The 141,816-nt window shown below is 48.0% G+C and overlaps 2 protein-coding genes and 3 long non-coding RNA genes across 8 annotated transcripts; 3 read left to right on the forward strand and 2 right to left on the reverse strand.

Annotated features, from left to right (window-relative positions):
* Positions 1-9,840: 9,840 nt before the first annotated feature.
* LOC116148687 (uncharacterized) lies at positions 9,841-23,600 on the reverse strand. Of its 2 annotated transcripts, XR_010377118.1 has the most exons (6): positions 23,478-23,600; positions 21,701-21,806; positions 17,213-19,217; positions 16,781-16,813; positions 14,869-14,965; positions 9,841-10,627 (listed from the first exon to the last, which is right to left on the reverse strand). It is a non-coding gene; the product is annotated as an uncharacterized LOC116148687 (long non-coding RNA). The 2 variants fall into 2 exon arrangements; XR_010377117.1 differs by lacking the exon at positions 17,213-19,217.
* Positions 22,098-85,487, forward strand: MAPKAPK2 (MAPK activated protein kinase 2). 2 transcript variants are annotated; one of them, XM_064477127.1, is made up of 10 exons: positions 22,098-22,765; positions 62,051-62,190; positions 62,365-62,429; positions 62,685-62,764; positions 63,282-63,408; positions 64,023-64,098; positions 64,520-64,644; positions 64,949-65,034; positions 65,134-65,214; positions 85,145-85,487. In XM_064477127.1, exons 1-10 carry the CDS (start codon positions 22,439-22,441, stop codon positions 85,163-85,165), a joined length of 1,128 nt encoding a protein of 375 aa, XP_064333197.1. In that variant the 5' UTR covers positions 22,098-22,438; the 3' UTR covers positions 85,166-85,487. The 2 variants fall into 2 exon arrangements, with proteins under 2 accessions (XP_064333197.1, XP_010989642.3); XM_010991340.3 differs by lacking the exon at positions 85,145-85,487 and adding an exon at positions 65,744-67,440.
* Positions 23,941-49,902, forward strand: LOC135318781 (uncharacterized). Its single transcript, XR_010377119.1, has 3 exons — positions 23,941-33,387; positions 37,278-42,012; positions 46,698-49,902. It is a non-coding gene; the product is annotated as an uncharacterized LOC135318781 (long non-coding RNA).
* Positions 85,488-94,310: 8,823 nt separating the features above from the next.
* On the reverse strand, positions 94,311-98,812 carry IL10 (interleukin 10). The gene is made up of 5 exons (XM_010991339.3): positions 98,568-98,812; positions 97,696-97,755; positions 97,301-97,453; positions 96,188-96,253; positions 94,311-95,130 (listed from the first exon to the last, which is right to left on the reverse strand). The coding sequence occupies exons 1-5, from the start codon at positions 98,730-98,732 to the stop codon at positions 95,038-95,040; spliced, it is 537 nt and encodes a 178-aa protein (XP_010989641.1). The 5' UTR covers positions 98,733-98,812; the 3' UTR covers positions 94,311-95,037.
* Positions 97,353-107,538, forward strand: LOC116148686 (uncharacterized). 2 transcript variants are annotated; one of them, XR_004132224.2, is made up of 3 exons: positions 97,353-97,447; positions 101,723-101,816; positions 105,107-107,538. It is a non-coding gene; the product is annotated as an uncharacterized LOC116148686 (long non-coding RNA). The 2 variants fall into 2 exon arrangements; XR_010377120.1 differs by lacking the exon at positions 97,353-97,447 and adding an exon at positions 99,249-99,657.
* The last annotated feature ends 34,278 nt before the right edge of the window (positions 107,539-141,816 follow it).

The following is a 141,816-nucleotide window of genomic DNA, read 5'->3' on the forward strand; positions in this document are numbered from 1 at the left end:
GCAGGCCCCGGGAGGACCCTGGCAGGCCCGGAGCTGGACGTGAGGGCATAAAAATGTTCCTGTGGATATGGGGTCTAATCCTCACACAAAATGGAGTGATTGGGGAGAGTCTGACAAAGAGGCTACTTACAAAATGGGGACAAAGTGACAGGAAACTATTAAGGGACAGTGAAACACACCAGGCATAGCCACATGGCCAAGAGAAGGGAGTGCTGGTGGCTGCCACCTTGGAGAGCATGGCTGTGGACGAGGCTGCAGGAGAGAGGAAGGCAGGCCCTGCCATGCCCTGGCCAGCAAGGAGGAACCAAAGGGACAAATATGCTGTCATCTCCTCTTACTCCCATGCCTCCACTGGCCAACCCTAGCCGAAAGCCAGAGGACAAGAGGTTTTGGTTGGTGCAGTACCCAAAGGCCAACTTCCCGGGGCACAGAACATGGTAGAGAAGGCTGAGGAGTGGGTCCAGCGGGGCACGGTCGTGCAACAGTCCCCATAATCCATAAGGTAATTTCATCGCATCAATAAACTTTTTTTTAATAGGGGGAGAGTAATTGTTTTTACTTATTTATGTGGCAGGGTGTGGGGAATAATTAGGTTTACTTGTTTAGTTTTAGAGGAGGTACTGGGGATTGAACCCAGGACCTTGTGTATGCTAAGCATTCACTCTTCCACTTGAGCTATACCCTCCCCGCTCAATAAACAGTTTTTGAACATCAAACGTACCAGCACTGCACTGTCCACCGCGTGTAAAACTTCAAGAACTGGGTGCTCCTGCCAGGGGAGTCAGGAGCAGGAGTGTTAGGGGAAGCCTCCTTGAATGAGAAGTGGGAATGTGAGATGGGGCTTGGATGACAGGTGAGGAAAGGGCCGGGAGGGCTTTCCTTCCTGGTAGCGGAATGCCACGTGGCAACTAGATCTGGGCCCAGCGTCAAGTTTCAGGTCTTCCATCCCTGAGATGTTACATCACAGCCATGGCCAAAGACACCTACCTGACTGGGGCTGTCTGAGTCCACATGTTACTTCTCACCATCCCTGGGAAGGATCAATCTGCCAAACTGCCTATTCCCCACCTCAGGGTCTCTGGAGGACAGGTTTCTCCACCTCCAACAGTGATGTCCTAATTCATCAGGCAATTTATCAGTAACAATTCACTGGGCTTCATGCTGGGAAGATGGGCCATAGGGGTGAATTAAACACACTCCTCGCCCTTAAGAGCTCATCTTTTATATAAAACAGAGATGTAAAAAGATATTGAAATGTGCTTGAAAGGAGGTGTCATGGAGACATGATCCAAGTTCCTGGTAAGCACAGCAGAGAGAGTGACTAATTCCTGGAGGTGTTAAAAAAAAAAAAAAAAAAAGGCTTCAGAGAGGTAATATTTGCCCTGCAAGTCCATTAATGAGTAGAATTTGCTAGGTTGAGAAAGGAATTCCTGGCGGAGGTCTTGAAGTGTGTAGAGGCAGCAAGAGGTGAAAAGGGATGGTGAAAAATTTAGGATGGCTAGAGCCTAGGATGGCAGGAATTGAATCTGGTGAAAAAGGTTTGGGCCGGTTTAAAGGGACATTGAGTACCATTAAGGATTTTGTCAGTTAAGCAGACAAATAAGGAACCAAAGGATGTTTTAACACAGAGTGACATGATGAGTTTTCTTTTGGGAAAGAAAGTAATTTTCTGGAAGGAAACAGTAGTTGTTCAAATGCAAGTAAAGGAATGTGACATTGGGATGCAGACTTCTGCTCCCTCCCCTGCCCCCACCCCACATCCCACCCCCAGCCCTGCACCCTCCCCTACTCCTGCCTTTTTTCTGCAGAGAACAATGGTTATTTGCAAACTGTTGCTGCTCTGACTTTGCAACAAATAAGCCAAATAAATGAGCTTGCTTCTTCTTCTAGGCAACGTGGGATGAGAATACCCGGAGGCCACTCTCCCCTTCTTCCACTTTTTATGCCATCCCCACATTTGATGACCCAGGGATGGGATGGAACCTTAACTAGAACAGCCAGCCTATGGGACTTAGGACCTGCCAACCCTAGAACAACCAGCCAACCCCAGAGCTTTTCCGTTTCCCTGTGGTTCTTTCCAAAGTTTGTGGCTATTCCTTCAGGTCTTAGCTGAAAAAACACCAAAAATAGGCCAGCTCTTTTCAATTTAATTAGCCATTCCTCTGAGGACACCAGATGGAATGAAGCAAAGACAGATGCATTGGGGGCAAAAAGGGGTGGGAGTTGATTCTAAATGGGTTGTCTTGTGAGCCCAAACTCACCCCCACAAAGGGTAGGGTGTCTCTTAGAGTAAGGAGCCCAAGAGGCAGATTAAGAGGGTCCGACCTTAGGACTCACAGGCCAAGGGTCTAACTATTGCTCTCAGGCCTGGTCTGCGAGGTGCCCAGAGGATGACAGCAGGGCCCTCTGCAGGGCTGATGCACTGTCGCCCCGCCTGGAGGAGTTTATCTGCCCTCACCTGGCTCCTGTCTCCACGACTGTGGGCAGCCGGCAGCCGGCACTCGGAGCCCTATGTATGACACAGCCAAGTGAGGTGCCGGAGTCTATTTCTGGAGCTCTTTAACAGTGGGGAGACAGCCAGCTGCCTAGGACCAGATGATCCCTGCAGTACCGTCCTTATAGGGTGACGTTTGCTAAGTAAATGCAGGCATCACTGGGGCAAGGGAGAGCTAAAATGACCCTTCGGGCCTTAGGGGTCTCACCCTTAGCGAGTACCTACCTTCTCAGCATCGCAGGGACCACCGATGTGGAGCAACTGCCCCCTCTGGTGGTGAATGCAGGAATAAAGTTACGCAGGAGCCGCTTCTTCACCCCGTACCTTGGTCCACGGCTCCCCCTCAAAAAGATGGCTGTGACTCCGAGCTTGAGTCCGTCTAGCCTCCTTCTCTTTCTCCTGACTGCAGCTGTGGCCGCTAGCCAGGGTCTTCTTTCAGTTTCACGGATTGACACGTTACAGGGGGAAAAGCACTGGAGCTATGCCGTGAATCGCAGCCTGGTTCCAATGGAGGAAAAGAAACTACCTGTTTGAGTATCACTAGTCAAGCCTGTCTGTTTCCACATTTGTAATGTGGAGATGATAGAGGTCCTGCCTGCCCCCCGGGGAGGCCGCTGCCTGCCCCAGTGTTGCGGGTGGGCAGTCGCAACCCGTGTGTACCGGGAAGCGGGGGTTGCGGGGTCGGCACTTCCTGGTCCTGGCACCCAGTTAGTCCCACTGCTGGGGTGGTCTTCCCCGTTGGAAGCCGGCATCACTGTCACTCTGCCTGGACCTGAGACACCCTCCATGGTTCAGCCCCTCGTGGCCGCCAGGCGCCTCGCGCCCTGGTCAGGAAGTCACCTTTTCCAGCTGCCCAGGACTGTCTGCCAGGGAAGGACAGAGTGACCCGGTGATTGTGGCACTCAGGCTGGAAGGACAAAGTCCTGGATCTATTTTGTTGTTGCTTTTGTCAGTTAGTCTTTATGATTTACATTTATTTTTAGGCACCTTACTGGACATTTTTAAAAAGTGCACTGTAACACCATCTATCAGACACTGGATGGTATCGGTGGGAAACAGGCCAGAAGAACAAATTCAATGCTTCAGCTATGGTTTTGACTCTTTCCACGTGTAAATTAATGGAACTTATGCTAAATTAATGGAGCTTTTGCTAAATTGATGGAGCTTTTGGTGCTATTCCCTTTCTTCCTTCCTTTTTGTACTGATAGCTCAAAACTAAAATGAACTGAGTGTGTGAATGCTCTGAACAGTCAATTCTTTGGATACGTGTACATTTGGGAGCAGTGCTGAATAGCGTGTTTCAAATTATTTCTGAGAATTCATTTGGCTAAGTGCACTTTAAAACTTTTTGTGTTCTGGCAAGATGTACACACCATGAAATACACCTTGTTAACCATTTTTTAGTGTATAATTCTGAGGCATTAAAGGACATTGATAATGTCGTGCAACAATCACCACTATCCATCTCCAGAACTTTTTCATGATCCCCAGAAGAAACTCTGTACTGGGCCTCTTTTTAACCCTGGACACTGGGAGAGACTGCTGGAGTTCAGTTTGACCACTAAATTTCTTCTGTTCTTCCCAGCCTGGGCAGAAAAGTCGTGTCCACCACGTTCTGGCCCCTTCTCCCGTGGGAATTCATCAGCTACTGACAACAGCAGAGAATGGGGCTGCGGCTGCCTCGGTTTCCTACAGTTGCTGAATTCTGTAGCCAGAAGAGAGCTGTAGGAGTCCTTTGGATACCCCTGCCTCCAAAGCAGAACCACAGTTAACCTGTAGCTTCGCTCTGTGTTTGACACAGAATGGGCACAAAATAAACATTTGTTTAATGAATGAATAAGTCTGAACAGATGGCTTGCTATCCCTGGAAAGGAGACTGCATAGCTGCCCATGGTCATTGGGAGATGACAAGGCATGTGCTTTGGGGTCAGAACCCAAGTCCCTGGGTTCAAGGACTGGCTCTGTCCCTTACTGAGTATGTGGCTAGGTTTTTCTTTGTTAAGTCACAAATGGGAGTAATTCTCACCTTATGGTGTGAGGCTTGAATGAGGCAACATATATGAGGAAGTTTACCTTAGAGGAGGTGGAAGTTCAATTATGCAAGTTCTTTTTTTCCCACCTACTAGAGAATCTCGCAGATGCACTTCCAGAAATGACCTTCTCTCCCTTTTGATTCTAGTTCTTTTCTCGTTGGCTTCGTTTTTGTCAGAGCCTGAGAAAGAGCATCTTGTCCACTGTCTGAGCTCTGAGATCAACCTTTGAAAGCTGGGATTCTAATATTGAGCACGTGTGAAAGGGGAATGTTACTTTGCCCTTATCTGAAATTGAGCCTCCCAATTTCTGTTTTATTGGATATGGTTGTTGTGATTTATCTTCTCATGTTACGTGTTTTCTCTCCTTCTACTCACCCCCAGGCACAATCACCCACACAGGCACCTCCTCTCACCCTTTAAATTAAACTCTCACATATTTTACTCTTTCCAAATCTGAGCACCTGGCTCCATTTCTCTGGGACAGAGGACATAGGGCTTACTACGGGCACCAGGTTTTAATAGTAACCACACCCTGTCAGTCTTTCATCCACCCCTGCATTCCAATGATTTGGCACACTTAATCTTACCTCCAGATTTTAAGATAAGGCCGTCGAGTAAGTCATTTGTGGAAATTCAGTGATCTAGCTAAGTATTATGGCCTCTTCGATCTAGGAATTTTATGTTAGGTAGTTTAAAGCTAAAACCAAACAGAAAGTAACACACTTCAAATCAATAAATATTCATTGGTTACTATGTATATTCAAGGAGTCTGGGGGCAATGTGGGCTTACAAAAGCTGCAAACCTGATGCTAGAGATTTAAAAACTATTTTAGAATAATCTCATCACCATTCATCCCCTCTTCAATCTAACTTACACAACACTTACAGGCGAAACTTCTAAAAATAGTGCTCATGACCTTGAGGCCAAGATGTCAAGAGCTCCACGTGCTCTATGAGGGAGTTTGTGGCCCGTTTCTCTAGGCCCTGGGAGCCAAAGAATGATTCTGAAGCCTTGGAATAAAGTGATCAGATTTGCATTTAAAAAAACATTATTGGGATAATTTTGGGGTAATGGTTTAGAAATGGGAAGATCAGACACCAGTTAGAAGGCTAGCGTCATAATCCGGGGGGAAGATGGTGAGTGCCTCTAGCAGGGCAGTGGCTTGGGGATGGAAGGAAGGAAACAGTGGGAAGTGGGATTAGCAGGAATTGGTAATTGATTGAATACTGGGGATAAGAGACAGTTAGGAGTCAAAATTGACTACTAGCTTCAGCTTTTGGCAACCAGATAGATAATGGTGCCTTTTTTGAGCAGCAGAATGATGCTCTGTGTGTGTGTGTGTATAGATGATGAAATCTGTTTTGTGGATGATGAATTTAAAGTGTCTGGGAATTCTGAGTAATGGAAGTTCAATATGGTTGGGTATGTTCTCCAGAGAACTATTTGGGCTGGATTTGCAGATGTGGGAGACATGAGTATAGAGTTAGCTGGTGGTTGAAACCTGAGAGGTAGTAGAGCATGGTTAGCAAAGAGTCAAAGAAGGAACCCCAGAACACCCTAACATTGAAAGAAACAGAGAAGGAGTGGGCAGGGATGTAGAAGGGCAGAATGTGATGCCCCGAGAATCAAGGTAGGAGGGAGTTCTGAGGAAGAAAGGATGGTGCATCTTCTGCATAGCACAGGGAACTATATTCAATATCTTGTAGTAAACTGTAATGAAAAGAATATGAAAAGGAATATATGTATGTACATGCATGACTGAGACATTGTGCTGTACACCAGAAATGGACACATTGTAACTGACTATACTTCAATTAAAAAAAAAACAAACAAAAAAGGATTGTGCAGAGTGTCAAATACAGCAGAGAGATCTAACTGAGGGAGTGAGCTAAGATAAGAAGTAGATGGAGAGTGAATGAGACAAAAGCCAGACTTCTGTAGAGCTGAGGAGTGGTGAGGAGGTGAAGAAATGGAGGCAGGCAATGCAGTTACATGGATCTGGTAGTGAGTCTGCTAGGAGAAACGGGGCAGGTGTCAGGGAGTGGCAGGGCTGAGGGCCAGGGATACTTAAACATGTTACAGCATCAGAGAAGGAGTCAGCTGAGTGGCAGTGGGGCAAGTACTGTCAGTTCCCAACTCAAAAACCATCCCCTTTTTCCTTCGGTTGGGGTAGGCTCCTCCCTCCCTCAGGGGAGGGGTTGGGGGAGTTTCCACTTCCTCTGTCCAGTGATTGGTTGAGGATGAGCACATGACCCACTTCTGGCCAATGAGATATAAGGGAGAATCTGCTGAGGTTCTCTGGGAAACATGTTTTCCCTTGAGAAATTAAGACAGTCACAGGAGGAAAAAGAAGCCTTTAAACGTTTAAAATTTATTTATACTCTTTGTTTCACTCCTGCATCTTTCCTTGCTCTGTTGAACCATGTCACTTGGGGATGAGCAGCTTAGAGTTGCTGCAGCCTCCTTGCATCAGTGAAAGGGATGAGCTGAACTGGGGATGATGTCCATTCCGCTGAGGATGACCTTTGATGGTAGTGGACGACTTTGTTGAGCTGCCCAACAACCTGGGATTACCTCCCTTAGGTCTTATGAAGAAACTATTGTCTAGACTTTATGGGTTAAGCCACTGCTAGTTCCCTTTCCAGCTGAATGCACCCTCACTGGTATGGCGACGTTGTTATATTCTGGCCCAAGGTAATTTAGGTTGGTCTTACAATGAGATCAGGGTACCAGTAAGACGTTTTAAGATGTTGAGGTGAAGCATCTCTGACTGGGGCTTCTTCCCTAAAGTAGAGGTCAAGACTGTCACTCCGCAACATAGTCCTGAGGTGCCGATTACTTTGTGATGGGTAGTGAAGATTGCAGAAGTCAAGGCTCTTTGCCCTTCTGGTGAAAGCCAGGCCAAACAAGCCCAATCTACAGTCCTAAGCAAGAAATGCCGATTAGTCCTCCGCATGGCTTCGCATCCTTGCCGGTCATTACTGATCCACTGGGAGGCAGATCTTCCTAATCTTCCCACTTGGCCATTTTGATTGTAATAGGAGGTAGGACTTTGGACTGCTGTCCTCTGGAATTTAGACAGAAGAGCAGTACTCTCTTGATTGAGAGTTCAAGGGTTGAGCTTTAGTCCAGAACGTGGGCCTGAAGGAAAAGGAGAGGTGTGCAAAGGAGGCATTGCAGAAGTAGCCAGAAAGCACAGACTGCCCTTCTCAGGGCCACTGAGGAACGCACAGGTGCCTGGGAGCAGAGTGCCCACCCTAGAGAACTCACAACCTAGAGGAGAGAAGATCCTCAAAAGTGGTGAGTGAAAGCCTGTGGGTGACAGGCAGAGTGAAGGATGGATTGGGAACAGGAGGGGGTTGAAAGCGAGGAATCTAGTTAGCTGGTTACTGGGATTTTCTAGGTGAGAGGAAACAGGGCAGTAGCAGGGGAGATGGAACAGTGGGCAGGATCCCGGGGGCCTTGCTGAGACAGAGTCAGCACGAACTGCCAACCAGCTGAGTGTGGGATGTGAGGAGAGGGCAGAGCAAAAGGCTAAATTTCCTAACACAGAATTGGGAGAGATCTTAAAAATCATCTAGATCAAGTCTGAAAACCAACCTTGGACTACCTTCTTCAACAGAGCCGTACACAGAGACCCCATGTATTTGGGGTTCAGTGTGTTTTTCTTGTTCCCTTTCCTTGTTCAGGAGTTGGGCACACACCCGGGACGGATGGTAGATGATAACACATCTGTTCTGTGCAAGGATTCAGGGAGGGTCTCTGCCCCGTCAGCTTCAGGGGTGTGTGACCCATATAGTCACGCAGGGACCCGTGTTTAGTCTGATGCTCTGTTGTCCCTCCCTTGAAATTCTTCATAATTTCAGAGCAAGGAGTCCTGCATTTTCATTTTGTGCTGGGTCCTGCAAACTATGCCTATCCTGGGCCTATGATAGTTGCTGCTGGGAAGAGAGGCAGAGTTGAGGGGCTGAATAACCCAGTCCCTTTACAGGATCTGCAGCGCTGGGCAGCCAGGGTTGAAATGAGTGTGGATGATAAGAGTGTGGATCGTAAGAGGAGCAGCTATCTCCCAGGCTTGCTGTAAGGGTTAAACGAACAAATATATGCAGAGAGCTCAGAACAGTGTCTGGTACGTAGTGATTGCTGTGTGCGAGGTGGGTGTTACTATTAGTCCCTCCCTGCACGGACTCATCCCCTGACAGCTCCAGGTTGATTATTCACAGGGTCACAGTCAACTTTTCATTTTCACATTTTTAGCCTGGCACTCCCCTCCCAGCCCCAGGCTTATGATTCTCCCCTGGAGGGGAAAAATTCAACAACAATGAATATCACAATAAATAAACGTGTGATATCACATCCTCTCATCATTACGTAGTGCTGTTTCAGGGTATGTCTGTGTGGGAGGACTGTCTGTGTGTGTCTTTGTGTCTGAGAGGAAGCTTTTCTTTTTTTTAAATCTTAACTCAATGAATTAGGGGCTCTCTCTGGTGGTTTTCTTTCTTTCTTTTTTTTTTTCTTCTTTACCTGCCTTTTTTGTTTGTATAGAACGGACTCTTGAACCACCTGCTTCCTCCCTCCGCCCCCCTTCTCCTCAGATCCCCAAGGGGAGGGCAGGATCTTCAGGAAGGGCTACATCACCGTCCTCATCAAGATAATGGCTCCCTCCCCCACTTCCCTCCACTCCCATCTGTATCCCCAGAGCCTGCAAAGTGCTCAACATTTGTCCTTGGAGTACAGCTCCTTTTACTGGTGGTAAAAAATTAAAATACTGACCTGATGCCTCTATTCCATGAACCCTTGTCCTGATCAAAGTCTGGAAGCTGGTCCCCCTACCGCCTCCTAATCTTCCGTGTTCCCAGCCCACTCCCAGTAAGATGAAGCTCTTTCTTACTGCCCTGGGGTTTCAAGTCTGCGGAAGACTGCATATTTTTTCCTGAGCAGAAATAGTTGTGGTTTTTCCTAACAACTTTGCAAGTTCCCCATAGAGTTGGAAATTCCCTTCTTGATTACAGATGGTGATGGATGCACAGACCACAAGGTCTGGTCCTGTCTTTCCTGCTGATCTGCTGTGTGAGTCTAGGAAGCCAGCCTAAGGTCTCTGGGCAGCAGAGCACAAGGATTTCCTAGACTGGGACAGACTGGATGATGAAAAGGTTTAAGGGAAGAATTTATTTTTGGAGGACCCTGGGAGAAGAGATTTACAAACATGTCTGTGATGAAAATAGCCATTCAGGGAACCAACCCGTTTAGTTTCCTCCTCTTGGGAAAAAAAAAAAAAAGAGTTTAATAATTTCCATTGCTAATTCCTCTCCTCTCCCCTCCCCTCCATGCCTGCCTCCACCCCCAGCTGTTAATTGATAGAGTACACACACTTCTGGGAGGCCCTAGATAAACAGGAGGCAGAAGCGAGCCTGAGGAACGATTATTATCATTATGATGATTATTGTGTTTTCAGCATGAGAAACAGGAAATGAAACTGATGAAAATGCCCAATGATAAATGCCCATCTTCTCAGCCAGACCTAAAGGCAAAGAGGCCAGCCAAAGAAAACTGTGGCCTTGCCACAGGCTCTGTCAACGTCCTGTGTGTGTGTATATGTGTGTGTGTGTGTTAGAACGAGTGTCTTTAGATAACTAGTTTCCAGGACTTGTGATTTCAACCTTATTCCAATGCTCATGCTTCCTCCTTCATGTGATATCCTCAGGGTCCTTCCTTACAACTTCCTTCCCCATTTCCTCGAGAGAGCTTCCCACGGTAGTCAGAAGATGTTAAAGGCCACATCCAGTGATTAATTGGTTCCTCTCCACACACCTTATCTGTGGAGGCCAGGTCCAAGCCCCAGCCTTTCTCTGAAGTCTGTTTTGTGCCCCCGCCAGACTTCCCCAAGGTCAAATGCCTTCTTCTCTCTCCTTTCAGGGGAGCTGTGTTTTCTCTTCTGGACTGGCTGCCTGACGTTCCATCTGCTCGGCTGATTATTCACATCCTTTGTCTTTCTCAGGAATTGATTCTGGATAAACGGTAGTTGGAAAACAAGGCATAGGGCAATGTCATTACCCCACGGTGACAAATCCATTTGCAGCACCAAGGCCCCTGGAAACTCTGAAAAACAGTGGAAATTTCCCGATTTTCAGACTACTTTGTTAGTTCAGCTTCCCAGGGAGAAGAGCAGACAGCTGTGTGGGGAGTAAATGAAGGAAGCTGATGTTTCGGAAATAACCCCACATTTGGACTGTGTTCTGAGAAATGCAGAGGGGACAGAGGAGAGAAGGCCTCGGGACAGGTAGCAGAGAGAGAGAGAGGGAGCAGGCTGCTGGGTTCCTGGTCTCGTCCCCACGCCTTTAATGGCTTTCAGACCAAGACCTTGAGCCAAAATAACAGATCATTGGAATTTGGGTTTGGGAAAAACATTTTTTTCCGAGCTTGGAACAGGGTCCAGTGGAGCCCACCCAGGGTTGGGATGGGAGTGAGGTCACAGCAGGGTCACTGATGGGAGAAGAAACCCTCAAGCTGTCTGTCTTTGGGTGGCCACTTTCCAGCTGGCCCTGCTTCCTGCTCAGCAGAGCCCCATGCCTAAGAAGACGGGGCTGGGTCCCAGCTTCCTGCATTTAAATCCCCACTCCAGCCCTTACTTTAAGGCACTTAAATACACTGGGCCGCAGTTTGCTTGTCTGGGCCCCTGGAAGGATTCTAGTAGCACCTACCCAGTAGGGTTGTTGAGCAAATTGATCGCATTCATACGTGGAGCACTTAGAATTGTGTCAGGAATGTCATAAGTGGTTGATAAATGGGAGTGATTATCACACCCATGATTAAAATTCTATTTTGTTGTTAAAGTTACATTTGTATGTCTTTCTCTGAGTGCTATCCACCAGCCTCCATTCCACCCACCCAGCAAAAATAGGTGTTGCATTCTGCGACAGGCATCAGGCAAGTCACTAGGGATGGATACGGGGTTTGCGGGACCTGAGTCACCGCAGGGGCTTCCCTGCCCCTGTGGGGCTCCATCCTTTCTCAGCACAGTGCGGAGCATGTAACAGGTGGTGTCATCTAGACTCCAGTTCTCCCTGGTTCCTTGTCCCTGGTCCCGGCCCGTTCACCTTCATCTGCTTCTTCTGCTTCTTTCTTTCTCACCCCAGCTCAGTAGAAGATGGTCCCAGGTGTCCTGGCCAAGGCCACCCCGGAGTCCCGCCAGGCCCTGCCCTGCCCCATCCTGGTGAGGAAGCCTGCTGGTTTTCCGACTCAGCATGTCACCCTTTCCAGGCCCTGGGCTCCCCCAGTGCTCCCCGCTCCCTGGGGAAGCCGGAGGAGGGCCACTCGGCTCTGTAATCACCACACAAACAAGAACCAGATTCCTGGGGAGTGACGCGGGCGGGAGCTCAGTGGCCGAGGTAGCTGTGATTACACCAAGACTTGAAGAAACACCTCTGCTCGGGTCCTGACCTGTCTGCGAAAGGCCCAGGGGAAGGCTGCCCACACGGCCCTCTCTGCTACCCTTCCCGTCATTCTCTGAGTGACAGGGGCCTTCACACCAGGTGGCTCTGCAGACACAAGGGGGCAGCCAGTCCCAGAGTCAGAGTCATCCCCCACTCAGAACCGGGCAACATCGCCCCATCTCTCCTCTTCCAGGATTGGTCTCACCCCCTTCCCTACTCATAGACCTGCTTCTGCCCTGGAGCCATCATCCCCACTTCCTACCCCTTCCCTCACTGATGCCAGGAGAGGCCACACACTCCAGCAGGGCCCAGAGTAAAGGCCGGACTGCAGGGTGACTCGGCTGGTCCAGGGCTTCCATCTTAATAGTGTGACTTCAGAGTTTAAGATCGGATGTCCTGGGATTTAGGCCAAGCACAGTCCATGCTAGTTCCTAAGTGGAAGGTTGGACTGGCTCAAATATCCCTGGAAGGATGCACGAGAAAATGGGGGTAGAGAACTGGGGGGCTGAGGGCCTCGAGTGGGAGGGAGCCGTTTACTCTCTATCCTTTTGGGCTTTTGCATTTTGTACCACATGAATGTATTAAAGGTTCCAGAGAGAGAGAATATTCCGTGCTTTTGTAAGTCTTCTATGTGTTAAATATAGAGAAGAGTCCTTTGCCCCTCAGGACAGAAGGGACAGCGAGGCAACTGCTGGGGAGGCCTCATCTGGGCTCGACTTCAGGCTTAGAAGGGGCTGTCAGAGGCAGGTGGCTGCTCGGGCTTGAGATTTTCCGAGTGTCTGAATGACATGGAATCTTGCACTAAAAGATGACGCGTTGCTGTGACAATGAATATATATATATATATATATATATATATATATATATATATATATATATATATATATACACACATATATATATATATGTTCATGTATAACTGAAAAATTGTGCTCTACACTGGAATTTGACACAACATTGTAAAATGATTATAACTCAATAAAAAATGTTAAAAAAAAAAAAAAAAGGATGACGCATTGCTGAGTACAGCAGTCTGGAAGGGAGGAGGGTGGACCTGTGGCCCCTCCAGGCCTAGAAGGCCACTCTCCCATCTAACGGATAGTGGAGCCCTTCCTTACCAGAGAGGTGGACAGAGGCAGGCCATGCGTGCTGATCGGTTACCTTTGCACGCTAGGCCAGCAGGGAGGGGTTGGCCAGCCAGCACCCAGGGGACCCAGCGTCCTCCCTGGTAGATGCCAGAAGCTGCCTCCAATTGCCAGGTATTGTGTATTAGTCTTAGGATACTGGTTTCTTTAAAAACGTTTTTTTCTTTTTTTTTTTTTTTTTGTCTTACGTTCTTGCATTTATCTCACGTGTTGAAGTTTGCATAGCGCCTTCACATATATTACCACTGGCTCCCTGTTGCCCAAAGATCAGAGCCTTAGTGGAATGTCTAGCCCTTAGATCTACCTTTCGCCTCACATCTTGGCACTCTCTCCCACACACCCTACATTCCAGCCCGTGCTGATCGCCTGCTGCTTCTAAACAGGCCTTGCAATTTCTCCCCTCTCTCTGCTCCATTGTCTAGTGTAACCTCTTTTTCCTCCTCTCCCTGGAGAATTCTCACCCATCTTTAGATCCCTAGGTTAAATGTCATCTCTTCAGCAAGAACTTTCTGGATGAGTCTCTACTGTTTATGAGCTCTAGAGCCCTATGCTTAAACCCTCTCAAAGTTATACCTGTTAGGATGGCTATACCAAAACCAAAAAGCAAAACAAAACAAAAAAGCCCTAGAAAATCACAAGTGTTAGCTAAAAAATGTGGAGAAACTGGAACTATGCGTTGCCAATGGGAATGTAAAATCATGCAACTGCTATGAAAAATAGCATAGATGTTCTTAAAGAATTTAACAGATTTACCATATGATCCAGCCATTCAGCTTGTGGGTATCTACCCAAAACAATTGTCAGCAGGGACTCAAACAGATATTTATACAACTGTATGCATAGCATCATGACTCACAATAGCCAAAGGGTAAAAGCAAACCAAGGGATGAGTGAATAAATAAAAGGTCATTTATACAGACAATGATAGATCACATACAAAAAAGAAAGAAGGTCTGACATCGCTACAACATGGATGAACCTTAATTTAAATACATTAAGTAAAACAAGTCAGTCACAAAAGGACAAATACTGATGTATGATTCCTTATGTGAGGTACCTAGTGTAGTCAAAACCATAAAGATGGGAAGTGGAGTGGTGGTTGCCAGGGGCTGGGAGGAGGATGGGAGTGGAGAGTTGTTATTTAATGGGTACAGAGAATTCGTTTGGGAAGATGAAAAATTCTGGAGATGGATGGTGGTGATGGCTGCACAGCAATGTGAACGTACTTAATGCCTCTGAACTGCACACTTAAAAAAGGGTTAAAGTGATACGTTATGTTATGTATATACATACCCATCATTTATATATATGTATATATATATATACACACACACACACACATATATATATACTCAAAACTTCTCAAGGCATTCAAGTCCTATCAGGGTCCTCTAGGCATTCCCTGAGTCAGTACAATACTTGGCCCTAACTGGTGCTCAGTTAATGTCTGTGGATATGAAAGAGGGTGCAAAATTGGTGGGGGGAGGGCAGGTGCAGGTGTTAGGCTGGACCACATGCCAACTTCTCTCTGCCAGCACATCCGATTTTCCCCCGCACCTACTGCTCCAATGGAGGGGCACTCCAGACATCTCTCCAGTGCCTTCTTAGACCCCCTCGCCAGCATCAATGCATGAGCTTCCAGGAGTGAGAGGGATTTGCCTGCAGCATGTACTATGTGGGTCATACAAAAGGAAGAACTTCCTCTTGTGGTGTAGCGAGGCACCAGAAGTTCTGAGAGCCTGAAGTTTTTAAGGTCACATACCAACTTGTCAAATGCAGGTGTGGTCTTTTGAGGAAGTTGACAGATCAGGTGATTTCTATTGGTCCTTTTCATCTCTACGATGGTATAGCTTTCATAACTGAAAGAGAAATGTGGGGAAAAGATTAGCTCCTACCTCTGGCATTTAGTGAGCAAAAACAAAACAAAACGTAGGCTCTATCCCGTATACCTCACACATTTACGTTCTTCCTGAAAAGCTTAAGATCCCAAATTCATTAATGCTCCCATTACTTTATTCATTGCCTTCAACTCCGTGTCTCAGAGGAAGAGTTTTTGGAATCTGAGTAAGCTGCAGGTTGCAGGATATGTCTCCTTTTCATAAGCCATGCTCTCAGGCAGGGATGGCTTCCCCACGGTGGCCTGGCAGGTGTCAGGTGGCTGGACCACTTACAGGAGCATTTAGGAACATGGAACCTGACATGAGTGGAAACAGCATCAGCCTGAATTCTAGCTCTTCTGTTCTAATGTGATGACTTTGGCCGGTGATTTACAATTCTAAGCCCCAGTGTTTTCAATGATCAAAATTGCAGAAGTAAGACCGAGTACAGCCTTGTTGAGAGGACTGAGGGAGATGATTGGTATGAAAGTGATTGGTAATAACAGCCTACATTTACAGAGGTCAATTCCTGTGTGTCAGTAATGGCTCAGAGTGTTGCACACATAATTAATCTAGGAAATTTTATCACCCCTTCATAATATAGAAAGAATGCAGAGGTGCAGTGATTACAGAAGTGGTGGAGGTGGGTGGGATTTGAACCCAGGCTTTGACTCCACTATGTTCTGCTTCCTTGAAATTATGGTCTCATAATTTCAATGCTATTTAGGAAATCACTTCCCATTACAAACACACACACACACACACACACACACACACACACACTCACAGCTCCTCCTACCTTTCCTACCCTCCCGCTCCCATTTACACATCTTCAATGAGGGACAGAAAAAAAAAAATTCCAGGGGTCATCAGGTCACCAGACTGACCAAATGACCCTTGGGGTTGACACACACTCTGGTGGTGTTCCTGGATGGCAAATCCCCTTGACTTTTTTCCTTCCCAGTTTCACTATCCAGACCGCAAGCTCATCTGAATTGCAACTGACATGCCAGATCTAGGCTAGACTGGAGGGGCAAAGCTTTTAATACTGGGACGACAGCCTTGGGCTTCCTTGAATGGTGGAATGTTTACCTCCTTTCCCTCTATTTCCCATACCAAGGCACAGAACTAATAATTAGGCTTCCTGTAGTCTTAGTTAGCCCCATTTGTAGTCCCTTTGGATGATGCTGTCTGTTGATGCATAGAGGCTAAGTTTCTGTTCCCCTTTGGGTACTTCCTTCTTCCTCTTCCAATTCCCATGCTTCCCCTCTGCTCCAGCTGCTCCCTGCTGGGGCATTGAACTCTCAAAGGATGGTGTGCAGACAAGGACATTGGGGTGAGAGGGCAAAGCATTTCTTCCTCTCTGAGATGTCCTTACATTGTAAAATTTGGGTAAAATTTCTTCCTGTGGACTATCCCTTGGCACTTGCAGAAATTTTTGTGACTAATGATTCTTATATGTGTCATTTTTGTGTTGGAGAATTTCTCAATTTCTCAAAGAAATACTAGCCTATGACATGAAGGTTGCATCTCTCCATGGCTTCAAGTCATTTTCCTTTCCAAGAGTGAGTTTTCAGTGAACAGAACTCTTCTTGTGAACTATGCTCCCTTCTGCAGTACTTTGTGTGCACTTATGGGCTTAGCAATAGTCCCAGAAGCCACTTTATCAGTCTATGGTTAACCGTATCTCATTAAGAGCGTGTTATCTGCAAATGTGCAAGAAATTCACGTCCATAGATTTTTTCACCCTGTCATTCATTCATAACGTCACATCATAGTAAAATAAGAAAATTTTACCTTCTGATTGTGTGAAGGCAGGGTGGGGGAAGCCTGGAGAAGAGAGATTGTCATAGATTGCTGATTAGTTCTCTGACATTACCCAGGCATGCAAATTAACACAGAACCATATACTCTGTAAGAGATTAGGCCAAGATGGAAGGATATTGGGGTATGGGAGATTTTAGCTTATCTCAAATGGAAAGTGTAGCCCAGACCCCTTTAGGCCATTCCTGCCTGGAAATGGCAGATAACATGTTCCTAACATCAAGAAGGATATGTGGGTGTGTGTCTGCTTAGGATTTAGAGTCAGGGCCATGAAAATGGACTTTGGGTCAGAAAGACCTGGGTTCTGTGCTTTGCTAGCTGTGTAACCCTTGGGAAGTTATTTAATTTCTCTAAGACTCAGTTTTCTCATTTATAAAATAGGTAAATGAGGATAACAGTACATACCTCATAGAGTGACGTAATAGTTAGGATGGGGTTTGGCTATGAGTAATAGAAAACTTAGAACAGCAGTTACTGTAATAGGAAGGACATTTCTTTCTGTTTCGTATAAAAGTCTGGGTAAGTTGTTTACAGCTGATTTGATGAATCCATGATCCATTGATGGAAGGACATAGGCTCCTTCTATCCTTTTGCTCTGTCATTGTCACTTCATGAGACAAGATGGATGCTCCAGCTCCAGCCATTACATTTTTATTCCAACCACCAGAAAGGAGAAGAAAAGAGAGAGAAGAGGAGAGGATCTACCTCTTCCCTTAACAGCTTCATTTACAAGTCATGAACACAACCAGCTGTAACCAGGGCTGAGAAATGTAGTTTTTATTCCAGGTAGTCATGTGAACATTGGAGATTCTTTACTATCAAAGAAGGGGAAGTGGATATTGGCCAAAACAACTAGCAAACTCTATCACAGATCCATATGAGATTTAAAAGAGACAATGAAGGGCTGAGCACAGTGTTGGGCACAGAGTAAGCACTCAGTAATTATCTTCATCTTTGTCATTATCATCATGAGGTGGTGGGGGAATACTCTGAAACTATGAAAAGATGTTTTCTTATTTTAATCCCATCTTGCTAATAATGTCACCCTGACCCATTTCCCTTTTAAGACAAGAGCTTCACCTTTTATGAAAGTCAGATACCTATACCTTTAATGTGTCCTTATGAAATAAAATTACACAAAAGGAAAGCAAGGGAATGATGAATGTATGACTCAGGATAATGGTTATCTTGTTTCTGAGAAAACAGAAGTGGGGCAGGGACGGATGGAGGAACCACCTAGTTAGGGGTCTGCTATTGTCAGAGTCCTAATTTTTATTTTGGGCAGTGGATTTGCAGGTGCCTACTGCATTATTAAAAATAACTAATAGCTAACTAAGTAAAGGCAGAGATACATGGTCCAATGATTCAATGACGAGGGAATGTCATGAATCAAGGATTATAATGAATCCAATTCTATATACCTGAGGTTTTTAAATTGTCTTTGTGTTTAGAGTGTTGCATGGCATATGTGTTTGCATGTCAACAGTAGACAAAAATAGTACTTTCTATCTGCATAGACTTTTAACTTTTGAAGTGCTTCTACACACCCATAAAAACTGTTTAATAGTTCATTATAGATGGTTGAGAGATGGTGTTATACAACTAGGACTTTGGACTTCAGTGTCCCAAGGGAAAAAAAATTTTTTTTTATTGAGGTATAGTTGATTTACAATGTTGTGTCAGATTCAGCTGTGCAGTAGAGTGATTCAGTTATACATAAGTACGTATATATGTCTATATCTATTCTTTTTCAGATTCTTTTCCATGATTAGGTTATTACAGAAAAAATATTTTATTTTATCCTTACAATCGCTCTACATAGTTCTACACGAGAGGCAGGATAGAGGTTATTATTCTTATTTTACAGATGAGAAAGAGGGAACTGAAGCATGGACTTTCATGAGGTTACATAGCTGGTTAGTACTGGAATGGAACTTAAGATTCTGGACCTCTTGCCTTGTGGTTCTTCCTTTAGCCCATCTCACACCCCAGTTATTATTCATCCATGAGACTTTTTATTTTTTAACATTTTAAATCAACTGTACTTCAGTTAAGCAAAGAAACAAATAAACAACCCATTTAAAATATGGGCAGAAGAATTGAACAGACATTTTTTTCCGGAAGAAATGCAGTTGGCCAACAGGGACATGAAAAGTTGCTCAGCATCACTAATATCAGGGAAATGCAATCAAAATCACAAAGGGATATTATCTCACACCTGTCAGAATGGCCAGCATCAAAAAGAACACAAATAACAAATGTTGGTAAGGATGTGGAGAAAAGGGAACCCTTGTATACTGTTGGTGGGAATGTAAATTGGTGCAGCCACTATGGAAACAATATGGTGGTTTCTCAAAAACCTAAAAATAGAGCCACTGTATGTCCAGCAATTCCACTCCTGGACATATATCTGAGAAAAACAGAAACATTAATTCAAAAAGATACACACACCCCACTATTAACAGCAACATTATTTATAACTGCCAAGATATGAATGCATTCTAAGTGCACATCAATAGATGAATGGATACAGATGTAGCATATATGTATGTAATGGAATGCAACTCACCCATAAAAGAGAAGGATATTTTGCCATTTGTGGCCCTTGGTTCACTTTTTTTTTTCCCTTCAAAAACCAGTATTTTATAAGTGGCATAAACTTTTCCATTGCACCAAAACCCACAAAATACCTAGAAATAAACTTAACCAAGGAGGTTACTTATATTCTGAAAACTGTAAAGCATTGATGAAAGAAACTAAAGATGGTACAAAGAAATGGAAAGATACCTTGTGCTCTTGGATTGTAAGAATCAACATTATCAAAATGGTTCTATTACCCAAAGCAATCCACAGATCCGGTGAACATCCGTGAGACATTGATTCTGTGTCTGTTACATGCCAGGCATGCTGTGCTTCTGTGTTTGTGTTGTATATGTGCGTGTTTTCTGAGTGCAGTTTATGTAACCTCTGTGCACCGTGCACATGCCCTTAGAGTCCTCCTGTGCCCCCTAGGCCTAACCGGTCCCTGTAATTCCAGGAGGAAGCCCCAGCTGCGGTGTCAGTTGTCTGGTTGTTCCTAGGTCCCTGGGCTGCAGCATCTCCCCAGAGCCCCAGATGGATAGGAAGGCAGCTTTGATATCAGGGACAGATCCTCAGGCAGTGGGCACAGCGCAGAGGAGCAAGCCAGCAACGCCTCAATAATGACAATATAGACTATTTCAAGATCATTTATTGTTTGTGTGGTGTTCTCATAAGCAAATCTCATTTAATTCTCACTCAGCCCTGAAATTCAACTTTATTATTTTTCTTATTTTTTTTTTTTTGATACAGAGAGGATAAATGGCTGGTAACTCAACTTGAGGAGAGGGTTGAATTCAGGTCATTTGTCTCTAAATTCTGTTTTCTTTCCACTATGCCTTGCTTTCTTTGATGGGGCAAAAAGAGCTTATCCTCTTTCTAGCCTTGTGGAGAGAAGCAGGTGAAAGCTCAGCGCCAAGCAGGAGGAAGCCCCCGGGGACCCTCTGCAGAGGGAAAAAGGTCAGCTCCCAGCCCTGCGCAGCCCCAGCCCAGGGACCTCCTACCAAGCTGAGACGGAGCAGCTGATGCTTCCACTTCCCCATCTTTGCATCCTTCTCTCAGTCCTTGAGCATCTCCCGAGTGTGCCTCGGGGAGGTGATAGCAGGACGGAAGAAGGGTGAGCTGTCTCTGTGGTCGTCTTTTTACCTTTAAGGAGTCAGAGGAATGGGGAACTGTCTAACCGTATCCACACTCTAGCACAAGAGGAAGCTCCGGCTACTGCAGACAGAGGACCACTCTCTTGATGCTGTCTGCTTCTACCTGTCTGTCTTCCCGGCAGATGAACACCATCTACCACTGCAGGGCCGAGCATGGCCCAAAACCAAGGTGTACACTAAATTAACTGCTCAGGAAGAGCAAGTATTTGTGTTGGGGGAACCGTTTTTCTGCTTGGCCTATGGAGTTGAGCTCTGGAGTTGGTCCCAGGAAGGGACTGCGCTAGGAAAGTAACTTCTATCTTTCAGGTTACCCCTCACTCCTTCCTTGCCTGGGCTTGGTCCCCAAGGGCACCTCTCCTTAGGATGTTTCCTCCTCTGCTTCTCTCTGAGCTGGGTCTCCCCAGACAAGGGGGCTCTAGAGTGTTGGGGGAACATATCAGGCGCCACGTGTGGCCATAGGTCAAGTCACATTCTCTAATTCGGCTTTATCAGTAATTAAGCTGAGGATTTGTCTTTGCCAGTCTGGTTCCTTTGTCTTATTTCTCAAATGTTCTACTAGTCAGAGTGGGGAGGAGGATGGCAGGGATGTATTTGATGATCATACCCAAACCCCATCAGAATGTGTATGGAGATCCTCTGGCAGCTGATATTGAGGGCCTCCCCTCATCTGGGCTATGCTTAGGTCCAGCTAGATCCTTGGTATCTTCCTCAAAGTCATGGGGCTAACCTGGATTAGAACTTGGGTTCTTCAAAACTACCCATTTCTTATGGCTGTAGGTTCAGGGGCTAACTCTTCCACGTTGGAAATCAGGGTCTATTCCCCAGACCTTCTCTTTTGGTACCTTGTCTCAGGGAATTCTCTCCACACCCTATGTAAAGGTAGTGCTATTCTTCCCACTGGGAGAGGTGCACCAGCTTGCTCAGGCTCACACAGCCAGGCGAGGGAAAAGGCTCCTGATTCAGCCAGTCTGAATGTCAATCCATCCTCTTCCCACCCTGCATCCCTTCCTTTTTAGCTCACTTACATGAACAAAATGTTCAAAGGTATAATGACTAAGTTGTTCATAATCATCAAATAATAAAAGAAATTTATGAGAAAAGAAGTGCAAAACTCAGAGGAAAGTGTTCAAGTTAAGAAAACAGTTCATATTTGCCTTACCCTGTTCCTGGGATGAATGGCCTCTGTAACTCCTGCTCACTCCGAGGTCTCATCTGGCTCATACTAGTCATCCTTCTTCTTCAAATGACACTCCGGCTGCTGCAGCCTAAAAGAGCCGGACAATTGGAGAAAAGTGGATTTTCTATCTGATTATGCAGCTACTTTCATACGCCTCCCCCTCTCTTTACGTGGCTCTGATTAATTAAGAAATAAGATTTCTCGGTCCCCACTCCCTGTCCCCAGCCCCGGTCCCCAGCTCCCGCCCTCCACGATCCGGATGCCTCGCGTCCTCCCCTTTAAGGCTGGCCCCGCCCCACGCCCACGCCTCCTCGGCGCCGCCCCGCCTCCCCCAAGCCCTGCCCCCTCCGACCCTCCCCTTTAAGGACCGGCCCCGGACGCAGACGAGGCTGTGACGCGGCCGCCGGCCCCCGGGCTGGGTACTTTGTCGCGCGGCCGCTTCCCCCCGGCCGGGCCCCCGCCGTCCCGCGTTCCACAGTGCGCCTGGCCCCCGGGGGGAGGGTGGGAGGGAGGGAGAGGGCCGGTGGGCGCCAGCGGCCCACGGCGGGCCCCACGGAGCCCCTCGACCCGCCGAGCCTGGAGCCGGGCCCGGGCGAGGAAGCCGGCTCCAGCCCGGAGCAAACTTCGCAGCCGGGCGGGGGGTGGCGGGGACCCCGTCCGGAGCCGGAGGAGGGGCCGGCCGCGGGCCCTCCCGCCGCTGCTCCCGCGTCTCCGGGCACCATGCTGTCCAACTCCGGTGCGGTTCCTCAGCCCGCCGCCGCCGCCGCCGCCGCCGCCGCCGCCGCACCATGCTGTCCAGCGCCGGTGCTCTTCCCCAACCCGCCGCCGCCGCCCCCCGCCCCGGCCCAGCCTCACCCCCCGGCCCAGCCGCCGCCGCCGCAGCCCCCGCAGCAGTTCCCCCAGTTCCACGTCAAGTCGAGCCTGCAGATCAAGAAGAACGCCATCATCGACGACTACAAGGTCACCACCCAGGTCCTGGGACTGGGCATCAACGGGAAAGTTTTGCAGATCTTCAACAAGAGGACCCAGGAGAAATTCGCCCTAAAAGTAGGTCTGGGGGCCGGGGGAGGAGAGGACGGGCGGAGGGCGACTCCCGGTGTCGACCCCCGGCGCTCCCGAGCTGCCGAAGCGCACGGCGGCTCGGCTTGGTCGCGCCGACGCTTTCCTCGGTCGGGGCCGCGGAGGAGTGGCCGCGGCGGGGCTGTGCGTCCCGCGCGCGCGAGCGGTGCCAAGTGCGCGGCAGGGGGCGGGGGGCAGCGGGAAGGTCAGGTCCCGGCGGACCACTCCATTGAGACCGAGTTTCCGGTCACCTCCGGGTGTGAGTGGCAGGGACTTGAGAGGACTCGGGAGAACTCTGCCATTTTGGGTTTGAGCGGGATCCAGCCGAGTTGGCAACGGTCGGCTTCGGGACCACTTCTGCTAATTTCCTCCTTGTCTCAAGGAAATGATTTTCGGGGGTTGTGGTTCCCCATCCTCTCCTCCCTCCTTTCTTTCTTTCTGCGGGCACAAAAGGCCCATTACTCATTGAGCTGGTTGGTCGGTTGGTTTGGAGAAGTCGGATCTCAGAGGTTTATTTAGCCTCGCTCCTTATTTGGGAGCCGGAATGTGTGATTTCACTTCCCTGGGCCTCCCGAGCGCGGCTGTGCCGCCTTGGGGCGCGCAGGCCAGGGAGGTGCAAGGCTGGAGATTCCGCGGGGACACCGCCCCCCCGGGCGCCGGGGGAGGGATTGTTTTGATCTGAGATCAGGCCCCCTCCTACCTTCAGTGCCTGTGAAGCTCCAGATGGAAGGCCAGCAGGCTCCAGCGCGGTGTCTGCTGTTTCCATAGCTCCATTGATCATTGTAAACCGAGTCTGGAAACCACGGCTTCGCCCCGTGACGATTCCCCAAATCGTAGATGGCCACTTGAGTCCTGGACATGGGCGATTGGTGGGCAGTAGGAGAGGTCACTTTCCTTGAGCTAGGGAAAGCCGACCTTTTCTTTTTTTTTTTTTTTTTTAAAGGGGGTTTGGTAGGGGGGAGAATGAGGATTTAAGTGGAACTACCTACTTTGGAAGTTAAACAGAACGGACTTGAAGGTTTGATAAGATGAATGGGTCCCCAGTGCAGTGTGAGCCAGTATTCAGTGTCACTAAAAAGGTTTTCCCCTCAGAGGGATTTGAGATCAAACCACATCTCTAAAGGTGACACATACACACCTATTTCCCGTGGGGTGTCTTAGTGATTGGAGGAGAAAAATACTTCCTGTGTTATACCTTCTCCTCCCCCTCTACCCCTAGGCTAGCTGTGTTTCAGCTATTCGTACAAAACTCAGATATGTGTTATGGGTGGAACAGTTAGAATATATAATTAGATGAAATAAAACCCTGGTATTGAGGGGTTGTATAAGGCAACCATGTCCAGTTTCCAGATTTTAAGGTCTCTAAAATTATTTTCTTGTTGCTTTCCTCCTCCCTTTTGAGGGAGAACTTTAGCTAGCCCCAGTGTCTTCAGGTTTCTTTGGTTTTTACTATAAGCTGTTGCTGTGGACCTCTGGTTGTTTAGTGTTGACTTTTGGAGAAGGAACATCTTGAACCCGTTAACATTTGTGCCTTAGACCATTCTTTCCATACTCATAACCGGGGGCAGGGAGGGAGCGTGGTTGTTTGACCGTGGCTCTGACCTTGGGGAGTGGAGTTGAGTGGATACTGTTTGACCACAGTTAAACTGTACTGTTGAGGAAGTGACAGACGTTCTTACCAGGAGAGTTTTCTGTCCCCTCTGAGACACCATCTGCCTTCACCCATCCGCAGTTTGGGGACACTGGCTGCTCATTTTCTTGGATAGTTGAAATATTGTATAAATGCTTCAGAACAAAAGCCCTCAACTTCTGCTCCCTATTCTGTTTAATAGACATGCAAAGCCACCCTCTGAAATGCCTTTGGGTGGCAATTCAGATTCCTATTGTGATTAACAGGAGACAGATTTGGATGTTCTCCCCCCTTTGAATCCTTTTGAAAGGAAAGATCCAGCAGTATTTTAAATAACACTCATAGCTTGTCCTTCTCAGGTTAGAAGTGGGTGAAGATTGAAGTCTGAGTCTGTTTTGACAGGCAGCCTGCTCTCAGATCTTACAAGTTGACTCAACTGTTAAATTGCAGATTTCCCACACATCTTTGTGTAAAAACTTAATAATAGAGGAAGAAAGGCAGGATGAGGCATTCAGAGACTGACAGCAGTGTCAACAGCACTTCCATATCCAAATACCGGCTAAGACATAATTACAGCTGTGGTGGTGGTGGTGGGGATCTGGTTCAAAGAATGCTGCTCCAGAGACACACACCAAAGAGACTTCCAGATCGTGAATCTTGATTAACTTAACCGTAGGCGCTGAGTAGTGAAATGATTTTCAAAACCAGGAGTGTTTTGATTATTACGCAAGGAAGATGTGACAGGACGGATGGCCCCACTGGGAAGGTGCCTGAAGAAAAAGAGAGGAGACCTCTGCTCTACACAGGGTGTTGGGCCATTCCTGGCGATTTAGGGCAGAGAGCTGCACGGCCGCAGCAGGGCCTCTGATGGGGGTTCTGATATCTGTTATCTCACAGCTCCCAATGCTGATGGGAGGTGGTGGCTGCCCAGATGTCCTGCTCCCTGTCTGTGGTCTGGTGACCTCTGAGTCCTCTTAAGTGAAATCAGTGCTTAAAAAGATAGTCCCAGCTCACCCTGCTGCTTCTCTGCCTCCACCTGAGAGGTCTAACATTTAAATGCTTTTTGGTGGGTGCTGTGACCTCACCTCACCATCTCTCCTGGCTGCTTTTGCTAAGTTCTGAGTCATAGTCATACTTCAGTTCAGAGTCAGAAGGGACTTCAGAGGTCATCTCATCTAACCCCCTCATTTTGCAGATGAGAAAACCAAGGCCCAGAGCAAAGACTTGCTTGAGGTAATGTCACCATGAGAGAGGTGGCAGAGCCAGGACTGGAACCCAGGACGCCTGACTCTCGGTCTCAGGCCTCTTCCCACTTGGTAACTGCACTGACGTCAGCAGGCACGGACCCCAGACGGGGTGCCGCACCAGAGCACCTCAAGCCCGAGCAGCCATCCTCAGTGCGGGCCCTCCGTGACTGTCGGCCCGGGGGTGCTGGCTGGGTGGGTACCTACCACCTCCCCAGCAGTGATCCCCAGAGTTGGAGAGGCAGCTTCTCATCCAACTTAGCAGCCCCATGAGTTTTGAATCTGCAGTAACAAGCTTTTTTACCACCCCTCCCTTTAAAAAATGTTTGCTAGAAATCTTATTTATTATTATTTTTGTGCAAGAACATGAGAATTCTGTTCACTGTTTCTTCAGTAGGGATGCCTAGCCTCAACCCACTTGTGCAGTGATTGGTTGTATTCCCTGTGGGGTTCCTCAGCTGCTTCCTCCTTCGTTGTGTCATGGTGACTGTTAGGTATTAGCTGAACAAATTTAATTAAAGCCAGCACTGTTGTCCCTCTCTGCTGTGTGACTCTGATTAGGTGAAGCGTGTTATTGCTTTACAAAATATAGAATGTTGTCATAACTTATCACTGTTTGTCTTTCCGTTGTATGGATTAGAGCAAAGTCCTGTTCCTTCTCCTTGCCTTTCCCCAGCAGTCCTCCCTCCCCAGGCGACGTAGTGTCACTGCCATGGGGCTTCCTAGCTGTTCTGAAGGGGAGCTGATCAGAACCTCTCGTGGTTGGTCTGGACATGTCAGAGGGCGACCCAGAGCTCCCACATCCCCCCAGCGCAGGCAGCATCCTCCCCAGCATGCCTCATGCTGTGTACCTGTCAGGGAGCAAGAGGGCTTGGCTAGGTGAGGGGCAGTGTCCCACATTGGGGTTTGCTGCACAGACTCACAAGATGAGGAAAGGTTCACTGACCACACTAGCCTCTTTTATATCCACTGTGGTTACTGGTAGTTAACAGTTCACTGAGCATCCTACGATATGCTTTGTTGTATGGAGAATACAGACATTAAAAGTGGCCTTAAGATTTTGCAGGTCAAGAAGCTGATTTGGAGAAGGTGAAATTAACAAATGTAATCTAGGGCTGCACTGTCCAGTGTGGTAGCCAACACCCGTGCATAGCTATTTAAATTACAATTAGCCAAAATTGATTAATTAAATTAAGCTAAGTTAAATTAAAAAACCAGTTGCTAGCCACATGTCAGGTGTTCAGTAGCTACGTGTGGCTAATGGCCACTGGATTGAACAGCAGAAGTTCTTTTGGACTTGGCTGGTCTAGGGGTTAAATTCTGTGCTTGGGGATAGAGGAGGTTTGAAGGAGGGAAATCTGTGAGGACCGAAGGAGCCCCTGAGGAATGAGCGCATCCGCGGGAGGTGATGGTGATGCTGCCCCTGGGGAGAGCTGAAGGGAGGGCGCGGATCAGGTTGGTGAGCAGCAAGTGGGGCTGGTGGCTCAGAACTGAGCCTAACCCAGCTTTGTGTTAGAAGCAGGTTTTAAAGTGTTTGAGAAGCATGAGGTAAACTAACAGGATGTTTGTTACAAGGAAAGGTTACGAATCTCTGAGGTTGGGCTTGTGGTTTTTTGAGGGAAGGTCTAGTTTTTGGGACCCTGCCCCTCGCTTTGGGCCCTGGCCCTGGCCCTGTCTACTGCAGCAGGCTCTTGGCAGCCACTGAGGCAGGATCAAAGCTGGGTCGGCTCATGGTTCTTTTTCCCTTGTGAATTCTGGGCTTTGATAGAGCTTGAAAATAATCTCCAGTTAAGAATGTGGGATCAGTGGCTGACAGAAGAGGGGAGAAAAGCGGCCCCAGGCCTCAGGCCCAGATATTGGTGGGTGTCTGGGAAATGAAGGGGCTCCTTTGTGGAAGATGAAGGTATTGGTATTCGTGATTAAGATGTTTTGACCTCTTGGAATCTGAGGATTTGGGCCATCATCAGTTGATGATTTTACTTAAGAAGCAGGTGCAGGAGATTCAGAGAGCGGCCTGGAGGAGCCAAGCTTCAGGACTGCTGGAGGCAAACTTAATCCCTGGCCACATCCTGGGGATCGGGGAAGGCCCCCCTCCTCCATCCCCTCCAGAGCCCAGGAGTGTGTGGGGTCTGTGCCAGGAGGAATGTCAGCCCTGGCCGGGAAGGACAGGGCATTGGCATGTGAGTCCTTTCACGATTCCCAAGTGGCCCTCCTGTGCTCTGATGCAGGATTCTCCCTGGTGGATTGATGTTGGTGATACAGGATTCACACTTTCCTGTCTCCCTCCTCTGCTTCAGGCCTTCCCAAGGGTCATGTGGGGTCTCCTCCTCCCTGTGCTGCCCCTTTCCAGGTGCTTCAGTGTCCTGGACAGAAGTGGGTGGGCAGGGCAGAGCTGCTCTTTGTGTTTGAAGAGACCGCAGCTGCTCTTGGTAGTAATAATTTAAGGCCCGGTGGTAAAGGGGCCCACACCTCAAGGCTTCTTAGAGCTCACAGCACTTCCTGATCATCTTTCTTGACTCCTTCCATCTCACCGAGGAGGAGGCTGGGCTAGTCCAAAAAGGTCCAGCGGCACATCCAAGGTCTGACCTGGTTCAGCATCAGAGCCGTGTCTTGGGACCTGGTTCCCTGGGACTTCCTCTTGCTCTGGGTTCCTTTGGTTTTTTGGTTGCTAGAGGCAGGAGTACTTGAATTGTAGACCTGGCTGTGTAACACTGATCTCCACTAACTGGTCACTGGGATCTTTCTACCTTATAAACGGGGACATTGGTAAAGAGAAGGAGCCACACCACTGAGCAGCTTGATGTACACCAGGTATGCAACCAAATTCAGATTCTGTACCTTTCCCAGTCTTTAGGGGAACCTGATATTTTGTACTTTAAGATATTGTATGCCTGTGAATATTTAGGGATGAACCTGTTACCGTGGGTAATGTGCTAGATTAGAAAGGAAGAAAAAAGATCTAGGCTTGGTGCCCTGCTAAGTAGTTGTGTGACCTTGAATAGGTCATTAAAGTTTCCAGGCCTCAGTGCACACCTCAGAGGGTCAGGCTAGCAGTGGCTCCTTGGACGCGGCAGCATGGATAGTGGAGGGCTGTGCTGGAGGCAGGAGGCTGAGGGCAGGCTGGATAGTGCTGACTTGCCCCACGCTTGACCGTCGGCAGCACCTGGGCCAGCGAGGATGCCCTTTAGACAGGCTTACTCTTGGGCTCCGGGGCAGCCTCTGTCCAGGTAATTAGCAATCATCACTGACCAGCTGCTCCTTCTCTTGTGTGAAGACTTGGTAAGTGTTCCCGCTAGTGCCTCGGCAGAGAGGATGGGCTGTGTAACTCCGTGAAGTGTGCATCCATTCTTTCCCTGAAATCAGAAGACTCAGTGTAGTGGTGGCTCAGCATAGAGATGGTGATTCTTTATTTTCCCCATCTGAAACCCCTTCCCTTTTTTTTTTTTTTTAAGTGAAAGCAAATTTATTTAGAGATATACATTCCATAGACAGAATTCAATCCATCTCTGGATGGAGAGCGGCCTGAAGTTCCTTCCCATTTGAAGTTGTGCGGCCAGACACGGCCGCTGTGCTTGGCTGTGGAGGCTGCGTGGGCTTGCACAGGGGCACCTGGCAGAGGGTGGGAGTGAGTGTGGCTGGGTCCTTCCAAATGGGTGCCTTCTTCTGATTCACTTGAAGTTCTAGTATGGACTTGGGGCTGTTCTGAGGTAAGGGTTGGGGACTGATCCTCAGAGCTGATGGGGAAGTGAAGATACGTCCAGGTAGCACTTCTTACCTGAAGGACTGGGTACGAAGGGAATGAAGAAGCAAGAGGAGAGGGAGATGCCTGGTGATGTTTGTTCTCTTTTCTCTTCTTCCTGCCCATTCACGGCTAAAGCAGTGGTTTCAGTCCTGGAGCTTTGTCCTGAGGTCCTGAGTGCCAGGCAGAAGATTTGGTTGGAGGAAGAAGAGACACAGTGGAAAGGGGGATAGAGTTGTGCTCAGCCTCTGGCAGTGTAGAGTTCTTGGGGTCTTTATTCTCTGATCCAGTAAACACCTCTGTGTGCCATCTGGCAAGTGGTAGAAGCTGGGATGTGGCTTCAAGGTCAACCTTTATCTGCAACTGATGTTCCCTTCTGAGACCAGCCAAGCTGTGTGTTTATTCCGCTAGGAATCTGAGCTGTCCACATGGGTCAGATGATGAAAGGGCATCTTACTCTTGAGGGATGTTTCCCTGCATCTCCATGGCCGGTGTCCATCCAGGACTCTTCCCGGGAGGTGAAGAAGTATGACTAAAGGCAGAAGCCACAGGACCTCCATTGGCAGCCTTTTCTATCTCTGAGGAGACAGAGGAACAAAGGATCCTGAGCTGTACTGTCGAGGTCTTCTCTGTTTGGCTCGTCTCCGTGATGGTTCTTCTTTTGAATTTGAAGCAGAGGTGAAGTCTCTCCAGTCCCAGGTGGTGGTGGGCGGGGGGCCTAAGAGGAGGCTGCCTGATGATCCCTGGCAGGTGACTGAATTGACCACGTTGCTGCCATTTTGATTATTCGTATTATTACGAGGCTCCCAGTCCACACTGGACATTTGTGACCTGGCCTCCCGCCCAGGGCCCAGAGCTGTCATTCAGCCCCTCTGTCCCAACAGCTAAAAATAAATGTGCCACTGCTGCAGTCTCCCCTCACAGCCCGGCCCTGACGTCTGCCCAGGTCTTCCTGCCGCACTGCTGCGCTTTCTCTCAGTACGCACTTGCACCCCCTCCCCATGCAACCCCCCCCTTCCAGCCTGAGCTCTGTGGGTGGTTTGGGGCCAACTCGCTTTTCTGAGTGCTGAGAGTGAGCTGTGACTGCTGCTTCTCCAGGCGGCACGGCTTATGTACGGAGGCTTCCTCCGTGGAGCTGGGGAAGGATTAATTAGCCGGGCAGGAGGGTGAGTTAGACTTTTTGTGATGCTTGCCTCCAGCTCTGGCTCCTCCAGGCTCCACCTGCCGCAGGCCTCCCCAGCAGGAGGTGTGTGGGGATGAGTAGGAGAGCCCCGCGTGAGGCTGTCCCAGGCCCTCACCCCAGCTGCCCTGCCCCGGAGCGTGCCACCTGCCCCAGGACTCCTGCCCTGTTGCTAAGCTATACTCTCCACCTCCGCAGAGTGGGGCTTCAGGTTACCGCATTCACATGTGTGACCTCATCTCATTGGCTTCCAAGAATAACTAGACCCTGGCTCTTGGGGCCTCCTTCAGAAGTGGGTCTGTGGCCCCTCTGGCCCTCCCAGCTCAGCCACCTGCAGGATGTCACAGAAAGCCTGGGTCTCTGCTACCTCCTGACTGTGGTGGGCAGGGGTATTGGTCATCTCTGTCCCTTGAGGTCCACTGAAATGGCCTCTTCTCTGTTGCCCACGGGCCCTGGAGCGCTCACCATAGGACAAGGTGAGGAAGGGGGCTCAGGTGGCTGGGGTACCTGCTTCACTGATAGATACTGAGCAGGGGGTTTCCTTCAGTTTGACTTTGGCATTCTCTTCTCTCTGATTTTTCTAATCCTTGGACAGGCATTGGTACTAACCATGGCATAGGTGGGCTCCATGTCTGTTTTCTGGGATTAGGGTTTATTTGGGAGAAGGGGTGTGTTGGAGAGAGTGATGGGAGCTGAAGTAGGACTTAGGGGACCCTCTGCCTTCAGCTAGAGTTACATTCCCAGACCATGTCTCCATGACTGCCTGCTCCTGTCTGTCCCCCGGGGCCTCATTTCCTCTGCAGGGAGAGATTTATCTGCCAGGGCCCATTGGCCCCTGGAGGGGAGGAGTTGGGTGTAAATTGCTAAGAGTTTATTTTTAACTCTGATAGGAGGAGCCACTGTCCTTGGAGTAGCGTGCCCTCCCTGTTCTCTGCCTATCCCGGGTCTCCTTGCCCAGCTTCTGTAATTCCTAGAGGAAGGCTAGTAGGAAGGCCAGCTTTACAGGAGCCTTAGGTGAGGGAAGCCTTTCTGAGTGAAGAATCTGCAGATTGCTCCTCATGCCTGATTTCTGCTGGGTTCAAAGGGTGGGAGATGGGACCGGAGGAGGAGGGGGAGCCCTGGGGGTCTGAGGCCATGCGTGTGGAGCTGAGCATCCTAGGAATGCAGGTGGACTGGTGAGGAGACCAGCATGCTGCTTGTTGTGCTGGCCGGGGTAGCAAGGTCACCTTGCATCTTTCCTGCTCCTCTCCGTGCAGATGCCCGGATCTGTGGACAGCTGAAGGCCACGGCAAATGAGTGTGTAGAGTAACCTGCCTTGTAAACTCTCACGTTTACAGAAACGGCAAGTTTTGTTATTCCCTGGGACTGCCAGGCTCACCAGCACCATATCCCTTCCATTGGAGCCTGTGTGGGATTCCCAGGGAATTTGTTGCCTCTGTGTCCCCTCCCCCTGGCCACGCTCCAGTCACCCATGCTCTTAGGGAGGACGAAGACGAGTGTGCCTTCGCCTGTGTTTCAACTCCCCTGATTTCATGGACTTCTTTTGGTTACCTTGCTTTAGACTTTTTAAAAGAAAATAAAACTTGAGTTTGAGGTGTAATTAGAGAAGGAAGGATAGAGAGTGGAGTTGGGGGCGGGATGGGCAGTTGAACATGTGGTCGACCCTGAGGTCCTCAGCCATGGTATGAAGGTCTCGCCCCCTCAGTTCCTCGGAGAGCCCTGGGGACTAGTTTGCCTAAAGCCCGACTCTTATCCTGCAGCTTCCCAGCTGAAACCCTTGAGTGGGTTCCTTTTGTCTGCAGGATACGGGGTATTTATTTCCAGATCCTTCTCAGATCTGATCCCAATCCGTTTTCTCCTAAATGTATGTTACATTTCAGCTTAAGTGGCTGATATATGATGTTTCCTCATAGGGGTGTGCTTCCAATCCCCACACCTTCGCCCATGGTCTGTATCCCATTTGTCCTGTGTCTTCTTTGCCATCCCCACCCCTGTCTGTATCTGTACACACTCTGCTCTCTCACGAAGCCTTTCACGCTAGAAGCGGGTCTCCTCATCCCTCCCCTCATACTTACCAAGACACTCTTACCTTTTATTTCACATTATAAATATATCTCTCCACTTGTGAAGTGGAGATAGTGGATTGTAAGTTCCTCGAAGACCCACAACTCCATTATTTTTGTATCCTCTTATTTCTACGTAGTGAAAATCTGCTGTCATAAAAAAAATGCATAGAGTATTCTGACATTGTGCATTATAACGAGCTGCCTCATAAAAGCGTGGTAACTATGTAAGTATACGGTGTGAGCAGTGATCCTTAGCGCTGAGCAGGGTGGCTCTGGGGGAGGGACCATGTGAGAGTGAGCCAGGGGAAGCTGAGGGTCCCGCTAAGTGCTTCTTCCCACTCTTCCTACTGTCTGCAAAACGCCATTCTCAGGACAGTCTCCCTGGCATTCTTCCCTTCACCCGCTCGGATCTGCTGACTCAAGCTGGCACCTTGTGTGCTCACGGAGTTCTCTTTCTTGTAAGGGGCCTGACCACAGTTTCCCATTGATGCCTCTCCTCCTCTTCCTCCCTGTTCCAGGGCCCCTCCTTTTCCTGTTGCACTGTGGAGATGACCCTTCTGCCCCTGGGAGAACTTTAACTGGGGGAGGGACAGATGTGAAGCCTGCCAGCTCTCCTCCAGTTCTTGGCATTTGCTAGTCAGTCCAGACACAGCAGAGACACACAGATGCAGTCCGAGGTGATCTGTCTGCCGGCCTTGCTGCTGTGTTTTGCAAGCGGACCAGTGTTGAGCACCAAGTTGCGGGGACTGAGGTCAGAGGTTTGAACCTGGTGGGGACACTTAGTTCCATGCCACAGATTTGCAGGGGAAATAGAAGTGGACTGGCATCTGAGAGACCTACCCTGGCTGTGTGGTCCTGAGCAAGTCCTGGGACCTGCCTGGGCCTCACTCAGATTCTTCATTCTTAAATCGGAGGGCTCAGACTTGATCTCCTGTCCTGAAGGGCTTTCTTTGTTACTCTTGGTGCAGCCCCGCTGCTGGGGAGACAACCTGATGCTGGGAGAGAGGTGGTCAGTCCAAGTTCCAGGGATCCCGGGACTGGGAGCCATCTTCTCTGTCTTCACTTTCTACAGGCCAATGTTCTTTCACCCTTCTCCTGGCTGTAGTATTTTCAGTCATTCAGCCATTCAACCGATGTTTATAAACATTAATTCTCTGCGCCTGCCTCCTGGCTTCCCTTCTGACTGGCCATCAGGAGGCCCAGATGGCAGGATTGGCCTAGAAGGGCGACTAGTCAGGGTCATCCCCTTGGGTTTAGACCCCTTTAATACCTCTGCTATATGAGATGAAAGAGATTTAGAACAACGAGGGTTGATTCTTTCTAGCAGCTTAGACTAGATAGACCCCTGCCTTGCTAAGTGGGATTTGCCTGAAAGTGCCTTCTAGCCCTCTGAGGTCCAAAGCAACTCACTACTCAAGAAAATTAATTAGCAGTGCCAAGAATGACTTTTGCAGCCTCCCTAAGGATAGATCTGAACAGCAGAATGACTTTGATACATATAACAATCTTCTATCTTCTGTCTCCTTCAGATCACTGTTGAAAGCTTCGCAACACTGTGAAGGTTTCCCAGGTTAATAACAAGTCTTTACTGAGCAGATATTATGTGTCAGGATTGTGTTGGCTGTTTCACTTACACTCTTGTTAATCCTTAGCATAATACTCCAAAGTAAAAGTCCCCGTTTTACAGAAGAGGGAAACATGTTCAGAATCATTCACTCATTAGCAATTATTTATTGACCACCTACTAGGTTTTAAGTATTATTTCAGGCTCTGGGGAGACACATCAATGTACCGAACTGAGGAAAAAAAAATCCCTGCCTGCATGGGGCTTGTATTCTAGCAGGAGGAGACAAATAAAACATAACCAGATACATGATACAGCTTGTCAGATGGTGATAGGTACAAAGGACGAAATAAAGGAGGGAAGGAGGCTCTGGAATGTTAGGAGCATGTGTGGTGTCGAAATTTTAAATAGGGGCTCATTTTAAATAGGGGTTTGGGGAAGGCTTCACTGCAAAGGTGACATTTGAGTGAGCCCCGGAAATATGTGCAGGGTGGGGGGCAGGCAGAAGGAATACAAGTGCGAAGCCCCAGGATGGTTAGTGATGGGCGTGTCCAGCTCTGAAACCTGGCTCCTTAGAGCTCGTGATACTGGCCCTCTGATAGTTCTCCTGTGACTCCATTGTAATTCAGTACTTAGTTGACCCAGCACTTTGTTTTATCATCAAATATTTATGGAATGCTTATTTTGTGCAGATTGCTACAGTGATGAGATGTGAGCCCTGCCTTAGGGAACTCACAGTTTAGAAGAGAAACGAACACCTCTATGTATGAAAGGAATGAAAAAAGACTGCCTCCCAAAATCTGGACGGTGCCCCTGCACACGTATCCCCACTTGGCCCTCTCTGAGGGAGGTGGGCTAGGTGGTCTGACTCCAGGTTTTACACAGAAAGAGGTTGAGGGAGCTGGTGGTGGGAACGTGGTGGAGTGGTGGTGGAGTCAGGGCCACAGAGGCTACAGAGACACTGGATGGGCTCCCCAAGGGGTGGAGTCGCCTTTACCTGATACACACGCACACCTGTGACCTGCCCAGGGGCCAGTGCAGACAGAAGTCTGGCCAGTGGGAGGAGTGATGTGAGGGACTCCCCTGGGGCTCGCATCTTCTGTGTGCTGAGAGGGGAAGAACGGAGGTCTCCCCAGGGGTTTTCTGGTAATGGGAAATGCTTGGGATTGCGTTAACTGGCCATTGCACGGAGCCAGGGAGGAAGGGGGTGATGAAAGAGCCAGCCGGGCTACAGCTGTTGCTGAGACTCTTCTTGTCCCACTCTGGGCCCTCACGCGGCTTCTCTCTTGCCCTGAAGAGTCGCATCCTTCCTGTGTTGAGCCTCCCGGGCAGAGCGGGCAGGCGCACGCGGGGTCCCGAGAGGCTCTCTGGGCCTCAGTTCTGGCCATCTTTGCCTCCTGCCTCCCAGGAGCTGGGCGAGCAGAAGTCAGGGCCCAGGATGGAGCTGACCGTTAGTACAAATGGGAAAGTGAAGCAATGGGTCGGGTCCGTTTTTTCCTGAACATATGCTGTGACAAAGGAAGTTGCAACATTTTCTTTCTTTCTTTTTATAGAGCAAGAAGGGGGAAAAAAGTCTTCCAGTAAACTTCAGAAAAAGTATTTAGCCTTTGATGGATGGGTGTTTCTCCCTTCCCCCACAGTACTTTTTTGGTGTCTGGTCTCTCTCGTCCTTCCTGCCCCATCCATCTCTGTCAGCATCCCTCGTCTTGGAGGGCCTGTGACTCCGCAGCAGGCTGAGTGCCTCCCTTAAGAGGACGGAGTCGATAACTTGGTCTTGAGAAAGCGTCTTGTCCAGTGCGCTCTGGGCAAGAGACAGGCGGCTCCAGCTCCCGCCTGGAAGGCTGCCGGGTGGCCTCTCCGGTAGGAGAGCACTTGAAATATGACAGGTGGTTCCTGGTGCCCACCTGGCCTCTCCTGCTGTGGCTTTGGTTTGTGTTCATTTGGTGTCCCGGAAGGCTGAGGCGGTGCTTGTTTCTCGGCTCAGATGCCCACAGCTTTTGGTAGATTCAAAGCCTGTGTCTAGGCAGATGGTGGGAAAAGGGGCCTGAAATGTGGGAACAGAAATCGAGGCTGGAAGACCACACGTGTGAGTCTGGAGTCCTTGGTCAGGTTTGAATTTGGCCTTTGTGCTGTACCTGGGCGGGAACCTAGTTGCGTTTTTTAGTGTGAAGACGATATATTTTCCTGATGAAAACTTTTGAGGTCTGGAAAAGTAGTGGAACTTTTTTTTCGGGGGAGGGGTGAGTTTTATTTCTTCTCCCTTGAATTTCTACACCGCAGAACAGCCAAAAAGTTCCAGTACAAACCAGCTTTTAGACTCCAGCTGAGGGAGGTTCTGGGTCATCCTTGAGAGGCAGTTGGCTTGCTCTGAGGAAGCTGGGTGCTTGCGGCCGCCAGTGGGCCCCACTGTGTGGGAGGGGGCGGTGGCCGCTGGTGCTGCTGGTGCTAATCGCTTTCTTGGGTAGAGAAGGGCGAAGTCCTTAGGGCTGAGGATTTTTGTTCAGGCTTTTTGTTCTCTGCCTCTTTTGACTCTGGTAGAGCTGACACAGAGCTCCTCCTTTCCTGCTGTTTTTTTTTTTTTTTTTTTTTTTAATTTAACCTCCCTGTCATCAGGTTGGTCTCTTCAGACTGGAGATGGGCTCCAAGAGGTGGTGATGGAGGGAGCAGAGTCAGAATTTGCTTGTTTGTCTGGATCTCAGGGTGAATCCATCAACCCCCTTTCATAGCTAGCTGTGCTGGCCGACACAGGAGCCATTAGCCACATGTGACTATTTAAATGATTACATTAAAATTAAAAATCAGTAGCGCTAGCCACATTTCAAGTGCTCCAGAGTGACTTAGAGCTAGCAGCGACCGTGTTGGGCAGCACAGATGGAGAACATTCCATCACTGCAGACTGCTCTCTTAGGCAACACCAGACTCAGGTCATCATTCTACACCCTGGGAAAGATTTAGCAGAGCTGGAAGGGGATTTGTGTCAGAGCGTGAGGAGAGGTCTTGAGGCCCAGGCACGAGGGTAAAAAGAAGGTAATCATTGAGAAGGGGACCTGAAATAGCATTTTGTTTGTCTTGTTTAGGGCTGCATGCCAGCAGATGGTCATCTAGGCCAGTGTCTCCCAACCAGTTCGACTGTCAGAACCACCCGTGGGTAACGCTGGAAAATACTGTTTCTTGGCCCCACTCTTTGTATCTCATTGAGTCCAGGACTGTATATAGAGGTGGTGTTCAGGAACGTGTGTTTTTTGTCTGATAATGATCTGTGATCTGTGTTTGGCAACCTCTTGAACCTATTCTTAAATTCCTCCAGTGTTGGGGGAGCTTACCCCTTTTAAGAAAACCTCACTATTAAAATTTCTCCTTTTTGTTTTTAAAGCTTTATGTTTATTGAGTCAAAATTTGGCTCCCTGGAGTTATACTGCCTCTTGGTGCCAGTGGTGTTTTCCAGTGCCTCACAGAACCCATCAGTCCCATCCTCCACACTTGGTCTCCTGCAGGTACTTGGCGAGACCTGTGGCGGGCCCCTCTGCCAGCCTGGCGTCGTGGCACAGTTGCAGAGGGCTTGACCTGCCGGGGGCCCTGGAGAGATGCAGAGATGGGCCGTCATTCCCAGGATCCTTCTGATTGTCAGGCCTTGCTGAGAGATTGAGGAAAGGTCCACATCTCATTGGACCCTGACAGTGGAGAGTCCCGAGGGTCGTCCAGCTGGTACAGGCCACGCATACCTTCCCCCCTCTATGTACTGCTCCATAGGAAAGAGTCCTTGTTTCTCTGCATGGTGAACACTTAGTTTTTGAGGCCGCTGATCAGGTTTTCTTCAGAGGCATTGAGAGACTCAGACATTTGTTCCTAGTTAGATGCGACCAAAAACATCACTTCTGTTTAGAAACCTTCAGTAGCCTTGCCTTCCCTCAAGTGGAACTTGAACTCTTGAACATGGCATTGAGGCAAGCTGGCTTTGACCTTCCTTTCCTCCCCTACCCCCCCGCCCCCAACACACACACTCACCTTTCCAGGAGGGGCCTCCATTCCACTCTGCAGTGCATTCTTCTGCTTCCGTATCTCCTTTTGCACCTTTCACTTGCTCATCCTTCTGTTCCTGGTAGAAGTGTGTTTCTCCTTTGAGGCTTAGCTCTTACCTGCCCCTCACCCCCAATTCGAGGCAGAGGGAATCCCTCCCCTACATGGGTGATAGTTCACACTAGCTCTGTGACTGCTGTGAGTTCAAATTAATGTCATTCCCCACCCTGCTAGACTCTGAGCCCCTCAAGGACCAGACTGTCTTCTTTGTTTGATATCCCCTAGTGCAGGCCCAGCGCAGGCCCCTGGCCAAGGCGCGGCGTACACGCAGAAGTGGGTTCGCTTCCTGCCTGCCTGTCTTCTTCGGGATTCTGATGAGGCTGCCCAAGGGGAGCTGGAGCCCCCTTTCCAGCACCAGCATTCTTACCCCTCAGCAGCCCCAGTCCTCGTCAGCATTGAGGAGAAAAGTGCTGTTTAGCAGCTGATAATTAAGCAGAACTGGTGCCTTGGCTGCCTTAGAGGCAGAACTGGCATTTAAACAATAAAGTTTTTAAAGTCAGGAATTAAAAGTGTCAGCGTCAGAAGCAGCTACATCCAAACACAAGCCCTCCCAGTTAGAGAAGATAAGTGGAGTAGTGGAGCCAAGGAATTCCCTGTGGCCTTGAGGAGCCCGGGGAGGGCGGCATGGTGCTGTGCTGGCAGGAGCCGGGAAAGGGGCCTGTTTCTGCTCTCGGGGGTGGGGTCTGGGGTTTGGGGAAATGCGGCCGGGGGTGGGGGGTGTTGCTTCACTAGAAAGGGCTGTCAGTGTTCCCTTTCACTCCCAGTTTCTATAGATTGAACTAGTTTTGCTAGGTGAACAAGAGGAGAAATTTGGAAAAATAGGGTAGGGGTAAACTCTGGGCTTCCCCTGAGGTGGTAAAGCACACGCTTTTGCATTCAGTGATGAGCGAAGACTACTCAGTGTGGCCTTGTGGTAGCTCATCTTGCTTTCTTCTGATGCTACTTGGGTTGGGAGGGGAGGCTGACAAAGGACTTCCTCCCTTCCTAGGTCAGAACCAGAGCATGAGGAGTTCCCCAGCCTCTTGTTGGTGCCCAGATACTAACCACAGTCTCCATCTCCGCTGAAGGTGTTCTAAGAAATATGCATGCCAGGAACAGTCCGTGGCTTCAGAACACGGGCAGAGGCTTCAAGAGGCAGAGGCTTCCTGTGTGAGGGGCGGGGCGCTGCAGCTTGTCATCGGAGGTGGCGAGGGGTGGGGGGGACCTGCCTCTCTGCTCAGCTGCAGAGGTCAGTGGGAGACGCCTTTTCAGAGTCTGCTTTATTGTAAATGAAGCAGAAAGCCCACACCAGGAAACCATAGAGGCCGCCGAAGGGGCTTTTCTCTAAGTTCACCCCTGGGTACACAACCTCTATTTTTCCCACCCAAAATAAGGTCCGTCTGACAAACATTTTTTTTTTTTTTAGGGGGAGCTACTTTCAGATCCAAGAGACAATCGGAGCTATCTAGTTTGAATATAAAAATACTGGCCTTTCTGGGAGATGTTGACGTTTCATGCCATGTACTGAGTGTCTGTCACTCCCATGATGGGAGGAGGGTTGGGTGAGAACCCTTGCTGGTCGGGCTTGGTTAGCCCACTATTCCTTTCAGGTTTCTCTGTTGGAATTAGTGGCATTAGTGGCTGAGCTCACTCAGACCATGTGTGATTCAGATGGCGGTGACCTCTCACTGACCACAGGTGTGCACGTTGACTGCAGTCACCCAGTTACCCATACAGCCAAATGCAGAGCAGTTGGGAAAGTCTAGGGGGAGACTTGCTAAGGGAATAAAGCCAGCTGGCTCATCTGGAGTTGGACCCTTGTCCTTGGTGACATATGCACAGATGAGTCACAGTCAAGGTTGGCCAGAGTGTGTGCAGAGATTCATTCCTTTTGATGAAGTTCTGATGGTCCCTGCAGAAGCTTTATCGCCAGTTGAACTGAATTGTGAAGATACAACAGTGCATGGGCGCTCATTAATCTGTTCATTCATCTGTTCCCTGGAAGCGTATTGAGGGGGAAACATGTAAGCAAAATATTCCTTACATATTTCAAATGGTAGAAGAGCTGTGTCCCAGGGACCGGGTGAACATGGCGGAAAGAGCACCCCATTTCTCCAGGCACCGGACAATGTTGGAATGTCTTGGTGGAATGCCAGTCCTGAGATCCTCTGTGATCGGATAAATCTGGGACACATTCTGCAGTACACATTAGCATTCTAAAGACTCTGAGAAGTTCTGTAGTGAAAGAATCTATTTGACATTGTAGAACCTAGTGCTTCTGTCATATATAGGGCCCCTTTTTCACCTGTCACTTATCAACATCCTACAGTATTCTATTTGAGAAATGGCAGGATAATCTCCCTGCTCTGGGAGAACTGTCCAGTGATTGAGAGAAAAATTTCTCCTGACTCTATGTCAACACAGGTTTGAGAGGCTTAGAAAATAGTGTGTGCGCGTGCATGTGTGTGTGCGAGCGTGTGCTGGGGGTGTGGCAGAGAAGGGCCCCCGGCAGGTGGCTCCCATTGAAGTTGGCCTGTCTGCATTCCTGCTGGCTTTGTGCTTCTGGAGAAGGCTTTTGTCCCGGCTTGAACATACTGAATAGCAGCTACATCTGTCGTGCCTGGGAAGCGGCAGTGTGTGGCGTGGGGGGAACAAGCCGTGAGCAGACCCCCCTGCTTGAGGCCCAGGCTGTGGAGAGCGCCTGGCCATCTCAGAGAGGGGAGGGGCCGGTGATCGGGAGGCAGCAGCTCGCTGGTCCTGGAAGTGCAGGGGCGCTAGAGTCAGCCTCCTTGTCTCTGTGCCTTCCCCCTGTCCAATGGGGAGGTAGTGTTGAACCTTGAGGTGGGAGAAGCAGGTGGGCTGGGTGTTTTCTGCCCTCCCCTCCCACCAAAGCGCATCTGGAGGGTGGTCCAGGGAGGGAAGGCACTTGGCTCTCCATCACCCAGGGACACTAAGATGAAGGCACTTTGGTTTAAATTTAAGGAAGAATGCAGCATTGTAGAGTGGATTTAGTAAAGTCTGTGGAATTTTAAAATACAAGAGTCCTGGCTAGAATTTGTTTTCAGACTACTGGTGATGGGGATGGCCGGCTCCTGAGAAAGTCCTGGGTAGCCTCACCGGCTTCCTCACATGAAACAAACACAAGCCCAGGGAGTTCCCAAGCGCACCGTGGGCCTCTGTGCCCTCTGGGACAAGGACATCAGTCACTGGGGAAGAGGGAAGGTTGATGGGGATCAGTCCCTCTTCCTGGGGATTATGCACTTCCTGAGCTCAGTGTCCTGAAGGCAGGCCCAGGGTTTTCTATCTGTTTGTATGTGAGTATTTCTATTTTGTATGCTGTGTCTCCTCTTTTGATCTTCCCAAAGGAATGGGAGTTAGTCTGTCCTCAGGAACTAGGGTGAGCGATCCTTTACCTCCCAGCTTCTCTGGCCATCTCCCTGCCTTCTGCAGCCATGGCCACAGTGGCCAGGAGGCCTGGCGTGGCTCAGATGGGGGAGGAGCAAGCCTAGGCCGTCCGATTGTTGCCTGTGTTAGTGGAGAAGGGCAGATGCTGCCCGCAGTTCCCCCTGGACAGGAAGTCTGGGTGGGCCGGGCTTTGGTTTGGGAAGCAGGAGTATTAGCTGCTGCTGCCAACTGGGGTGGTGTTTGCAGACTCCCAGGCTCCGGCATCCCCGGAGGGACCAGCTGCCCTGACCCCCGAGGACTGGCGGCCCCCAGGGAGGGAGCACTTGCCAGGAACCTCTGAGCTTACTTGAGGTGGGTGTTGGGTAAGGGGGAGGAGATAGGATGGCTCTTCCCTCCCCCATCAGCTGGGGATGCATCGCTGCTGCTGGGAATGCATTCAGGCCACTTGTAGACAGATTGGTCATTGTGGAAATTCTTTCTTACCCCAGGGTGGAGCTTTCCTTATTCAGAAGAACCTTCAGATGTGTTCTGTCCAGCTCCTGGCAACGAGGAACTAAGCCATTTACCTGCTGCCCCCGCAAGGCTAGAAGGCAGAGCAGTGTCTGAGCCCCATTCCTGTGACCCCTCCCTCTTGGTCTCCTGTCACCTGTCCTGTCTTCACTGCTCCTAGCCTGGTGCGCAGTAGGCATGGGGCTGCGGAGGGGTGGCCCTCACGCCTGGCGCTCCTCCTTCCCCCAGGTCCTAGCCTCTTGAGTGTCCATTTCCTGTCAGGGCCCTCCTTGCAGCTGTGACACATCTGGACCTAGACAGGGTGTCCTGTTGTCTTGCATAATGAGGATCCCAGATTTTCCTTAGGTGATGGCCTTAGTTATTCCGGGGGAGGGGCGGGATTCCCCCCACCCTCAGGCACTCCAGAGACTTCCTCCTGCCTCCCAGGCTCCCGTTAGAGTCTTGACCTCTAAGCTGCCTGACCCCCACCCCTCACCCCCAAGGAGAATAGCAGGAAGGAAGTCCTGCCAGAAAGTGTTTTTTGGTTTGTGAAGTAACCATCTTTGGTTTGAGAAACACATTCATATCCCCCTTCCCTTTAAGATTTGAGGCCAGAAGCTCTAGATTTCTTTGGTTTCCAGGGAAACCAGGATGGATAAGGCAGAGAAAGGAGGGACTGGTTATAGATACATTTCACAGGGGTTCTCGGGGTCTCCTGTACTTTTTCAGGGAATCTGCATGGTCTACTCAGGGCTCTAGGTTGTAGCCCTCACTGTCACCAACCCGCTGTGGAACCTTGAAAAACGTTTTAAACTCTCTGTGCCCTGGTTTTCACGTGCCTGAAATGAAGATCATGTTGGCTCTACCTGGATTGTGACTTTAAAGGGCTTTGGAATATATAAAAATAAAACAAACTTTCAGGTTATATTACTTACCTAGGAAGAGAGAATCATGTCAAAGAATTTAGCGTCAGAAGAAACCTCTGACCTCAGGTACGCTGGACATATGTTAGATTCCACAGGGGAGGAGACGAAGGGAAAGTGACTTGTGTGCAGGTTCTCAGCAGCTTAACGTAGGCCTGGGAGGAGAACCAGGTCCCTCAGCTTTCTGGCCTCTCCCTCCTTCTGTCACTCGGTCAACTCCAGGATGTGCGTCCTTGTCCTGGGGGTAGTGAGCCATAGAGTAGATAAATCATACCACAGAAAATCTGACGGTCTTGCATGTGATCAGGTTTAAATTGTCTATGCCACTGTGGGTGGGGGAGTGGGGACAGTCAAGTCAATAATCTTCAAACAGTTGAAACTGGACTTTTCAAAATATCCGTGAATGGTTTTTTTTGCTCCAGCAGTTATATCTCCTTAATTCTTATGTGCTTCCATAATGTTCTGTGTCCCAGAAGCCTGCTGTGTGTTGGTGGGGGGGTGCTCCTGTTCACTGATTCAGTGTTTGCTGTGGATAATCTGCAAAGTGAGTAATTTACGTGCAGACAGAGCTAGTTGCGTCCAATCCCTTTCTCTGAGAATGTATTGATACGACAGCAAGCTTCTTGCTGTAGGAAGCTGGCTGGAGCTCACTGAAGCTGTAATTGTGTCTCTGCATTCTTTGATTCCTGTTTGGAAACAAGGTTTGCACAGATGCAGCGAATAGTTGATTGTCAAAGCTGGTCCCTTCAGGAATCAGGGGAAGATACCAAGGACAGAGAGGGGCTGGGCTAGAGTCAGATAGTGATGGAGCTGGTCCTGTGGGTGTTTCGGAAAAATGTGTTACAGCTCAGTGTTATAGCTCAGTGTTACAGCTTGGTGTTACAGCTCAGTTGTGATAGCAACCTGGACCTGGGCGAGAGACCAAGCAGCACTCTGAGAGTTGGAGAACTCAGGTTTATTATGCCAGCAGGCTCAGAGTAGTTAACATTCCAAGCTCTGGACCCCGTTTGTAGGTTTACACCGGCTTTTATAGGCTGTCAGTTTACACTTTGTAACATCATATGCAAATGTGGTATAATGAAAGTTGACTAATTAGGAACAAACTTTGTAGAAATGGACCAATCAGGAGGAAGAGAAATAACCAATCAGGAGTGAGCTCAGGGAACCAATAAAATTTTAGGGGTAAGTAAGCCCCTTTTAGAGGCAAAAAGTGAGATAGAGCCTCTGGGCCAGGGAACCGGATGGTGCTGGCAGGAGAGTAGTGGCCCAGTCTGGGGGTCCTGCTGGTCTTTTTATGGAGCTTCCCGCCTCATGGGAACGAGGACTTAGGACAGCAAAGGTCTGAGCACCAACCTCATGTGCTCCATCTTGGCTAAGATTGCCTAAGATTGCCTGTCCCCAGGTCAGTCAGGCCTTTTGCAGTTCTGCCCTCGAGAGGCCCCTGTGTTGACTGAAACAGTTGCTTTTCTTCCCCTTGCTGCTCTTTTCCCGTGACCTCCCAGCCACCTCTTCTTTCCCTTGTGTTCCTTACTGGCTGTTACTTCCTCCACCCGCACCCCCTTCTTTTATTATGAAACACTTTAAATAGGCGGTGAACTTGAGAGATTGTACGGTGAACACCCATCATATATGCCCAACGACCTAGATTCTACCATTAACATTTCACTCTACTTGCCTTCTCATGCCTTCTCATGCCTTTCTCCATCTTTCCGTCTCTCTATCCATTTATCAGCCTATGTTATTTTGGGAATGCATTTTATAGTAAGTGGCAGACATCAGTATACTTCACTCGTAAACACTTCAGCATACATAGGCATTAATTAGAGTTCAGTATTTGTTCATGCATTTATTGTAAGTGTATTTTTGGTGATAAAAATTTATAAAACAGTGAAATGCTCAGATTTCAAGTGTATCATTTGAGGAGTTTTGATAAATGCTTCCATCCATGCTACCCAAACCTCTGTCAAGGTACAGAACAAAAATTTTTATTATCCTACTGTAAGGTCTCTCATGCTCCTTCCCAGACAATCACAATTCTGTTTTTTTTTTTTTTAATAAGTTTAGTTTTGCTTGTTCTAGAATGTCACATAAACAGAATAATCACCATGAACTCATGCAAAGTCCATCCACCTTGTTACCCTTATTGGTAGTTTGTTCCTTTCTATACAGAGTAGTTTTCTGTTGTTCGGATGTGATACAATTTGCGTTATCTGTTCTCCTTTGGAGTGTTTCCAGTTTTTGCCTATGATGAATAAAGCTGCTATGAATATTCTTGCACAAGTCTTTTTGTGAACATCATGTTTTCATTTCTCTTGGGTCAAACCTAGGACTGAGAAGGCTGTTCCTTAAGTAACTCCCTGTATTCTGCACCCAAGATTGTGAGTAAGAAAGTGCCTTATTGCTCACCTAGACTTTTCTTTTACTCAGTGTAGGAATCCCCTGAGAGCCCAGCTGAGAGCCTCTGCTTGAGGGGCTCCAGGGGTGGGGAGCTGTGCTGTCCTCCAGGCCCTGCTACTGGGGGACAGTTCCTTGTGGTTTCTGCCTTGGTGAACCACATAAGATGAGTCCGATAATTTAACCCTCTTAGTAACAGCTCTGTAAAATTTGGGGACTATTATCACATCCAGTCCCTCAAGTACTCCTTTGGGGTTTCCCTTCTTGAGGAATAATTGTCCCAATTTTTTGACCTGTTTCTCACATGACTTGGTTCTCAGAGCTTTTACACACTGGTCATCTTTCTTTGGAAGTTTAATACTCTTTCAAATGTGTTGCCCAGAAGTGACTCTGGATTCTGGATGTGGTCTGAGAGGTGCAGAGTGTGGCTGGCTCCGAACTCCTGTCTTGGTCTAGGAACTTGATCTGCCAGTGAGCTGAAGGCGATGTTAACTTTCTGGCAGCCACATCATGGTGTTGGAGCAGATGAGTTAATGGTTGTAAAAAAACACCTCAGTTTGAAGTCGTTAGAGCCTCTATTCTCCTTGTCATCCTCTCATTTAACCTCTGCCACCACTTTATGAGAATGGTGCTATTAAAAAGAACTTAATAAAAACTATTTGGCTTAAAATAGAGTTTGTCAGCCTTGGCACTGTTGCCTTTCTGGACCAGATAATTCTTTGTGGTGGGGGTTGTCCTATGCTTCACAGGAGTTAGCTTCCCTGGCCTCTACCCACCCGATCCCAGACGCAGCCTTCTCTGTGCCTCGCAAGTTATGACAGTCAAAAATGTCCCCAGACACTTTCAGATGCCCCCCATGGGGGAAAATCATCTCAGGTTGAGAACTACTCCCAAGTGTAGCACTTAGCCATCCAAAAAATATTTAAACAATATAGCTCATCCCGAAGGGTAACCATTGTTACTCTTTAGTGTATGTGCTTCCGTGTTATATTTTTTGTAGGGAGAGTGCTTGCTTTTCACAGTTTTAATATGCGTGAATATCTTTTACTACAGTTTATTAAAGAACATCAGTCCCCCAGTAACATGGTTCAAATTCCACTTGCCGTGGTATATTAACTTTGAGTAATCACGTAGAGTACAGACTTTGCTACAAGCTTTTCAGTCCACAAATCACTAGGTACATAACTGATGTTTGTTATGGTCAGTGACCAATCATGTCCCTTCTTTCAGAGTCTGTTGGTGCTGGTCATTGCCCATCTGTTGTTGAGTTCATGTGTCCACAAGAAAGTGTGCCATTGCGTCGCCTCCTTGTCTCCTAGTGATAAACTCATGTGACATTTACAGAAATAGCTAATCAGAAGAGGAAATTGTACAACACTGATGAAATTTCAGCAAAAAAAAAAAAAAAAAGAAAGAAAGAAAAGTAATGCTGGAAGTGAAATTCCACAACTGAACATAAATTGAATTATAGAATAAATAGCTGATTGTAGAAATGTCGGCATTGCCACTGTTTGAGACTTTATGTATGCAGCCAGAGGAACTCCGTGGAAACACTCATTGACACAGAGATTGTGACGCAAAGGATGAAGAAGTCCCAGAGGAAGTGACTCTGGGGAAAACTTCACATTGAAGCCACTCTTGGAGGTGTTTTGCAACACTGAACGCGCAGAGGATAAAATGTTGGAAATGGATCCAAATTTTGAAAGGAGTGTGGCAATTTGCAAAGGCGTGGAAAAGACACTTGTTCCGTATTGTGTGAAACAACGAGAAGGCAAGCACTGTTCAGACTCCTCCGGGTGAGATTTCACAAAGAAATAAAATGGTCATTCTCGGTGTCTCTGGTATTTTTTAGTTACAGTGTATTAAATAAATATTAGTTTTACTGTTTTTTTCATTTCTTTATTCATTTATAACTGACAGTAAAAGATGTTTTGACAAAAATTTATAAAGGTCATAGAACAATCTTAATTTGTCTCATTGATGAATAAGATTGTTCTGCACAGTCATTTGTACGGTTCCACAGTACTCAGTAAAGCAAAGGCTGTCTGTGTTTACAAAAGTGTGGGTGGACACACACACACACTTACTTCTGCTTTTTCTTTTTTGTTTTTCCAAAACATTTTACAAAAATGGGACCAGACTATATGTCTCAGTCTGCAGCTTGCTTTTTTCATGGACGAGTGTCTTTTTTGGAGGAATTTTGATCTTAGTATGTCTAGATCTCCCTCACTGTATTTTATAATTGCATATTATTATTTAATGCACCATTATGGATGTACTATAATTTATTTGACAAGTTTCTATTAATGGGCATTTAGTTTCTCTCTCTGTTTTTTTTAAACTCATTTAACACACTTGACCCGTAGGGGTGCTGACCCCTGTGCAGTCAGAATCCACTTTGCAGTCGGCCCTCTGTATCTGCAATTCCACATTGACCATCCAGGAGTGCTGTCGTGCTGTAGGATGTATTTATTGAAAAAAAAAATCTGCAGATAAGTGGACCTGTGCAGTTTATACCCATGTTGCTCAAGGGTCAACTGTAATGCTAAAGGGAATATTTCTGACATTATCATTAGCCCCATTGAATGGATGAAAACAGTGGAGATTAGAAAGTGAAGTAACTGCCCAAGGTCAGGCAGCTGCTAAGCTTAGAGCTGCCTTGAATTTAGGGCAGTCTAATTGCAGGGCCCTTGCTTTTAACGACAGTACTTTATAGCTTCTCTTCGAAGTAGCTTTTAATAACAACAAAATCATCAACAAATAGTAGACTTTATTGAGTGAGGCACAATTCTAAGTGCAAGTACATTATTATTAACTGAACAGCAGCCCTAAGGGGTAAATACTATTATTATCCCTGTATTGCGATGAAGGAGACTGGAGGTAGAAGGTTGGGAAAATTTACAGATCTCATGATTAGTTAATGGAAGACCTGGGACTCGCCCAGGCAGCCGGGCTTCACAGACTTCACTCTCACTCACGGATCTCACTTGAGAAAGTTCTCTCTCATCGCTGTCTTTTATAGATGATTTTTTTGAGCCCTAACGTGTGACTTTTTTAGGGGGTTAGTTTCAGCCCATATTTTCACCTATTGTGATCTTTTAAAAATCTGTTGCCGAGCACACTCCCAGTTTTTTTGGTCACTTGCTGGTTTGAGGAGCTTGCGGTCTATTATGTCTTCATCACGCTTGTTGGTAAGATGCTAGGCAAAGTCAAAGATGGCACATTCCCTGGTTTGTCACTGGAGGGGTTCTCTGGGCTTAATCAACAGGCAAATATTTATTGAGTACGTCCATAATGCCATATATTAGACCCAGGATTAGGAATCAAAAGGTGAACAAGACAGCGTCCTGATCGTCAAAAGGCACAAGGTCTACACAGCAGGAGGAGGGCCCATCTTGTCAATTACACCAGTGACCGTGAAGTAGGAATTTAACAAGAGTTGTGGGAGCAGAGAGGAAAGAGGGATTGACTCTGCCTGGAAGTTGTCAGGGAGGCTTCACAGAGGAGGTGACATTGCGCTGGTGCTTGAAGGATGCACAGAAGGGAATCCTGACAAGGCATGGCTGGTCGGAGGACAGTGACGTTGAGTGTAGCTTGGATAGGGAGAATGTATAGGGATAAGGAATTTGGGTTTTCTCCTGTTAGCCAATGGACATGTTTAAGGAAGAAAATGTCCTGCTCAAATTTGCCTTTTAGAGGTTGAGGCAGGATGTTTGGGAGCAGATTAAGTCAACTGTCTAGAAACCAGTTAGAAAGCACGTGAGCGAAAAGGGAACCAAGCAAGTGGCAGCAAGACTGGCAAAGGGAAGATGGGTTTGTGAGGTCTTTCCATAGGCAAAATTGGCTTGGTTCAGTGCGTGAGGGAGGGAGACTGGAGATGACTACGTCAAGGTCTACGTCTGGGAGCCTGGCTAGATGGTGACGTCACTGTCAGTTGCCGAGGCTGGGCGACGGGTCAGAGGGAGCAGTGAGTTCAGTTTGGTGTGTGTTCAGCCTGCCCTCGGTCCACTACATGACACTTCGCTATTGGTCGCTTATAACGATTACAGATACTATCAAAATGCTTTGACATCTCACTCCTTCTTTCTCTGTCATCCCAAAGGTCTGGCAGGAGACTTTATCCATATACTTTGTAGAAGTCAGGGACCCCTGTATCTGTTATTTCCTTAGTAACCCTGCTAACAAAAGGTAATAAGACAAGTGTGTCATGGCTTCCCGGGGAACCAGGCTGGGTTGTGATGGTCTAATTCATGATCTGCAACAGAGCTTTGCCAGAGACAGACGTGAAGTTAAGTGGTCCTCTTATTAACAATTCTGTTTACATATTGTTTCTTTTTCCTTGACTCTGCTTCCTTCACTAGACTGAACTCCTTGAATCCCCGAGTGTTCAGTCTGGTGCCTGGAGCAGAATGGGTACTGAGGGGATGCTAGCTGCCAAAAAGCTGGGCATTACCCATCCCCCCCGCCCCAGGGTGATTACCAACAGTGCAGGTTCCTTCTGCATTTTGGGATGTGATGCTTATAATAAGACCGGCATCTTTAAAAAAAAAAAATATATATATATATATAATTTATTTATTTTTGTATTACTTAATTATTTTTATTTTGCGGGGGAGGTAACTAGGTTTATTTATTTTTAAAGGAGGTAGGTGCTGGGTTTCGAACCCAGGACCTCGTGCATGCTAAGCATGACTCTACCACTTGAGCTATACCCTCCCCCTAGACTGGCATCTTTTAACTCAATCATCCTTGGGTGATTATAAGTTGGTTCTTGGGTGGGGCGGCTTGGATTTGAGGTTTCCCTTAAGTATGTCCCAGTCTGAAGAACACACTCCTTGATAGGAAAGATGGAACACATTCCCCTTCTCTGCCATTTTGGTAGATCAGAGCCTCTGTCCGTATGAGGTGCCTGCTTCCTCTCGGGTCCTTCTTACAGCGTTGCAAGTAGGTTAAGCCATGTTGTTGGTAGTTCTTGCATTTTCATGAGCTGTATTCGTGCTGTTTCATGAGTGCACACCACTCTCTTCGGGTCTGTCCTGGTTTATACACAGTTCCTCGTGCCTTGGACACATCCTTTACTATCTGAGCTCATTAGAGCTCCTGGAGCCGTGGCCTTGCCATCCGTGGCTTCCTCCTCCTGGTTCTTTTTTGGGGGACTATCATGCTTTAGGTGATCAGAATCCACTGGTTGGAGATGAGGCCATGTCTGTCAAAACACATTTCCTTTTGGGACCTCTGCTCTCCCTGCTGCTTTGCCTCAGTATCTGAGTGTTGGTTTTCTGGAAGTCGAAGCTAAACAGTTGTTTTTGTCCCCAGGCCTTTTCTTTCCTCCTTTAAACTCTAAAATGACAAGTTACTTCCTCTCAAATGTCATATTCCTTCTTACTATTGTTTTTGCTAATTAAGTTTTTTTTTTTTAACGTGTTGCTTTCTGATCAGAATTGAGTTCTGGGTAGCAGGTCCCTTTTTTGCGTCTTTGGCTGTGTGAGGGGTGGGCTCTTAATAAGGACAGGAACTCCTCAGGTGCCCTGCACTTAGCGGAACAGGACGTGCGTCTCTCTCAGCCGTCCTCGTCCTCGTGTTGAGTGGTTTGGGCTCTGTCTTGCATCTGGGCCACTTATGCTAACTGTGTAGGAAAGAGCGGTTCATATCTTCTACCACATATCCCCCTGTATGTTACCGCAGTAGTCACTTGACTTTTTGTTCTTTTTCCTTTTCTCTTCACCCAGCTGTCCTCCAGTCTTCGTCTTAGTGTAGCATTGTGGAGTTGTTGCCAGGGGTGGCGTGTGTGTGTGTGTGTGTGTGTATGTACTGTCCTCTTTTTTTTTTTTTTTTTTTTTTGGTCAGAAAGTATCTTTATTTTATACTTGTGACAAAAGAAATGCTTAAAGTTTCTTTCTTTTTTTGATTGAAGTACAGTCAGTTTACAGCGTGTCCATTTCTGGTGAACAGCATAATGCTTCCGTGTCCTGCCCTCTTGACTTGTAAGACCCTTCTCTTGTACTTTCTCCCCTCCTTCCAACTCCAGTTAGACCTGTTGATGAAGGTACACAAGCCTTGAGTCTCATTCCGCTGAACTGGGGTGATGAAGACGAGGTGGTATTTATCGCCTCCAGTTACAATTTTATATTTGCTTTGCCTGTTGTGCAGGGTCAAACTGATGAGGGCTGTGTGTAGGCCAGAAGCAGTGTTGGTGACCTTGTTCCGTCTCAGCCCCTCTTAATAGTTCGCGCATCTCCGTGGAGTTTGTAAATTCATACCTACGTACTACGAAGGACATGGCATTTTTCTCCCTGCCACTCCAATTTTAGCTTACAGCCAACTTGGAGAGTTTAGTGTGTTTCTTTCCCCCGCCGTCTACCCTGGGTCTGGGGGAAAGATGCCTTGTTTTCTGCTGTAAGCCCTGGCCTATAGAGCTGTTCCCCATTTCATCAGTAAGTATGTTGCAACCGCCCGCTGCTAAGCTGTGCCAGGTCTGAGGGATGCAGAGATGAATGGGGCCGACCAGCAAAAAGAGCAGGGAAGGGAGGCATTTAGGAGGAAGGAGACCAGGCAACAGGACACTAATATTGGCAGCTCAGGGTTAGTTTGTCAAAGCCTCGTTTGTAGTGGGGGAAAAAAAAAAAAAAGAATGAGGAGATTAGATTCTGAATTGGGTTGAATCCTGGCTCTGTCAATTACTGGCCGGGTGACCTTGGGCAAGTTACCTCCCTGGCCGTGGTTGCCACACCTGTAAATGGAGTCAGCAGTTGACTCTATGCCAGTGGCCTGTTAGGAGATTAAATATAGCATATTTTCTATATATAAAGTGCACCTGACACATGGTTGGTACGATCTGCATGAAAATTCCTCTTTCTCTTTTGAAGTCGTTATCATCTGCTGGAAGAAACAGAAATATCTGTGTCCCCAGCCTTTCAGTTTCCTCCCCAGGACTCCAGCGTGGTTGACGCCCCCACTGTGTGCAGAGTCCGTTTCCATGTAAGTCAGAAGTGGTTAGCAGCGGTGGTTTGGGGCCTCGGGCTGTTCTCTGTCACATTTGGGTTATGTTCTCCAGAAAGATGCAGGCCTTTCCAGCCACTGGGTTACCCTCATACTCTGAGTTCCAGCAGGTCCTGCACCCCCGGGGCCAGCGTGGCGGCCCCCTCCCGACTCACCTCCCAGTCTTAACAGGAAGGTCAGCTTGCTTTGGGGGCACTCAGGACGGGAGTCAGATACAGGCCTGAAGCATACTGCACCTCAGAATCCAAACCCCTCGACTTAATTTTGAAAAATACATGCAGATTGCAGAGATGCAAACAGTACAGAAAAATACAGAATGAAAAAGAAAAAATAAAAAAAATAGAAAAATACAAGCTTCTCTCTAGTACCTACTCCCTCATGGTCAACATTGTCAATATAATTTTTGGGGGGAAGGGAGTAAATACTTCCAGAAAAATGTTAGGCATCCACAAGTGCATGTATCTTCTTCTTTCTGCCTTAAAACAAAACAAAACAAAATGACAAGAGCAAAGCCACCTGAATAGTACATTTTGTATTCTGTTTAGAATATTTTTGGAAATTTAAAACACCCAAAAAAGAAAATGTCACCTAAATTACCACTAATGAACCCTTCGGCAGGTTTGCGTCTTACCTTTGTGAATATACTTTAAAAGTTACTTGAGTAATGTGAATGCAGATCCATAAAAAAAAATTGGGGGGGGCATAAAGGAAGAAGCTGAAATCATCCCATTCTTTGCTTTCCCATTTATTAACACCCTGTCCCCCCGCAGTGGTGGCTGCCGCCTGCCTGGCTGTCTCTCAAGGCTTTGTCACAGGGATGTGCTGCTGTTTGTCTGACCAGCTCCTGAGTGGTATTCGTTTAGGTCCTGACCAATTTTTTGCCATTAAGATGCTTTAAGAACATGTTTATAGGATGATTTCCCAGCTGAGTAATTACCGGGTCCAAGCTCGGAACATTTACAACTTTGACAGAGACGGCCAAATTCTCCCACAAATGTACGAGTTGATATCCCTGCTGAGTGTTTGGAAGGGTGCCTTTTCCCTCAAATATCTTTGCATAAACTCAGGGGTTTTATTTTGTTTTATTTCCGCTCAAACATTAAAACACCTTTTTGCCATCCTGGTGCAATTATCATTGTTTTCAGAAACAGTTCTCTTATGAGTTGCACTGGACGTCTTTTCGTTTGGCCTTCTGTGGTTTTTCTTTGAACTGCCTGTTCTTATTCTTTGGCCATTTTTATAGTGGATTGTTAATCTCTTACAGTTGATTTGCCAGAGTTAAGTCAGGCTTTTTAATCCACCATGTAATACAAATATATATATTTTTTAATTTGTCATTTACAGTGTGACTTCTAAGCCTCTTGCTTTTTTGTTGAAGCTCGGTCCTTCGTGGCTGCGCAGGGCAGGTCCTGCAGAGCGAGGGTGGGGGTGCAGACCGCAGGGAAGGTCACGCGCATCTCCTGGGTGGTGTGTTGTGGTTGTTTTAAGGCTTTTGGCACTGGATTCCCCCCTGCAAGTTTTATCTGGGGGTCAGAATTTTCCCCGGCACATGAACAAAAGTCTGCAACAAACGGAAAACTGCTCGTACCTCCTAACCAAATGTTTGGGAATGTGGATGCCAACATGAAGGACCCTGATGATGTACTTCTGTGTATCTTTTACTTCAGCAACCTTCTAAGTTTTACAGAAATCTGCTGTTAGATTTATGTTGACATCAGTTTCTGTGGGAGGACCGTCAGGGGCTCCTCCGTGAGCTGTGCAGAGGTTCTGGAAGAGGGGCGTGCTCTCCCCGCCTCCGATAGATGTAGAGAAAGATCGTTTCAACCAAGACTTGTCTGTCTGTGCTGTCTTGTATTTCCAAGCTGAGCTAGATGAAAAGAGACGTGAGGCCCCCCTCTCCAGCTGTCAGTGGTTCTCTGTAATTCGGGGGTAAAGGAGACCCTCCCTCCGCCCCACTGCTGCTTTTGTAGCAACACCCGATTTCTTTCCTTTGCAGCACACATCCCGATGTGGAATTAAAAATAGTAATAAGAAACTTTGTTTATTGTGAACTAAAATGTAAGTCCCATGGGGTGCAGGTCTTGCTTGTCGTGTTGTCTGTCGTGTCCTCACACCTTCCAAGCCGGTGTGTGGCACGTGCTGGGCACCCCAGGTTTCACCAAGTGATGGCAGTCGGGGCAGATGAGGGCAAGTGCCGTGAGTGCCGTGTGTCTCCCTGCCCCCTTGATGGCTCCAGATTCAGGAATGGGGGCTTTGGAGGGGTCTCTGCTCTTTAGAGAGATCACACAGGATGCCAGGACAGTGTGTCCTGGTCCTGCTACTACGTGACTGTGCACACCTCCTCATTCACTGCTCAGGGCTGTGGGGGCCCAGTTCCCCAGCATTCAGGCTGGAAGGAGAGGGCCAATGATCTTTGAGGCAGACATGGATGCCCCATTCCTAGCTGGGGAGCTGAGGAGGCTTGGTCAGGGCCAGATGGAGCTGGAGGAGGACAGAGTGCCTAAATAGTCTGCACTCAGTTCTCCTTATCTTCTCTTCTCACCCACCACGCACGGCCAGCACCCACTGGGCATGAGCTGTTTCATGCTCAGTACTCTAGAGGGCAGGTCCATGGCTCAGCCGCCTGGCAGAGCTGCCTGGAAGCGCACAGCTGCTTCTCCCTGACCTCGGGGCCTGGGGTGTGGATGACAGCCTCCAATTAAAATTTGGAGAGCTAAGCTTCTTTGCCTCTTTGAAAAGTATATATGCTAATTGTAAGCCACCTAGAAAACAAAGATATAATAAAGAAAATTAAGTCACTGTAATCTTACCTTTCAGATATGTAATTATTAACATTTTCCTGAGTGTGAATGCCCTCCCTGTTACATATCTGTGTATGTATACATATATGTATATATACACACACATACTGTATGCATCTGTGTACACAGATATACACAGAGATAAATACAAATATACATGAGAACTGTACTGTACATAAGGCTGTGTAGTTTGCTTTTTCATTTACTATCAGATAAATTTAAGAAAACTACAGACTGGGATTTGGGTTGCAAAGGAAAAAAATACAGTGCTGCCACTGACAGTGATGACAGTGACTGAGGCACTTAGGAATCCATGTCCCATTACATAGTCTTCTGAAGCAGCGTTTTAATGATTGTAGATTGTATAAACTTTTTGAAAAAGCAATCTCTATTGCTTATTGCTGGGCATTCAGTTTGCTAGTCATTTCCAGTTAAAGTCAACAATTTTTGGAATATATATGTATATTCTTAAAGCTCTGTCTGTGATTAGTGCCATAGGGTAAAATTCTAAAATCCTAAAGTTTTGGAATTCTGGAGTTTCAAGATTAAAGGGCTTGCACGTTAAGGCCTTTGTGCATTTCCAGCCCCCGTTTTCGGCTGTTGGCATCATGGACGGTCTTGGGCAGGTGTGGTATCCTTGGCCTCACCAGGGGATGGTGGGAAAGGGGCTTTGGGAGCAATGAGATGGGGGGTCGCATTCCAGTCCTGCCGAGGACAGCCAGCTGAGAGGCCTTGAACTAATGGTTCAGCTCCTCTGAGCCTGTGTTTTCTCATTGAGAAAGCAGGACGCTGCCTCCTGGGGTGGATGTGAGGGCTCCCATTCAGAGTGCCTGGCACCCGTGGAACCCAGAGCGCTCCTGGGAAGCAGGGGCTCCCTCTTCCCTGCTCCCCTGCATCCTCCCCGCTGGCCCTGTGCTGAGGAGGTTGCTGGGACCCAGCCCACAGCAGCGGCCCTCCTCCCCAAGTCCTCCTCTTTACTCCTGGCTGCGAAGCACCCCAGGTCTGCCCCCTGTGTGTGGAGGGGAGTGGGCGGGCCCGGCCCACGTCGGGAGGCGGCGCAAGAGGTCTTGTTTAACAATTTGCACCACACACACGACGTACCACGTGGTGTCTGATTCAGACTTTTGCATCACTCTTGGCACCGCGTCTGTCTTGGGAAGGGATGGATGGCTTCCTTCTCCTGATGTGTGTCCGCCCCCAGCTGTCTGTTTAGGCTGTAGGGAGGGAAAGGGAGACTCAGGGCGAGGGTGCCGAAGCCTGCGTCCCTCCCCGTGTTCTGCGTCCCTTCCACCCAGTGCCTGGAGCTGTTCATAGCACCTTAAATGAGATGGGTGTGAGCAGCATCCCAGTTGCCCACCCCAGTGGGACTCTGGCACATGGGGGAATTTGGGGGCAGAACAATAATGGCAAACACTGATGCAGTGCCTATTATGTGCTGAGCATCATTCTTTACATAATGTGCATGTATTAACGCATTTGATATAGGTAGGTGCTGTTTTTTTGTTTGCTTGTTTTGGTAGGTACTGTTATTATCCCCTTTAGGTAAGGAAACTGAGACACCAAGGGATTAAAAACTTCCCCAAGTTCACACACTGAGTAAGTGGTGGAGCTTGTGAGGATCCCTTGGGACCTGGGCCTCGTCCCTTCCCTTCTGGTCCTCAGATCTTCCTTGCTGGGGACCAGTGCCTCAGGCCCCGGCCTCTGTTTCCCTCCTTCTCCCTGGCTCACCTTAGCTTAGGGTGCTTCCTACTCCCAGGTCTTTTCATGCAGACCCATGATGGAAGATTTGGTTAGGGAGGTAAGGCGGACCATCCTCTTTCATCCAGGTCGGACAAAGAGAGGCTTGGAACAGTATTTTGGGAGAGCTCCCACCGTTCCCTCATTGCCACCATCATCCTAGTGATGGGCAGTGGCCTCGTGGCCTGGTCCCTGGCCCCCGCCACACTTGGTAGGTAGGTGGCCTGCCTGTTGCATTGCAGTCTAGCACATGCAACAATGACCCTTTTCAACAGTGCAGGGGAATTTCAGATGCAAACTGTAGGGGGCCAAAGCAAGTCGCAATATCCTTTCTAGGCTTAGCATGGGCTTAAAATATTGCACGATCCCTTTCAGGCATTCCTTGTCCCAGGGCCTATGGCTTTTGGTTTGGGGAAGACCCTTCCTTCCTTCAGATGTGGGCCATCAGGGCTGTGGTCCTGGGCCCTTTGGCCTCCACTGCTCTTATCCAGGCCAGAGCGGGAGGACCTTTCTCGTGTGACTCTCTTGGCTTCAGGTTGAACCTGCCATGTACCGTTGCTGGTGGCGCCTGGCAGCACCCTAGGAATCCTGTTTGCTCTCCCTGTCTCTTCTCTGGCTTGCTGCTCGGGAACCTCCCCTCCTGTTCTTTACTTAGCCCTCTGCTCCAGATTAGCACATGCTTGGTTTCCTCTCTCCAGGCTTCGGTACCCCACAGCTGTCCACAAAGCCTCTTTGGCTCTTCATGGCTCTGCCCCCAAGATGTCAGCCAGCCTGTCGCCTGACCAGGTTGAAGGTCTTGCTTTCATGGCTTGGGCTGGTTTTTATATCCATTCAGGGATTTCTGATAAATATATACCTGATGTCAATTACCAGTCTTCATGGGAAATTCTAATTATGTTTCTCTTAGAAAAAAAATTTTTTTAATTGAAGTAGTCAATTATAATGTGTCAATTTCTGGTGCACAGCACAGTGTCCCAGTCATGCATATACATACATATATTTGTTTTCATATTTTTCATTAAAGATTATTACAAGATACTGAATATAGTTCCCTGTGCTATACAGAAGAAACTTTTTTTAAAAATCTATTTTTATATATAGTGGCTGACATTTGCAAATCTCAAACTCCCAAATTTATCCCTTCCACCCCCTCTCCCTGGTAACTGTAAGATTGTTTACTATGTCTGTGAGTCTGTTTCTGTTTTGTAGATGAGTTCATAATGTCCTTTTTTTTTTCTTTTTAAATTTTTTCTTAGATTCCACATATAAGTGATATCATATGGTATTTTTCTTTCTTTCTGGCTTCACTTAGAATGACAATCTCTAGATCCATCCATGTTGCTGCAAATGGCATTTTTCTTTTTTTATAGCTGAGTAGTACTCCATTGTATAAATATACTACAATTTCTTTATCCAGTTGTCTGTCAATGGACATTTAGGTTAATTCCATGTTTCTTGAATTTAAAAATACTATTCTTTCCACTTTACTTATTTTGCTGATTTGAATCCAGTTTTACAGATGAGGAAACCCTTTTCAGAAGGTGGGTTGGCTTGCCTAACACGAGCTGCGAAGTGCAGAACTGGGATGCAGGTTGTGTGTGATTCCCAAGGCCAGATTTGTTTTACTAGGTCAGTCCAGCTCCAGGTGAGGGATTTTATGGAAGCCTGGAGATGGAATGCAAACCCAGGCTTTCTGGCTGCAAATTCTGTTTTGCCTAATGCCCCACACTCTTAAATGTCTAAGGCAGAGAGAGCAAGCAGACCCTGCAGTGCATGCTGAGTTCAGGAGGGGCCGAGGGGCATCCTCACTTACCATAGCAGTGGTTGGTTAGAGCGCGGAGCTGGTTCCCAGGTGGGGCGGTGGTCACCAGGCTGCAGGCAGAAACCCAGCCTGCAGTCTCGCTGGTGGCTTGTACACATCGGGGGGAGTTGTTATATCGAGGTGTTACAGCCTCAACTCAGAGGTGACGGAGAGGGCCCCTCTGGGGGCAGCTGTGCTGCTGGTTTGCAGTGGCGAGTGTCTTTCTGATAGCAAAGCCCTCTTAGAGGTGTTATTTCACAGATGCTTGCAGTGGCTCTGTGAGCGAGGGGGCCAGGCAGCTGTGACAACTGCTAACTCACGAATGTGGAATGGACTCAGGAAGGTAATGGCCTCTCCAAGGCTACGCAACTGGAAATTGATAAATTCCAGACCCAGGCCCAAGTCTCTCCTGATTGTTGCCGCTGAGTAAATTTTGCAACTTTAAATCTTTCTCTCTGGGCTTCAGTTCCTATGTGCCTGTACAGAGGGCGATAGAGGTCTTTCTGTTTTGGCTGCTCTGAGAACTTTTGCTCTTGAACCCTTTGAATTTAACAGTCTCACAGCACATTATCTCACAAGGTTATAAGCATTTTCTGTGTGTCTGCCCCCCCTCATGCCCCCACCTCCATCCCCTAGTCTGAGTTCCTTCAGGCTGGGAATCTTCTATTTGGTACTGACATCTAGCACAATGTGTGGCCCATAGTAGGAGCTTGATAAATGCTTGTTGAATTGAATACATGCAAATGAAATTGGCCAGTGCCTCCTCCTCTTCACAGGGCATGGGAAAGGATAACCTTTTCCCTTGGTCCATCCAGATGAATGAAGTTGAAGGTGGCAGAATTCAGGACCCGTGCAGCGTCCTTAGATGGCCACCAGGTGGCAGTGTGACCTCATGATGACCTTGCCTCCTGCCAGCTCCTTAGGAGACTCAGTGATCTGGGCTCCTGTTTGGGGATTGCCTTTGCAAAGGACCTTTGCATTTGGTGCTCTGAGACTGATAAGCCTTGGCCTCACCTCATCTCTAAAAGCTGTGTGATATTGTGCAAAAGGCTTGGACTTTGGGATCCACCAGGCTTGAATTCCAACCCTGGCTCTGCCTTTCCCCAGGAACCGAGTCTGGGACACACTACTTCTCTGAGCCTCAGTTTCCTCATCCTGTAAAATACTATGTAATTAGAAAAGGGCCAGAGTTTCGTGGACTGGAGCAAAACTGAAAGTTAGTTTTCTTTTTTTTTTTCGCCACAAAAAATATACACCATTCTTTAAATTGTTTAAATTAGATTAGATTGAACACTGTGATATTGATGATAGTTGATCTTATTTGATCTACAAGAAACAATTCTGTATAATTCAGACTGTTTCATTTATACATGTATATTGCATATAACTTTTCAAACCCAGAATCATTTTAAAGATTATTAATGATCAGTCTGCATTATTAATGTTTCCTGCTTGACAGAATTCTATTTTGTCATCATGCAGCACTTAATTTAGGCTTTCTCTATTGAAGATCACTTTGTTGCTTCCACATTTTCACCATTAAAACACACACATTTTCACCATCAAAAACATCGTAGTAAAGGACACAGTTGCATATGCCTCCTTATCATGAATTACCTCATATAAGGTAAACCCTAAAAGTAGGATTCTTAGGTTGAATGGTACGCATGTCTTTCAGTTCACTAGGAGTGACCACGGTGGTTTAACCAATACTGAATGCTAGTTTTCTTGTTTGAAAATTCCTGTGTTTGCCTTTCCGTGCCCTCTGTCATCTGGCTCCATCCTGGCCAGCTGATCTTTCTTAGCAAGCTTCATGCACTTCCCAGCAGGTCTGTTAGCACTCCTGCTGTGTCACTCACCCGCCCCAGCTTCGCTCCGTCTCAGTCACTCAGGCCCGATTCCCACCGTTTTCCCTGCCTGGGTGCCTCCCTTCTGCCTGTTCATTTCCTTGCCTGCCGGACTGTCTCCCTGACACCCCAGCCCTCTGAATGTCCAAAGCAGTTGCAGTCTGTACTTAGAGGTCTAATCTTGACGTCCCACGGAGATGGCTGCTCTGTCAGGGTCCTTGTCTTGATTGTTTTCGTATCTATGCCAAGACGGTCTGCAGCAAAAACGACAGCTAACGTTACTGAGCGCGTGCCGGGCGCTCTGCTTGATGCTTTGCAGGGTTATTTCACTTAATCCTTAGCAACAAATCTGTCCCCATTTTACAAAGGGATGTATCAGGATGTCTTTGGCTCTGAGCAATAAAAAAGTCCCACTGAAAGCAGTTTAAACAGTAAGGAAAGTCTGTTTTTACCAAGAAGTCATGAGGGATGCTTGGTGATGTCAACAAGGTAGCTGCCACCTCTCCTGGTTGCTTCCTTCAGTGCGTTGGTTTATCCCCTTCGGCTGGTCCCCCTCATGTTACCAAGTGACTGCCGCGGTGCCAGGCACCACATTCAGGAGAGATGATGTGCGTTCCTTGTGTTCCCTTTAAGAGGCCTCTCGGCAGATTCCCCCAAAGTTTACTAAGGGTCAGGTCTTAGTAAAAGGGCCTGGGATTAATGAGATGGACTCAGACTAGTCAAGATTCGGCCCCCGAGGCAGGTGAGGGATCCAGGCTCCCTTAATACCTTGGCCACCTGCTCCACGGAAGAGGGGAGAGGAACGAGGCTTATGAGTTAAGTAACTTGCTCAAAGTTGCATATCTAGTAAGAACCAGGATTTAAACCACATCTGGCTGACACCCAAGGCCACCTGTTGGTTGAAAGGACATTGCACGGGATTTGGTGTACTGGGTTTGAGGGATCCTGGAGTTACCTTATCTTACCGATCTGGAGTCTCCCTTCTTTCTAGGCCCCTTTCATTTGTTGTTTGGGTTTTTCTCAGTCCGTCTGTCTCCCCAGGCCTCCTTTACTCCCTGTCTACCCATGCTTGACTCTGCCCGCCATCTGGAATTGACTTTGTACTCTTAGCTGTGGAAGGGCGCAGCTGGGCAAAATGGTCAAGGGTGATCTCACTGTAGCTGTCAAGGCCCTGTGAGGGGTCATCTTGAGGTTTCTTTTAGAGTAGCAGCTAAGGGAGCTGCAGAGCTCTGCGTCAGGACTTAGGAGAAGGAGGCTTGGGGAGGGCGCTGGAGCGCTGGTGGTGGACCAGCCGTAGGCGGCGTGGATGGTGCGACAGGCGGGGTGGGCCGGGCTTGGGGTAGGCCCAGTGCTCCCTGCAGCCCCCGAGCAGTTTCTTAGGAGGCGATGGTCTTGCAGATGCTTCAGGACTGTCCCAAGGCCCGCCGCGAGGTGGAGCTGCACTGGCGGGCCTCCCAGTGCCCGCACATTGTGCGCATCGTGGACGTGTATGAGAACCTGTATGCGGGGAGGAAGTGCCTGCTGATTGTCATGGAGTGGTGAGCAGCCTTCCTCTTTGTTCCTGGCCCAACCTGATCCCACCCCTGCTCAGGCCCCTGACCTTCTAAGGATGGCCAGACGGGGACTCAAGCCTAAAATGTAAACGCTTGACTTCTTTTGGTGGGAGCGTGATGGTGGTGTGTGCACCAGATGTGACTGTGGCTTTGTTTCAGTTTGGATGGTGGAGAGCTCTTTAGCCGAATCCAGGACCGAGGAGACCAAGCCTTCACAGAAAGAGGTAGAAAGGGTCTGTTGTGGGAACCAGGCTTTGGCAGGCAGCGCAGCAGGGTGTCTGAAGGGGGCCTCGGGCAGCCGTTGCTCTCCTGAGAGGTCCTGAGGCCTGCTGCCCCTCCAGCTCGTGCTGAGTTCCTGGGGTAGGGGGTGGATGCAGGGAGCCTGGGGCTGTGTCGGGGGCCTGGGGTATTGGGTTTTCAGACCTAATGACACATCTTGTGGCTTTTCTTCCCTCTCCTTCCTGCTCTCTTCTCTGCAGAGGCGTCAGAAATCATGAAGAGCATCGGTGAGGCCATCCAGTATTTACACTCGATCAACATCGCCCATCGGGATGTCAAGGTACCAGCTGTGGTTACTGCCCCCCTGCCGCCCCCCAGCTCAGGTGTCCTGGAGGCCATGGGGGTCAGGGTCACGGCGACCCCAGGAAGATTCCCAGAGTCATCCTGCATCCTCGAGCCTGGGTGAGGGCAGAGTGGGACAGAGTGCTACCCTCTGCCCTGCAGGGCCCTGCCTTCTCTGGGCAAACCCCCAACCCGGTCTGTAAGCCTCCTGAGGCCACACTCAGCCCCGTGGTCCTCCTGAGTCAGGCCTTCTCAGTCACACCTTTGGTCTCTGAGTCCCTGTGGTGTTTACTGCTGGGTCTCTGTGTTAGTCTCTTATCTCCAGGCACCCTGTATGCTCTCGGGAGGCTGGGTCCTCATGGTGTGCAGATCACAGGGGCTGGACAAATGGTTGTTGAATAGAGGAAGGAAGGGAGGGAGGAAGGAAGGAAGGAAGGAAGGAATCTTTACCCTTTCGGTTTCTGGTAGCCCCGCCAGGTTCAGCAGGGCTGTTACTTATGTCTCTCTTTCTGTAGCCTGAGAATCTCTTGTACACCTCCAAAAGGCCCAATGCCATTCTGAAGCTCACTGATTTTGGCTTTGCCAAGGAAACCACCAGCCACAACTCCCTGACCACTCCTTGTTACACGCCATACTACGTGGGTAAGTCCAGAGAAGGCCTGGGGAGCTTGTCTTTCCCCAGAGATTTGTCAGCCCCCACTTTGGCGGTCTCAGGGCCACAGGTCCTAAGAGGGTCGTGTTCTCCAGCCCTTTCTAACACTGGTCCTGATGTGACCTGAGCCGAAGTGGGGCTTGTCGGAGCTAAGCTGGGGTTGAAGCAGTGTCGGAAGTTACCTGCCTGAGTTTGTGGGTAGGACTTTGCACACACGTGCGCTTTTCCTGAGATGAGCCCGCTGCTCCCATCAGACTCCCGGTGGAGTCTGGGACGCAGATTTGGTCAGGAGTCCCAGCTGACGGGTGCGGAGTAAACTCTGAAAATGTGTTTGTCAAATTAAATGGCAGCCTGAAAGGCTCTTGCAGTTCAAGAATTGTTTCCCCTTGAGATTCCAGCCCCCAGGGCTCCTCTTGCAGGAGGGTCTTCTGCTCCCCTCCGTCCAGGCCGGCGCCTGGACTGTGACTGTTCCCCCTCCCAGCCCAGCTCTGGTCCCATCATGATGGACTGAAGGGCTGGATGGGGAGCCCCATCCACAGAGGAACTGGGGCAGATTGCCAGGTTCCCAGGGCTGGACCCACCCATGTTGACCTTTGGTTTGCAGCTCCAGAAGTGCTGGGCCCAGAGAAGTATGACAAGTCTTGTGACATGTGGTCCTTGGGTGTCATCATGTACATCCTGTGAGTGTACGGGTAGGAGACTTGGGGGAGCGGGGCTGGGCTGGGCTGGGGCGGGCTGGGGCAGGGGGTGGAAGGAGGCCTTCATCTCTCCGGGACAAGAGGAAGAGGCAAAGATTAGTATTCCCCTTCTGGATGGGAGATGCCCTGGGAATCCCCTGCGTGTCCCCTCCTCTCAGTGTTCTGTGGATTCTGACAGCTAAGTGCTGTAAACTAGCTAATGGGCAGGAAAACGTGTGGTTAAGATACTTGGTGTGTTGGATTCTGGAGCCCTGTCCTTGACTTTGTATATTGTACCTGAATCAGTGAGTTACAAGTTCTGTGTGACTTTACAAGAAGAAGCCTGTGTCTCACTCTGTTCCTGGTGCAGGGCCTCTAAATAACACCCTCTCTGCCCCTCTCTTCCCGCTTCCTGTCGGCGCAGGCTGTGTGGGTACCCCCCGTTTTATTCCAACCACGGCCTTGCCATCTCTCCTGGTATGAAGAGTCGCATCCGAATGGGCCAGTATGAATTTCCCAACCCGGAGTGGTCAGAAGTGTCAGAGGAAGGTAAGGGGCTGACATGTGCGTGCGCGTGTGTGCGGGACATCTGTCTCACGTGGGTGGTGTGGTTGTGGGTCTGCACCTGGCCCACACCTGCTGGACGTGCCCTGCCTGTGTAAAGGGCTTGCAGCAAAGCCAGGGGTGTGGGGTGTTCAGGGCTCTCGGGTGGTGGAGCCGTTTTGGTCCTCAGGGCCAGCTCCTCAGCAGCCCCCTCTGAGTCTGGTTTCCCCCTGCAAACCGTGGGAAGAGCAGGAGGAAAGGGGCCCCTGAGCCGTCTCTGTCCCCTGCCCGCGCCCTGCTTCCCCCACAGTGAAGATGCTCATCCGGAACCTGCTGAAGACAGAGCCCACCCAGAGGATGACCATCACTGAGTTCATGAACCACCCCTGGATCATGGTGAGCCGGGCGGGCTGGAGGGGCCCGGGTTCACGGGGACAGTCCCTCAGGACTCCACCCTGTCCCAGGTTTTCACTCGGCCCTTCTCTCTCCCCTCAGCAATCAACGAAGGTCCCTCAAACCCCACTGCACACCAGCCGGGTCCTGAAGGAGGACAAGGAGCGATGGGAGGATGTAAAGGTGAGGGGACACTGGTCGAGAGGGGCTCGGGGGCCCACAGGGCGCGTGGGTGTGGAGGTGGTGCTGGCGCCGAGGGCGGGTTCCACGCCCTCTCACCCCAGGGCGCGTCTGTTACAGCGGGAGCAGCATCTCTGAGCGCTTCCCTGACCACGCTGTGGGCAGAGGATGCTTTGTTGGGTTTAACTTGGCCGTGGCTGTTTCCTCCAAGCCCTCTACTCCCTGGGTCTCTAAAGGGACTTGAAAGGCCACCTGGTACCATCTCCTCACTTCATGTATGAGGAAACTGAGGCCCAGAGAAGGGGGTGACCCGTCGAGGGTCGTGCAGCTGGTGACTGGTGGCGCGGACGAGAACCCCGGTGCCCTGCCTTCCCGTGGGGTCGTTGGAGGGCTCTCTGGGAGCGGCGCTGACCCAGCCCTGGGCCCGAGCCAGCCCACCCTCTGTCCCTGCCCCTGCCCTGTCACCCTCGTCCCACCCCTGCTATGTCTCTCACTTCTCGCGGCTCTGCCGGTGCACCCCCCACCCCTCCAGGAGGAGATGACCAGTGCCTTGGCCACGATGCGGGTCGACTACGAGCAGATCAAGATAAAAAAGATCGAAGATGCGTCCAACCCTCTGCTTCTGAAGAGGCGGAAGAAGGCTCGGGCCCTGGAGGCCGCAGCCCTTGCTCACTGAGCCGCTGAGCCTGCCCAGCTCTACTGGAGGACAAGCAATAACTCTCGACCCGAATATATTTTTCAAATGAAGAGACACAGAACTGTCCACTTCCGCCTCCCCTCCTCCTTGGCTGCGTGGAGCCTGGACCTCGTCAGAGGCTGAGTTCTGGCCGCCCCCGCGAGGGAGCCGCTGGGAGGCCAGGAGGGCGTGGAGAGAAGGAGCGAGATGCTCTTGGACCTGGGCTCCTTCTGCGATTTTATCAGTAATTTGACTTAGAATTTTTATGAAACCTCTTTTATTGTTCTTTCCCTCACTCTCGCCGCTCCTCTCCCCCAGACCCCTGCCTCTCTGGACCCTGCAAGGGTTTGGGGTTTGTTCAAGGGTGTTTGTGGAGACCGTGATGGGGAGCGTCCCTGTGTTGTCCCATCTGCCCTCTCCGATTTCCCACTACAGCCCGGTCCCCAATGGCTGAGGCATCCTGGGAGCTGCAGGCCACGGAGAGCTGGGGCCAGGCGGCCGCCCCTCTGCTGCTGAGCTCTCAGACGCCACCAGTGTGCCAGGCAGATGGGAGTGAGTGTGGGTGGGTGTGTGTGTGTGTGTGTGCCCGTGCGCGTGTGCCTGGGTCAGGGCCTGGGCTTGTGCATTTGAGGGGCCAGGGGCAGGCAGGGCTGCGGAGGGGGGCCCCCCGTGGCTCAGGAATCCTCTCCCTCCTCGGGCCTGCTCTGCCCGCGTCGGGCCTGCCGAAGTGCCTGGGAAGCCTGTCCAGATCCTGAGCCAGGCCGTCGTGCCCGCCTCTGTGAGCTGGTTCCGGGGGGGGGTGGAGAGGAGTGACTTAGCCCCCGCCCGGACATCCGGAAGACTGGAGCCCCGCCCCGGGACCCGGCTCCCCTCTCAGTGCTGGGCCGGGTCCTCTGCGGCGCTGATATACCGAGTCACCTCTCTGCTTCCCCTTCCTGCCATTATTAACCCATTTTCTTTATTTTCTGACATTTTAGCCATTTCTCAGCAGGCCCCCTCTCAGCCCTCGGGGGTGAGCCTGGGCGGTTTATGAATGACACAGAGCTGCTGCCTTTCCGGGCCTCCCGGGGTCCGGGGGCGTCGGCCAGCGAGCCCTGTGGTCGAAGGCAGCACCGCTTATGTGGCCCTGCTGTAAACTCCGCCGTGTGGCCCTGAGGGTGGGGGGGGGGGTCTTCGCACCAAAGATGTCCCGACTCTGCCCCTTCCCCATCAGCCGCCGTGCCCCCACCCCAAACAACTCAGCATCGCGTGTCCAGGCCAGTGAGGGGGTGGGGTGGGGAGCCCCCACGTATGCATGAGGAGCAGTGTGAGGAGAGGCCCTCTGTGCCATGGTCCCTTGGGGCAGGGGTGGCACTAATATTTCAGCTTTCATCTCCCTCAGGGGCAGGGTTTGGGGGTGGGGGGTGTCCAGGGTCTTCTCTGGGCAGGGGGGAGGGCTCTGAGGACCTGCAGTGCCTCCCTGACTCTGACGGTGTGTCCAGCACTCAGATTGTTGTAAACTGTTGTTTTGTATGAGCAAAATTGTCTTTACTAAACAGATTTAATAGTTGAAATGTTTTCTTTCTCTTCCTTCATGGGGCTCAGCCCCTCGACTCCCCCACCTCTCTTATCCCCATGCGTGGAGATCCGTGTTGTGAGTGGGGAGGGCAGGGTCCTGGGGTCCTGGGAGAGGAGAGGAGGGCCTCCTGGGTGAGAGGGAGCCAGTGCCCGCCCCGTTGAGGGCCTGGCTGGGGTGGGATGTGTCTGGTGTGGGTTCGTGAAGAGCAGGGCCGGTGACACCCACGGGTGGAGACCCGTGCCCATCTACCAGGTACTGAATCAGGGGCCAGGCGCCGGCACCCTCAGCCTGGGGGGCCGGCTGGCGTGGGGGTCCATGAAGAAGTTGGTGGTGTTGGTGAGTTGGTTCAAATTCTGGGAAAGAGACCAGAGGAGCAAGTTGCTGTAGTTCCTGGAAGTGCCAGGAGGGGGTGACAGGGGTCAGGCAGAAACCAGAATACTCTTCGCTGGACCTGGAAGGGGCCCCAGGGCTCGTGTGACTGATTCCCCTTAACTGACAGATGGGAAGACTGAGGCCCAGGGGTGGGCTATTTGGGGTCACGCAGTGAATTGGTTTGCCGTAGAGTCTAAGGTGGAAATTGGTCTACCGACCCCACTGCTCTTCCTCCCAGTCAGATGGAAAATGGCCATAGACAGTTTCACCTGCGTTTTCTCACGTGCTCCTCAGAGCTGTCAGGGGAGGAAGGCAGGGTGGGACTGTTATCCCTGTTTTATGAGGAAACCCACTGAGGGTGAGGGCATGCGCTGGGGGTCACAGCTGACTGGTTTGGGCTGGAACTCGGGATCCCCAAGGCCTGGGGTCGTCCTCAGACCCAGCATCCCAGCTGGAGGGGAGGCCCTCCCTTCCCCCCAGGCATCTGAGGGTCGCATCTCCACTCCTCAGGCTCACGGGAGAGGCAGGTGTCCCTGGTGGCCCCTTGAATGGGTTGCTGTGGTTGGCTTCTCTCTTGAAACTCTACCCATCACTCTAGAAACCACTGCTCAAATGAAACAGCATGAGGTTTTGCTTTCAGAGAAATCCAGTCATGTCTGCTTACGTAGGTCTCAGAGGTGCTAAGCACCTGGGGGACGAGGGAATGAGGGGAGCTAGGGTGGGAATTGGGATGTGGGTGGGGGGAAGGGCGCTGTCAGCACTCTGCTGTCTTCGGAGACCTTTCCGTTGCTGTGCAATACATTTTGTGGCTTAAGCCAGCACAACTTTACTAAGTTACAGTCCTGAAGTCAGAAGTCTGACATGGTCTCACTGGTCTAAAATCAAGGTCCCAGCAGAGCTGTGTTCCTTTTTAGAGGCTTTAGGAGATGCTGTGGCCTTGACTTTCCAGCTTCTAGAGGCTTTGGCCTGTGGCCCCCTTCTCCATCTGCAAGACCAGCAGCATCGCATCTCTCTGGCCCTTCCGTTGTCACCTCTCTGACCTAGGCAGGAAGGAGTCTGCACTTTTAAGGACTTGTGTGGTTAGATTGGGCCTACCCAGGTGATCCTGAGGTCCTGCACTGTAACCTCATCTGCAGAGCCCCTTTGCCGTGTCAGGGTAAGGTGTTCAGGTCCAGGGATTGGGATGCGGGCATCTGTGGGGCCACTGCTCCACCACAGAGGCCTGTCTGGCAGCCTTCTCGTCCTCTTGCCCTGCATCTTAATTAGCACTTGTGTTGTGCTTCCTCCTCCATCTGGGTCAGCCCAGCTCATGATACTGGGGTTCAGGGAAGGTGGCTGGGGTGAAGGGCAGGAGGGGTCTTGGTGGGGTGGGGGGAGAGGCAGCTTCTGCTCCACTGAGTAGAGCTGTTGCCTTTTCTATGGAACGGGGGGGGGGGGGGCCTCCGTGGCCCCGCGGCTATTGTGAGGAGTGCAATGAGATGCCTCAGGTGCCCGGTGGCCTTTATCACTACGTGTATCCCGCTCTGGGGGGGCTGCTTTCCCAAGAAGGCCCAGGGAACCTGAGGCTTGGAGCAGGCTTGGTGGTCTTGGCTCCTGTCCTCAGCCTGAGGGCGTGTCCTGTGCCTGGGGGTGAGGAGGCAGTTGGGTTGGTAAACAATAACAGAAAATTTGGGGTTTTCCTTTGACTGCGCTGGAGACAGGAAGTGCGGAGGGCTGTGAATGACGAGTGAGTAGAGTGGGTAGGCCGGGCTGGCTCAGGGTGTGAAGGAAATTCAGTTCTTCAAGGGAGGAGGGCGGGGTTGGTGAGGCTGGGGAAAGCGGCTGTCTCGCCTGCCCTGTGAGTGTAAACAGACCTGCTGGGCACGTTGCAGGTGGGCCCGAGGGGCTGGACTGGGCCTGGGGGACAGGCTGTGTGCTCTCAGCCCTGGAAGTACAGCTCCTCCCTGGCTCTGTCTCTTGAAGCCCACGTTTGGGGGCCCCAGCCACCCCAGGGGGAGCCTGGCTGAGTTTGGGAGTAGCCACTCTTTGGAAGGGACACCAGGCTCTACTCTGAGGGGCCTTTTGGTGACATCCTCTTCTTTCCCCTGCACTCAATTGGACCAGTGTGGAGACCAGCCAACATACTAAATCACGCGATACCCAGGCGCTTACTTGACTCACTGTGCTTTGGGAAAAAAACTAAGACCCGGTTCCTGCCCGGTTCCTAGTCAGTAAGAGACAAAACCCACGTGCAACCGTCAGAGGCCTCCCTTTTGCTGCATCCACGGCCCGGACGCATGCATTGTGGTCTGAATCAATCCATTCAAAAGTGCTCCAGGAAAGGGTGTGCCATCCAAACCCAAGTGGCTCAGGGCAGCCTCTTAGGGCCCTCTGGGTTTTGAGACTGGAGGAGATCCTGGATCCTGGGTCCTCGTCTGGATGAAGCCCTCAGTCCCTGCCTTGCCCTCCACCCCTCGGCCGTGAGGCTGAAACATGGCCATGCCAGGACTCTGAGAGGAGGGAAGCACTCCCGGGGGGCGGGGGGCAGGGACAGGGTCCTCCCCTAAACAGGCCACCCGTCTCACGGTCAATGCCGCGGCCTCCTGTGCCTGAGCTGCGCGTGGGGAAGACCCCCAGCCTCCCTCCGGGAACAGAGACGCCACGCTCCGACTCAGTGCATCTCAGGCACCTGCCATGTGTGATGCCCAGCACGTGGGACCTCGGGGAGACACAGATGAGTCAGAAGTGGGTCTGGCCCTCCTGGGGCTCAGGCTAGAGGCGTCAGTGGGTTTGGACGTGACAGAAGGCAGGGAGAATCAGCACTTTTGTGAAACGGACAGAGCAGGTGGCTGTGGTGTCGGGGGTAGGTCTATTCTGGCAAAGGCTTAGGAGCCCTTTGAGCTGGCAGATCTGCCAAATTTGATGGTAGAAAAAGAGGGAACAGCGTGGTGGAGATGTTCGCATCAGAGTTCCACTCTGGTTTGTACAGAGTCAGAGTCAGCCCTTCCTTTCTCTGAGCCTAGGCCCACACCTTCTGTCTTCTCGTCTGCGATGCCGTCTGCTCATCGCTTCAGCCTGGCCTTTGGCCGTCGGTCCTCTGAGCGGGAATCCTGACTGACCCCATCGACAAGGGTTGTCCTCAGTGTTTTCTTTCCGTTTTATCTCTTCGGCCCCTTCAACCCGGAGTCCCCTCCTTTACCATCCATGCTTGTTTACCCCAAATTGAAATTTGGGAACATAGCCCGATAGGGATTTCCCCATATATTCTTTTTTTTTTTAATTAAGGTGTAGTTGATTTATATTATGTAAGTTTCAGGTGTACAACATAGTGATTACAATTTTTAAATATTCCATTTATAGTAATTACATGATATAGGCCGCATTCTCTGTGCTGTACAATGTATCCTTGTAGCTTACTTATTTCACACATAGTAGTTTGTACCTCTTACGCCCCTCCCTTTCTCCTCCTCTCCCCATCCCCTCCTAGTCTTAAGGTCATTAATTTTAAGAGTTATGGTTTATTCGGGGCACTTTCTGAGGACTTCCCACCCCGGAGGCAGCCTCTCAGATTGCTGGAAGGGACTGCTCTGCAGAGGTAGACTGATAAATAACTAAAATTTGCAGATTATGCAACAATGAACATGTACAGCTTTTCCTAAAATTTTCTAGTGGTTTTCTTTTTCCTGGTATTTAAGTAAAATGGTCATTAATTTTTAAAGAATCCTTACAAGGTGTTATATCTTAGACCATTTTTTAGTTACACATTTTACACGTCATTATACAGAAGGATCACGTTACAGGAGATTGGGGAGGTCCTCGAAAAGTGGGGTGAATGGCTGTCAAGGCCTCCTTACTCCTCCCCCCTCTGAGTGTCACTGAAAAGCCGAGTTCTCTGCAGGCCTTTCTAATCCCTGTTCACCACGATCCCTGCACCACACGTCAGTATACTAAGCCTGAAGCCCTTGAGAGCTTCCCTGTAACAAATACAGCTTTTAGTGTACCTAAGCTTCCACACTTTTTATTTTTCACACACCAACCTCTCCAGCCTGAGGTTGCCTTGAAAAGTCCATCCATCCTCTGGAGGGAGTAATTATTGTTGCTCTGAAGGAAAGTTACTACCTAGAGCCTCTGTCCAGGAGGTCTTGGCTGTCAAGGCTGCAGGATCTCAGGTGGGGCCGCTAGTGGGTGGCTAATCCCCGGAGCCAGGAACCTGCACTTGGTAAATCATTTTTAGGGGCCAGGATGCCATGCAAATGCATTCATTTGCGTAGCTTTCTTGCTCTAAAGGACAGTGAAGTTTCCGACCCCATTCAACACCCCTGCCAGGATTTGCAAGTGAAATACTGGGACTGGCTTTCCCCCTTTGCTATCCCCCTCCTTTCACGATTCCTCTCCTCCCCTGGGTTTTGTTTCTGCCCCTCAGGCTCTGTGTGACCAAATACTGCTCTTGACCTCTCTGATCCTAGGGGAGCAGCGTTTGCGGGCCCTGAGATGCAAAGTACGGCAAAGGTCATGCAAATGAGCCCACAGTCTGAGTGGCTCTGGCCCAAGGCCAGGCCAGTAGCTAGCTCAGGCCACTGCTGTCTGGAACCATGTGAAACGTGACCTTGTTCCTTCCTCAGTTCAGGCAGCTGCTGGTCTCTTGTTCCTCAAATAGAGCTTCCTGAGGGCTCTGAGGCCTCAAGGTTCACCCTCTGATATGGAGACCTGTGGTTCTGAATTCACCGATCAGGGGTTTATTTTTCCAAGAAATCACAATCTCATCTGACTCTGAGACCAAAACCTTGGTTAGTTGTGACTGCTGCAGGGAGATCTGGTTTTTGCTGTGAGACCTAGGGGGGCTGATGGTTTTCTGGCACTCAGCTGTCTCCTTTTCTGGTCAGAAACCCGTCTTACGGAAATGGTCCTCATACTGAGACTCTAACCCTACCTCTCACCCCACCCACTCACCCACAGAGGGGACAAGGGCAAGAGGGAAGGCAACAAGGGCTAGCCATTCTCTGAGCCAGTCTGCAAGGAAAAGGAAGAGGTAGACCAGAAACCCAGTCTCACCCACCTATTCCAGGTTCTGAGGATGGTGGCCAGCCCAGCCCAGGTGTGCAGTGTGTGCTGGGTGAATGGATGCATCTAACGGACAATTAATGCAAGCAATTCTAGTCTTGCCAACATCAAAGAAGTTATATACACATGTAATTATATACACATACAGAATGAAATGTGGAAGTTTAACTTCAAGACCGCTCCTCAGTCAACTGTGCCAACTCCCTTTTCAGAATAACTACTTTTAACAGCTTGATTTGATTTTTTTATTTTGGAGTTTTTTTTGGGGGGGGGGAAGGTAACTAGGTTTATTTATTTATTTACTTTTTTTAGATAAGGTACTGGGGATTGAACCCAGGACCTCATGCATGCTAAGCATGCGCTCTACCACTGAGCCATACTTTCCCCCTTGATTTGATTTTGATTTTGATTTTATCCAACTTTGCCAAAAAACTCTAATTATTTAGCTACATACATATATGCTCAAAAACACACGTGAGAAATTTCTTTAAAGGATATGACAAGTATAAATGGTATCATTAGGCAGATTGTTCAGCAACTTGATTTTTAAAAAAATTGTGGTAAAATGCACATAACATAAAACCTACCATCTCCACCATTTTTAAGTGTAAAGTTAAGTAGCGTTATATTTACACTGTTGTGCAGCCAAGCTCCAGAACTTCAAACCTGTTAATCAACATGCTTTTTTTGAATTAGCATCTGTTAGTGGTTGTCTGTGACTGAACTCAGAACTGTCACATTCATTTTTAACGGCTGCAGAGTATCCCATAGTGTGGATGTGCCATAATTTATCTGCTGTTCGGGGATGTCTCATTTCTATTCATGTTGCAAACATCTAATACAGTATCTTTGTGTACATGTGTAATGATTTCTGTAGGGTATGTTCCTAGAAGTGGAATGCTTAAAGGCCACACACATTGTAGGGTTTGGTAAGCACTGCCAAAGAGACAGTATCAATTTATGAATGGACAAACTTTGTACATTGCTTTTTGAATGAGAGGCCCATGAAGGGATTTGCTGTCAGCTGTGGGGCAATCTGGGGACAGAGTAAGTCAGCTGAGATAAAGAGCATGTTCGAAGCACTTCCCCAAACATAGATGCGTACCCTTGGCTACACTCTGGGCGACTGGAAAAGTCAGGTCTGGAGAGGGCAAGGGGATTCCTTCAACCTCCCGCCACATCAGCAGCTCTGCTCGCTCAGTTACGGTTATTTGCATAAATTTTGGATGTATAGGCAGAATGGCTCAAAGACAATACTGAGGTTCAGCCTAACCCAGCCTCTGACTTGTGTTTGATCTGACCCACTGCTCAGACTTGGAAACCAGTGGCCCTGGTGGGAACACCGAGGAGATGACAGCGTACAAATGACTTCGACATACGAAAGACGGGTGGGTGCTGTAAGGGAGGCCTGGGGTGCCGTCGGGGGTTACCCCTTCCCACAGGAGGAATAGCGCCTCTGATTAGGGGGACTGGGGAGAGAAAGGCACATGATGGGAGGCTCTGACTCGGGGTCCTAGGTGTTGTGGGGGACACAGGAGATGTGCAAGGATTTTTTTCTTACGATGCAGGAGCTCAACCACATTTCCCCCAAAACCCTTTTTGGGACACTGATTGTGTCTAGCCCTCTGCTGATGACTGAGTTTGAGATCAGGCTTGTGACATGGCGGGTAACGGCCCAGCTGCACACTGCACAGGAGACAGCTTTGGAGTTATACTCAACTGGGTTCACACTATGGACAAGTGACTTGACCTCTCTGAGCCTCAGTTTATCAATGAGTACAATGGGGATAATCATTGTGGCACCCCACAATTATTAATTAAATATTACTATTTAGAATACTTAATTATAAGGCTGTGTCCACAGACCTCCAATTACAGCATAATCATCCAAGGGCCCTGGCTGCTTGCTATGAAATCCACTGTTGCATCTGCACTGAGACCATCCTCCCCTCCACCTGTCCCCAGCCAATGACTGGGCACAGCAGGGATGCTAAGGCACATCGGTTCCTGGGGGAACCAGGACCCCAGTGACGGCTGACTTTGGTTGGAGGATTCCCTGGCAACTCTGTGAAACACCCAGGATGCCTGTGTCCAACCTTCTGTACCTGGTTCCTCGATGGCATCAAATATGATCTGATGGCTCTCCCTGCCTGACCCGGCTCCCACCCTATTTTCTCTCATAAAGGCATCTCCCCTAGTAAAAAATGCTTGCATGTTTAATCTCATTGTGTCCTCTGCTTCTCAGAGGACCCAGACTAACACAGCCAGAGCACTGACCTCATCTGGTTGTTGTGAGGAGCAAACGAAAATGGTGTGAAAGTCATGTAAAAGCTTGAGCGTAATGCCTGGCACACAGCACTTCTTACTGTAAATCACAGTAAGTCGTCTTATTACTGTTTCAGCGTGAGCAGGTGCCTTAACTAAAAAGGAGACTTTGGGTTTGGGATCTAGGAACATGTCTTCCTGCCCCTTCCCTGCCCCATTTGCTCCTCAGCCTTCTACCCCACTGACCCACACCCTCGTGTCCTTTCATAACCCACTGACCCTGCAGGTGCCCTAGGTTGGCCCCCGGTTGCTCTCTGCCCGGGCCGAGGTGTAACGCTTTGTGGCTTTGGCTGGGAAAGGCTGCTCTAGTATCTGCGGTGGGGATGTTCAGATCCACTGGGTCTGTGGCTGTTTGGCCCAGCAGAGAGGACCCCCGCCCATGCTGGGACGTGACTTGCTGGAGGCAGCGTGAGTACTGCGTGGGTCCCTGGAGGGCATCGGCGGCCCAGGCAGAGCTGGGGGCCAAGGGAGGATGTTGGGAAGACAGTGTGCCTTTGGGCGAAACAAGCCATGAGAAGCGAGGGTGAGTCACAGGGTTTCTCTCAAAACTCCCATGCCCATGGTGTCTAGAAAGAGCTGAAAATGGAGCCCGCCAGCCCCAGCCTCAGCCCCAGTTCTGAGAATGCATCCCCCACCCCCCTCCCACAGCTGCCAAAATTAATCAGGCCCCTGCCTTCGGGGGTGAAAACTGCTGGGTTATATCCCAGCAAAGGAGGCCCCAGAGATCAGGGCTGATTGGAAGGAAATGTGAGAAAATCCGTGTCTAGGTTGGGTTTCGAAACCTGATTCTTTCTGCTCACACCAGCAAAGAAAATGTGGCTTGAGTGGTTGGTACAGGAGAGGCTGTATGATGTGGTGTGGGCTGGCGCCCTGGACTCTGACAGATTCAGGTCACGTTTGGCCTCTTCCACTTGCCAGTTCAAGGCCTGAAACCTCTGTTAAGCCTCAATTTCCCATCAGCGAAACAGTGACAGAGGGCAACGCTGTCAGTGTTTTGTGAGAATTAAATAGCTGATTGGTGTAAACCCTTGGCCCAGTTCCTGTAAACCTCTCCACACAGTGAACAAAGAAACCTCCCAGCTCTGTTTACAGGCCCCCATTCCCCTCTGTCACCTTCTTTTGTGGAGTATGACCTCCAACAACCCTATGAGATAGTGATATTAATATCCCCATTTTATAGATTTGTAAACTGAGGCACAGCTTGATTAAGTACCTGGAAAATAATCCTTTATCGTCCAGGACCCTGATGTTCAGCAGAAGTTTATAGGTTGCTTGGAACACCTTCCAAGGGCAGTGAAGTCATCTGAGGCTCAGAGAGGCTCACGGCCACTTGTCAGCGGACAAGCCACAACAGTCATGGACCTGAGGGGCTGGAAGGGCACCATGCAGGCCCCTGGCCCCCAGGCCCCCAGGATACAATGCTCCTCCTTCAGATATCTGCACAATGTGTTTCCTTTATGTTCTGTTCATGTGTCACTTCTCCAAAGACGCCTACCTTTATAGCTCAAGTTCAAACTGCAGGCTTCCTTCCCACCCATGACTCCTCACTCTGGGCACTGGATTCCCCTCCGTGGATTTAAATCATTTTTATTGAAGTATAATGTACATACTGAAAATTCCCCTACGTAATCCACCCCGCCCCACCCCATAGATCTGATCACTTTCTAAAAATCTGTATAACATTCATAATGACTGGAACGTAAGCTCCACCAGGGCAGGAGTTAGTGTCTGCTTTATTCACTGATACAACCCCAGTGCCTGGCACACAGCAGGTCCTCAGATATTTGTTGAATGTTGGCGGGAACCTAGCAATGTCCAGGACTCAGCAGAGAGTGAAGGTGCACAAGGCGGAGCCCCGGCCTCCCTGACAGTTTCGAGGAGGCAGCAGCAGGCGCTGAATGACTAAGTGCCAAAGAGTGTGGCAGAGGCGGCGGCACGTGCTGCGGCCGGGAGCCGTCCCCAGAGGTCAGTGAGACCCAGGGAAGGCCTCCTGGGGGAGGGCAGCTGGCACTCTGATGCTCTGAGCTCTCCTGTCACCTGAGACAGCGCCTCCTTCCCTGACACAAGGGAAGCCTTCCCTCTGTCAAACTCCAATCCCCCTGGCTGCTGTTTGAACCCATTTCCTCTTGTTCTGCCCTCAGTGGGTCCTGTGGCAAGAACCGCACTAACCATTCCGACCCATCTCATTCCTCAACCTGAGGTCCTCGCAGGCCCAGCAGGGGCTGCCACAAAGTGCCCACAGACTTGTGCAGCCTGGGAAGGGCAAGCCAGAAGCCAGAGTAGAGCAAATGCATGGAGAGGCTGTCCCTGGCACCAGAGGGAAAGCCGACACGTGGCGGATGCTCAGCACATATCAGACGAGTGGACAGATGAAGTTGAGGGCGAAAAGATGCCCTGAGAATTCCTTCCAATGACATAGCTTCTGTCTAGACTTCAGCGGCTACATCATGTCAACACATTTTTGGTTGTTGTTTCATTTGATTATTTATTTGTGTTCAATATTTTATATTTACATACTTTTTCTCCAAATAGAAGCTTCCAAAACTGTATTCATTGTGATAAAAGATAACTGAAAAAAAATAAATAAGAAAATCAAGGAAAAAAGAAAAAAAGTGGGGAAGGAGGAGGGTGCCCCCAGAAGCTCTTATGCAGTGGGGCTGAGGAGAGCTGAAACCCAGACATTTAAAACCCCCCCGTTGTCTACAGGGTAAGTGGAGTGTCACGATTCTTAGGGGGAACTAAGACCCCATAAAACTACTCTGGTTTGTATCACTCACTCCTATCCAGGCACGTCAGGCAACAAGCTGAGTGATGGACCTCCTGAGGGCATCCTGGAATCACACTTTTCATGCTTGCCCCCTTAAACTTTAAACTTTTACTTAAACTTTTAAAGCCTTAAACTTTTACTTAAAAGTCCCTGTCCTGAACCCCTGAATAGCTCCAGATAGCGCAAAAACCAAAGGGGAAGATCTCCTTTAGGTCCTGTGGTCTCAGAGAGGTAATATTTTTTATCTGTTTTCATGAACAGAAAATATGTAATTATTTTTTCTCATTTCTCAAAGCACATTTGCCACTGTTTTCATTGGCTCTCTACTGGAGTTCCATGAACTCTGTAGCTTGTCACCAACCCCAGAGTTTACTCCCCCCTGCAGGAAGGAGTTCTGCAGCCGTCAGAAGCCACACCCCTTTCCTCTTGGTTTGTCCTCTGTGACCCGGAAGAGTGGCGAGTGATGGCCACTTTGGAATTGTCCTGGGAGGCCTTCAAGGTGAAACTAAAGGAGCTTCAGGTTCAGAGCCCTGACTTTCATGGGCCCTTTTCTAATCTGGTGTCAGTAACTTTTCATTTGTTTTTTTCTTAAAGACAGCCTCCAAATTATTGCTAGCTTTGGGCCTCACAAAACCTAGATCCCTTGCTGCTTGTAATCCAGTGCAGCAGAAAAGGCTGGCTGTATACTGCAGCTTCCCGCTCCTTCCATGGCTGTTGCTGGGAAGTGGCTGCCCAGCCAGGGGCTACATTTTCCAGTCCCTCGGCTGAATTCCAGTCAGTGGAATGCGGGCAGAAGGGATATGCCCACTGTCCCCAGGCCTGACCTATTAAAACCTCCCATGAATTTTCCAGTTTCCTTTCTACCGTCTCTTCTGGTCGCCATGTCGTCATTCAAGACAACCATGGAGGCCCTGGGTTGATGCTAGTGAAGTGAATTAAGAGTTTGTGCTGACCAGAGCCTACACTGGATGCTGAGTGGGGCCTCCTGTTTTGCTCTGTGGTTGTCACAGCCCTGTTGGGGGCTGGCTCTGCACCCCAGTTGTTGGAGTAGAAGCCCCCAGCTCTGTTTCTGAGCTGCGGTGTGAGGTAGGCGGGACTGGAGAGCTCCCACTGGGACCCACTGACTATTCCTCCGATCAACCATACTTCAAGTAAAAAAAAAAAAATGAGTCTGACCCATTTTTGATGTTTGACTGCTGACATCCTTCGAACTGACAACTCCCCTTTCCTCTTCTGCCCCCATGAAATTAGCTTAAGCACACCCTCCTTTGGCACTGGCAGGAGGTTCCAACCATGCAGCCTGTGCCTGGGAATCCTTAGCAAGCCCGGTCACCTGTCATCATGAAACCCCAAGCTCCTGCTCTCTCCCAAGCCATTCATGGACCTGTTTGGGAAGCTGCCCGCTTCCCCCAGAAAGCCTTATGTGAATAAAAAAACCTTTCCATGCCCTCTTGGAGGGTGTGTGTGTTTAAGTGGAGGTACTGGGGATTGAACCCAGGACCTCGTGCATGCTAAGCATGAGCGCTGCCACTGAGCTATTTCCCTCCCCTTGGCATTATCAGTCTTGCCATCTGAACCACAGTTTGGGTGTGTGTGGGTCCCTCTTGTCTCTGAGGAGTGACTATAACACACAGCCTCCATCAGCATGAGTAGCTGTGTGGAACAGAGTTCTCTCTGTGTCTCTCCCTGCCCCCCCCCACCACTGATGCCCCTTCTGCACACGTTCTTTCTGAGAGTGAGAAATTAATTTCTGTTGTGTTAAGTCACTGAGATTTCAGAGTTAATCTGTGACAGCAAGCTAGTATTACCTAAACTAACATACTCAATAATAGAGGTGACTCTCTAGGTCTAATCATGTCTAATCCCAATTAATTAACCCTAGGTAGCTTCTGGGAAATCTGAAGAAAAAAATCATAGGATCTCTTTCTGTCTTGAGAGAAGTTGCTGACTCTTCATCTAGCAAAGAGATTGTGGGTAACAAAGCCATTTGATTCAGGATACAGTAATAAAGATGCTGTGATTCTGGAAGGATGGATTATTTGTTTTATAGTATTAATTTGAATTCATTCATTCATTCATTCATTCATTCATAGTATTTTCCTACAGAAATAAAGGGAGAGGGAGGAGATGATTATCATGTGTTATAAATATATGCAAGATCTTGTGGTAGCTCACAGCGGAAAAAAAAATGTGACAATGAATACATGTATCTTCATGTATAATTGAAAAATTGTGCTCTACACTGGAATTTGACACAACATTGTAAAATGACTATAACTCAATAAAAAAAAAATGTTAAAAAAAATTAAAACAATAGGAGAAGGCGGGGAAAGAAGGAAGCCAGTACAGCAAAATCAACCATCAAATAAACACCCCAGGCATGGGGTCACCAACGCCCAGGGGAGCTACTGGTCAGGAACTTCCCTACCCTCCCTCCTTTCTGTGAGTTCTCCCGTTGCCTCTCTCTACCTCTGGGCCGGAGTGGGATGCTAGATTATTGAACCGACGGCGTGTGAGCAAGCCGAGGACGAGGCAGCCGCCGCTGGGATCCGGGGGAAGGCTCGTTTACGTTTCACCTTTCCGACGCGATGCCGGTTGTCATGACGGTGCTTAGGGAGACACCTGAGTCAGGAAGTGTCTGTAGATGTGGGTGCAGAGTCATATTTTAGAGGAGTCTTCAAGTCACTCCTGGGAAACAAAGCACCCCAGATCAGAGGCTGATTTGAGGCTGGACTGTCAGTGGGTCATATTGCTTAGGGCAGAGAAATTCGGGCTCCCTCAACAAAACAAGCAGATGCTTTTACATGGTGCCTGTGGTGTGTGTGTGTGGGGAGGGCAGACTTGAGGTCTTTCTGGTCTAGAAAAGCTACTTGTTTCATATGGTCACTGGACTGGTGCTTTAAGTCTTCTATTCTCATCCTATATCTTTTTTCTGAGTGAACTGACATCCTCTCCTGTGAGTTCAGTTTGTATTTGTATCTAGATGACACCAAGATCTGTGGCAACGTCTTCTGAAATCAAATTCGACATCTCCATTTAGATATCTTAAAGTATCTCGACTGAACATATCCGAAATTGGGCTTTGCATCTTCCCCCCTTTTTTAAACCTGGGCCTCCTCCAGCATTTCCAGTCTCCATCTATGGTACCACCAGTTGTCTCAGAGAGCCTTGATTTCTCCCTTCCCTTCACTCCCCACATCCAGCCAGCCATCAAATCTAATTGATGCTACTTCTGAACGATTGCGCAGATGCGTCTGTGTAATTTCCTTTTGGGTTCAGGCCACTGTCTGTTTTTTTTTTTTTTTCCCAGCTTGGATGACTGTAACAGGGTTTGAACTGGTCGCCCAGTTCCTGGTTGTCTTCACCTTTAATCCGCTATCCACGCAGCAGCCAGAATGCAAATACAATCATGTTATTTCCCTGCTTACCACCCTCCACTGGATTCCTTTAGGATGTGAGTCAACCTCCCTAACATGGCCTAATAGAAACTGTACGGCCTGACCCCTGCTTACTTCTCAAGCCTCGTTTCTCTCTGGCCTCTTCTTACGCTCACACCTTCCCCCTTCTCCACTGTTCCCTCAGCACAGCACACTGTTCCTTTCTCCCTTTGCCCAATTAACTGATACTCATATTTCAGGTTTCAGTTTAAATGTCCTCTCTCCTAGGGAGGCCTTTCCTGATCTGCTGTTGGCTTGCTCCCATCAGTGACTGGTCTTCCAAGTTGCACAACTCCGAGAGGTGACAGTTGTAATGTGTTGTGTGTGGACAGTGCCCCTGAAGTTGTGCAATGCCGTGACCAGGCACACTCATGCTTTGTTCCTCACTGTCATTATTTACTTGTCTTCCCTCCTGGGGCTGCAGGCACCACAGCTGTTTCTCTGCTATCTGCCTGGCACATAATAGAACTCAATCAATACCTGTTGAATTAATAAATGAACCTTTTTTATTGAAGTATAATCGAGTTACAATGTTGTGTTAATGTCTGGTGTACAGCATAGTGATTCAGTCAAAAATATATATATTCCTTTTCATATTCGTTTTCATTATAGGCCATTACAAGGCATTGAATATAGTCCCCTGTGCCATACAGTCGGACCTTGTTGTTTATCTATTTTATATACAGTAGTTAGTACCTGCAAATCCCAAACTTCCGCTTTATCCTTCCCTAATCCCTTCCTCTCCAGTAACCATGAATTTGTTTTCTTTGTCTGTGAATCTGTTTCTGTTTTGTAAATAAGTTCAGTTGTGTCATTTCTTTAGATTTCACATATAGGTGATATCGTATGGTATTTTTCTTTCTCTTCCTGGCTTACTTCACTTAGTATGACAATCTCCAGGTCCATCCATGCTGCTGCAAATGACATTATTTTATTCTTTTTTATGGTTGAGTAGTATTCCATTGTATGTATAAACCATAACTTTAGCCAGTCATCTGTCAATGGACATTTAGGTTGGTTCCATGTCTTGGCTGTTGTAAATAGTGCTGCTGTGAACATAGGGGTGAGTGTATCTTTTCAAATTAGAGTTTCTGCCAGATATATGCCCAGGAATGGGATTGCTGGATCAAGTAAGTGTATTTTTAATTTTTTAAGGAATCTCCATACTGTTTTCCATAGTGGCTGCACCAAACTGCATTCCAACTAACAGTGTAGGAGGGTTCCCTTTTCTCCACACCCTCTCCAGCATTTATCATTTGTGAACTTTTTAATGATGGCCATTCTGACCAGTGTGTGGTGATACCCGAGGTTCATCTTGGTCATCACCTGCTGTCTCCAGTCTCATCTAGTTCACATCTAGGTTTAACAAAGTCATCAAGGACCTCGTTGTTTCCATTATTCTGTCTGCTATTTTCTGCTTGTGATTTATCCTCTTAGACTGACTCCCCTTTTGGTCTCAAGAAGGCCTCAGAAATTCTAGGCTTCCAATGTGGACAACAATCAGAGGCAGAAAAAAAAGCCTAATTTTCTTGTTTATAAGAGTAAGGAAAACATTTCCCAGTAGTCCTGAAACAAGAGGGAAGCAGGCAGGGCACAACCACTGAAGGAATGACACAGCCATTGAGAACAGGACAATCTGGTTAGAACCAAGATGGCAGAAGGCTTGACCTCCAGTAGACCTTGAGCATCACTGCACAGGTGCCGTGACAGTTCCTAGGCTGACCATAAAAGGTCAAAAAGTGGGCAGGGAGGGGGTGTTTCCTGGAAATCCTCACCCCTTCCCCAAAGTAGTTGGAACAATCATCCTACTCGTTAGCATATGAAATTACTGAGCCCATAAAACCTAACAGCTCTGCACCTTGTGGTCACTCTCTCTCTCTCGCCTTCTGAGACGCCCGCACTCTGTCTATGGAGTGTGCATCTACTTTTACTTTAAACGAAACACCCCACACCTCTCAGTCTTTCTCCCTCTCCCCTTTCTGAGATGGCCCACATTCTGCTTATGAAGTATGTATCTCTTTAGCTGTTTTCCCTTCTGAGTGAGACGGACCCCACTCTGTCTATGGAGTGTGTATCCCTCTACTATGCCTTGCTCTTGAATTCTTTCCTGCATGAGGCAAGAACCTATTCTCCTACAATGGTCCCTCAGCCAACCTCTCTTCATATCTCTTTGACCAGATTGTATCTCAAACCCTTTCCTAAGTCAGTCACTGGACAGGGGAAATAGAATTACCATCAGAGGGGCCCAGCTCCCCTAAAGCACATGGATGCTGACATCTGAACAAGATCAGGGTTTTGTTTAATTTTTTATTATGAGAGAAGGGGAGAATGGCTGCCAACAGCGGCTGCCATGTTCCCATCCCAGTTAGGATGCTAGGTTCTTGAGGTTTAATGCAGAAAATGGAGAGGTGCCATGGGCGCTACCGCTTGCCTTGCCTTGCCTGAGCTGGTGTCCTTGTCAGGATGTGCTGCCTATGCTAGGGCTAACCTGTGGTTGCTACGTTACTGGGACCTGAGATTCTCATTAGAGCAATGGGTTGTGGGTTCAAACACATGATCTTCAAGGCAAGCCCTTACTATGGGCCTGGTATTGTGCTAGGCCAGTAGCACAGTATGTCATGTAATCCCCACCTCAATCTGCAAATCAAGGACTTGTTATCTTCAGATAAGGAATTGAGATTAGGCAATTTACCCAAAGTTAGCAGTAAGTGGTAGAGTGGGGATCAGAAATCCAGTTAGTCTAAGTCTGCTGTGTGTATTTCTACCATTTATATTTCACTATCTCTTTCTTCCAATGTAGAGTTTCCATGAATCTGGGAATAAGCCTCGGTGTGTGACTTAGACCCTTGCTTCTTGAACTGTCTTTAACTAAGAACCAGATTTTTAAAAAATTCCAATCCATTATGGATCAACATTTTAGTAAAATACAGTAACAAGAATTACTAGGAAGACAAAATGGAAAAAAAAAAAGATGAAGAGTTACAGAACACAGGCCCTGTTTCCATGATTGCAATCTAACGAACAGAAAATACTCCGTCAAATTGCTCTTAAGTTTTCCAAGTATTTCCTCTTCATTTCTGTACTTGCCTCACCACAGGCTGGTAACAGACAGTCGGTGGAGCAGCACTGGTCTTCATGAAGGAGGAGTAATCAAATGGCGGCACTTAGGCGCACAGACTGCTTGCTCTTATGCTTGCCCTTAGGACGGTCAGCACACTTGGCTGGCAGGTTGCTCCCACAGCTGCTGATCTTAGTGCTTCTGCTTTATTCCAGTAACTGGAAGTAATAATCCTGCTTGGTTTCTTGGTCTCCAAGGAGAAGATCACAGGATTTTAACCTTACAAAATAGCCTGAATTACCAAGAAGACCACATCTTGGGTGCTTACAAGATAAAGAGATGGAAAGAGTGACAACCACTGGCCTCTACAGAATTGCTTGCCTGGAGGCGTCATGATGCCATTCTAAGTCTTCCGATGAAAAAATGATTCTGTTGATTGTTATCAAAGTTTTATTGTTTGAGCTATGGCGATACAACCACGCACCCCATCCCCAAGGTGGGCTCACAGTTTTGAAAGCACTAGTCTGCTGTGAGTCCCCTTTGCCTGGCAGAGAAATAAAATTACCTCTTTTCGTCTAAGCTCCAAGACCCTTTCTCTGGGTTATTTGGCTTTGTCGGGGATGAGGGCCGATTTTGGGCAACTTTCAGGCCACAATGAGCAGGACTGATTTAGACATTCTGCCTCTATTCTCCTTCCTAGACTGCCACGTGGGATGTCTGATGCTTGGAAGCCTCAACTGAGAAGAGGGTGAGAGAATTACTGGTTGTAATGTTGAGACAAACATCAGAGGAAGAGTTGGACTTTGTACCGCTGTCTTCACGGGGACTTCAGTTTTCATCAACAGACTATTCTTGGGGAAGCTCTTGGTGGTGATTTTCTATCCTCCTGCTCTGTAGTCAGTGATAATATGTGAGACAGAACAGACTTGGGACGTGGAGAACCCACACATCAGAGGAAGGATCTATGTTTGGAGGTTGGATGTGTCATTGGATGGTGACTCATCTTGGCAAAAAATATACGCTTCTTGATTTGAGTGACTCTAGGATTGCGTGTGGTTAAATGCTTGAGCATTGTTTTTTTCTGACGTAAAAATGACTTCACCCTGGGGAGGTTTATTTACAAATAACATTGGTCCTTTTATTTATTAGGAAATTCCAACAAATCCATATTAGGAAATCTTTTATGAAATATGAATCTGTTCCTAAGACTGAGAAAAAGTCAAATGATCATCTGTCCAGGGTACAAAACTCTGAGAACTGTACACATGTGGAAGTAAGAATCCACTAAATGCCCCAGGACACTCAGACTTCTTCTGTCTCTCCCTTTTATTCACAAGTCATTTGCACACTTTTCTCAGTCTTTTCCTTGTACTGCCTTCTATTGACTTCCCTTCTTCTCCCATGAGCCTGATGAACTTCAGTGCCCTCAGGGATGACTTACCCAAAATGTGGCTTTTCAACCCCCATAGATCCAATGACCTTTGCCTCTGCCTTTACTCAGCCATCTGCTCTAGTGGTACAGCCTGGACTTTGTCATTCCTCAAAGCTGCCCTACTTCCAAAATCTCCCCATTTCGTCTTTCCACTCTGTCCCCCACCTCCTCTCCTTGGTGATTCAGATCCTACCACTGCAACTGTCCCTTGATCTCAGCAGGACCTCCAGTCCATTGGCTCATCCACATTATCCCTTTTTATCAGTTCTCTCCTGCCTCCACTGCCCTCATTATTCAGCTTTGAATCCTGGATCTGTCTTTCCGATCAGGCTCTTACCTATACCCTCAACTTCCTCTCCTCTTTGCCCTACTCAACAGCAGAACAATTCTGTCTTCTCTATATTCACCCTAGGCTGCCAAGGGAACCCTGAGATAGGTGATATAATCAGGCAGACCACTTCAAGTCACGATTACCTACCCCAGCTGGGCTCAACACTGCCTGGCAATCTACCATGTTTCTCCAGAGCTGTTTGCTTTCCATGTGTTTTCAAATATCATGTCAAAACTTTGTTCCTCTCCTCAAACCTCTCTTGCATCCTCTCCTCATTATTTACTCTTTTCAGAGAAAATAGAAACCATCTGATGGAAACAACCTCAGCTTCCTGCCGACAAATCTTCAAACCAACCTGCTTTTGTACCCACTGTCCCTACTTCCTTCCTGTTATTCAATGGAGGTGTTCTTCCTCCATTCAAAGCCCTCCGTCCTTGTACCTCTGTGTCCTCCTGCTTTCTGAGCCACCTGTCTGCATCAGTTCTCCCATTCACTCTTCTCTCTGTTTTCAATTTCTTTCCCTCCTCTATGGGCCCAGCGTCTTGAAAGTGTTGTTCACATGTGTCACCGCACCTTGCCACCTCCCATGTGTATAACCCCATCTATCTCCCACCTCCCGCCGCTCCCCTGCATGCCTCTTGATAAAGTCACCGGCGCGCCCGCTTGCTATATCCCGTCAGGGGCTGTATCGTCTTGATCTCACTTGACCTCCCAGTAGCACTTAATCCAGCCAACCTCTCCTTTTTCCCTTGAGATAGTTTCTTTCCTGGTCCTCAGGGATGACGCTCTCTCCTGGTATTCCTCTTTACCACTCGGGTCACTCTTTTCAAGTTTCTTTGCCAGCTTCTCCTGCTGAATTATAAGTATCTGGCTTCTCCAGGGCTTGGTTCTGGATGCTCTTCTTTTGTCTCTCTACATTCTTCCCCTCGGGGATTTTCTCCATCCCATGATTTCACTCACCATCTCTACAGCAGTGACACCCAGACTACGGGGCTGCGTCTCCAGACTACACGTCCATGTCCAGATAACCGCTCTGGACGTATTTACTCAGTCTCAGGGGCACCTCCAACTCAAGGAGACCAGTGTAGAATGTGTGTCGTTCCTCTCCAAACCTGCTTCTTCTCTGCCCAGCCGTTCAGGCCAGACATCTGAGGCTCACCTTGGTCATCGCCTGCTGTCTCCAGTCTCATCTCAGTAGTTGCTAAGTATCTGATCACTTGCCCTTCTCTCAGTTCTTACTTCTCACCACCTTAGTCCAGACTGCAATTTCCTCTTGTCTGGATTGGTAACAAATGGCCCCAAATGGTCTCATTTAGAAGAAATAGATACACACTTCCTCTCTACCTAATAGCCTTCAATGGCTTCCCTTTGCTCTTACGTCAAAGTCTAAAAGCTTTACCCCTGCCTCTTGCTTCAAGCTCGTCTTACATCTCTCTGCCTCATGCATAATGTCCCTCACTTTTTGTGCCTCACCTTTCATTTATTTCCTTAAACAGTTCTGGTTCGGTCCTACTTCAAGGCCTCAGAACATGAGACGGGATGGAGAGGCCAGAGGGTCTTGAAGAGGACCCAGGGTCCAGCTGTCAGTGCAAATTAGTGTCAGTACAGATGGACCCTTGCTTCAGAGATACCTCTCCTCCATTCTTTGCAGTTCTGTGGGGTCTTTAAATACGTGGCTCTCTCTGCTTCAGATTCTCATCATCTCCCTGTTCAGTGGCCAACTCCCACTGATCCTCCACATCCAGCTGAGCATCGCCTCCTCCTGGAAGCCTCTCCCTAACCCTGTGTCTGGGTCAGTTGCTCTGTTAAAACCTCCTTCTCATTTAGTTGATACCACAATTACAATAAAATTGTGTAGTTAACTTTGTAATGTCTATTTCCACCCTAGCTATGGAGTCCATGAAGCTAAACACCATGTCTGTCTTATTCACTGCATTTTCTTTAGCACCCAACATAGTACTTAGAGCAGAATAAGTTATGAGTGAGCAGACGGACATCTCGTCAAGACTCTGATTGGGGGCAAAGCCCAGCGGGAAAAAACAGTCTGCCTCTGATTTGATTTGAGTCTCATTCTTGTTAGATACGCTTGTAGAGATTATTCTGTAAGGGGACTAGATTAGTTACTTATGCTGCAAACTAACCTCAGTTACTAATTCTGCCCTGAAGGAGATACATGATAGGGCTAGTTGGGGAACTGCTACCAACTTCCTGTACATAATCCAGAAAGACATCTTCAAATAGACATGAGATTCTGGGCCGTATAGGGGACAAACTATAGGCTCTGTTACACAATGACTTCTTGATCTTGGAAGATTTATATATAATTTTTTCTTTTCCTGAACAATGCTAAGGGGAAAAACAGGGCAGTAGGCTGTCTCATTTTGCAGGCTGTTAGCAGGAAAGCAACCAAAATAGCTAATGAACACATATGAGCAAAGCCCAGTATTGTAATCAAATAAAGCCTTCTACGTAGTTGATCTAATCTACATTTAATCATAGGTGTAACTATTATTGCTCAGAATGGAATTAGGCATCTACGTGAAGCAGTTCACTGGACTTCTGCAACTCTAATGGTTATAATTCATATGTATACTTTTGAACTTCATCAAGCCAAGCATCTCTGAGACCAACTTCAGGCACACTCACAGAGATATCGTTTCCCCCTTTCCTTGCAGGTATGGTCCATTTTTGCCTTCCACTAGAAATGGTGGGTAGGCAGGTAGAAAGCTTTACAAGGAAAGGTGCAATTCTAGTGATTGGCACTCAAGGAGTGTCCAGCTGTTTTTCATGGTGTTAGCACCGATCTTACCATCTGGCCCCATGTGAGTATTTTTCCAGATGTCTAAGGAATAAAGGTGCTTTAACTAAGTGTTTACTCTGTGCTTTCCATGTATTTATGCCTTTATTTCTTACGATAACAACACCTTGAAGGAATGATAGTTCTCTCCATGTTAGGGAGAATCAGTAGGTGATGTCTCAAGGTCATGCAGCTTGGAGCCAAGGTTCGGCAGCCTCCAGATCCTGTACACATCGTCCCTGTGCTGTGGATTCTTACAGGGATAAGGGGTACTCTGTGTTACTTTCCCTCAGGTCTTTTATCTCCCCCATATCCTCTCCAGCCAGGGTCTTCAGCTTCTGGAAGCTCAGGGCTCTGTGGCTGCTCAGCCCTGCTGGGAGAGGGGAGCTGGTGATGGTACATGGATGACTGGGAAGTTGTTTGGAAAATTCCCAGTGCAAACTTTGTAGACACAGAAATACATCCTGGAAGAGGAGTCAAGTGGGAATGGGTCTGGCTGATGGAAGGAATCTGACGCTGGAATTAGAAACTGTGGGCTTGGAAGGAACTCAGTGGTTTTGAAGCTTTTGACCACAAAGGACTGTTGGGATTAATTTTCCTCCGAGGCTCTCTATGTTAAACTATTTTGGCTGGTCACATATTTTTAAAGGTGATAATTCCATTTTCTCATTTTGTTAATCAAAGATATGATACATGACTACCAAATTGAAATTTTAATCTGCAAGAGGCAACCCGTTTTTCCATACAAAGTGGTTATTACTTTAGCCAAGCGTATGGAAGTGCTTTTTTTGAGCCCTTGCTGAGTTATGGGAGGTAGGGGTGACAAGAGTACAGTTCCCACTAGGCTTTTTCACATTTCGGAAATTGTTCAAAGACAATCCTCTCCCTCACCATGAGCACCTTCGAGAACCCACATGAGTGTAGTGGCCCTAGGTGGAATCCATTGATCCAGACCTATTCCTTATTTTATTATAAGGAGTAAAAGGCCCAGACAGGATAAATAAGATTTCCAAACTCACTGAGTGAGTTAGTGCTTAAAAAAATTTGAACATTGGGATGTATGTATCTTTTCAAATTAGAGTTCTTTCTGGATATATGCCCAGAAGTGCACAGCAGTACAATTTACAATAGTCAAGACATGGCAACAGCCTAAATGTCCATCAACAGATGACTGGATAAAGAAGTTGTGGTATATTTATACAATGGAATACTACTCAGCCATAAAAAGAATAAAATAATGCCATTTATAGCAACATGGATGGACCTGAAGATCATCATTCTAAGTGAGGTAAGCCAGAAAGAGAAAGAAAAATACCATATGATATCATTCATATGTGGAATCTGAAAAAAAAAAAGAAGACACAAATGAACTTATTTACAAAACAGAAACAGACTCACAGACATAGAAAACAAACTTATGGTTACCAGGGAGAAATGGGTGGGAAGGGATAAACTGGGAGTTTGAGATTTGCAGATACTAACTACTCTACACAAAATAGATAAACAACAAGTCTCTACTGTACAGCACAGGGAACTATATTCAATGTCTTGCGGTAACCTATAATGAAAAAGAATATGAAAAGGAATATATGTATCTACTTGTATGACTAAAACATGATGCTGTACACCAGAAATCGACACAGCATTGTAAACTGACTATACTTCAATTTAAAACAAAATGAGGATTGAATAATGGAACACATATCAGCTGGGACCCACGAGTGGCTCAGAGGTGTGGAGCTGACTGGTTCAAAAGATCTTCCTGATGTTTTAAATTCTGGGTGTATGTTCTTATGATCCAGCTCCTATTTGCTTCTGGTGTTATGTCTGCTTTTCCCTAAATCACCCCAGGCCTAAAGCTGGTCCCCACATTCTACAATTAAGTCCAACACATACGAGGATTTTGTGGGGGAGATAAGCCATCAAATGGGCAGCTTCTGCCCTCTGGCCAGTCCTCTTCTTTTCTTCTTTCTTTTCATCTCTGATCTCTTTCCCTTCCTGCCAGATTGTGCCTCCCAGCCAGAATGGAAGAACTCAGTCATCTTTTCTTGGTTTGATTTCTCTCAGTGGCTAGATAAGGTAACCACACTGTCAGAACAGATCTGGGAGCTCCTCTCTGGTCCCACCCTCCTCACCTCAGCAGCCAAGACAGACTTTTTCATTCTCTACTGATATCCAAACTCTGCTGTGAGGGGACTGATGGACAAGGGAGGAGATGACGTGGTTGCTCTTCTTAAAGAATAAAAATTTGAAAAAAAAACTCCATCCAAACCTCGTCTCTACACTTCCTATCCTTCATGCCTTCATGCCTGATGCTCCACTTGACCCTTCAGTCACACCTGGTGTGTTAGCTCAGCGTGCTGCAACAAAATGGCATAGGCTGGGTGTCTTAAACAAGAGAGAATAACTTTCTCACAGTTCTGGAGGCTGGAAGTCCAAGGGGAAGGTGCCGGCAAGGTAGGTTTCATGCTGAGGCTTCTTCTCTTGGCTTGAGGCTTCTCTTGGCGCTGCTGTCTTGCTGTGTCCTCGCATGACCTCCTTTTCTCGTGCTGGGAGAGCAGGAAGGAGGTGGGGGGCGGGTAGAGAGAAATGGAGCAAGGACACAGAGTGAGCCCCCTGCTGTCTCTCCTGACAGGAGCACTAATCCCATCCTGAGGGCCTCACCCTTATGACCAGATCGAAGCCTAATGACTTCCCAAGGGACCGATCTCCAAACGCCATCGCACTGGGGCTTAGGGCTTTCATATATGAATTCTGAAGGGACACATTCCGTTTGTAACACCTGGGAAAGAAGTTTTGCTAGTTTTCCAGATGAGAAACTGAGGCTCAGAGAAGTAAATACATTAGATGGCGCCTACAAGGGAGGATTGAAGGAGGGGCGCCCATTGTGGTGGCCCATCCATGCACACTGATGCCCACTCGAATCCTCCCCTTCCTCTCACCCACCTGGGAGCCTCATGGGCCATCCAGATCAAAGCACTTTCTTCTAAATTCTTAGAAGGATATAGTAGTTTTAAACCACATCCACAGAATCTTTGATATGCCTCCTTTCAAAAGGTGGATTCTAATTCCTCTCCCCTTGAAGGTGGGCTGTACTTCCCAGCTCATTTCTACCAAATAGGAACGTGGCAGAGTGATGGTATGAGATTCCTGAGATTGGAGCTAAAAGATACCATGACTCCCCCTTGCTCTCTCTCTCAGATGTTGGCTCAGGGGAAGACAGCTGACATGTCATGAAGACACTCAAGATGCTCTGTGGAGATGCTCACGTGGCAGGGAGCCACGGCCACCTGCCTATAGCCAGGGAGGAACTGAGGCCTCCCGCCGACAGTCCTGGGAACGTGCCATCGTGGATGTAAGCTGTCCAGTCAAGACTTCAAGTGGTTGCTACCTTGACAGTCATTTTGACCATGGCCTCGTTCTAGAGACTCTTATTGCTCCAAGATTCCTGACCTATGGAAAAGGTGACATAATAAATGTTTGTTGTTTTAAGCTGCTAAATTTGGGGTGGTGGTGGTGGCAACAATAGATAATTGGTACAAAGGGAAAGATGTTTTATGCTATTCTCAGCTGTCCATCCTCCACATCAGCCATATGGCCAAGCCACACCAACATTTCCGAGCATCAGTTCCCTCTTAGAGAAAACAGCAGTGAGATACTACACAGTATAACCGATAGATGCCTAGTACTGACTTGCTCAAAATAAGTGCTCAGTAAGTTGTCATTGTTGCCAGCATCTTATCAGCTATGAGGCTTCTCCAGGTGAGTTTCTGTCTGTCAATTTCAGATGCCCACTTCCTCATGTGAGTTGCCAACCTCAGACTTAAGTTCGTCTGCGTTCCCTGGCAGAGAGCCCTGACCCCTTGAAGCTTACAGGCCGAGGGGCTCCCGGCTCTTCTCCACTTCAGCGTAGAGAGCCTCCCTCCCTGTCACATTGTCTTCTGTGAACCTCCATTCTTAACCCTAACTTTTCAGCTCAGAATTTCAGCTTTGATGCTTCCCACTTCCTTCCTATGGTTACTTTAACCGAAGTGAGTCAGGTCTTACTGAAAAACTGACCACAGCCACTCGGCTCCCACCCTGCCTCCCCCAGAGCAGGGCTGCCTGGGCAGAGCGTGAGGTGGGGCGGGGTGTTTACTCAGCCCATTCTTCCCCCTCTCCACCTCAAGTCATGGGGCTTTGAGTAGGGCTTCCCCAGCCGCTGCGGCCCTCCCAGCAGACCGCAGTCAGAAGCCAATCTCATTTGTCTGGCAGCTCAAGGAGAGAGCAGATGTGCAGCATCTTGGGTCCTCAGGTAACCTATTGACTGGGCTGATTTCCTTATATTCCACTCTGTTGGGTCCAGCCTGTTGCCTCTGATCTTGGCTCAAGAAGGATTTGGTAGGAGTTTTTAGGTGTGAAGCCCAACAACCGCCACCTTGGGGCCTTGGGACCATCTTCTCGCGTCTGGAAGCATGCTGGCACTTTATCTGAATCCTTGCAAGCTCAGGCAAATTAGTACTCACCCTGGAACTTTGGAGCTTGAGGAAGCAAACAACAGCAACAACAACACAAGAGAAACAAAAGAACACACCAAACACCAAAAAACAAAACACACTGAAAAACTTCCTCTGCCTAGCTTTAAAAAAAAAAATTTAAGTATAGTCAATTTACAATGTTGTGTTAATTTCTGGTGTACAGCATAGTGATTCATTTATACATATACATATATATTCCTTTTCATATTCTTTTTCATTACAGGCCATTACAAGGTATTGAATATAGTTCCCTGTGCTGCACACTAGGACCTGGTTGTTTATCTATTTTATATGTAGTAGTTAGTGTCTGCAAATCTGGAACTCCCAGTTTATCCCTCCTCACCCGCTTTCCCCTCGTTAACTGTAAGTTTGTTTTCAATGTCTGTGAGTCTGTCCCCATTTTGTAAGTAAGTTCATTTGTGTCTTTTTTTCTTTTTTCTTTTTTAGATTCCACATATAAGTGATATGGTATTTTTCTCTTTCTGTCTGCCTATCTTCTAAATTTTGGTATGTGTAGAACCTCATCCTTAGCCTTAAAAATCAGCCTGATCATAAAGGATAATTCTTTAAAGGACTGAGTTTGTGGGGAGACTATGGTGGCCTTTGCCACTGGCTTTGGAAAGGAGAACAGCTTTTTCTCTGATCAGATTTGGAGGCTTCTCTCTCTCTCGGGAGAAGACAGCTGGCTTTGTTTCTCTGGAATGTAGAATTCATTCATCTAGTCTCTTCTAGCTTGGAGACTTTGAGAGAACAATTTTAGTCAGACAGAAGCCAACAGACACCATCACATGACTTTCATAAGACCTCTTTATTTATTCAAAATTAAAATCTGTGATGAAGACAGACAAACAATGTAACATTCCCAGAGGAATTGAATTGCTTCTAGTTAAAACTGAGTTCTATTAGAACCAACTTTAGGTTGTTATAAATAACAAGCTGGCCACAGCTTTCAAGAATGAAGTGGTTGGGGCGTGAGGTCAGGGGAATCCCTCAGAGATGCTGAGATATCAGTTGTCCTAGGGTTTCTCTTCCTATGAGCCTGAGTCTTTGTAACATTCCAAGAGCCTCAGGCCCAGGGACAAGAAAAATTAGAGGGAGGTCAGGGGACACAGCCCGACAGCTATAAAGTGTGGTTAGGCTTGGAATGGAAGCTTCAGTTGGCTCCCTAAGGAAGATTTTTTTTTCCTTATATAACTTAAATTTTTCTCAAAACACGCAAATACCACAGGGCATCATCACCCTATGGAAACAGCTTAAACACAGGTGAAAATAATAAATATTGAAACAAGTACAATATCAGGCTTCTTTCTAAATAGTTCACAGAGAAGCTCAGTAAATAAATAGAAATGGGAGTTGAGGTAACAGAAGTAATAAATATTCTAGGAGAGGTACAACAGGACCCTCCAAGGAGCTGCTTCTGCCCTCCCAGTGACCGGGATCGGATTTTGGAGATCTCCAATTTCTGTCCTAGAGTCCAGGAGAGTTGCAGCCCGGAGGTTTTGTTGCCTAGAACGCTTCAGTTCTTCATCTTCATTGTCATGTAGGCTTCTATGTAGTTGATAAAGATGTCGAACTCACTCATGGCTTTGTAGACCCCCTTCTCTTGGAGCTGTGTAGCGAAATACGAAATGTTCAGTGAAAACCCCATCTGAGCAAGTAAGTGGGTCCCCCTCCTTGGATGGGCATGAGCCTGGGGCCCATGTGTTGGGAGGTGAGAGGTGAACCCCGGGACCCTGAGAATACGTCTGGCTGCCTGGGGAGAGGCCGTGCACTGGCCTGGAACGTGGCCAGCGGGCAGCAAGAGGAACATTCCCTGTGCGAAGCACAGTCTTCCAAATGGTGCCTTTTCAACAGTTTTGAAGGTCATGTGCTCGCATGATGTTTATTCAAAATTCGATGAAAAGACATTAGAGGAACCACTTTGAAAGCGAAACGGTGAGTGAGAGGAGCCTTTTTTAGGTTTATGCTCCCCTACCCATGGATTGAGCAGGCCCTGCCCTGCTGCTCTGGCCTCGTGTGGGGGGATTCATGCCCCCTGATGTTGGAACCCTGCCCAGCGTCTGTCCCCAGCCCACCGAGAGGACATAGGCCCCGTGGCTTCTGGGAAACGGGGCCTGAGAGTTCACGGACAGTTGGAAGCGTGAAACCCTGCTTGGTCTGAGCTGAGATTCTCAAGCATCTTGGGAAGTGTGAACCGCAGGTGGAAGGAGGTGGGGACCAACTCCAGAGAAGGGAGCATTCGGCTTCCTGCTCTGAGCTTGGGGGAGTTCGGGCTGAGCCCCTGGGTGTGTTTGTAAGTGAACATTCACGTGCCGGCTTCCTGCACGTGTAGCTTCGGCCTAGATTCCCAACCAGCTACTTTCTGTTTCCTTTGTCACTCTCCCCAGCACCCTGCTCACTGTGTTCACAGCTGGCTGGTCGGCCCAACCCGCAGGCCTGCCAAGGCGGGGAACAGTCATTTAGAAACCCCCAAAGTCACTTCACAGAAAGCAAATATAACTGAGGCGGCAGCTCCTCACTGGCTGAGGAGGTCACACCATGTGTCAGGTTCTCACACTGCCTCGGAGCCAAAGACAGGGCCTGCTTAGCACCCGCCAACCTCCGCCCCTCGGGAGTGGGGAGAGGTCACATTCCCCCAGCCCTCCCTGCCCAGCATCCCAGCTCACCTTACTGAAGACACTCTTCACCTGCTCCACCGCCTTGCTCTTGTTTTCACAGGGGAGAAATCGATGCTGTGGGAGGAAAGAGAAAGTGTGAATGATACCGGCTCCCAGCTCCTGGGTCCACAGCGCTTGGGGGACAAGCTTGTGGCGTGAAGAGGCCAGACTCATCTTGAATGCCTACCCTCCAGAGCTCCTGGGGCCGACGCGGAGCCTACCTCCTCTTTCCCTGCCCTGGACAGAGAAGAAATATCGCCCAAGGGATGAAACATGTTTCTCCTCCTTGAAGCTACTCCTGGATGTTTACAAGGCTGCCTCAAAGCCCAGGTCTGGGAGCTGCCTCACCTGGCAGGTCACAGAGCCGACCAGAGTGCCGAGCCAGCCGTGTGTCCTGTCCTGCTTCTCTGCCCTGTCCCTGTCCTGCAGTCCCGGCCACGAGGACCATTTTTAAGTCCCAGAGGAATAGAGACAGTCTCAGCTCTGCCGGTCAACCCCCTTTGCATAGTCCTGTCCTACAAATAGAAACCCAATGATTTCTCAGTACTGGCGAGGGAACAGAGGAAGCCAGTGGTGACGGTATCAATTCAACTGGAGAAATAACTTATTCTGGGGAATTATTCATAGACACTAGCCTGGAGGTGAGGAGGCCCCTGGCCCCTCGAAAATACTGGGGGAAATCCTGGCAGTCATTTGGGCCCCACTTGGAGCTCAGCTTTTAAAAGGTTAAGAATAAGAGGAAAGCAGTTTTCTCTCCCGGGACTCTCACCTCTGGCCCCTCCTGGGGACCCAGGGCCTAGGTTCGCAGGGACGAGAGAGCCCCAGATGAAGCTCTGAGCTCTGGGGCCCTTTCATGAAGAGAGGGGAATAGCTAATAACCCACAAATGACTCACAAATAACAGGAAAGCTGTTGCAAATCTTCACATGTAAATGCCTTAGCGGCCACCCCCACCCGCAGCTTGGAGAGAAATGAGCAAGAAAGAGGACTCCTGCCCAGAGCATGAGCGTGCCTGCCAGCCTGGGCCTCTGTGTCGGGGTGCGAGCCCGTTCGGAGGTGGCGTTTCTGGAAGAGTCGCCTGGCAGGAGCCGCCTGGGAGGGGAAGAGCTGGTCTGCTACTTACACAGCGACGCAGCCTCAGTCTGAGGGTCTTCAGCTTCTCCCCCAGGGAGTTCACATGCTCCTTGATGTCAGGGCCGTGGTTCTCCGCCTGCGGCATCACCTCCTCCAGGTAAAACTGGATCATCTCCGACAAGGCTTGGCAACCCAGGTAACCCTAAGGGCGGAAGCCAGGGTGGGTGGTGACTGGGAGGAAGGGCTACCGCTGGAGAGGACAGCTTTGTCCCTGGGGAGCTTCCTAAGTGGCCGCCTCCCCCCATGGCTGAGCACCCCTCCCCCTCCCTCCGGCGCTGGCGATGTGCTGAGTTAAGATCTTCCCACTTCTCCTTTTCAAAGCGAAGGAAGCAGGTCCTTGCAGGCCAGAAACTGCTCAGTCCCCCACACCCACCCAGCCCTCACCTTAAAGTCCTCCAGCAGGGACCTGGTCAACAGCATGTTGTCCAGCTGGTCCTTCATTTGCTGCAAGAAGAACAAAAGGAGAATGAACCCGAGGTTTGGGGAAAATACTGAAAATGACTGTCTTTCCGATTCCACTTTTCTTTATAGAGTTTTTGATTTTTAATCAAGGCGTCCCCGGCCCCAAAAGGGAAAAGAGAACTTTCAAAACAGGACATGCGACAGTGCCGGAGCCCTTCGTTAAATCAGGTCCTTCCCCTCGGGATCAAGTTATTTTAAAAATCGGGCTGATTTTGAAGGCAAGGCAGAAGCTTGCTGGGGTCCTGGTCTTCTCTCTGCAGGGCCAGGTCGGGTGTGAAGGGGCCCCCATGCCATCCCCCTCCCTCCTCAGTGCCCTTTGCTTTTCTGCTGTCGATGTCCAGCGGCAGCCCTGAAAGGTCTCTGGGAATGCGAGGCACCTCCTAATGCAGGTTTCCTCCCTCTATGGCGCTTCCCCAAACCTCCCGTCTTTCAGATTCTGGAAGCCTTCTAAGCTGAGGCAACATATGTTTCCCTGGCACGGGGAACACCTCCAGTCAGACCCTCTGTGATCTCTCCCAGCCAGTGTAGTATCAAGCGGCAGTGGAATCTTAGAGAAATTTCCAGGCATGGGAGAGATAGTGCATTTACCTTTTTACGGCAGCTTTACCTGCACAATTTGCTGCATCACCAGGGCTGGGATTAATTCACTGAACCCACAGCTTGGCCAGGGACCCTCTTAAGAATTGAAGTTTCAGGGGAATGGGTGCTGGGGATGGAGGTGCAGGAGGTTCTTAGAATTCCTGCTGAATGTGTTGTTCAGGGAGTCCCGGGGGCAGGAAGGGCATGATACTCACAAAGAAAGTCTTCACCCTGCCAAAGGCGGCTCGGAGCTCCCGGAGCATGTGGGGCAGGCTGGCTGGGAAGTGGGTGCAGCTGTGCTCAGACTGGGTGCCTTGGTCTTGGCTGGCTGCCACTCCGGCCAGGAGGATCAGGCAGCAGAGCAGTGCTGAGCGGGGCATGGTGGAGCTGTGTCTTCTTCGTCGAGTCGGACTTGTGGTTTGATTTTGCAAGAGCAAGCCCCTGTTGTGTAGACCTTCACCTACTGTGTCCCCCTTTTATATTGTGGTTCAGTGAGGCCTCCCCATTCATAAAAAAAAGCCACAGTGTTACATATTTCCTGGCAAAGGTTTTTTTCTGATTCGAGCCCCTCCCTTCCCTTAGACCTTTCCAAAGTTTTGCATTCATTGAACCTCTTACTCAAAGTTTTAATTTTTGCATCATAAGCAAAAGAGATGTTTGAAAAATGAACTTCTGCATATGGCTATTTTAGGAGATGCTACCTCTCTCTCTCCCTTTTAAAATAATTTTTCAGCTTTTCTTAATAAAAAAAAGTTGATTTCCTGGTGTGAACAGCTGTTCTGTGCGCAGAGACCCAGAGCTGCGGCTTCCATTCACGTGTCCCTAGGTCACAGTGACGTGGACAAATTTGCCATTCCAGAATACACTGGGATTGAGAAATAACTGGGTCCCCTTCCTAACCTGGGTTGAATGCTCAGGGCTTCTCCTTGCTGAATTGAGTAGTCACCTCTCTGGGCCTCAGTTTCCCCAAGTGCAAACAAGGGTGTAAGCTAAATATCCTCAAAGCTGCCTTCTGTTTTTTTTTATTTTCTGTTCCAGGACCTCCCCTTAAAGAGGCTGGCTTCCCACAGGACAGGCAGGGAAATGGGAGATGCTCCAGGCTCCTTCTCTGGCTCTAAGTTCATTTAGACTCTCAGATCCATGCCTCTAGCCTCCTTGGCCATCTCGGTCCTTGGGGGAAGTTAATAATAAAAGTAGTCCGTGCTTACCTGGGGCTGTACCTGCCAGTCGCTGTGACCCTCATCTCCACTTTCTAGTGAGCAAACCAAGACACAGAGATGTTCAGGACTCTGACCAAGGTTACAGGTATGCTGAGCAAGGGAGCCAAAGCCTGCACCCAGGCTTGTCTGCCATAAACACCACACCCCTTCCCCTTCTCCATGCTGTCCCTGGTGTGCAGGATGAAAAGTTTGGATTAACAACTCATTAGATGTCTCGAGGGTTGTAAGAGTCTATGGCTGGAGACTTAAGCTTGAAAGATGGGGAGGAAGAAGTAGGAAAAAAACAGGGAAAATAAGTTGGGATTCCGCGAAGGCTGGATGTGGAAGGCCCCTTTCCTGCCTCTCACCTGTACCTCTCCTCCTTCCAAAGAAGACTTTGTTGTCTTGCCTTGGATTTGCACGTGTGTGTGTGTGTGTGTGTGTGTGTGTGTGTGTGTGTGTGTGTGTAGGGAGGAGAGAAGATTAGGCAGATGTGGTGAGAAATGCTGCTCTACCTCCAGTAAGGAAAGTCTGGGACAGTGGCGTTATGTCTGCAGATATCTGGAACATCTCTGGGGGTCCTTGCTTGTGGCTTGCCCTCTCCCTCCCACCGGGGCTTCTCAGCCACCCCAGGGAAGACAACACCTGGGAAGAACTCTGACCTGGGGGGACCGGAGGGCTGGGCACCACCCTGGTTCTGTCACTCTTTAAACTCAGAGCAGGTTACCGACCTCCCTGTGTCTGTTTTCCATCTCATCCAAGGGGGCAACAGTACCTGCCTCCCCCCTGCCAGCGGCCTTTGGGCTTCATGTGGGATGGGGTGGGGAGGTAACGGGGGGACCGAGACTTAGGGTAGCTCCAGTGTTTCTGTTGTCTCCTTGCCCTCCTGCTTCAGCACCGGGATACTGTCAGTGGCCCCGTGTTCTAAGCCCGCCCTTAAAGAAGCTCGCTGCACCAGAGCAAGGGGAACAGACCCCCTGGGCCAAGCCAATCTGAAGACCGTGGTGGGGAGGAGTGGGGGGCTCCAGGCCCACCCTGCAGAGGTGTCTTGTGGGTCAGGAGCAGGGGGTTGTAGTCTTTCTTCTCAACCCTTTGGGGAGTGTCGATGCAGATGCCTAGGACTTGTGAAGGGAGAAAGGGCCACTAGAAACAGCTGTGGGGCTGACCCAGGAGTGGCTGCTCCTGCCAGATTTACATTGGGCTTGGGAGTTCTGAGTTTTGTCACCAAGGAGTAGAGAGAAGGGGCTGGGACTGGATTTTGCATCCCTTCCCCTCTTCGCCTTCCCTCTTGGCTCTTAGGTTTTCTGGGCCGTGTCTGCTTTATTTAGCATGCAGGGCTGACCCCCTCTGTGAGCCGGGTGTCCTGGGGGCAGACTCGGCATAGCAGACCACTCAGGCCAGAGGACACAAACCCAGGTGAGACCAAAAGCCACTTCCTTCCAACCCAGGCAGCACAGACCCCTCCTCTTGCCTTTGTTTGCCCCCGTGCCCTGTGCTTTCCTCCACTACTCAATCCCCAATCCATGTTGCTGTCGTCCACGTGCACAACTGCCTCCCCCGTCAGCTGTGAGCTCCCTGAGACAGGGCGCTGCTTCATTACCCTTTGTGTACCTGGCGCTGAGCACAGGTTCTGGCCCATGGTAGGTACTAGGTACATAGCTTCCTTTATTCCATGTTGGGATGGGCATAGCCGAGTACCCTGTAACCTGGACCAGGCTGGAGGAGCCTGGATAAGGGCTGGTCTGCGCATAGGCAAGTGCTCACAGGGACAGGGAGAGCAACTCAAGGAGGCAGGCAGAATCCCTTCCACTTTCTTCTTACCATTTGAGATACGTACGTAAATGCGCACACATGCATACACACATGCACGCCATGGCAGGGTGAAGGGAGGTGGACCAGAGCCATTCCTGTCATCCTTTATTCCATAGTCCGTTTAGTAGGGTTAGGGGTAGGCTCTGACTTTTTTCTTTGCTTTGGGATGCGTTGCCAGTTATCTCAAGCCATTTGTTAATTAGTTGATCCTTTCTCCATTGACTTGAAATCATTGTCCTCTCCCATCTCAAAAGTTTCAGAATCTAAATGGTCCGAGACGACCACAGGCAAGTTCCTTGCTGCAATTACTTAACTAAATGAATGGATATAACAGTATCTTTCCTATCCACATGTCTCAGAGGATTGATGTCAAGCTAACACAAGGGAAGAGGTGTGAACATTTGGAAGAAGACCCTCTGCTTATATATCGACAAAACAACAAGAACACCAAAGGTGACTTCTATTTCTTAAGACTGAAGGTATCGCTTATCTGAAAAGTCATTATGATCCACTGGGAAAAGTCCCAGACTCATAGGTCGCGTAGATGAGACATAAATGTCAATAGTCTGCATGTTGGGGGATTTGAGTCGGGGATTCAGCCCACGGGAAGAGCCTGTGTAGGGAAGAAAGTGAGGGAGCAAGCACCTGTGGGTGGATGGTGTGTTGGTCTGGGTACCAACTGGCCCTGTGAATTTCGAGACAACACAGATGCTTCTCGTCAGACTGTGAGCTCCTTGAGGGCAAATGGCCTGAGTCCAATTTTCGCTCCAGTCTAGATACATAGCAGGTAATCCAGGCTTATTAAATTGAATTTAAATAAATTCTTCCTCATGGGGACTCACTGAGAAATCAGAGAGAAGTGTGGGAGGGGAAATACCTTTTCTCTTCCACCCCTGCTCCAGACTATTCCCTAATGTCCATATTCAGCTGAATAGAAAGAAAATCTGACTCACCATGGCTTAGAAAGAAAAGAAGTATTATTTGTTTGGTCTCCCTTACCAAGAACTTCAGAAGCAGAGAGTCTGAGTAGCGCTGCATTCAAATGCCAGGCAGAACTTGCCTTCTCTGCCTTTCTCCTTTCCTACCAATTGTTGTAAGATGTTAGGGAGGAGGCACATGGGTAAAGTCCTAAGGTCCAAAGACATGTCAGCTCAGGAGATGCTGATAATCTTTCTGGAAAGCTCCATCAGTGAGTTTCACCACTTGAGTTGCGCAGGACTCCAGGTAGAGAAGAAGCGTGAATAAATTTTGGAGGGCGCTGTCCCCAGTGCACAAGAGCTTACAAGGAATCTCCTCCCCGGCTACCCTCATGCTCGGCAGAATGGTAGCCTTCTGGGTATAACTGCCCCGTGCCTTGCAGTGAATCTGCAACTTAGACCTGAGAAGGGGGAGCAGACTGAGAGCCCTGCGGGGCTGCCCTGGAGTCACAAAGGGAAGGCTGTGGAATCTGGGCTTGCTGGGCTCGGTTTAGCCAGCCGGCCTATCAACAGGGCCACCATGAAGGGAGCAGGCAGCTCAGTGATGCTGGCAGGGAAGGTGGGAGGGTGCCCTCCGGGGGCAAGGCTGCTGACCCTCCCAGTGAGGAATCCCCGCGGGGCTTGGCTCCCGATTGCTCATCTGTAGCTATTAACTTAAGGCTGATAACAGGAGTTTCATTTCTTCTTCTGCAGGACATCTAGGATGTACGATAGTTTCCCCAGCTTGACATTTCTAGTATTCCCTTGAATAACCTTCCTCAGCTCCCTGGGCAGAGGCTTCCTCAGTGGCTGTGCTGCAACAGGCCTGGTCAACAGCACAGAGTCTGGCCTCACACCCCGCCCAGTGTGACCAGGTGGGGCCCGAAGGGACAGGGCTCTGTCTTGGACTTTGGCCTTGTGGCTGGCATGCTTCTCAATAAAGTCCTAGTGGGTCAGAAATTTACAAGGAGCCCAAGTCAGGGCTGGCCCCTAAATGGAATCGAGCAAGGGTTATGCAAACTGGAGTGGGTGCCCTTCCGAGGATTGTGGCCGACAGACACTGCAAACCACAGCGGAAGGGCTGATCTTTGGACAGCCATTGTGGAATTCCCCTTTGTGCAACGGTGGCGCCAAATCAAGCAATTTGGATTTTCCTTGGGGGACAGACACTGTGTTCTGTAACTGCTCATATGAGAAGGTTGGCTGCAGGGGCCAAGACACCAGGTGTTGGAGCCCTTGCGACCCAGAGGTTCCAGCTGTGTCTGCTCTGTCTGTGTGAGTACCTAGAGTGACTAGTGGATTCCTGCAGCTCCAGGGCTGTCTCTCTGATGGGATCTAGTTTACTCAGATCTCCCCGGATGGCTGACACTTCAAGCCCAGCAGATCCAAGCAGGACATGTGACTTGTGTAGTTGCACAGGGTGTCTTGTGCATAGAAGGGCCCTGCCCTCGCTCTGCTGTCACTGTCTTGAAATTCTTAACAACTGTTGAACAAGAGGCTCCACATTTTCATTTTGTGCTGGGCCTCTGATTTCTGTGGTTGATTCTCTATCTAAGATTAAACTTATCATCTTCTGTCTCCAGTCTCACAGTCATCCAGCAAGACGGTGCCTTAACTCAGCACATGTGCCATCATCTACAACATGCAAGCCAGACAGCTAGAAATAACTTGTTGTTTCCTCCCTCTCCCTTACCAACCTATGTCCAATCTATTACCAGCTCCTCCAGATTTTTCTTCACAAACATCTGTCTAATCTGCCCACTTCTCTCCATGTGCAACGTCATCAGCAACACTTACCTGGTTCAAGCTACCATCTTATTTATCCTGGGCTCCAAATAAATGCCCAATTGATATTCTAATGTCCATTCTCTAAGCTGTTCTCCATTTCACAGCCCAAATGATCATTTCCAAACACCAATCTGATCATGACTCTCCTCCTGCTTAAGCCCTTTAATGACTTGCCACTTTCCCTTTCTGGGTAAAATAAGGACCCATATTCTCAATACTGTTTACAATTCCCTTTCTCATCTGACCCTGACTGTTTCTTCTGCCTCAGCTTTCAACACTCTCCACTTCCCTCTGCATTCTGATCTTATTGGCTTTCCTCCCCTTCTCCCTTCCATGATCCATGCTCTCTCCTACCACAGGGCCTTTGTACATGTAGTTCTTACTTTCTGGATTGTGCATCCCCCTCTCTTCATCCTTCAGTTCTCAGCTTAGATGTTACTTCCTCAAATGAGTTTTTCCTTATTCTCCAGGCTCAGCAAGGTCGTCTGCTAAATATTCTCAAGACATCTTGTTCCTTTCCTTCATAGTACTACGTCAGTTTGTAATTACACACATGGCTACGTGGTCACTCAGTTGATCTCCATCTCTCGCATTAGACTGCCCTCCACAAGGGCAAGGCTCATGTCTGTTTTTGATCATCGTTGTTTGCCTAGCATTTAGCACAATTCTGAGCACACCCAAGGTTCTCACTAAACATTTGTTGATGAACTGAGGGACTGAGTGTGTGCTTCCTAAACTGTTTGGAGCTGTAACTGGCTGTGTTTGTCTTCTAGCTCATATAAAATAGAGGGTGAATGCACTTGAAAAGACAGCTACCCTCACAAACTATATGCCTATTCCCATTTAGCTTTTCCATTGAAAAAAAAAAAAGATCAATCTCATTATGAATCTACACTCCTGGCAGATGTTAACCCAATCCCCCAGGGCTGTCCTACGTCAGAAGATGTCAGAAGAAGAAGGACCTTAGACATCAACTAATCCATATCTCTCATTTTACAGGTGGGCAAACTGAGGCCCAGAAAAGAGAGTGACTTTCCAGGCACTGGAGATAGTTAATGGCAAAGGTGGAATCAGAACTCAATTCTCTTTGCATTATTCCTCTTAAATCAATACGTAATTCCTTGACTCAGATGAGTGTTAAATCGCAGAGTTCTCCTGGCCAGCACCAACAACTGGGGACTTGGGACTGTTCCTATTGAGGTCCCTTAAGCAGGAGGTTGGCTATAAAGTAGGTGACCAATTGGTTTTACTCAAAAGTAGCTAAGGATGGTGCACTTGCAGGGTGCACAGCCCTGTGACTAGGAGCTGGAGATGTGGGTGAGGGTGGTTTAGGTTGTTCCTTCTTAGGGGACTATTTCAAGCCTTAGAATATTTGCAGTCAGAGAAGAATTTCTCCTGCATTTGGTCTCTAAGACAGGACTGCAGTGGTGTTAAAGGCGTCATTTGGCCTGCCCTCCCAGCACAGTACCCCCAAAGCACCGTCTCCTTCAGGAAACCTGATTCAAGACGGCAGAGACCCAAGATTTCCCTTCATCTTGCCTCTTCTTGTCTTTATCTCTAAGACGTACCCCTGACTCTATATCCTCAACCACACTCCACAGGTTGAGGTGCGCACCTGCATTTCCCACGAGGAGTCAGCCACTCGCTCCTTCCTGGATTCATGCCACTTCTCCTGTGATTGTGCCGTTTACACACCCACCCAGGTCAGGACTCTCCAGGGCAGGGACTGAGGGTGTGCAGTTGTGCTCAGTGTGGTCCTAGACTCCCTTGGTCAGCTCTTCTCAAACTATTTAAATTCAGGACCTCTTTACATTATTAACAATTATTGAAGACCCCAAAGAGCTTCCACTTCTGTGAATTGTATCTATCAATTTTTACCATATTAGAAACTAAAACTGAGAAATTTTTAAAAATCCATCTATGACATTCTAAAGGAGTAATAATAAAAACCCATTACATATTAACATAAATAACATACCTTTTTATAATGAGAAATAACTATATTTTCCAAATCAGAGCACATTTAGTGAGAAGAAGGCATGGTTTGCCATTTGTTCCAAAACTCTTTAAATATCTGGTTTAACAGAGGAACTTACATTGTTACATCTGCTCCTACATCCAATCTGTTGCAATAGGTTGTTTGGGTCAAAGTATGTAAAGAAAATCCAGCCTCACAGAGATATGTAGTTGGAAAAGGGAGGACTTCCCAGGGTCCTTGGACCATCCTTTGAGAACCTCTGGCTTAAGCGTTTGACAAAAATCGCTGGATGAGAATGCATGGGAGGAAGGTGATCAAAGTTTGGCCTCAGAGGAAGGGGTGGAATAAATGCCCTCAGGTGCCTGGCCCACACGGAGAAGGGAGCCGCCTACTGCCTCACTGCTGTCTCCTTTATTCAGAGTTCCACAATAGCCAGGGTGGTCCTTCGGTGCAGCCACTCCTGTGAGCATCACGTATGTCATGGAAGCTGCAGTGCCTCACACGCTGCGCTTTGTGGCTTCAAGTCAGAGCCCCTGGGAGGTCTGGGGCTGATTTGCAGTGCCCTACCTGTTACTGTAAATCCTGTTTTCCAAAGGGCCGGGGCCCAGGACCAGGTTGTGGGGCTGGCGTGGTCAGGGGACTCCACTGCAGGGCTTTGGGAGGCTGTGGGAGGGACTTTACTGCAAGTCTTTTTTTGGGTTCTACTTTCCACTTCCACTTTTAATTCTCTCTCTCACTCACTTGCTCTCTCCTTCAGTTCTGAAGGGTAGCTAAAAGCCCAGCTTTCTCTTTGGCTAGCCTTGTGCTTTCTCGGTTTCCAGAACAACCTTGAAAATAAAATCAGATATTTCCCAATCCCACAGGCCAGGTTAATCCAATCAAAGCAATGCAAGTCTCTGCTGATCGCCTGCCAAGCTGGGTGGCATAGGCAGTCAGTGTGCTTTCATTAGTCCGGCTAATTCAGAAATCACTTTGAAAGGTGGGCACCCTTTTAGGAACTGGCACAGACATTGTGTGTTCAAATTAAAGCTCGATCCCTGGCTCCCCATTCAACTGTGGAACACCCGATAGACTGAGTCCTATTTTAAATCTAGAGCTGGACTAAGATCCCCTGAGATGCTTCAAACTTCAAATGTAGTTCAGAGGTTTGAGACGAGATGGTGGAGTAGAGGGACCCACTGCTCACTCTCTTCCACAAATCCACCAAGAATTACATCTACAAACCCACTGAATCGCACAGAACACCTCTGGAAATCTGGCAGAGTGCCTCTCATTGCGAAATACAGGTGCCTTCTCACAAAATCCGATAAACAACAAATTTATACTGTATAACACAGTTATATTCAATATCTTGTAGCAGCTTATGGTTAAAAAGAATATGAAAATGAATATATGTATGTTCCTGTATGACTGAAGTATTATGCTGTACACCAGAAATTGACACATTGTAAACTGACTCTACTTCAATAAAAATATATATTAAAAAATATAGTTCAGAATACGTATCACTAAATTATAAAGTAAAATGTAAGCAGAACCTCCAACAAGGTTCTGCTGCTGGTGATGATTCTATCAATGCTTAAAAATGGTATTCTTTCAAAAAATTGAACAGAATCTCTTTGTGCCTGGCTTTTGGGTGTTTAGGGATTATTCCTCGTCAGGTGCCTCCAGCAGGAGTTTGGATATAAAGTAGTTGACCGATTGGCTTCACGGAAGAGTGGCTAAGGATGGTACAAGCAAGCTTCCCTGGTGTGGCAGCCCTCGTATACCTCTGACAGCAAAGGCTGCATCTTTGACAGCCAAGCACACATCTTCCCCACTTGCCATCCCCACCCCCCGGGTCCAAGTGTTCAGTTACTGGAAACCACATGATGCGCCCTGCCTTTGGGCTCGTCTTTGCAGTAGAGTGTGGTGGTTAAGTGTGTGGGCTCTAAAGTCAGACTAAATCTGCAACCCAGCTCTGCCCCTTACCATTGGTGTGACTTTGGGTTCAGCTCAGTTACTGAACTTTCCTCTGCTTCCGTATCAACAGCTGGAGGTGATGACCGGCACCGCGGGGCTGCGTTGTACGGACTGAGTCAAATAGTGTGTGTCCACAGGTGTGTGAGTGAGCCCCCGGCACTGAAAAGGCAGTCGGTACATCTGAGCTGTGGCGGCTGAGACTTTCCCATGGGGATGCTCAGCTGCTAGAGCAGGAGGTATCTCTTCGTGGATCCAAAGACTCAGAACAGGACAGATTCTCCACCCTAGTGTTCTGAGGATGTTACAGGGGGCAGAGAAGTCAACCCCTAGTCGAAAGAGCTCGGGCTTAGGTGTCCAGGATGGCTCCCAGCCCTGGACTCCACTGTGAGATCCTGGACACGTCCCTTTCCATCCCTATGCCTTGCTTTCTGCATCTGTGAATGGGAGGCTTGATGGAGTGGTTCTGCGGAGGTAATTTTCAAATCTCACATCCTAGCCCTTTGTGTTTCTCCTGTTTCCCCTCCCCCACCCTGTCTACCCTCCCTGGCAGGCCTTAGCTGGCACTTGTGGTTCTGATACAAAATTTCCCCCTTGGCCAAATCCACTAGGTCAGCTCAACACAGGACCCCCTGGGCCACTTCCAGCTCGTGGGTTCTGCCCGGTCCTGGAAGTGCCATTCTGTAAGGGGAACAAAACCTTTCGTGTGTTCACCTGTATTTCCTTCTCGCAATCCTGGCCCCCCCGTGTTCTTGAGGTTGCAGTTTCGCTGTGAGTCAGAGCTGCTGAGAGCAGTGGAAATGAGCGGGGCCTCCGCTCGCCAGGGAGGACATGATGCTGCCTTTTCCTCAAGAGCGTGGCCTGGGGTGGGGGGTGGTGGGGGCGTGGGATGGAGGTGAGCACCTTCCGGAAGTGGATTTCTCACAATGACTGGCTCTGGGAGGAAAGAATATTACTGGAAAGCCCTTGAGATCGCTTCACAACTCTTTCAGAAGGACCTTCATGTTCTCAAGAAGTTATCCACGCTGTGCAGTAAAAGGTCTGCTGTTGGGATGTTGGCCACGAGCAGGCCAAGGCCAAAGAGGAAGTGTTCTGGATGTGGCTGGCTCCTAACTGGAGCCTCAGAGACTCAGGCTTTGAAGCCATGAGTGAGGTCCCTCGACCCCTGGTCGTATCCCATTGAGAAAAGAAGAGAAGGCAGGGAGGACTGACCAGTGCTGGGAGCAGGCCATCTGACCAGCGTGTGGAATGCTCACCTCCTACAGGTTCCAAAGCAGCAGATCCATGAGTTCAATGAAGGAAGTTCCCTGGAGCAAGTAGACGGGCGATCTGTAGGACAGAGAGATGTAGGTAGTGCCAAGGGACACACAGCCACCCCCAGCTCAGAAGTGCCTGTTTTCTATCCACTCAAATGGCATCGAATGGTTCTTTCTTTCCTTTCTGAAATAAAGAACCCCTTATCTCAGGAGACTGCTTCTGAGAAATCCTTTATGGAGTAACCAGTAACTTCCAGAGAGTCACTGGGGTCAGAGTCAAGAAGCAATGAAAAAGAAGCAGGACCTGTTAGGTGCTGACCCCAGAAGCTGGGCTCTGTGCAGGGCTGGGTTGTGAGCTGGATCCAGGGGGAAGGAGAGTAGGTCACCTGGGAGCTCTTCTTGGTCAAACATGGCAGAAGGCAGGGGTTTCACAAGAGGGGTTTCAAGTGAGGGTCCCCTAAGAGAGGAGAGTGGACAGGAACCTCCAGGGGGAGGGCGTAGAATGTGATAAGAGGCGAACCAAGACAACTTTGTCTATTTCAAATGTTGCCTAAGGCTGGTCACACATCCCTCAAGAGAAAGAAACTCTCCTTTGCAAATCTTGTAGACCCCAGCTCCCAAGAACTTGAACTGAGATTGGGGCTATTTGTAGAATAACCCAATTGCATTGCAGGCTAGGAAGAAATTAGTATTTTACAAATGAGTTTCTGTGAAGACATAGTTCCAGGTTCCAAAAAAGTGACTTACAAACAGCTGTGCATAAGCCAAAAGCCACCTGCACCGAAGTGTACAGACACATACCTGGTCAAAGGGGCGGCAAAATTCGATTGTTTTGGAAAGGGATGGTGATGCGAGCTTGGGGCTGGGAATGTGGGAGGGAAGGACACCGGACATCCTCAGCAGGGTGTCGTGGGCAAACTGGCCCTGTAGCTCTGCCATTGGAATCCAGAACCCCATATATACCTCCACTAAGGAAAACCTATCATATCTCTAAGAGAAAGAAATCTGTAATACCCATCTCCTGGTCATGAGGAAAAAGTGGGATAAACGCTTGTCACAGTGCCTGGCACAGAATGAGCATGCAATGATAATTACCAGGCGGGCAATTCCTGGCTTACTATGTAACGATGCTACAACGACTTCAGCCACCACTACCAGCACAGCTATGACTGTTGACACCACCACAATTTCGCTTTCCCTTCTGGGCCTCTTGAAATGACTTTGAACATCCAAAGAGTGGGGCAAGAGGAGGGAGAGCTGGTATCCCCGCCGAGTCCTTCTCACATGGGTGGGGGCTACAGGGCACCGATAAGGCAGGGCCCTTGGTGGGGGCAGATGAGCTGGGAAGCAGCACATAGGAGCTTCTGGCCACTCTGACCACACAGCTGGGGCTTCTGTTTCATTTCAGGTAAAATCAGAGGGCTTTAGAGTAAACTGGGGGTGAGGAGGAGGAGCTGGGTTGCATGCAAGCAGCCACAGGGAGCCAGAGCTTGCTCCTGTAGAGGTTACAGTGATGGGAAAGTTGGGGTTAAGGCGGCTGGGGCCACTGCAACCAAGGTCTAGGGCTGCAGAAACAGTGCGAAGGTGCTGAGTTCTTGACATTGACCCCAGCCCTAGTCCTCTGCACTTCCCACCCCGGCCAAGCGAAAGGCCACGGGGAGGTTCCGCTCTAGGTGGGAGTTACTGCCATGACCATTCTAAGGACAATGAAGTTAACTCTTTATGAGGGTTGTTCCCTTCAAGCCCCGGCCGCCAGAGAACAGAAGGCATTCTTTATGTCATTTCTCCAGACCACTTCTCCCTCGTACGCCAGTATCATCACCAAACTCCCATTTGCAGGAATATTCAGCGGCAGCCTAGTGTCTTCAGAGCAGAACCCAGCTGCCCAGGCTTGGCATTCACATGTCCAAATGCCTTCACAGCCTTCTTTCCCACAGATTTCTTGCACCAGGTCCCTGGGCAAAACAAGAGGGCTCCCACCTGCTGTCGGAAGATGCCCTATTCTCTCTCAGCTTCTTGCTTCTACTCCTGCCCTTATGGATCGGCAAGGACCTCCTCCCCTCCCTCCTTCCATCCAGTAGAATCCTCCAGAGCCATCCCTTCTGTGAACTTTTCTTTACCAATTGATCCTACTGAACTTTCTTTTTTAAACCCTCCAGTGTTATGACGACCCTTGGGCCACACTTGGTGTACACCACCACTTAAGGTTGTGAAGGGTCTTTTCCTGTGTGTGTCCTTATGTGTGTTGGTGTGTGTGTTTGCACACATGCCGTGCGTGTACCAATGAGTGTACTTTGTCCTTGGGGCCTAGATCCATATTTCACACACGCCAGGGATGGAGAGGAGACAGTCTCTAGCTTAGTGTGAATATTTCGCTCATACTGATGAGCAGGTGGGTTTCAGATTCTTGAATAAAGAATGGTAAAGATCTGGGCCCAGGAGAAGGAGATCTGTTTGCGGTTTAGTCTTTCTTCTGAGTGGCTCTGGAGATGTCTTCCAACTTCAGTGAACCTCAGTTTCTGTCTCTGTGAAATGGGCAGACTCCTCCCTTGCAGGGGACCAGAGAGTTTGGCCAAAAGGCTGAAATACTTTAAGGCCACAAAACAGCTAAAGACAGAGAAGAGATCGCCTCTTCATGGTCTTCTCCTTGACCCTGGTGGCTTTTCTCAGAACCAGCAGCAGGAGTCGGACCCAGGGGTGTCTCTTTCCTAGTCAGGCTGCAAACCACCAAGCCCCACAGCCCCTTCCTGGGTTTTGTCCTTCCTGCTCTCCTGGGTAGTACAGCCTGTCAGGCCTGGTAGAAATACCAACCGCATCACTGCCATGGGAATCTGTGCTTTTTAGAGAGCTTCCTTCTAAAATCCCCCTCTGCCCAGGGTTCCCAGGGATCCTGAGAACCTTCCTTCTTGTGACATGGCTGGGGAAACACACTGGTCTGCAGACCTCTTATTCATCTCAATCCGGAGATGGCAAGCTTAAGCAATCTGACCTGTTGTGAGCGTATGTGTGCTTGAGAGTGTGTGCGGGTATATGACTCTGTGCAGCTCTTCTATGACTAAGTGATGCCAGCCGTCTGCTGCCATGTAATGTGTGTCTCCTGCGTGCCGTGGACCCGACGCAGCCTGACCCCCGGCCGAGGGCCCTCGGACCTCTGCTAATGCTCACAGCAGACACTCCCTGGCTTAGTTAGTTTTCCTTTACGATGCTTTGATTCCGTACTCTGTGCTTTATTTATATTATTTCACTTTGAGTTTTACAGCAATCTCAAGCGTTGATCCAATTATCAATTCTACTTTTAAAAAAAGTAAAATGAGGCTCTAGGAAGTCACTCTAGGTCATCCAGTTCGTAGTGACTGAAGCAGAAATGAGATCCCAGGTTTGGCCCCAAAACTTAGACCTTAAGGTAAAGACTGTGCCACGTAACTTCTTGGAAGAGCTAGAATTTTCTCAGCGTAGCCATACCTGCTCTCTGAACTTCCCTTTTGGAAAACTACTAGACTACTTCTCTTCATTCCTTCTCAACTTCATTGACTGCCACTCCACCCACCTTCCCAATCCATTGCTTCAGAAAACATTGTCCACACACTCACATCCTCTGAGAGCATCTCCTAGGAAGCCTCTCCCAGATTCCAGTAAGTCTTGGAGATTGGAAATGGTCCAGTTTAAATCCAAAGGCTTGTTGTCCATGGAGATTATTTTCCCAGTCTAACCATTATGAAGGAGACTTACAAATTCTTACTCTAGGAGAGCAGTAGGATTCATGTAGTCCAGGTTCCTGCTTTCAAGACATGACCCAACAACCTGGCACAAATCCTTGTCTATTCTTCTGAAGCCTTTCAGAAAAGATTCCAAAATGTCTAATCATCCTGTGGGTCAGAAAATTTTCTTCACCTCTTTCTATAAACCTATTGCTAGCTTCATGGAGCACCAGGAGGCCCAGATAATCAAACCTTCTTCCATTACCATTTGCCCTGGTAGGTGGAAATTAAACAGCCTCCACATGTCTAGAGTGTAAAGGTTTACAAAGTGCCCTTCCAAGTAGTGTATCATTTGGTCCTCCCAGCCGCCCTGGGAGGTAGGCAAAGCCAGGGCTCTCACTGCAGCTTTACAGATGAAGAAACTGCAGCTTGGAGATGTATGGAGTTAAGACTTGACTCCAAGTGCTTAAAACTGTCAGAGTTGAGAGGGATTTTTGAGTCCCCCCCCCCCAGTTTATTTCCATATTAACTCTCTTTTTTTCTGGATGAGAAAACAGAAGTTCAGAGCCTTTAAAGAATCTGCCTGCGTGGCAGAGTAGGCATGAGAAGTTTGATCTAATCAGGTCGTTTCTTTACCAGTATCACCATGCTGAAATAAACAGTGTAGCTTCAATAATTGTTAAAAAGTTAAAAAATGCCATTACACCTGAAATGAATATGATGTTCTATGTCAATTATTGCTCAGTTTAAAAAACTGTTACAAGGGGGTGGTCCTTCCGGACCCCCATCCTCTCCGTATCCTGGAAGAAAACCCGAGTTCCGTGAAATTCCACCACTGCTGCTATTCAGCATTTGTCTGCTTGTGACCTGCCCATGGGCATGCAACAGCAGCCCGTCCACTGCAATGAAAGGAAAATTTCCAAATAGAAAAAGAGTAAGAAAAAAACCCCAAGCTCGGCAACCATAGAAGATAAACAACGCTGAGTCTCAACTTGGTTCATCGGCAGAATTTTCCCCAGAGCCAACGGCCCGTGGCAGAGCTGTATTTTCCACTCTGGCTACCGTGATTTGGTTGTGGCACACTTGCTTTCTTTCCTTTCGATGGAGACAGACTCTGACGCAGGTTTAGAGCTCTGACAGGTGTCTGGGGGTTTACACGCCCATCTCTGGCCTCTGACACCTCATCCCCTGGCCAAACCTCTCCTCCCTCCCTGATAGGACCAGACCAGCTGGGGCAGAGGCAGTTAGAGGTGCTGGAAAGGAGTTAGGGTTTTGCCATCTCCAGAATCCCCTTAGCATGTGCCCACCGCCTAAAGGCAGGGCAGGCAGGTCAGGCAGGGCAGGAGGGCAGAAGGCAGGAGCCTGGGTTCTTGGAACGCGTCTTTTATTCCCGAAAGTTTGGGGGGACTTGATAGTTGACATTTTATATCATCCCCTTTTCCTTCTTGCTAAGCTGTTCTGTCTTGAGTGATGCTTGTGTGTGAGAGACACGTGTGGACAGGAGGGCTTTTCCAGGGCTGGTCAGATTTACCATGTCACCTGATGACCATCTGAAAGATGGACAGTGCCTGTCGCATCCACCAACAGTGAGATTCCACCTGTAGGGCCAGTGACCTTGTCCAGTTCCTCCTCGGGAAGAAGGCTGTTTCCAGGGACTGGTTTTTTTGTTTGTTTTTTTGTTTTTGTTTTTAAGATAGTAGCATTATATTAAAGTGAAACCATTTTCTTAAGAAAGAAAGAAAGAAAGAAAGGAAGGAAGGAAGGAAGGAAGGAAGGAAGGAAGGAAGGAAGAAAGAAGGAAAAAGGTGCCAGTGTTAGTTTTAACAACGAGATTATGCATTCCAGGCAGCTAAGCTCTGACACTGACGCAATGCGTGCCCTGCTTCTGGGCCCCCGGGAAGGCACCCGGGGAGCCCCTCAGCCCCCAGGTGACAGGAAGTGAGGAGGAGGCAGCATTCCATTCAGGAAACTCTGCCATAACAGAAGGAGGGAAATGGGAAAGCAGGTGTATGTGGAAGCTTTCACCAGCCGGATGTCACCTCACCCTCCCTGGATGGGAGAACCGATCAGTGAACATTTGACGTTATCAGGGCAAGGCTGAGCAATTTCCCAGTGGCCCAGCTGCCGGCTGTGTTCAGTGGATCCCAGGTTTTGAGTTAGTTCTCTGCATGCTGTGCTGAGCCCCAGCTCTCCCTGTTCCCAAGCCCGGCCCTCCGGTGCCCTCTCCTCAGCTCTCTGGCTTTCAAACCTCAGGGTGGTTTGCTTCACCAACAATTTTACTCTTACCAGGTGCTCCTTTTCTTCTCCTCCTACAAAACCCCCATTTTCTTGAAGGTAATTAGCCAACGGAACACTGAAAAATAGGTTATAACTGCAATTTCTCACCCTCCCACGAGAACTCATATAGTAATATTGCACATAGGGTATTTAAGTAAACTGGAGGGTTTCTGTCTGTCTCTCTCTTTCTCTCACTGTGTGTGTGTGTGCATTTGAGGGCAGGATAGGGGCAAGCCCTGGGCCTTCCCAGACTGGTTGGATTTATCATCGCATTCGCCCTTCCCGATATACAAAAGATGAATAGTACCAGTCATGGCCAGATGCCCACTTCCCTGGAATTGCCCCATGCTGGTAATATCTGTGGCTTTTAAGGACTGAGTTTGTTCTAAGCTTCTGAGGGAACCTGGGAGAATGCAAAAAGTCCACCCTGCAAATAATATACACGCAAACCACCCACCTACCCACTTCCTGAATAAACATGACTGGATATTCCTGAGCCCGGGGGCAGGTCTGAATTCCTTAGACAGTCTTCTTCCCCATTCCCAACCCGGGCATGGCCTCTGCCCACTCCCTGTCATGTTAAAGGCTGGATTTAATTAACAGTAGTGGATGCTCTCAGCCAAGGCCAGCCTAGGAAAACCCAGGTAATGAAAACATGATTGCCCTGGCTGCCTCTTCGCTGTTCAGCGCATTCGTGTTAATTCCCTGTTCCCTCTGACTGCCCCTCTGTTGGGAGTGGTTTGCACTCTGATAACTGTGGGAGGAAGGACTTTCAGGATCAATTACAGAGCAGATCAGAAGAATGTGTGTTGTCAACGTGTTTGGGATACCCAGGCAGGCCACTGATCAGCACCTTGGAGGTACTGGAGTTGACTCTCGACTAGGCCTTCTGCATGTGACTTTTCTAGTTTCCGACATTTCGGTCTATCCATCTCAGGTGGAGTTTGTCTTCTGAGACATTTGGGGAAGGGTGTGACTATTTTTAAAATAACACGAGGCAGCACGTGAGCCGAGTCCCAGGAAGGGAAAGCCATGAATCAGGAGTCGTGTAGCAAGACAGGGTTTTCCTCCAGGCCGGCTTTGGTCAGCATGGGTCCATGGTTCCCTCGAGGGATTCCCCGACGACACGACCCAGCGGCCACACTCCAGCAGAATGCCTCCAATTCTCCCATCTGGCCTGACTCACCCCGGCCCCCAGATGGCTCAGTGACGCTCAGACGTCCATCAGGGTGCCACTTGGAGAGTCAGACAGGGCCCCAGCTGGCACCCCCTCACCCACCACCAGGCTGGGCAGAAGGCTGAACAAAACGGCGTCTCCTCTCAATTCTGGGAAAGAAAGGCTAGGCCATCCTTTCGCTCTCCATCTCACGCCTGAAACCTCAAAAATCGGAAAAACACAAAGGCTGGAAAAATAGTATAATAATTATCAATGCTTTCAAATTTCTGACACTTCTTGATTAGTCATAGCCGCAGTTTGGGTGGCTGTGATGATAACACCTCGCTGACCTCCTTAACAGTTCGTTGGTGATGATTAATTACCTCATCCAATCTCTGGGCAAGGGCGGAGGGTGCCTGATGACAAGCTGGAGGTGCTGAGCGCCAGGCAGAGGAGAGTGGGACGAGCTGACACCAGGTGCGGGTAAAGCCCTAGGGGCGAAGGCTAATTTTAGTGCACCTGAGTCATGAGGCTGAATCCTCTTGTCAGAGATCATCACTCAGTGCCCCAAAGACATCTAGGTGGCTTCTGGCTCATGTCTCCTCTTGACTTTGGGTGGTAGGTGGACAGCGCTCTCCAGCACTTGGGTACCACGGCCAGGCCAGTCTTAGTCCATCACTGACTGTGATCTTCCATCTCCTCCCCAGTTTGGCCGCTGGCAGAGACATCTCATTGACCACCAGCTCAAGTCTAAATTCACATGAACACTTCATTTTCCCCCTCTGCAAAGTGGAAATAAAGGTAGCACCACTCTTGTTTGGAGGATAAAATGAAATAATAGGTGGAAAGTGCCTGGCACAATGAGTGGCATAGAGTAGACACTTAACGAATGGGGGTTTATTTCATTTCAGTTTCTGTCTCTGTCTGTCCCATCATATACTCCACTGTTCTGTCCCCTGCTCCCTAAACCACTGCCTCTTCCTGCCTCCTGCCTCCCAGACAGTCAGCGGTTCCATGCTACTGTGCCCCAGACGCTCTTCCTCCACGAAGCCTCTTGCCGCCGCTTCAGCCCTCACTGACATGCCCTTCTCTGAGCCTCGTATACGTCAGTGTGGCCCTTGACCCCCGTGGCCCTTCTTGTGTCCTCTCTACTTGTGGCGTGAATGTAAATCCATCTTCCCGTATAGGCTGGAGTTTCTCAAGTTTAGGAACGGAGCTCTTTGCCCCTTTTGATTTCTATATCCAGCAGGTCACTAAGGGAACAGTGGGTTCTTTAGAAGAGACCTAGGGGGTAGGGGTGGGTGTGTGGCAATGGAAAGTTACCCAAAGTGATGGGGAAACCAGCTGGGGCACTTCTGTTTGGGGATTTCCCTGGACCATGTATCATGACCTGTCCCAAGCCCCTTGGGCTTTATCAAGCTGTAATCCCACCACACTCTCTACTTTCTATACCTATTTCTGCCTTTTCTATACCTATTCTGCCCATACCTGTCTGAATTGGCAAAGGTGCCGTGGGATGGACAATGTTGGGAATCTCCGGGCAAAGGCCAGTGGGTGCATCTTCCAGGGTAGGATGAGGGGCCCCAAACCTTGTGCTCTGCTGATCATTTAAGGCCTCCCAAATCCCAGGCCCATCTCTCTGTGCCTACTGAAGCCATCCGCTCTGGACCAGGCCTCTTCCTCTGGGGGCTCTCTTCTCTCTGTGCAAACAGCTCAGACATAGGGGCTGGTCTAGGTCCAGACCCAGGGATCCACTGAAGAATCTGAGAGAGTAACACCTGCTGCCTTGGCTGGTACTATTCACCGAGCAGAGGTCTATTGTTAGAGGGGATGCGTGAGCGCTTTTCCATACCCAGCCCTCCTTCTTGTCACATTTCGATTTCTTTGCATCCGGCTGGGTTTATTACATCACATATGCAGGTTGCCCTCTGCCCTGAGGCTCCTTTATAGGGACCAGTCCTGGATGATGGTTGGTCAGGGGAGGGCTTGGAGTTTGCTCAGCCCTAGCTGACACACCTGGATTACACTCAGATCAGCTACCTCAAGAGCTTGGCTTACCCCTCCTATTTACCCTATTTTCTTTCTTTTTAAAATTGACATAAAGTTGGTTTACAATGTTGTACAGCACAGTGATTTAGTTATACATATATATATATATATTCTTTTCCATATTCTTTTTTATTATAGGTTATTACAAGAGATTAAATATAGTTCTCTGTGCTATACATTAGGACATTGTTGTTTCTCTATTTTTTCATTACTTTTTTTCCCTACTCAATTTCTTTTTCTGCTAACTTTTATTTTTGTGGGGGAGAGATTAGGTTTATTTATTTATTTTTTGCATGGAAGTACGGGGGATTGAACCCAGGACCTCATGCTTGCTAAGCACACACCCTACCACTGAGCTCCACCCTTCCCCTTGCTTCTCTGTTTTATACATGGTAGTTTGTATCCGCTAATCCCTACCACCTGTTTTCTACTCTACCCAAGCCAACTCACCCATGGACTCTTCTCTATACTTGAGGATTATAAAATGTAAAATGCTGGAACTATAGAGACAAGCCAGTTTACCTTCTTCCTTACTCTGTGGGTGAGGAGACAGACACAGGGCTTGGGAGTAACTTGCTGTGAGTCCATCTGGCCTCCACACATGGATAACTGTGCACTTGCCTACCCCGGGATCAGAGCCCACCCTCGGGTTATTCCCCATAGCCCACTCTCGTTCTGTCAGTTGTGTCTGAATCAGTGCCTCCTTTCTCCTTATTCCTTCCACTACCAGTCTTAAAACTTACCTTCTCTGATTAATTTGGCCTGTTCTCCATCCTTTATTAAGCTATGTGAATTTTCATTTAGTATTGTTTTCCTCCATGAGCTCCTGCAGGATAATTTCAATATGTTCTTTATCATCCCCATTAGTCTGATAGTTCCTGGTGGGCAGAGACCAGTGGATTGCTTACCCAACATTCTAGGGGTCCTTGAAGGACATCATTTTCTTCCTGTGGATCGTTAGCCTTCATCCAGCTCAGGGCTACAAACCCAGGGATGCTCCCATCCAGGAGCATCCAGGTCACAAGGACTCTGTGCTGAAGGTGAGGCTGGGGTAAGACTTCTAGGAAGAAGAACCTTCCCTGACTCCTGCTCTGGGGTCAGCCTTCCAGGGTCACGGGCTACCCCCCGCAGTGCAGAGGCTTGATTGCTGGACAGGATGTGAACGTCCTTGATTTCTACTCCACGATCAAGTTAAGTAACTTGTCTGTGGTCACACTGTGACACATTCATTGCCAAACCTGTTCCTTTTGTCAAGTCAGTCCTCCTTTGTACTTTCTTGCTCAACCCATGTAGCATTCTAGACTTCTCAGGCAGGAAAGGAATCCATGGTAGGGGCTGTGTGGGGTGGCGATCATGTTCTACATCCTCCTAAGCAGAACACATGGAAGCCAGGGGCACCGAAGCTTCCACTTTTAGCTGTGGTTACCCATTTGAGCATTCCACACCTTAGAAAGTTCTGCTGTTCTTGCAAACATCTAAATTTCTGCTACTGTAATTTGATCCTGAATCTCTCACTCTGTTTTTCCTGCCAATATGGAAATGGACAGGTATCTGTACTCACCTGCCTAAAAAAATACTACTTGAAAAATTACCCTCCAAATTGATCAGCATCTTAGTTCCCTGATTTTTATTTTCCTTGCTCAGGGCCCAACCAAGCTTCTCACTGCCATTTCCAGACCCACAAACACTGCCAAAGGGTGACAGCAGCTGGCCATTCCTGGCCATCTCCCTTCAGGGATCTGGACTCTCTTCGGACATGATGGGAGCCCAGAGAGGGTGCAGTGGTTTGCAGGAAGTACAACATTCTGGGATATTGGCTCTCACTCTTTCTCCAAGTGACATTGAGGTGATGCCATTTCTGCAGAGGTTTCAGATGAGAAGCTTGGATGACATCAAGCCCAGTCTCTGATTTTAGAGACAAAAGGACTGCAACTCAGAGCTGGCTGGTGGCAGAGATAGGGCCACAGACCTGACGGCTCAGGGCCCCCAGCACGTGCTGTGTTTGGTTGTGCTGAGGTGGAGTTGAAGGAAGAAGCAGAACGCACCTGCTGTAGGCTGTAGGGACAGATAGCTTTCCCTGGACCCCTTGCTACTTACCCCAGCCTCCCTAACAGAGTCCTAGGCAGAGTCAAAGCCTCCATGGGGACAGCCCTAGCCTGTGTCCCCATCCAGAGAATGGTACTAGAGGGCCACAGGGCTTTGATTATTCTTGTAGACATGCTTTTGCTTTTGCTTTTTCTAAAGCTTTGGTCCTGCCCTTAAGGGCACCAGGCCTTATCTTGGTCAGTTGTAAAATGGGGAGAATCGTCGTAAGTTCCTTGTCCATTGCTCCAAAGCGGTAAATCCGAGAAATACTTTGAGTTCCTCAGAAAGAAGGGAGAAGGAAGTCTTCCCCAACAAGGGGTCATGATCCTTATGAAGGTGGGAGGGCCCAGAGCGTTAAAGTCCAACAGCTGTTGGCCTGCAGTGCTGACAGGTTGCGACGAGCGGGAGGCAACCTAATAAGCATTTATTGCGTTAGATATTTTTCTTGAATTATTTGCACAATAACTCTAAGGTGGGGGTTGGTGGGGGGGGGTGCTATTTTTATCTCAGCTTTACAGAGAAGAAACTGGAAGTCAGAGAGAAAGCTGAAATAAACTTGGCCCAAGATTACTCAGCCGAGAAGTGGCTGCGATTCAAGCCCAGGCAGCCGGACTCCAAGCTCACATTCTCAGCTCCACCACGTCCCTAGACCGCGGCTCGAGGCAGCATTGCAAGAGGGATGGTGAGTTCCCTTTGCCCCCTGGACCGCCCCTACCTCCGCCACCCAAAGTAAGGGGCGTGTCCTGGGAGCTGAGAAAGGGGGATGGTTTGTGAGTGGTAGAAGTAAAGGGATCAAGATGAAAAAGTCGCAACTGCTGGGTTAGAGGAGCTGTAAAAATGGGAGAAAAATGACTCATTACCCTCCCTCTCCAGCTGCCTCGCTGGAGTTCTTCACCTGGTCACGTGCTTCCTCCAGGCTCACCCCCTGGAGCCTGCAGGGACCTGTCCAAGGGCCACCTCAACCCAGCCATCATCTGCCTGATGGGGGCGCTCCCATTTGTAGAACAGCAATCCTCTGGGGACTTCAGTTGGGATGGAAATGACGGGGAAAGAGGAGAGGAAAGTAAAGTTTAAGTTCGAGCTCCCGTCACCCCCAAAACAGAAGCTTTAGGGTCTCTCACTTGTACCAGCTCTTTCCAAAGCCCTGGATCCAGTTTTATATTAGTAATTACATACACACGCACGCACACACACACACACACACAAACACACACACACATTTTTTCCTTAGCTCCCTCCAATTTTATGTTAGTACTTACATGTATATATCCATATATATCCATATATTATATACATATATACATATATATATATTTCCTTAGCTCCCTCCAATAGTATATGCCTCAGGCCCCCATCAAACCAGGTTGTGTCCCTCCCCGGCCCGATCAACCAGATGTCACGGTCCCACAACCCTCCTGAGAGACACCACAGACTCCCTCTTTTCTTCGTGGAGCCCTCCCCTTCCACACAGTATGACCTCTGATTGAAGGTGTGATTCACCTCTGGGTGGCAGGGCTTAATTTTTGTAAAGAGGTTGCTTTATATACATTTTTGCAGAACTCAGAGCCACCAGAGGGTGGGAGCTGAGTGTACTTTCTTCGTAATGATGACTCTCTATGATTTTTCTCCATAGATAGATTCATGCTTTCGTAGGATTCTAAGAAGACACAGAGAGGGGGCATTGACCTATGAGTCTATGGGTCCCTCACCATTGACACACGTGGTTGAGTATTAGCATGCATGTGTGCAAGCACTTCTGAACTCTGCTCCATGGGGGTGAGTCACTTCTGTTATAGGAAACTTGGATGCAGAGTCATTCTCTGGGAACAGAGGTACCCAGTTTATTCTGGGGATCTGTAAGACTGGACTTCCAGATACCCACAAATCACCAGGATTGCCTTTGCCTGAGCCATGCCAAGTCCCTTGCTGCTAGGCTGCTGGCCAGGTTTAGAGGAGGGGGGCGGGCCCTGGCTTGGAGATGCTGAAGGGGAGTGCGGGGATGTGGAATGGAAATGAAGTTCAATAAGCCAGACCCTCTTACCCCTTCTCTGGTAGCCCCATCCTGGCCACAGCCAATTTCTTCACACCTACAAGACCTTCCCAAAGTTTGCTGGCCGCAGTAATACAGTCCAGCTGAAGCAAAAATGGGGCTATTTATTGTAAGGAGCCTGAAGTGTCTCAGCACATTCATGAGCAGAAGCTGCTGAGGGATGGAACTAGGAGCTGAAGTCATCAGAAAGCCAGGCGTCCATCCCTTGCTCTCTGAGGCCACACGGCCACTCTGTCCTGCTTTTCCTGGTGCCCCTGCATTCTGTTCTCTCCCCAGACCAGCTTTCTCTGCACTTCCGAGCAGTCTTCAAAAGGCCACACCTGCACAGCTCTGAAGGCTACTTGTCTTTAATTCAAGGGACCAGCAGAAATGGTCTCTATTTCTGATTCCTGGGTGACAAGAACAGCTCAGCAAGGGGCAGGTGGCCACCCTCCAATCAGCTACATCCATGGGACGAGGGTCCTGTGGCTGCCAGGGTCACACTGGGAAAACACAATAAATGGTTTCCCAAGTCAAATGGCTTGTCCTCCATGAAGACCCCTGAGCAACCCTATGAGAGAGGTCTCTCCTCTCCTGACCACCCGTAGCACTGTAGATGCCCACCTCCATGGCTCTTACTGCTTTCTACCTTGTGTGAATATTGCTTTTACAAACGTCTTACCCTCACCCCACATATCTAAAAGCTTCTTGTTTATCTTCATGTGTCTCACAGCTTGTGTGAAAAAAACTGGGCATGTGCTCAATACATATTTAAAGTCATGATAATCCCCAAGGAAATACATTTTCAAGAAACTCAAACAACTTGGCTAAGTCTTTTTTTTTTTTTTTTTTTTTTGTGGGGAGGGGGTAGGAGGTAATTAGGTTTATTAATTTATTTATTTTAATAGAGGTACTGGGATTGAACCCAGGGCCTCATGCATGCTATGCAAGCGTTCTACCACTGAGCTATAACTTTCCCTCTTGGCCAAGTCTTTTATTTCACCACATTGTCTTCTTGAGTTGCTTAAATTCAAATAATTCAATCAAGTAATTAATTCAAAGCATTTTTATTGAGTGCCTTCTATATACCAGTCACCATCCTGGCTGCACAGAGGCTACCACACCAAATAAGAAGACAAAGACAATTCTTACCCCGCTGAGCTTCGATCTGAGTGGTGGAGACCATCAACAAACAGTGTTTACTCTGAACTAGACTTTATGCTGGGTGCTAAGGCCAGAGATATGTGAGTCTCCAGCACTGCCCCAGAGCAGTCCGCCGTCCTTGGGAGTCACAAGTGAATCATCAGCTACGTTACTGCACGACAGGACAGTGCTATTAAAGGATGGAGAATTGTGGTAGGACTTCAAAGAGAGAGTGATTTACCATGTGGAGGAGAAGAGGGAGGTTCCACTGAGAACTGTGTCACATGATTGAACTTGAAGAATGAGTAGGAGTTTGCTAGGGAGAGCGTGCAGTGGGTATGTGAGTGTGTGTGTGTGTGTTTGGGGGTTTGGGGGCAGGGATGGTGATCAGCTCCTTCCAGACAGGCACATGCAAAGGAGATTTTAAGCATTATGAAAAGGCTGCTGGTTCTGGAGTATGGTGAGATATTCAGGGTGTACAGAACACAAGGAAGATGGAGGGAAAGGATGGTGAAGGTGGCCAGAGACCTTGCCTGACCTTGTGTGCCAAGCCATGGAGGTGACAGGTAAGTATCACCAGCCAGTTTCCTTGGCATCTGGAGGACAATGATGCTGACTGCTTCAGGCATGGGAACCAGTGACCAGGAACAACACTGTGCTAGGAACATATTCTAGAAGGCCCTATAATGAAGCATTGTATTGGTGCTGGGGTCGTTGACCTCTGGCTTGTAGAGAGAGATGGCTGGATGATGAGATGAAAATTTCATTCCCAAATTGCAATCTCCTAAAAAAAGCACCAAATCTTCCTACTATTATTCCCTCATGAGTTGAGAGGGACTTTTTAAATTTTGCAATTGAATTTCAAGAAATCAAAAGAAAAGTTGTTCATCTGTATTTTTTTTTTTTAAAAAGGCCAGCAGAAAGGGGCCTCCATAGTCACAGTTCTGTCTCCCATGGCCCCTTAGCCAATGCCATAATGAAGGCTAGACTTCTAGAGACGGCTTCTGTCCTGGGATGATGCTTCTTGTAGGACCTCAGGTCTGCTCTCCACTGTCTCGATATGCTCGGGAAAGGCGGAATAGGGCCAAGCTCTTGGGACCTTTCCCTTGTTGAAGTCAACATGTTTACACTCTGGTCTCCTTCGACCTTTCCAGCTCTGCCTCTGTTCCCTCCCAACTCCAGGTTAGCCTCCAGCCATGCTCCCCCAACCCAGCCTACCTCAGACGTTCAGGTCCCCAGGACTGTCTTAGACCGTCTTTTCCCTCTTTGCTGCCCATCACACAACACGCATCCTCCAGGTCAAACCCCAAGGTCCTTGTCTTTGTGATGGCTTCCCCAACCCATCTGACCCGAGAGCTCCCTCTTCTGCACTCTCCCAGTACTTTAGACGTACTTCTGTTACCATTCTCACGCAATAGTATTACAGTTATTTGTTCTTATGTTAAGTCAACTGAATTTGTTGCACTCAGGGGCTAGACCTCAACCATCCCTGTATCCCTGGGCAGCAGTACCCGACATATGACAGACCCTCAATAAATGCTCTATTTGTTAGTGAAGGGTGGTTTAGCTTGCCTGCTGGGGTTGGGTAGTATGAAGACAACTTTGGGGAGAATTTCAACAAGCAGAAAACGAGGAAAGGGCACTACAGATGGAAACAGCAGAAGGAACAAAGTCACCTAAAAGGAGCCACAGACAAACATGGGAGCCTGGAGGGGAGGGGAGGAGGGCAGGATGGCACAAAGTGCTGAGCTGTGCCGGGCTCTGTGCACAGCGATGTGCTAGGCCTTCACAGAGCCTTTGTGAGGGAGACTGAGGCACGCAAAAGGCAACTAGCTCATGAACTGGTGATAGACGTGGGACTAGACCAATTCTGTTAGACTCTGAAGCTCACACTACTGGAGCCTTAGGGAACAGGAAGTAATCCAGGTTGGCTGGAGCCTAGACTAAGTGATGAGGAACAAGAGGAGGGAAGTGTGGAAAGGTGCACATTCCAGAGATACATGATTTATGATATTTAGAGTTTTTTGACTCCCTATCATGTGCCAAAACCTGTGCCAGGCACTTTAAATATGTTACTTCATTAAAACTACAGCAGTCCTATGAGATGATCACCTCCATTTTCCAGAGAAGGGAACTAAATCTCAGAGAGGCTCAATAATTTGCCCAGGGCCACACAGCCAATAAGTGATGGACCTGTGACTAAATTCAGATCTTTTGATTCCACAATCCAATGGGAAAGAACTTAACGAGTGAGTCATCATTTAATACTTCAATTCTAAATGACATAATAGGAGTATGGATTTTTTTTTTTTTTTTTGGACATAGGCAAGTTCCAAGCCTGGGCTTCTCTTCCAACACTGTCTTTTTTTCCCCTGTCCAGTTCTGCCCACTTGTCCTGTCTCCTTGTTCTGTCCCCTCTGCCCATATGGCTAGAGCTGGACCCCTATGCAAGGTTAATTGCTAGCCTTAAAAAAAGACCAATCTTCAGACAGATTAGAACTTTTCTTGAGGAAAAGAATGGGAAGGAAGGTGGGGGTAATGTCAAAAAATAGGGGCTCTGGCCCAGATCTCAAGAAGAGTTGGAGTAATGGCCCTGGGAGTGTGGGGGAGATTGTTCCTGTTTTCATATAATTTTCCTTTTTAGGGATTTAGTCCTGAATGGGTGAAGTTCAAATTCAGCCTTGCTCAGAATTACCTGGGATCTGCTTGTTCAAAAGGCAGATTTCCTGGCCCTACCGCAGATATTCAGAAGGCTTTTTTGTGAAGCACAAGAGTCTGCCTTTTGAAACAAGCACACCAGAGATTCTACAAATTGAGAACCTGGCCTTCTGCAACAGGTTACACCCAGGGGCTTTGGCTTTTAGTGCTGAGGGAACTTGAGGTGCCAGGAACTTGGCGCTGGATACCTTTCAGGTCCCTTCCCCAATCAGAAGTTTTGACCTGGAGGCCGTGTGTAGGAGTCCCCGTCTTTCGGAATTAGTGATGTGGTTAGAGATGCAACGTGACTCTCTGTGGATGGAGGAAGGTAGTCGGATGTGAGAGTCTCCCTCCGCGAGCTCATGTGCGTCATCTTAGTCACAGCTTATATCTTTACTCTCAAAAACAAGTCATTTTTGTTCCTGTCAGCATCTTGGTTGGCCCGCAACAGAGGGCAAGCTGAGATGAAGAGGCCCAGATACAGGCTTCAGGTGATGCTTTAAGGCGTGTCCGGGGTTGGGGAGAGCAGGAGGGTGTTAATCGACCAGCTTTAGGTGGTTCAAAAATATGATTTCACAGGGAAGGGTTTCTTACACATTACCAACAGTACAAACAGGAGAGGAAGGGTTAAATAGCCAGTGTACAAAATAGGACGCCCTACATGAAGTAAAAGGCTAGTTACAGACCCTGCCTATGATGTTTACAGTGCCCGAAACTAACTTTGCATAATTATTTAAAAGACCTAAAAAAATAAAGCCTGGGGATCAATAAGAAAAAAGAAAAAAAAAAAACCAAAAAAAAAAAAAAATCCAAAACGAAACTTGAACCCAACAGAAAGAAACAAGGAAAGAAATTGGAGTAGGCAAATGATATGCGTGTGGCGCAAATAAGCATGCTAGCTGCTCTCCACCCCACTGGGAATCGGGAATTGAGCCCCTGACTACGCCAAGCATGGGCGACAACGTAGAGAAATGGAAATTCTCGGGACTGCAGTCTGGAGGGCAAATGGGTACAACCTGTGCGCTAAACCGGCAGCATCTCGCGAGGGGTCCAGGTTTCCTACATCCTCCGGTGATCCCGCCGGGCACGCGCCCTAGACCCTCCCGCAAGTGCACGGAGGACTCAGCGCCGCCGGCATCAGGAAACTGGAGACAAGCGAAGTGTCCCTCAGCGGGGACTCACGGAGAAAGGGTGTGCATCCACCTGACCAGGGACGCTACAGAAGTTAGAACAAAGGGACTGGACTTCCGTGTGTTGGTCACGAATAAATCTCAGAAATAAAGTCGAGTGAAGGAAGTTCAGGCTGCTGGGAAAGATGCACGCAGGAAGTCATTTCTGTAACTTATAAAAACAAAAATCAGTACAATGTTGTATGAATGTGTGAGAAGGCGGGAGGCCAGGGAGGGACCCCACCAATCTGTATGCGAGGATCCAGTCTGCTTCTTAAAAGCACAGGATGTGAAGGGGACTTAAACTGTATCTGTAACCTTTTATTTCTTAAAAAAAAAAAAAAAAAAAAAAAAAAAAAAAAAAAAAAAAAAGAAAAGAAAAGAAAAGAAAAAGGAAGGAAGGAAGGAAGGAAAGAAAGGAAAAGAAAAGAAAATTGAAATAAGAAAGAAAGAAAGAAAGGAAATATGGCAAGATATTAACACCTGAATTGTGGGTATATTGTTGTTATATTTTTCTGTGTACTTTGCTCTCTTTATTTCAAAATAAAAAGAATGGTTTGGAAACCTCATTGAAATGCTTCACGGACACACGGACACACGGACACACGGACACACACAAAATGATTTCAGAAAACATAGCCAGAGGACGTAAGAGCTATCTGCTTGTATGAATTTTAGGGACTATAGCATTTTTGGTTTTGTTTTTTATTAACAGAAATAGTAGAAGCCAGAGTTCTCTAAGGAAGTACATTTCAACCTGGATGCACTTGCAAACAATCTGAAGCTTTAAAAACTAGAGAGGTTCAGGTCTCACTCCAGATCTGCTAAATTCAGGCTTTCAGAGCTGGGAGCTAGGAGTTATACGGCTATAGGATGTGCCCTGGGGATTCTGGGGCAGCTGGTCTGGCAGAGCTCCAGGGACTATCATTTGGAAGCCACCCCAGTAAGACGAGAGGGAGAATCATTCCAGCTCCAACATTACAGTATCAAGTCATCTTTTCTCTCCTTGCTCCATCTTTGTCTTTTCCCTTCCATTCCCACCATAACATGGGGCAGGAGGCTCGGAAAAGCTTCACCTCTCATTTCTCTTCTAGGGCAGCACAGGGACCTATCTAGCTGTATACAATCCAGAAGGGATTTATATATTGGAATCTAGTACGTTTATTAATTTTCATTGTATTTAAGTACAGGTTGCTTGCCATTTACGCCCACCTGCTGAGTTTGCAGATGACAATTGCAGGATGTGGGCTCCCAGACCCTGGAAGTCATGGAACCAAGTTGGAGCAATCTGTCCACGTCATGGATTAGAGGCCCCGGCACTGGGAGAGTTGGGGCCAATGAACTCTGAAGTCCTCTCCAACACAACATTCCTTGGCTTCGGTGTTAACCATTTCAACCGGTTCTTTTCTAGATTTTCATCTGTTTTCTAAACCTCCATAGATTGGTTGGAATCATGTGGGCAGTGAGAAGCTGAATGCGACTAGAGAGGGAAGGAGTTAGGGTGCATGAAGTCTTCCCGAGTGTGCATCATTTGAGTCATAGGTTGCATCTTTATTCTCAATAACAAGCTTTTATTGATGTCAGCATCTTTCCAGGCACAATGCAAGCTCAAATAGGGGGAGATTTAGTATTTAAAAGTGTTCCTGACTAGAGACACCTGACATAAGACCCAGGAATCAAACAAGAGCGCAAACCACCAAAGAAACCCCCTCACCCAAGCTCCTTGACTGCTTTCTACACCTTCATTTGAGGGTGGAGGAGGAGAAGATGTGCTGGGGGTTTTTCAACCTAAAATTCTCTCTTTTTTTTTTGACCCAGAAATTCCATTACATCATAGGGGAATTAGCTGTGCCCTTGAAAGAATGAATGGTGCTGACTGCTGTGGGTGGAATGATCTGAAAACCAAAGGAATGCTCTTTGGAAGAAGATTTCATCAGCCCCCGTCCTTTCCAAATCATACAACTTCAAAGTTCCACTCCATCCCGGGCTCGTCTGTGGACACTGTTCTGATCATTCAAGCCCTATCTAATGTCCCCTACCCACACCTGGCTCTGATTCTAGAATACATCTGTATCTGTACAATTCATTCAGCTTTTAATCATGTATCTATTTCTGATAGCTCTTAATTAGCTGTCTTAGATTGTCATTTATCCTTTTATGCTAGTTTACTTTTTCCAGGATGCTGTGAGCAAATTAATGCATTTACATAATTCATTTACATGTCCAACACATGACCGTTGAGTACCAACTTATGCCAGCCATTGTTCTAGGTCCTGGGAGATCTATCTATCTGTCTATCTATCTATCTATCTATCTATCTATCTATCTATCTATCTACCTATATTTCAGATGGTAGGCACTACAAAGACAAGTAAAGTTAAATAATATGATAAAGGAAATCATTGACCAGGAAAATTAATGATAATTTCATTCATTCTTTTGATTTATTTATCAAAAAAACCATATGCTAGATGCTTAAGAAATTACATCTGTTTACCAGAATAAGCCATTACAAAAAGGAAACAATCCAAGTAGAAAAAAAATATTATTTGGCTGGAAAACATGGTTATTGAATTACACTCTAAAATGGAAGCCATGACTTACAAATGAACGCTGCACGAAACTCAATTAATGAGTAAAAGATCTACTGAAGATAAATTTCCTAGAACACAAAAGCAAAAGATAAAGAAATGAAAATGAAAGAATAGAACAGTTGTGAAACACAGATATCAAAGAGCCAACCCACAAAAGGCAGGCGTTCCTAATACAATTGACAGAATCATCTATAGCAGAAGCCATATGTAGATTTATTAGCCTTAAGTAAAATTTTGTTTTTGAAATTGAATGCGCTTATTGTATTAATTAGGAATCTTTGGGTTGTGTCAGGGTTGCAGCTCAAATGGCCTTAAAGAAAAAGAGGGATTTTATTGGCTCACATAATGAAGTCCACAGGCTTGCCAGGAACCTCTCTCTCCAGTCCCCTGGGTTGACTTCATTCTTGCGTAGGTTGTTTCCAAGGAGTGACACCCAATTGCTCCAGGTCTGTATTCTTCTGGCTTTCCAAGTCCCATGGGAGGAAAGAGTGGTCTGTCTCTATTACTTGTGACATTAACCTTGGGTTAATTCTCGCGGACTCTGGCCTGGCTTGGGTCACATACTCACCCTTGACTCAATCCAGGTGGCTGAGAAGGGTTGTTGCATTAGTCTCATTGGCAGCCTGCTCTCCCTCCTGGGACGAGGAGTGTTTGGCTCTACCCAGTGTACACATGGACTACAAGTCCGGGAGAGGCAGCTTCCCAGAGGATGATGGGGTTGCTGACTCCCGAAGGAAGGGGAATGGATGCTTGGTTGGCTAGATAACATCACGTTGGGCAGATGAATAAAAGAACTACTCGCAGACTTGTTCATGTAGAATTTGTAAATCTGGAAGATTACCAAAACCCTGTTAAAAAAAAAAAAACATGCAGGAAGAATAACAAAGACACCTTTGCTTCAGATTTCTCCTCCTAACTCCAAATGCTAGAAGGCAGTGAAACAAGGTCTTGAATTGGGAAGGAAAGAGGTTGTGTGACCCAAGAATTGTATACCTGGGCAAACTGTCACTCATCGTATGTGTACTCTGAAAATGTAATTCTCAGGACACTCCTTGATCAAACTAGTAAATAATGAGTTCCAGAACAATGAGGATAAATTAAAGATAGGTACAAATCATCACCAAATCCTGTGGTTCTACCTCTGAAATTGATTCCCTTTCCACCATTGCCTCTAGTCCAAGGCACCATCATCTCTCTTCCGGAACTTTGCCGTAATCTCTTGCCTTTCTCTTCCGCTCTCAGGCCCTCTAAGCAATGTGTTGCATCTTATCCAATGGTCTCCTAGTAAACCAGATCATGCTTCCTTGCTTAAAATAATCCATCTATGGCTTTGTATGGCATGTAGCATCAATTCAGCTCCATACCATGGCTTTCAAGACCTTGCCTGTGCAGACTCCGTCTCTGTGCATTAATCCCAAACATGCTGCCTTTTGGTCACTCACTGTGGTCACCTAGCTACTTATCAGTTCTTTCTGTGAAGGTGCCAAGCTCCTTCCTCTGTCGGGGCCTTCAATTCTCTTTGGCTGGGTCCTCTTTCATTTCATCTTAGCTAATTGCACCGCTTCCCCTGATGTGCCCAGGTCTCACAATCTAAAAATAAGCTTCCTTCTATTTTTATTGGCATCCTTATCTCAGGCCACTAATCGCCAACTGTAATCATACATTTATTGTGTTTACTTGTGTTATATCTGTTTTGTCCTAGAGTATGAACTCCATGAATTCAGGAACCCTGTTCACCACTGAATTCCCAGGTCTCAGCACTTTGTGGGACATGGCATAGTGCTAAATATATATCTTTAGAAGAAAAGAGAGAAAATAAAAAACACTGAAATGAGGCAATGATATAAAAATAAATATATAGGAAGATGCTGAAGTAGTTGATTTTATTACAGTTTCCAAGGGGATGGCAAACATTTTTTTCTATTAAAGAAATGATATTACACAATGGGGTAGGGGGCAGGTTTTAAAGTTCTATATTAAATGAACAAATTCAGTATATAGTGTTTTCTGTTCCTGATTTAGTGCCATAAAAAAGGATACAGACTGATGTGACACAGAGGCTCTGGGAGGAGAATTAGCTGTGCCCAGAGAGTGACTGTGGTCTCAAAGGAAGGATGGAATTCAGTGCATCAGGGAGAGATGAGAAGGGCCTTTCGTGTGTGAGTGTGTGTGTTTGTGTGTGACTGTGTGATGTGTTGGTGTGTATGTGAGTGTGTGTGTGTGTGTGTGTAGTGGTAAGGTAGCAACAGACTTTCTCAAATTGGGACGAGTGAGTGTGGAGAGGTGAGAGGGTGAGGAGCAGGGCGCGGCTTCCACGTCCCAGAGCGCTCACAGCGGGTGAACATTCAGAGGGAATCAGGAGCTGCTGCCACGAGGACAGAGCTTCCTTCCTGGAGGGACCGGGTGGTCCGTCTGAGTGTCAGAGCAGCCCTAGGACGTTGGTCCGTGGACAACAAGGACACCTGGTGGCACAAGAAGGAAGGGGCCAGGCAGATGGAGCAAAGATGCTACCAGTGCTGGAGGGGCCCCAGAAAGGAAGGCCTGGGGGGCCTAGTAAATGGAGGGGTGCGCGAGGAGCCTGGATGACAGAAAAGGAAGGCAGAAGGCTCTGGAAACAAATTTGCACGACTCCTCATGAACCCAGGAGTAGGTTGTCATAGAGGGAGCAAGCAAAGCTGCGCTCTATTCCTGGAAGACAGTCTTTCTCTATGTTGGTGATGTGTCCCTCCAGGTGGCCCCCATGGGTGTGCTGCCTGCAGACGGGGGCACCTTAAGGCACCTCTGCTCAGAGAGGCAGAGGTAGCATCCTTAGGAAGCAGATCTGGGCTGGCTTACCTGTCTCTGCTAGTTTGTATGTCTGTAACCTCAAGCTAGTTCAGTATCTTAAGATGCTCCCACTGTAAGGAAGCCACGATAATGAACGATGCTCACATCCTTCTGTGTGATCCCCGTATGTGACAGACTTTGTGATCTGTTATGTCAGTTATGTTTGGTCCTGGACAGTGTAGGGGGTAGGTGGGCGTGAGACTCTGGAAACGCTGTCTGTGGGCCTGGCCTCCACTGGCTTTTCCTGCCAGGTCTTCACTTGAGCTCAGACTCAGAGAAAGTCTCTGTTGGCACCTGAATAGAACATTCCTCTGCCTCGTCTTCAGCTCTGGTAGGGACTTAAAAAGACTATTTTATTTTTCACCCAGTCTCTGAGAAAGTCTGCAATGCACCCCTCCCAACCTCTGGGCAACTAGCTACTTTTAAGAGAATCACCAGAAAAGGAAAATTCGGTGCCCTCTATGTGACAACCACATGTGAAAAAAAAGGTTCGGAAAGCAATTGCCACTAGAGGGCACCATAGCAGGTTGGGCGCATCTGACGAGAACTACTTCAGACAAGAAACGGTAGCTGTGGGAGTGGGCTGGGAGGGCTGAGAAGGATATATTTCCACTAAGTGACTTGCAAGATACTTTTCGTCATTTCTAATGAGACTGATGGGAATTTCCTTCGATTAATCAGTGGATCTACGTTGCTGCTCATCAGTTGCTGGGTGTGGAATCAACCATCCCACCTTTGCTTTTGAAAACCTTACAGCAATTTTATCAGGGGGGCAGTTGCCTTAGAGGGGATGCCCATTCTTCTCGAGACCCAGCCCGAGCACTTTTTACTGCCATTGGTCTCAGAATTAGGGTCGGATTGCAGTGTTTCTCTAGAGGGGACAACTACAAAATCTGACTCAGGAGGCAACAGTTTGTGCACTAAAAAGCAGTGCAAGATTCTGCAATAATATATATTGGGAGGAAATCTGGGAAATACATATGGGAGGATATTTTAAGGGTCCTGGACTGAGGATGATAGAATATAGCACTTTATCAGATCAAATTTACTGGGTACATTTATTAGATATTCTGGGTTTAATGTATTAGTTCTGACAACTAGAAGTAGCTCTAAAAATATCTTGGTTGGCTGACTGAATCCTTGGGCTCAATGGTGGCATATGTTTAATAAGGTTGGAATGCTAGAACTTCCCTGGTGGGATGTAGAGAAAGGCATTCAAGACTTAGGGGAAAGGAATGATGAAGTGACTTTATCACATGAGATCCGCACACCTGTTGTGGGAGAATAGGTTCTTGCCTCATGCAGGAAGGAACTCAAGAGCAAGACATGATAAAGGGAAAGCAAGTTTATTCAGAGAGATACACACTCCATAGACAGAGTGGGGTCCGTCTCACTCAGAAGGGAGAGAGGCTTAGGAGATACACACTCCATAGACAGAATGTGGGCATCTCAGAAAGGGGAGAGGGAGAGCGACTGAGAGGTGTGGGGTGTTTAAAGTAAAAGTAGATGCACACCCATAGACAGAGCGCGGGCGTCTCAGAAGGCGCGAGAGAGAGTGACCATGAGGTGCGGGGTTGTTAGGTTTTATGGAGTCTCGGTGATTTCATACGCTAACGAGTTGGAGGACTACCCCAGCCACCTTACGGAAGGCCCGAGGACTTCCAGGAAATGCCCCCGCCCACTTTCTGACCTTTTATGATCAGCCTAGGAACTGTCATGGCTCCTGCGGGTGCACAGTGAGGCTCAAGGTCTACTGGAAATTGAATCTTTTACCATCTTGGCTCTAACCAGTTGTCCTCAGTGGCTGTGTCATGCCTTCACTGGTTGTGCCCTGTCCCCTTTCCTCCCGCTTCACACCCACCCCCCAAAACATCAACTAGAAAGCCCAGAGGACAACTGATTAAGACAAAGAAAAATACATTGCTGATGGTGACACTTGCATCTGTGAAAAACTGGGGGCTGCAAGCAGGACGTAGTGGTGAAGGATGCCTCGGCTGACTTGGGCTCCCCGTTTTTGCTGGGAGGGACGGGATTCCCTTACCATAGAGGCCAAATGACAGAACTTAACCAGAAGAGACAAGACCACGCTCATCATAAAAAGCAGTGAGGGCATAGCGGCAATCACTGTTTTGAAACCTAGAGATTTTTAGTGGGACTAACTGATAAAGGTGCACCTAGGAATGAAAACAGTGACATCCTACTAGCATGTTGCTCGATCTATATAAAAAGCCTAGTGGCCAAGTATTTGACTTGAGTGGCCTCTAATCCAATTTTCAGACCTAAGCCAGTTCCAGGCTCAGAGTCCCTTGATCGAAGGGGGACAAAATGACCCATGCTGTGGCTTTCAGTGAGGATATTTCCCCATCTAGTCCAGTGCTTGGTTTATGTGGCCACAGTGGCAAGGATGGGGATGATGTGTGGACTCAGTGGCATACACTTGCCCTAATCAACGCTTTTCTGACTTTCAATGCCACTGAATGCCTCACCTGCCAACTAAACTAAGCCCCCGATATGGCACCATTCCCTAAAGGACAGCCCACAGCGGAAAACTGGTTACACTGCACCCCTTCCTTCATGGAGGAAGTCAAAAATTTTCCTCCCTGGAGGAGACATGGATTCTGACCACATATTTCCTTTCCTGCCCAAGAATCTTCTGCCAGCACCATCTGTGATTACAAAATATGGGGTACTGTACGCAACATTGCTTGTGATCAAGAAAGGCATTTCAGGAGAAATACAGCAATGGGTTCATGCCTGTGAAATTACACCACATACCCCACCACCCAGAAGCAGCTGGCCTAAGAGAAAGATGCAGTGACCTACTGACCTATGGTACCAGTTGAGAAATCACACCCTGGAAAGACAGAGGCTCTTCCTCGAAGGATGTAGATTATATTTTGAATCATAGACAAATATATATAGTCCTGCATTTACCATAGCCAGACCACATGGGTATGGGAATTAGAGGCAGAAGTAGACTGGCTCCTCTCGCTACTAAATCTTATAGGCGGCCCACAGGTTTTTTTTGCTTCCCATCCCTGTGATTTTGAGCTCTGCTGGTTTAGAGTCTTGATTCCCAAGAAGCAAATGCTTCTACCACGGCATGCACCAATATTGCATTGATTTGGAAGAGGAGAATGCCCCCTGGCTATTTTGGGTTCCTCGTGTTACTGAACCAACCGGCAAGGAAAAGACTCACTCTGCTGGCTGGGGTGGTTGATACTGATTACCAAAGGAAAATTGGGTTACTGCTACTCAGTGGGGGCAGGGAGGACGATGTTTGGAATGCAGGGTGTTCTCTGGAGTACCTTTCAGTATTATCATGTCCAATAGTAAAATTTAGTAGTAAAAGATGGCCATTTCCCCACTCCCCTGCCAAGGTCATAACCAGCGATGCTTCAGATCCTTCAGGCAAGTTAGCTTACCCCATCATAATAAGAAAAAGCCAACCATCTTAGGTACTGGATGAAGATAAAGGAAATATGCAGTGGGTAGTGGAAAAAAAGTGACACGTATCAGTTATGGCCTCATGACCCATTACGCTTACTATGTGAATATGTGTGTCTATGTAATTGTGCACATTATGTCTTGTATTCTCTCTCCTTTGTGCCCTTATTATTCTGACATGTTTTGCTGGAAGTTAAGTTTACAGTTTGCTTTGTAGGAAACATATATTCAGATGGGATTGTGGCTGACTGAGAAATAATGAGTTCCTCAGAGATGAGCTGGGACTTTACAAAACCTGAATTTGGGGAGAAGGCAACACTTGTCTTGGTTTATATGCAGAAAAGCTGCATTTTGAGGAGAAAACAAAGAGGGTTTTTTTTTTTTTGATGGCTAGATCAAAATTCAAATTTTTGTAGGGTTGTGTTATAAATGCTGAATAGCCAAAGAGGTGGCCTGTATCATTTGTTAAATTATTGTATCTCAACTCCAACCCCCTTTTTTTTTTTGAATGGGAAAATAATTTTATTTCGTTCTGGGGGAGTGGGCAGGTGTTCCGTCTCAGAGCTTCTGGAATTGCTTCTTGGTGCCAGCAGCTTTGGTGACCGTGAGCACCAAGGAGCCTAGCACCAGGATGCTGAAAACCACTATTTTGCTTTTCCAGTTGGCTCTCCTGTTAGGGACACTGGACAGAGACTGAAAAGCTGAAGGAAGAACAAGAGCTTTGCTCCTTGCCCTGTATTTCTTGAGGGTTTCCTGTCTGATTGTGGTTCCTGTGAGTATTACCCCAGTGAACTTCTTTATCACAACATAAGCATTTTCTTCTTGTAGCAGCAGCTGAATTCAGTTTGCAGTTTTTCTAACATTTGCAGAATCAGCCTCATCTGGCCTCCCTTGGGGATACCAATACTAGCTAGCCAGTGCGCCTTCAGCAGAGATCTGGGTCCCGGTCCCCTGGGTCCCCTCTTCTGAACGCAGAACATCTGAACGTCTAGCACTGGCTGAGCGATGCTTCCTACTAACAGGGCTGAGTTTCAGTTCCTCAGGACGTCTCTACTAAGTTTCTAAATGCTAATAATTTCAACCTTTTTGCTTTGTGTCCTCAGAACAGTCTTAACAGTTGCAACTTCTATGCTATTTTACAGTTCCCTTTAACCCCTTTAGTTACTGTCATGGTTAGTTTTATGTGTCAACTTAGGTAGCCTATTTATTTATTCCAGTTATTTAATGAAACACTAATCTAGGTGTTGCTGTGAGGATACGTTGCAGAGTTGGTGAACATCAATGATCAGTTGACTTTAAGTAAAGGAGATTACTGCCAATAATGGAGGTGGTCCTCAATTAATCGGCTGAAAGATTTTATGAGCAAAAACAGGTTTATTGGAGGAAGAAGAAATTCCACTTCAAGACTGCAACATTAGCTCTTGCCTGAGAATTTTCAGCTTGCCAACCTGTCCCACAGATGTCAGACTTGCTAGCTTCGGTCATTGTGTAAACTGATTCCTGAAATAAATCTATTTATATATATATATAAAGAGACTTTGGTTCTGTTTCTTTGGAGATCTCTGACAGGTACAGTTATCTACTTAGGATCTTTGTATCTATTCACATATATTAAACCCTCTCTATTCAAATAGCTGGTATGGTTTTTATCTCCTGACTGAACCCTAACTGATTCAGTGCTGCAGATTAGGTGGAAACTTTAAATAAAGACTCCCACTCTAAATGTGAGTTTAAACAGCTAGAGTTGGCAAAGAATGCTTAGGCAGAGAGAACAAGTGCCAAAGTAGAGTGTGCAGGTTATAAGACTGGTCAGAGACAGTAACCTCACAGAGCAGGGATGCAGCGTTCTGCGGAGCATGATGGAGGGAATCAGACTCTCAGAAGAAACCAGTTAAAAAGCTACAATTAGAATATGCTTTGAACACATACAGATTTTAAGAACAGGTGCTTTCTACAAATAACTATGAGTCCTCTAGAAGGACAGGATTACCCCAGTGCAGAAGGAAAACAGAACAGAACACCTTGGGTCATGCCAAAGATTGGAAGTTGGAAGAGAGAAAACCACAGTGGATCAGAGCAGAAGCTACTCATCTGAGATACTGGCTTAAGGTCCAGTTCTTCAGAGATGGTGTTCTGTTTATATGTTTCTGTGTATTAAATCATCTAAAAATATAGAGGTTTAAAACACAAATCTGCCGTTCCAGCAGGGCTCACTGCAGACAGGTTGTTTCTGTTCCACACAATGTTAGCTGGAACAGCCAGACTGGGGCTGGCAGATCCATTTCCAAGATGTGTCACTTGTATGGCTGGGGCTGGCTCTCCAGGAGCCTAGCCAAGGTGCTGGGATATGAGCCCCCTCTCCAGCTGGGCCTGTCTCCCGGCAGTTTGGGGTTACCTATGGTACAATGGCTAGGACCAAAGAACAAGCATCCGAAGAGAGAGAAAGTAGAAACTGATGGTATCTTAAAGTCTGGGCTCAGGAATTGGCACAATGTTGCTTCCACTGAATTCCATTAGTCTAGTGGTCACAAAACCCAGATGCAAGGACAGGAGGTATAGATCCCACTTCTTAGTGGGAAGAGGGTCAAAGATTGTGGGAGTCATGTTTTAAAGCTACTGCAGAGGAAATATTAGAAGCAGCAATCAAAAGTTTACTCTCAATAGTCCCTAGCTGGCCAAGTTAACTGGTCAAGTGTATATAGTTCTCTTTCCATTGAGTGCGTTCAGTCATGTAAGTCCTTTTGAGATCCTGAGTTAAAGTACCCTTTTCTTTGTTATTATATATGTGCCTTTCTGGGTTAGGTCAATCCTACATGATTAGGAACATGATTTTTAGGATTAGAATCAGCAAAATGGAAGCAGCATGATCCTATGTAAAACATAGTCTTAGCAAGAAAATGACACCAAGGCAAGTAATAAACATGTCTTAGAAGCAGCCAGATAAAAAGGACACATTATGTACAGAGAAACAGAGACAAAGCTGATAGCAGATTCCTCATTGGAAACAATGCGAGTGAAAGGAAGTGGAGCGTTACCTTTAAAGTATGGGGAACAAAATCTGTCAATCTAGAATACTACGCCTAGTGAAAATTTCTTTTAAAACATGAAGATCAGATAAAGGCTTTTTTAGAAATACAAAAGTTGAAAGAATTCATTGCCAGCACACCTGCACTACAGGAAATGTTAAAGAAAGTCCTTTAGGCATAAGAAAAGTAATACTAGATGGGAATCTGAATGCACCCAAAGGGTTAAAGTGCAGTGGAAATGGTATCACATGAATAAATGTATCAGATTTTTTTCTTTTAAAAATCTCTTTAAACAACAATTGACTGTCTAAAAAATAGCAGTAAAGTATTTTGGAGTTTATAAAATAAGTATAGGTAAAATATGACAAAAATCACATAAAGGCTGGGTGGGGAGAAATGGGAGTACACTATTGTAAGGTTTTATACGTAACATGAAGTAGTGTAATATGATTTGGAGGTGAGTTAACAATGTCTACTAAACCCTAAGGCAACTGCTAAAATAACAAAACTAGGAGTTATACGTAATAAGCTAACAAAGGAGATAAAATGAAGTCACCCTTATGATCATCTCAATGAATTCAAAAGAAATCAGAAAAAAAGAAGAGGGGAAAAGCAGTAAAAAAAAACCAGATGGTACAAATAGGAAACAAATAGCCACAAGGCAGACTTAAACCTAACCATATCAACAATCACATTAAATATAAATGGCTTAAACACCTTAATTAAAAAGCAGAGCTCATCAGATTGGATTTAAAAAATTAAGACAATTACATGCTGCTGTCTACAAGAAGAACACTTTAAAGACAAAAATAAGTTAAAAGTAAAAGAATGTGGAAAACACCAAAAGATATACCATATTAACACTAGTCAAGGGGGCGGGTGTAGCTCAAGTGGTAGAGCCCGTGCTTAGCATGCACAAGGTCCTGGGTTCAATCCCCAGTACCTCTTCCAGATATAAATAAACCTAATTACCTCTCCCTCATAAAACAAACAAAAAGTAAAAAACACTAGTCAAAGGTAAACTGGAGATTATACACACACACACACATACACATTTTCTAATCATAATGGAATTAAATCAGAAATCAATAGGAGAAAAATATTTGGAAAATTCCCAAATATTTGGAAACTAAGTGAAACACTTCTAAATTTGTGGAATGTTACTAAAGCAATACTTAGGAAGAAATTTATAGTATCAAATGCTTGTATTAGAAAAGAATTTCCTCCATAGCTAACATCATACTTAATGGAGAAAGACTCAATGCACTCTCCCTAATATCAGGAACAATATAAGGGTATTCACTCTCACCGCCTGTATCTAACATTGCATTTGAGTTACTAGTTCCACTGTAATAAGGCAAAATAAATGCATGCATACATAAACAAAGAAACAAACAAGTAAAATGCATCCAGATTGAAAAGGAAGAAATAAAACTGTCTTTATTCCTAGCCTAAATAGAAAATTTTATAAAGTCTACAAAAATGTTATTGGAACTAGTAAGTGAGTGAAGCAAGGTTACAGGATACCAGATTAATACACAAAAAATTGATTGTTTCTAAGTTCAAAATTCAGTTGTTTCTATGTATAGCAATGAACAGAGATTAAAATTGAAAAATACTATTTATAATGGCATCAAAATGTGAATGTGAAATACCTAAGTTTAAATAAAAAATTAGGCAGTGAAAGCTACAAAACGTTTCTGAGAGAAAGTAAAGAAGACCTAAGTAAATGGAGAGTTATATCTTGTCCATGGGTCAGAAGACTCAATATAGCAGTTCTCAAATTGATCTGTAGATTCAACAAACACCAATCAAAATTCCAACAGATGCTTTTTGTAGAAATTGACAAGCTTATTCTAAAATTCATGTAGAAATTCAAAGGACTGAGAAAAGTTAAAACAACTTTGAAGAAGATGAATAAATTTGCAGAGCTAACACTTCCTGATTTGAAGGCGTATTACAAAGCTATGGTAATCAAGACAATGTATCAAGATAAATAGATCAGTGAAACAGAATAGTGACTCCAGAAATAGACCTGCACAGATCTGGTAACAGATTTTTTACAAAGATGAAAAGGCATTCGGTGAAGAAAGGATAGTCTTCCTGCGAATGATGCTGTAAAACTTGGTTATCTATATTTTAAAAAAATGAAATTTGACCCTTTCCTCACACCATATATGAAAATGGATCATAGATTTAAATGTACAACTTAAAATTATAAAACTTCTAGAAGAAAACAAGGGAGAAAATTTGTGTGACCTTGGCTTAGGCAAAGATTCCATAGACATCACACTAAATGCACAATCCATAAAAGAACAAG

Source organism: Camelus dromedarius, chromosome 21 (genome assembly GCF_036321535.1).
Source record: "Camelus dromedarius isolate mCamDro1 chromosome 21, mCamDro1.pat, whole genome shotgun sequence".
Taxonomy (NCBI): domain Eukaryota; kingdom Metazoa; phylum Chordata; class Mammalia; order Artiodactyla; family Camelidae; genus Camelus; species Camelus dromedarius.

Bases quoted from the DNA above. Each gene is read 5' to 3' on its own strand.
- MAPKAPK2 (XM_010991340.3), top strand. From the start codon at position 22,439: ATGCTGTCCAACTCCGGTGCGGTTCCTCAGCCCGCCGCCGCCGCCGCC. The intron at 63,409-64,022 runs GTAAGTCCAGAG...TTTGGTTTGCAG, and splicing joins TTACACGCCATACTACGTGG to CTCCAGAAGTGCTGGGCCCA. The intron at 65,035-65,133 runs GTGAGCCGGGCG...CTCTCCCCTCAG, and splicing joins TGAACCACCCCTGGATCATG to CAATCAACGAAGGTCCCTCA.
- IL10 (XM_010991339.3), bottom strand. From the start codon at position 98,732: ATGCCCCGCTCAGCACTGCTCTGCTGCCTGATCCTCCTGGCCGGAGTG. The intron at 97,756-98,567 runs GTGAGTATCATG...TTCTTCTTGCAG, and splicing joins GCAGGGTGAAGACTTTCTTT to CAAATGAAGGACCAGCTGGA. The intron at 95,131-96,187 runs GTGAGCTGGGAT...TTCGCTACACAG, and splicing joins TGAAGAGTGTCTTCAGTAAG to CTCCAAGAGAAGGGGGTCTA.